This window comes from Athene noctua, chromosome 1, assembly GCF_965140245.1.
Source record: "Athene noctua chromosome 1, bAthNoc1.hap1.1, whole genome shotgun sequence".
NCBI lineage: Eukaryota > Metazoa > Chordata > Aves > Strigiformes > Strigidae > Athene > Athene noctua.
Window position 1 is genome coordinate 170,715,659 of NC_134037.1, and position 144,179 is coordinate 170,859,837.

At 43.5% G+C, this 144,179-nt stretch overlaps 1 protein-coding gene across 1 annotated transcript; it reads right to left on the reverse strand.

Annotated features, from left to right (window-relative positions):
• Positions 1-11,468: 11,468 nt before the first annotated feature.
• On the reverse strand, positions 11,469-115,625 carry TSPAN7 (tetraspanin 7). Its single transcript, XM_074905335.1, has 8 exons — positions 115,456-115,625; positions 31,724-31,912; positions 29,437-29,511; positions 27,861-27,956; positions 25,866-26,021; positions 21,254-21,337; positions 12,898-12,970; positions 11,469-12,583 (listed from the first exon to the last, which is right to left on the reverse strand). Exons 1-7 carry the CDS (start codon positions 115,534-115,536, stop codon positions 12,902-12,904), a joined length of 750 nt encoding a protein of 249 aa, XP_074761436.1. The 5' UTR covers positions 115,537-115,625; the 3' UTR covers positions 11,469-12,583; positions 12,898-12,901.
• Positions 115,626-144,179: the final 28,554 nt, after the last annotated feature.

Consider the following 144,179-nt stretch of genomic DNA (forward strand, 5'->3'; position numbering starts at 1 on the left):
GCAAACCTTATCTGGATGTTTTTCACAGTACACTTCCATGTTGCCTATATTTAATCCTTTAAAACTGGCAGCTGATTTGTAGAAGATTTCTACAGTAAGAGAAGTAAACTCGTACAGCAAGCAGCCCTCCAATGCCACTGTGCTCTAGTCTGGCTGTATTCTGGAGCTGCTTCCCAGCTCCATGTTCAAGTCACTGTGAAAGTCAGCTGGAAACTTGGTGTCACACAATAACCCGCTAGGAAATACAGTCACTTCAGATTTGCTGCTGGGCTTAACGCTTCGCTGGAGATTACCTCTGTGTGCGGAGACTGAGCCTTGCACTACGCAGGCTCTTCCAACTTGCACTAAAGGAGATGTCCTTTATCTGTGACAAAGTGAGAAATTGTATTACTAGCAAGATTAGTTGCTCTGATCTCAAGCAAGAGGGTAATCTAATAATTGTACCCTTTCTTGATTAGGCAGTCTTCTCTCAAGCACCTGAGCTGCATGAAAGTTTAGGTCCTGCGGCGAGAGCCCTTAACGAGGCCTGAATGATCCCTGGCTGCACAGCACGATAGGCAGAGCTCTGCCTTGGAGAGGCTGGAGCTGCTCAGGGCTTCAGACGCTGGCAAACAAGCTTGCTTAACAGGAGGAATATGTAAAACCTCAGCCTTGTGCCTGTAGTCATGACTATATAATGAGGAATCTTTTTTTTAAGCCTGAGGTTTTGGTGCTGAAATCTTCGGGTTGAGTCCCCCCGACGATCAGAGTGCCTAACTTGGTGTTTCAGCAGTACCTTGTTTACATTCGTAAAAGTGAGATTTACAGGAACAACCACTGTCAGAGAGCGGGGGCTTCTCTTTTCCTGCATTTATTTCCCTGACTCCTAACTAAAAGTGCTCCTGGGATGAAGGGAGTGGACCCACAACTATTTGGCATCCAGCATAACATGTTTTCCTCCAGTGGAGCTGGCAGATCAATCAGCAGAAACCAAATTGGGACCAGTTTCAGGTGACTGCCCTGTGTTTCCCATTGATTTCAGAGCTGCCTCCATGACAGGCTAATGAGGGCTGCCGGGTGCCAGGCACTGCTGGGGAGTGCCACCTCGCATCCTTCCCTGTGATTGAACTGCCACCGTATCACAAAGCAGCGAGAACAACTTTGATACACTCAGGAGGTGAAATGGCAAGTACAACTGTGAAGCTTGAAAGGGAAGCGCCAGAAAGCAGAGTACAAGCTACTGCTTGTCATTTAGCAGAGACAAACGTGAGTGCAACCAAAACAACAGCATTATCCGATTAGCAAGCACCTGCAACCCGACAGGAGCAGATCTGCAAAGGCAGGGGATCTGTCAGCTGTCGTTGCAACACCACCACGAGTGCCACAATACATTAAGTGGGAATAAAGAGCTGTGGTGTAACAGGTGTAATTGCAATAGCACTGAAAGGGACACTGTCAGAGCTTGCAGACCTGAAATTAGATCTCCCAACCTCCTGTGTGGGTGTGCAGGAGATGCAATGTTATATGGCACTGAGGCTCTGCCTGATGGCTCCACTGTGGCATCCAAGGATGCAACAATTCTGTGCTCAGGCACAGAGCTTGCAAAACTCAGCATCACCTTTGCTTGAGGTCCAGAACAAGAAGAGCACTGCTGCGATCAGGAATACCTCAAAGAAAGCAGCTGGTATGCCCATGCTCGGGACTGCCCTGCGGACCTGCCAAATGCATCTCTGCTGCCCTGCAAAGCTACCTCCCGGAAACATGTATCAGCTTTAAAAGCACTCGGTCACTTTTAACTTGTCCTTCCCTTGTCACATACTCTCCCTTCCCATAAGGCAAAAAATGTATTCAGTCAGAGTGTAAGGTATGCAGGCATATTATACAACGATGATGATGATGATGATGATACATGGCACAATAGCTGCCTTTTACACACATACACAGATGTGAGTACCACCATATGCTTACTTTATACTTTACAGAAAATAGTATATGAAATGTCACCTAAGCATGGTTTATCTGATCACATTTCTTCCCTGAAGAATAAGTGGTAACAATGAAGATCACTGATAAATTGGAAAGTCCATATAGGGTTTTTCCTGGCTAGGGATTCTTCTACTCATTAACCTGCACAAAACAGAGAAGATACAGTTCACATGAGGGACTGGTGTATCATGCCCATCTTGCACTTTAAAGATTATACAGGCCAGTTCATTAGGCTGCTATAATATACTCAGTTTAGTCAATCAATGGTTGTTGGGCTGTCTTGGGACCGTGCTTTAGATGTAGAGTTATGAACCCTCACTAGTACCTTCCCCAGGTGGCTCAGACCTGCATCTTTCTCCAGGAATCAAAAGGAGAATTTTAATTGAGGAAGAAAAACCAAAAAGCTTGGTCTTTGAATGTGATGTTGAAAGTTGCACTGCTGGTACCAACATGGGGCTGGAAGGGATTGCCAGGACGCAGCTCTTCTATACCCCTGCAGCTAGGTCTGTGGGTTGTGTCCTCCACAGCACAACTCAGGTTTAGTCAGCTAGACTGGACTAACTCCAGCATGGTAGAAAATCCAGGCCCTTTGCTATTTGCCTCCATGCCATTTTAGTGGACTCGCCATAGAAAGGCCAAATTTCCTAATGTCTTTTGCTTGCTGGGACCCTGTAACACTGCCAGGCAAAGATCTGCTCTCCACAAGCCAGGGAAGGGATGGAGACTCCCAGGGTGTACATGAGCCCTCCCTGGCCATTTATCGGCAGCTCCTTGGTGTGCTGGTGCCACGGTGTGCAGCATGGCATGGGGTGGGATGGGGGTATTACTCCCTATGCCATGCACTGTGGCCTTTCGGCACAGTCAAGTAATGAGGTCTTGTCAGGAGACGAATCAGGCCCTACAGATGGAAAGGCCTCCTTATTCACCCAATAACTCCATCCTTGCCTTCTCTGGGCAGCAGGAAGGCATTACGTATAGTGCCTTGTTGCAATCCATGTCTTAAAAGCATCTTGTTTTTTCCCCAGAGAGATGACAGAGTTTGCTGTGAGTTTTTGGACACCTGTGCACACAACATGCCTTCTTCAGCCACAAGCAGAGGCCTAGCATGGCCTTGGAAAACTTATCCTGATTATAAAAAAAGGGGTTCCAATTATTCTCAAATACAAGACAGGGGTTGGCAAGAGACAATTAGGGAGGCTGAGGAGCAGTAACAGCCGTAGCTTGCCCAGTCTGGGAATAAGCCAGTGGCAAACACAATAGCTCATTTGTGCCCCAGCTAAAAATTGCCTCTTGACTATTGTAACTGTGCAGAGTGTCCAGCATTTGAAATCTTTCTGGGATAAGCAGCTACGTGCAAGCGCCTACAGGCAAGTTTATTGCAGGGAGCAGTGCAGCAAGTACACTGGTGATTATTTGGTTGCCAGTTGGACATGTTGAGCCTCAAATTTATGACGGACAGTCACATTGCTGTGTCACTTCAGTCCAAGAGAAATAGTTTATGATATTTCCAAAATTCATTTTTAACATAACCATTCTTTGAGCATAGGCTGCTTGTGGGAAGAGCAAGAGCTTGGCCCTCTGGAGCTGGGGACTGGAGCCCATGTCTCGGCCAGCAGCAATGCTGCTGCAGCCACTGCCATGATCTGAACCAGTTGGTTGATGCTTGTTTGGGCTGGAATTTCAGTGCATTTGAAGAAACACTGTCTGACTACAGAAAAGAGCTATTATTAATCATCTCAGTCATCCAGAGAGCTGCATTTGCCATTATTTAAACAAGCATCACTTGATTCACCAGGAAATAATAAAAACAGCAGAAGAACAGTTCAGGTTCAGAAATGACTATAATTTTGGCTTTTTGTTGTTGTTTTTTTTGCTTTTTTTTTAAGGGAGACTGCAACTCTGTAGCTGGAAAGAGCTGAGCCCCTTACTCCAGTGGCCCTGGGGCAGCCTGCATTTCTGTGCATTTCCCACCCTACCATCACTGTATCCCTTTCTAATTAGGAAAACTTATGCAGATCACATTCACCTCAGGACTTGAGGAAAGCTATTCAAAGACTCGGGACGACATTCGGAAAAAGAGCAAAGCTGTCCATCTCTTTACTCTGTTAGCCTTTGTTCTTGAATCACCACGGTGCTCAGCCATCCTTAGGAAGGCGGGCAAAGCTGTCCAGACAGGGAGACAGGCAGAAGAGGAGGTGCTGGATATGCTACCCTGTGGTGGTGGCAGCGTGCTGGGAAGGATGGTGACCGCCCTGCAGGTTGCCAGGGGATGACAGACCTGGCCCAGCGGTTGGTGTGGGGCAGCTCATAGGTAATAGATGTCTAGGAACCTGGAATAGGTTCCTTAAGTTTTGCAGGGCAGGTAATTTATAGGGAGGGTTTATGAGCATCTCCCATTTCAGTGAGTGCAGCTGTGTACTTGGTCACAGCGCTTACTGAACCAAAACATAGTCACACTGTAACTCCACTTGGTTTTGAGCTTGTAGCTGCCTTTATGTCTTAGAGTCTGACCTGTCCTAGCTGCAGATACTAGCAGCTAGTGTTTCTTGGCCCTGCGGCTGTGATGGCATTAAAGGATACTTTCCTTTCCAGGCTTCAACCATTCATGCAAAAATTTCCTTTCCTGGTATTGAAAGAAAATGAATGATGGAAAATACAGACTCCAGCATGAATGAATCCATAGGAGACATAGCCCCGATCTTCCTTGGTTCTGTGGTAAGATCACACCAAGTCTTCATCCATTTCATTTGTTGAAAAAAGCAAGAATCAACCAGAAAAAAAGGGCAACTCTCTAAAAAGTGAAAACTAGAATACAAATACATTAATTTAAAATACCATTTTATTTACCAAAAATTTAATCCTTGAGCCCAGATACTTTAAATGTGACAATTAAGTGATTACTAATTTATGTGTCAGAGCTAATTACAGCTAGTTGAACTTCTGAAAACTTCTAAATTGGAAAAAAACCAACAAACCCTTTCCCCCTTGTAAAACTTTCCCCAGAGGTCTGCCAACCCTTCCAGCAAAAAGGGGGGAATAAAACTCTAGCGAATATTAAACCTTTTCTTTCCCTTTATACTAAAATCATGACACAGCATGGGAATCAGTCTCCCTAGGGGGCTGGGTGCTCTGCATGAGCATCCTCTTAACCTCCAGTCTCCACAGCCCAGGCAGATGAGCAGTCCCACTCCACCGTCCCACAAAGAGCTCAGGTGACAAGCAGCAGGGGGGATTATCTAGAGTTTGCAGCCCTGCTATAAGGGTACCTCAGAGGATGGTTACAGTTCCACATTAAAAAAATACTTTCCCCAGTGTACTTTTTTTTTTTTTTTTAATTAATTACATCAAACCAAATGTGTACTGAAAGAAGCTTATAGCTGTGAAATTATGTATGTATAACCTATGAAACGCCAAAATCGAGATTCCTTAAGGCAACTGTAATGCAGCCCTATGCTTACTGCACTGATCCCAACAGCCTCCACTCTGCCTAATTCTCTTTTCATTTTCTGCCCCTGTTTGTTCCTACCCTTACACCTACAGCCTTAGCTCCATGGTATGACTGTATTTCCTTGACATATCCAGTGAGACAGTGCTCTGATACCACACTATCGCCTCCAGGCAGTATCACAATGCAAGTTAAGCAATCATTACATTTACTACTCATCTCAGTGTTTTATCTTGCTGCATGCGGCGTGCAGTGGCAGCAGAGACGTGGACACCACAGAGGCATTTGGTAGAGCTGGTTATTAAAGTTTGTGCTGGCTCCAGAGCCAGCTATCACACTTGCCTCCAGCACTGACATGTTGTCCTTGGGGCTGCAGCACCATTTCCCACTATGGGGTGGAAGGTCCCTGACCCCCAGAGAGGCACCGGGAGGGCTGGAAAACGGGAGAGGCTGGAGGCATCTTTTTGCCTTGGGGTGGGAATGGTCTCCCTAGCAAGTAAGTGTGAGATGGTAGGGGGAGAAGCTGGTAGGAGGACAAGCATCTGCAGCAAGTAAATTTATTTCTGGCCTCCTTAATTAGACTTCCCATTACCTACTGTCTTTCCAGAGGGAAAGCCCTGGGGGCCAAGCTCCTCAGCCTCATCCTGGACCACTTCTTCCTAATTTGGCAGCCTGGCTTGGAGGGGAGAATTCAGCTCTTCACTTGAATCCTCAAGTTTGTAAATGTTTGAAGCTTTTAAAGCCTCGTTGCAGGAAGCTATGCCAGCAGCCATCAGTCAGTGGCAGCAGCCTGGGTTCCCACCAGCAAAGATCATGTGGGACATGTGGGTCAGAGTGAAAAGGATGCTTCCATAGGGCAGGGGAAGTGAAATCATCTGTTGACTCTTTGAGGGCTTTGCTCTGACAGGGAGCACCTGCCTGAGCCATGCCTTACCACCCTGAGGATAACCAGACGGCTGTGATGACCGTGTATGGGCTGTCAGAGCAGGACAACCACTGAATTGAGAAGTCAATGTGATTTTTGCATCTGTACCAATGCATATCTTGCTGAAGATGCCAACAACCAAATAGGAACAGTGGGGGAGGGATGCTGTTGCCTGGTGCTCATTCCCTGTGATGCCAGCGGATTAAGTAGTGAAGGGGAGACAGCAGGGACACACAATCCAGCTTCCAAACACCTCTCAGAAAGTAAAATCGCCACATCCAGACAACCACGCAGCCAAGTCATGTTCCACCCTGTCAAGCTTACGGACACATTCAGCACAAGGTAGTAGCCAGCATTAGTGCATTGCTATTGGCTTCCTAAGCTTTGCATCCAGGGACAAATGAGACACTGGTCTTTCTGTATGCTTTGCTTCATCTCCCTAATGTAAGAAAGAAGTCAAGTCTGTTGCATTAATCCAAGCGAATTATTAGGGCCTTTCATTTTGAGGCAACCAGCTCCAGCATTCGCCAGAGTAGGATTGACTCCTGTTTGTGACCATCCTGCTGACTGAGTTGTCAAACAACATTGTTTTAGAACAACATTCATCTGAAGTGGATTATTATTAGGTTGACTACCCCTTGGGGTGTAATGAAAAGCATTCATTAATTCTCAGGGCAGGAGGGCTAATTACTTTTTTATAAAAAACTGTGATAATTGCCAATAACTTTTTTATTGAATGGGTCTCATAGAGAAGATTTTGATTGGGTTTTTGATTTCCCTTTCACATTGTAGCACTTAAAATGCACAGTCCAAACAACCACGGAGCATCTAGGTTATCTGGATAAGCATAAGGAGGAAAGCCCACCATTACAAAGAGCAGTGGACTACGCCAGTCTACACTCAGTTCAGTGCTCGAGCTTGCTGTGGTGCTGGCCAGGGTTATCCAAGTCTCATACCTTTGTGCTGCCTCATGCTTCCACACAGCACGTGGAGACCTGTTTTCTGTACTCCCTCAAGGCACAGCATTGATTCTGGCAGGCTGTCAGTGCTGGCATGGCCGAGGGAGCGCACAGGGCTCAGGCTGGTTCCCCGCAGGGCAGAATTCCACCTCACCCACAGGGAGGAGGCAGTCCCTGGCCTTGCAAGTACCAGGATTGCATGAAGGTAAATGAAGTAGCACACAGCAATAACCCATGGGCTCAGTGTGCCAGTTCCTATACTTGGGAGGAGGACTCATTCATCTGACATTTGGGTCACACTGAACACCAGGATGAAGAAAATTCTGGGCAATTTTTTGTTGCTTTTAATTACAAATAACTACAGGGCTGAAGATACCAAATAATCAACACAAACACTAAGCAGTTCTTTTGAGCAGGCAATAACTTACAAACATGACATTAAAGGTAAAGTCCACAGAAGCACAGTAAGCCCATGGGAGCCAGAGTAGGAAACTACCAGTGTCAAACTGCTCCTGCAAAGCCTCAAGTAGTGCCAGGGATTGACACTGGCCATGAATTTCATTGCATGTGCACTGTGGTAGCTTCTAGCAGTCTGACACCTGCAGACTTCCACAAAAGGCTGCTCTCACCATCAGGAGAACATAAGAGGTGTCATGGCAGGCAACAGTCCCCTCCAGACCATACTGCATACCCTCTTGCTGCAGGCGTCCTCAGCTTGGAGCTGGAGATTGCTGCACCACTGTGTCAGACACATGATCAGGTTGAAATACTTCCCATTTCAAACCCTTCTGACCTAAACCCAAGTAGTTTATATGTGTTTTGCTCTTTTTTCTCCCCCTGTTCCACCCCAGCAGTTCTCCTACTGGGCATCAGCCATCTCTCACATCATGTTTTCTGACCCTCTACTCAAGAAGAAAAAGCACACAAACCATGGCTTCCATGCAAGCCAGAAAGCTGTCCTTGCTTCTCCTCTGGAAATAATTGCAATTTAAAAAATATTAATGTTTTTCACTTGGATGAATAATCTCCATTTTAAGAACAGACTTTTCACTTCTGAGTGCCCTGAAAGGTTTTGAAACGGATGGATTCCCAAAAGGTAGGTCGCTCGGCATTTTCTGAAAGTTAGAGCTGTTTGGAAATACCTTCAGGGGGTTGCCCAAAATCTACTGCTTCTGAAAGTCTTGGCCAAGACACTGTTTTGTATGAGTATGGTGAATAAAAAAAATAGCATTCTGGAGATTTAGTAGTTGCATTGGGAATGTACGTCACATTAGGAGATACGCTGTTGTATAGTGCACCAGGGATGTTATATATGTGCGTGTGTGTATATATATATACACACCCCAGTTATCAATTACACAGATTACGTGGAAAGACCACAATCTAAAATAAGTACTCAGTGTCACCTATAGATATCTTCAGCAGAGACCAAAAATAGCCACATTGCAGTTATCACAGAGCAGAACAGACTCCAGAGCTTGAGGAGCTGCTGCCTCAGCATGGCTTGCTTTTAATGAGCTCGCACGTACCAAATATCTCTGGTCACACTGGACAAAAATGAAACGTCCTTTGAATAAAACATTTCCTGGCTGCAACAGGAACAGGTGCAATGACAAGCAAAAGGCAAAAGCAACAGCTTTTTTCTTCAAAATTAGGCCAAGCTGGTAAAAGCAGCTTGCAGAAAGTTGGCCAGATTTTACATGTTTGGGGGGCAAAACACTTTTACTTACAAAAAAGCAGAAGTGTCATTTGTTTTTCAAATGGTGAAGATTTCTATTTTTATTATACAAGTTCATACTGAAGTGGCCTTAACTCAGCCCTGGTAGAATCTGACATCCCAATCAATCCTGCCCCTCCAGTGGGATGCCAGGTATTTTATGCTTAGGGCTTGGCTGGCAGCAAATGAATTTGATAACCTTAAAATTATCTTAAAAGGTAATGAGGCATTAAAGTCAAGGGGAAGAGCCACAGAAGACAAAACCATTTTAGCTCTTGCATTGGCTCATCCAAGGAGTAACAAGCTGAAATCCCATCAGCAGGCCTGCAAAGCCAGTCTCCTCCACAGTGACGCTCACCCAAGGATGGTGGCAGCCAGCAAGGCCCTCCAGCACAGCTGCCTGCTCCCAGAGCCGCAGTTTGATGCTACTGTGAAAAATCACCATCACAGAAACATATTATCCTCTTGGCAGTGCTGAGGGATGTTGTACTCAACAGAAGTAAGTGCTGGGAGGCTGCTCAAGATGGGATGCACGTGCCAGTTAAGGCCACTGGTCCACCTTGCAGCCAAACCAAGGTAGCAGCTCACCGGGACCAAAACAGATGGTCTCAGTGCCCCTTCTTCCTCCTCCCTCAGTCCTGCTCCATCTCCCACTCTCCCCATTCCCCAGCTATGCTCCATTCCTCCCACCCCTCTGGGGACTCATCCAGTCACCCCATCACCCACTTTGACTCCCGAACCTGCCCACCCTTCTTTTGCCCAGCTTGGGTCTGGTGATTGCAGTGAATGCAGTTTGCTCGGGGAGGGATCAGGCAGCTGCAGCCAGAGCCAGCCCAGCGCAGCAGGAGGCGGGAGCTGGTTCAGTTCATGCTAGAGGGTGGGCCTCAGCCCCTAAGGCACCTCTCCCCCCCACCCCCCCACCCCACCCTGTGGCAGCTTCACCTCTGGAGAAAATCCTGCACATCTGTGCCTGGCTGATATTAACCCATACTCATCAGCTCCGGCTTTGTTTTCTTTCCACCACCTTGTTTATCCCTCCAGGAGGGAGGCATAGAAGTGTGGGGATGCTGTGCCCAGGGCAGGGGATGCCACACTGTCAGTTAGTGCAACCCTCCCCACAGAGCTGCTGCGTGGCCTTAGCCTGAACCGGGGGGATTTCACCGGGGGAAGCCCTTCGTGGGTCCTTCATCAGCCTGATCCTCTCCATGGAAGCTGTCAAGAGCCCAATTAACACACCTACTCTATACAAGCAGGAGTGCTGCTGGGCTGAGGGAAACAATTGAGCATGCACTGAAGGGCTTTGCTGAATGGACTTAATTCAACACTTATGCCTTAAAGCTGAGCACACGCTTTACTGAATGGGGACGGGCAAGCTGGAGCAGTTTAGGGGCCTGCTGACCTGTCAGCCAACATCAGCATCTTCAAAAGAAACAGGTCCTGGCACAAACAACTCTTTCTTTCAGGAAAAAGGAAAAAAAAAAAATGAAAGAAAACTGAGGAGAGGCTGGTGCTTTTCCACTCCGGAAGGTCGCTGGCAGCTCCTGAGGAAGGATGCGGCATTCTCACCCCCGCCCCCTCCCTCCATGGGGCAGGGGAGACCTGCCCAGGGATGAATAGTGGAGGGAAACTGGGGCAGCTTGTGGGCCAGTTCTTTCTGGTGTGGGAAAACATCTCCCCTGTGAACTTCCTGTGCCTGCGGGAGGAGGCCATCGTTCCAGCATCGTGTAGCCCCAGCAACCAAGTGAGCGGCTGCGTCTGTTTTTATGCTCCCAGAAGGGACTGCAAATGTGAATGTTGTGACCTGCACGGAGTGGTATTGTTCCCAGCAAAGTACACACAAACTGGCCCCTGTATGGGCTGTGTGGACACGGGCAATGCACAGCTCCTCCACAGCTACAGGGCTTCTCTCCTCAAGCCTTCTCCTCTCTCCACATTGAAAATGTAAGGGCTCGCTCCAAAACTTCCAGGTTTAAACTTTTGTGGGCTTTCAACACTTCATATATTCAAATGAGAAAGAGATAAATGTCTGCCTTTCCACAAAAGCAGCGAAGACGGATATTACCCACCCACCTCAGCCCCAAATCCCTCTTCTCCCCACCCTCACCAAAATCAGAGAGAACTGCTTAATGCCAAAATTACGCGTAGCACTAAGGACGGGATAATTAAACACTGCAGATCATTGTTAGCCACAAGAAGAAAAATGGCAAAGCAGAGGGTATGTATTTGTCACGTGGTGAAACCAGCTGTGGAAGGTTTTTCTAGGAGTTTTGAAATGGTTCCAGCTCTTTCTCTTTTTTTTTTCCCAGGGTAGTAACATATTTCTGTCACGAGGAAGTTAGTTGTTAAAATATGCATAAAGACATGTCACTCCAAGCTGTGCACTTGTGTTTCATGTTCACTTCCCCACTCAAAAGAGTTTTGTTATGACTAAAGAACAAAAGGAAGCAGCTAGAAATCTGTAATGGTTCCATTTATTAATACGTATATCACAAATACTCACAATATCAATGCATTCTCGTTGGCATGCTAGACAGAGGCATTATTAAAAAAGTCCTATTTTTTTAAAAAGGTTTTAAACTTTTGCTTTCCCCCAAAAATATTTCATATGCCTGTTTTTTTTTTTGTGATTTTCTTTTTGTGTGTGAGCTTTTATTTCGATTTGATTTAACAATGTATTTGGTGGCTGCAACCTCAATGCAAAAAGAAAGAAAAAGAAAGAACAGGAAAAAAGTATGAAGGCCGCAGTACAGCACAGTTCAATTAGTTCATAACTACCTAATAAAAATATAGGAAGCAAAATTCCTGCCTTCACAGTAAGCAACAACACAGCTTAATAACAGTATTACACAGGATCAGGTTCAGAGGCAAAATGCACTAGACAAAGCCTACCGGGATACGCACTAGGCATACAACACTGAGTAAGAATCAAAGATGTAGAAGAACATCAGGAATAATGGTTCCCTTCAAGCACAACATTTTAACATCATTTTCAAGTATCTTTATGTTATGTTACTGATTCCTTTGTTTTTGGGGAAGGGGGGCAGGCGCAGGGAAGAGGGAAAGGATGAAAACCTTAGTAAAGCAATAAACAAGAAATTAAGATAAAACCAAAAGAATATATATTTCATATACCGGTTTATATGAACGTGTGCAACACTTATTAACCATGGTGAAAGGCTAATTATGCCCTCCAGTCACTACATGCACAGCCCGATCAATGCTGTTAATGAATTACCTTTGTTAACTTACGATGCAACTACTGTGTGACCAAGAACAGACATACGGTGCCGTCCTACGCCGAGCCGCGGGAATGGGGTCGGGGTCCAGAGGCCGGGGGGACCTGGCTGCTCTCGGTGGCACCACGGTACTTCACAGAATGGTACACTACGCATGGGACAGAGTTCGGGAGGTGGGGTGCGAGTGTGCGCGCGCACGTGCTTGCTTGTGAGGGTGTGGGTGTGCGTGCGTGCGAGCGAGAGACATTGTGGGTGCTCTAACATTCGTTTCAGTCTTTCTCCAATTCTGCAGCTCCTGATCTTGAGACAGGCTCTGGACTTCACGCTTCTGAAAGACTGGGTTGGGGAGGATAAAAGAAAAGAGAGTGGGCTGCTCTGGTTGCTAACAGTGTTCATGGTAGACATTTCACCCGCCCTTTTCAAGAAGAAAACCAAAATGACAAAATACTGAATAGTATGTTTCCCTGCCTTTTTTTCCCCACCAAACAGAATACTGGAATGGAAATTCCAAAGCAAAGAATCCCATGGGTAGACTTAATTCTCAATGAACATGCTGAGCATCTAAAACTTGCCCACTACCTTCAGCAGAAGCAACACAGCCACGACAATATACCAGAGCATATATAGCACAGAAAGCAGGGAAAGCTCACCTTGTTACACCATCTCGTACTGGTTAGCAGTAATAAACCGGGACAGACAGCATGCCAGCAGCATCCCGATCAACTGTTTGGACAAGAATAGAAGGACAATAGAATTTAAATTAAATTAAATGAATGCACAGCAAAGAAGAGGCCATGGTAAGCAAAGATTTAATGTTCTGGAATTATTATGCACAACATATTTATGACCTATTTTAAGGACTGCTCTAATCAGAAAAACAACATTAAAATCTCCCATCTTTCTTCATCAGATCTTCCTCTTGATTTTTATCAGAGCATATTTATTTGATAGGCAGCATGCCTTTCTGCTACTCTTCAATCCTGTTGTCATTGCTTGGCTGAGTCAGACGTGGATGAGTAAGCTGGCAGGGGTATCAGCACACTACAGGCTGCGTTTCACTTGCAAGCTCCACCTGGGTCCCTCACCACCACCCACCACCACCGAGAGCTGGCGGCCCCCTTAACCTTGTTAACAGTGTGCTGGGGAAAAGCTTCGTAATGCTCCAGAGCGGCTACGCTTTCTTTACAAATAATGCAGCACTGGAGAAATGAGCGTTATAAATCTGGAAATAAATTAAAAAAAAGTCTTTCACTATTCCCTTGGCTGTCACTCAGATTATTGAAAACAGATCCCGGGCTTCCACTCGTCAATAAGCACTCAGTCATTTCAACGTTTTGCTTATTGCAGTTTGTTAGCGTTTCCTGCATATGCCAACAGTGTTAATATACTATAAATAATTCAACCGCACTTTTCTCGTTTAGATTGGTCAATTAATTAACTCATGAGCATACCCAGATAGTTACAGCTCATCTCTGGCTCTGGGGGCGAGGCGAGAGGGCCATCTCTGCAGATGGAGCCGCCTTTCCTGGCCCTGGCCCCAAGCAAGGGCTGTCACAGCTGCTCCAGTTGGCTCAGCCCGGCCCGTGGAGCACCACCTCTGCCCATCTCCTGCAGCTGTGGGCAGAGCACGTCGCAGGGGAGCAGTGCTTAAGGAGGGGGATCACAACCTCTTGGCAGCAGCGGAGCTCCCTCAGACCCCACAGAGCATGCGGAAATAATGCCTGGCTGGCTGCCCATCCAAACTGGTTCCTTCTATTTCACGCTCGGGATTGCATGTCCTTTCCTTGGGACCGTCAGTGCTCCCTGTTAACACGATGATCATCAAAGTATACATCATCTCTATCAGCCAGTGCTTGATTTGGGCTGGCACCAGTGCAGAGGAAGACTAAGCCAAGGTACCTCAAATCCAGATAAACTGTTTTCTGCCTCTAAGATGTCACATTCCTGGTCAAGCCATGTTTCATCTGCCAGAAATTTGCTACCTCTCCTGTTTCAGTGTCCACCAGAGCATCTCAAAAGGGTATACAGTCACCTTTAAAAGCAAGCTGAACCCTCATTGTCCCCCCCACTAACCCCCTCTGATTTTGGCACCAAATACCAAGGATGACACTTGGTTATAATTAGACATGGGGCACAGATAACACCTCCTGACTAACCTCCAATAAAAATCTAAGTTACTAAGGTTCAGGGACTGTATTTGCAGTTGCCAAAAGAGATGTGGTTGCTGAAAAACCTCCTCAGCTTTGAAAATTTCGCTTGATACTGAGAAGACATTTTTGCCATCTTGTTGCCTTTCCTACTAAACTTCTCTAGATGGGTGTCTGAGCAGGAAACTTATTTGAAAGCTGAGTGACTCGCCCAGGAGTCCACTGACCAGCAATGATAAGCATGCCAGGATTGTCTGGCTGGGCTTTGGAATTCCATGCTTAAATTCTCCAGTCACCGGATTTTATCAGTTTCACAGTTTGGAAAGTGTTGCTGAAACCTAACCACATTCTGCGGGTTTACTGGAGAAGCTTTGACACTCCCACTGCTGACTTGTGCAATGTTTTTTAAACTCAGTTCTGTTTTGGAGAATGGTATGTATTTCTCCGTGCTTTGACAGGCAGAACAGAGTAAGTACCTCTGGGTGGCCCTGTCCCACCTGCTTCACTGTCACTTTTCTGTGTTTGTGGTAACTTCCAGTCTTTTCTCACCTTCCTCAGCTGGTCTCAGAAGTCACTTCTCTGCCTTACTGCATTTTTCATTAAGATGAACTTCACAGCGTATTTAATTCTATTTTTTTTCACTGAGCAAATTCCAGCCCAGACCCAAATCTGTTCCTCCCTCATCCTACAATGGCCAACAACATACGTATATTCAAGTTTACTTTTCTTTTTTTAATGCTCGTGCCATGAAATACCTATTATTTCTCATCACAAGCACTCAAATTATAGTCATTGTTGTTCCCAACTACAGTCAGCTGCTTTTATCAGGTTTACAAAGGGAAAGATGCTGCAGCCCGTACAAATAGGAAGCCATGGGCTTTTCTTTCCCCCTTCAGCTGTAGCAGACCTGACCAGCTACCTTTAATTAGTGATTCTTCTGTTTTACACAGGCTGTAACTCTAATAATCAGCTTGTCTAAGCTTTGTAGTATTTGCATGCATGTGATGATGTTTTGATTTACTCAAGTCACTCGTAAGACAAACGGTGAGTTGCACATGAATGTATCTTTCTGATCTTTGACCCATTTATTAATTCTTGGCTCTGACCATATGTATTTAAGTGGTTATGGTACCATAATATTTACCTTCTGTATTTAAAAAATAATGGCATGCATATCGAGCCATTGCATACACATTTTATACAATATTTCTAGCTATTACCAGAACATAGCAGAGCTATAATAAATATCTTAGAAGTACTCTGAACATATATAAAAACATGTATTTTTCAAGTTGTGTAGACTTCCACATTTAACCACAAGAGCACTGTCCCTCCTGTAGCCAGGAAGAGGCGATACTGTATTAAGTTGCTGAATTTTCCTCATGGTGCTCTTTCATTACAGTCATAACTACAGTCCTCTGCATTTAAATCAGGTTAGAGGCTCCCAGTCTGTAAACCACAAATGAGCACTCTCCACCCCCCCTTGCTTTCTGCATTTGTTTGATCACTTGCAACCTCTGCTCTTCAGACGAGAGGAAGCCCCTTATCCTATTTTGCAGCAGGTCCCTGCAGCTCCTTTGAAAAACCAGAGGAATCGGCATAAAAGGATTCCCACAAAGAAACTAGCTGCTAGAAGTTGCATTCATTTCCCTTCGCTCCCATTGTCTCTCAAATGCCCCATCTCAACTTTTATCCACTTAAATTTTTAAATTTTATTTTATTGTCCCGTTTTTTTGAGTGCTAAGATGCCAGACTTTCTTCTGCATTTGTATTCTCTCTAATTTATTCCCCCTTCTATTTTTTCCAAGATTATCTTCATCTTCTGAATGGAAAATTGAGAGTTTGCCTTGGAACCTCTGGTCTTGCCACAGGAAACTTGAAAAACCAAAGACAAATTCTTTGGGTTAGAGCACTGGGAAACCCGCATCCTTTGGGTGCATGTCCTAAACTACCATCCTGTTGGCCAAAGTTCATTCCAGAGAGCACAATTCAGTGCCCGCGTTCTTCATCTCTCCATGGTTTCTAGGAGTCATCTGCGGTATATCTCAGTTCTGACCACTGAAATCCATCCACAGCAACTTCCTAGCACTTATCTCCTATCACATACATGATAACCAGCTTTTTATTATAGTTATTTTGCAGGAGTTAACATTGACTGGAAGCTGTCCTGCATGACATATTTACTGCATCTTATTATACTGTAGAGAAAGTAAAATGCAATTTGAAATTCATTTTATTTGGGGTCTTGGCATCTTCATCATTTTTCATTCTTTGAGAGAATTTCTGCAAATAGAAATGCATTGAACTAACTTGAAATTCACCAACAGATCTGGTAAGCTAAAACTTATAATTGTTTAATAATTGAATAATTGTTTATCTCAATGATTTACCTTGCCATATTCTCAAAATGCAAATCTCCAAGCATCCAGTTTCCCTGTCTCTATTTTAGAAGACAGAGAATTTTCTGTGATGTCACATGTCACTTACCCGAGTCAGCCTCCTGTGCCATGGTATACCTTTGGCACAGGTCCTAGCTCCACACTGAATCCACAGTGGTTAAATGTCTTTAGAATCAACGCAGTCTTATATTAGATTTCATGACATACTGGATCCTGATATGGATTCCAGTCCCTAATGCTGGTGCAAGGTGTGAAGAGGTGTAATCCTGTGTTAGGGCTAAGCCTCAGCCTCCCTATACTCAGACAGGAGTTGCAGCAGACAAGATGGATGAAGTCTGAACCAGAACTGCATCCACAGTCAGGCAGAGTTACTCTCATTAACACTGATAGTAAAGAGGGCACGTGGATATTGCACTGTAGATACTGTAGCCGCATGAGAATGTATCTGCAAATGATGGGTACCCTGCATGCTCAACAACTTGTTTTGAGCACGTCTAGAGCACTTGACTTCCAGTCTTTCAGTACAAAGAGTATAATTTGGCCTTAACACTGCACTGAGACTCCCCTACTCAGGGACTCTACCGCAGCCACAATCTATAAACCCCTCCAGACCCTGTCTCTTGCATCCCTTAAGCCAATGCCTGCAATGTAGTTTATCTAGGCAAAACTCTTCAGCATCTAAGCTTCTTGCATAATTTTATTCTCTGTTGGGCACAACACAGTAATCATTCTGCTGCTCTGAAGAGCACCTGCTAAACTGAAATTATTCCAGCTGGAAGTCAGCATTGGCATCTGAGTCCAAAAACAATCAAATTGTATTTTATTGTTATTATTTCAAACCCGAGGTGTAGTACAGACAATGTTAGCAACACAGCAGTTTTTTTAAAAACTCTGTCTCTGACTGAGAGGTCTGTGCCAGGCCTATAAGATGTGCAATGCCATTACATCAACTTTCCCTATTTCTGGGGATCAGCACATTCCCCATGCTAGTCAACACCTAACAAATCATGTGAAGGAAAGGCCCTGGAGCATGCTTTACTGTAGAGGAGCAACATGATCTAATTTGTCTTTTATTGAGATTAAACCCATTCTCAGTACGAACAGCGAAACCTCTCTTACAGCTGGAGCACTGCCTGGCATTACTGCTGGCCACGGTTAACCTGAAATCAATTTGTAAACACTGTCCCTAATTGGGTCCAGCAAAACAGATTAGGCAGTAAACGATAACTGGCTGCTTTCTATTCTTCACATCCCAGGAGAGCTACGTTTTTCTCCCCTGCAACCCCTCTCCCTTTTACACATTCACAAACACCCCAAGCAGCTGGGTATCTACTTGGAGCACCAGAGCCTTGCACTTACGAAGGAGAGCGAGAGCGACATCCCCGGCTGGCAGCAGGGCGCACACTGCCCTCAGGCAGCGGGAGCTGCCAACGCCACATCAAAACATGCTTCAGTTTTCTCTCAGAGCTGTGGCAGTAAAGTGCCTTTCCCCCTTTGCTGCCCGCAGCCTGTCACGCTAACCTCGCCTTGCACCAAAGGGCTCCCGTTGCAAGGGCCACACTCTGCCCACACTGCCCGCCTGCCTTCCTGTACAGAGCTCACAAACAACCGATGACCTAGAGTAAACATCCAGACATGTGCCAAAACAACAATTCTATCTGCACTCTTCCTATATTCTCCCTTTTTCAGGTAAGATAAGATGATGCTTTGCTTATTGTAAATATGATACATTGATTAAAGACTTTCAGGTAGCATTGGTCCTGACTCAGGCATTTGCCCCTGCAGCATATGAACTGTAAAATTCTACTCATCCCATTTTTCTTTAGGATAGTTTACATAAGGTATTTTAAAAGATGCTTTATAGCCTTCTGGCTGTTTAGAAACCGAACTAGGCTCTATAGCAGTAGTCTTATGGCAGTAATCAAGTCATAATCAAGGTTGGAGAAGAGTACTGAGACGACTGTGAACATTCAGGCTGGAGCGATGGGCTGAGGCCAACTGTAGGAGTTTCAATAAGGGCAAATGCCGGGGGCTGCCCTTGGGCCACAACAACCCCCAGCAGCGCTACAGGCTTGGGGAAGAGTGGCTGGAGAGCTGCCAGTCAGAGAGGGACCTGGGGGTGTTGACTGACAGCCGGCTGAACAGGAGCCAGCAGTGTGCCCAGGGGGCCAAGAAGGCCAATGGCATCCTGGCTTGTGTCAGCAATAGCGTGGCCAGCAGGGACAGGGAAGGGATCTTACCCCTGTACTCGGCACTGGTGAGGCCGCCCCTCGATTCCTGTGTTCAGTTTTGGGCCCCTCACTACAAAAAGGACATTGAATGACTCGAGCGTGTCCAGAGAAGGGCAACGAAGCTGGTGCAGGGTCTGGAGCACAGGTCGTACGGGGAGTGGCTGAGGGAACTGGGGGTGTTTAGTCTGGAGAAGAGGAGGCTGAGGGGAGACCTCATTGCCCTCTACAGCTACCTGAAAGGAGGGTGCAGAGAGCTGGGGATGAGCCTCTTTAACCAAGTAATAAGCAATAGGACAAGAGGGAATGGCCTCAAGTTAAGCCAGGGAAGGTTTAGAATGGATATTAGGAAGCATTTCTTTCCAGAATGGGTTGTTAGGCGTTGGAATGGGCTGCCCAGGGAGGTGGTGGAGTCCCCATCCATGGAGGTGTTTAAGAGTCAGGTCGACACAGCGCTGAGGGATCAGGTGTAGTTGGGAACTGTCAGTGCTAGGTTAACAGTTGGACTATATGGTCTTCAAGATCCTTCACAACCTAGATGATTCTGTGATTCAGCAAGAACTAGAATAGCCTATTAAAAAAACCCCAAACAAACAAAACTCCCCAAACTCCATGAACCAACAGCTCCAGACTGGTGGTTTCACTGCTTCTAGATCGCGAAGGCCTGACACTCATGCACATGCTCTGGGTGGTATGATGAATGCTTACACCCACAACGTTTACATCCACATGAAACAGGATGACAGGTAAAATCATGGTCCTCTCACATCTAACACCTAGGCTACAAGGCATCAGGTTTCCAGATGTGCCCAAGGCAGGGCAGTCAGCTGGTCTGAGCCCAAACAGTTTTTGGGCTCCCTCAGGTTGTACACATGTTGACCAAGAGGATGTGGTGGCCACCTCCCACATGGCTTGGGGAGAGTTATTCTGAAGAACCTGGAGGCCATTGTAACTACTGAGCAAATTAAACTTCAGAGAGATGTAACTAAAACACCTTTCAGCCTAGCATGGGCTGACCACATGGGGCAGCAGGGGCAAGAGGGCAACCACAGCCCTCCTATTAATTCACTTTCCAACCACTGGCAACAGCACTGGAAAATCACTTGTTTCTAGTGCAGCACAGTGTAAACCGACAGCTTGCTAACTGAATTCATGAGGTCTAAAAAAGAAGTAAAATATTTTTTTCTAGCACCTCATTTTTTCCAACCACTGGATAAGCATAAGACATTCAACAGATATATTCATATTTTCAGTGTTGCCTCAGGGCCCAGATTTTTAATATTGTGTGAATCAATCAAATTAAAGTTGCATGATAGTTTTTGAATATGACATTTGCAGTTGTACTATGTACTCTCCACAGAAAGAAGGCAGATTGTCTCTCAGGTAGAAGTGGTTCAGGTACCATACACATCGCTGTGCATTTTGCTGAACCATTCTGCACGCACTTTTGCATTGCCTGTGTTTCCCTCTCTCTCATTTTTGTATGTTTCCAGAAGAGTCCCTGCCATCACACACGGAGTGACTAGTATAATGGAGTATCTTGTTGAAAGAAAAAGGTGTTTTCCTGTCCCTTCTTGATCAGAATATTCTGACCAGACCTTTAGCTTCCCCAACTCCTGTCTAGCTAAAGGCAGTTTAAATATCAGGGAGCAGAAAATACCTTCTTAGCTCTCCTTTTGACCCTCCCATGTCAAACTCCTTTTGGTGCAGGCAAGGAGTTGGTTAAATAATCTGATTTTAGCAGATCTCTGCTCAGTGTTCAGTGCTAAAAGGAAAAAAAAAATCAGTCACCAAAACCAGGTGCCTCCTTCAGTCTCCAGGTCCAGGATGGGGAGGCCTAAAGGTAAACTTTTATTTGAATTCTAGACTCCTTCAAAGAAAAAATAAGAGTGCTTAGAAGACAGAAGCCTATCCAAACTATAGATAAGCTGTTTGTCTTCTTAGCTGTTTATGCTCCATTTAAGCCAATGTTTTATTGGGTTAACCTCTATTTGACCCAGTGGAGGGACAAGTTGTTTTCCTTGAGCTAGTCATTAGCTCAACCGTAACTGATATTCCCAAGGAGAAACTTCATTTAAGTTGAAAAAAAGAAAATCAATGAACAGATGACCTCAGGACTAATGAGCATGCTGAGTTCAGTCCCTTTCCATAATCATTCCTTCCTTGAAGTCCGGGTAAAGAAAAAGAGAGAGGGGAAAAAAAAGGTGGGAAGGGAAGCATTTATGCACTTACCTGTGAGAATGCAATCCCAAAAGCCACTCCAGCTATGATTCCCATATTTGTCTCCATAAAACTGGTCACCAAGTCATAACAGCCCTGAAAAACAAACATAACCATTCCTTGTATTGACCTTCCCTGCCACAAATGCATACATATAAATTTACCACAAATGCATGCATACAAATTTTCCATAAAATGGACTTGGGCTAGACAATATTTTTACTGTAATTTGCAACAATGTCACATTTTAATTTAATAGCAATTCTGAGTGAATGATGCAAAGTGGTGGCAAAACCAGTTCTTTTTAGAAACAAACATATTTCAGTACTTTTAAAAGCTAAATGTGATGTTGCATTCATTTTTATAAGTCTTATTAAAGAAAGTGAGGTTTGCTTGTTTTTAAAAAAAGAATATAGCTTTGACCTGAAACCAAACCAGTAACAATATAATGTTATAATATAATACAGGTGTCAAAAATTAGTAAATTATGCTGATTTCCTAATACTTCAGATATTTAATACAAGCATACTTCGGGCATCCAGTGAGGCATTCTGATTGCCTTCACCTTTCAAAGGACAGCAGGCAAGGTACTGAGTAGTACATAACTTTAAACCATATAACAAAGTTATTGAGGGTTTTGTATGAAATTTCTTGGTTTGTTTGCTCTTGGACATAAAATTCCCTGTCCTGCTCCCTAGACCCAATTTTCTCTCTGTAGCTCAGAGCCTGACTCCATCAGCTGACTTGTGCCTCAGTTCACATCTCACACTGGGTCCAGAAGATTCATACACATTTCTTCTCTTCTCTTGGATAGGCTTTTTCTGAGATGTCCCCCTCAGTATGATAATTTTCACTATATTTCTCTCCTCATCTACTCTACCCCTCAAAAAAGCATTTTAAATTAGCTTTCCTAGTTTGTGGTGCCTAAATGAATCTAAACAAGTGACACAAAATTTGAAGAAAAAAAAGAAAGATAACATCTATTTTTTCTTTCATTACTAACCCATTTGCCCACACAATCCAAAGCCACCTCTCAGTCCCTTTTGCCACGCTTCCTCAAATGACCAACACCACTCCCATCTCAAGGCCAGTCTCAAGGCTAGTTATAAGGCTATAACTTTATTCACTTTATCAGAAGTTGGAAAAAACAGAAATAACAATGAGTTCATTTTCCCAGTTTGGACTCCTGTCCTGTAAGAGAGAAGAGTGTCCACATTCCCCCTCCATTCACACACCTCTCACTTCTGCAAACACTCTAAGAACTCTGTATGTGACCTCAGAGCATTAGATGCTTGTAAAAAATGACAGCTAGAAGGAAAGGACAATGTCATTTGTTAGAGACAGGCCATTCGTGAACTAAATTCTATCATTTCTTTAACCTCTTTTACAATATCAGAAGACATTTAATCCTCAGAGTAATGAAGTGGTAAACCTAACAGTAGCTGAGTACCAGCACAGCTGTAATTCATTTCTGAAATGTTTAAGTGTACATATTAATCCTTAATTACATCTTACAACAGTGTATAGTAAGTCAGACTCAAGCTTGCTTATTTAACACATCAAGCAACTATAGTTGTGTGTGTTTTACATGTTATGAAATGAGATTAGATTTCTCAAGCAGTGCTTTCATTCTGTGTGACACGGCTTAACGTTCTCCCAGCTCTTCTGAAATCTGTTCTGTTCAACAGCCTTCAAGAGATGCAACATCTAATAGCAATGGTAATTTGAGGGAGACAAAAGATCTCGTTAAAAAAACATGCAAGTGAGAGAGTTTTGATCACTCTCTGCATTTGAAGACTATGCTTTCCCAAATCACAATAATCTGTTTCCTGAAGTACATTGCATAAATATGTCTTAATTGATCAGTCCTTACTGTGCATGGAGTGAGAGAGCAAGAATCACCCAAGAGTTGCATATATAGTACAGAAGTATGTGAAGCACTGTGTACACACATCTGGGTGCTGATTCAGAGGACAGAGTGACAATTTAGCAAGTATCCGATCATTTTTGACTCCACGCATCTGTTCCTTTATTTAGAGAGAAGTAGTTCTTGAGGTTCGTTGGTAATGAACTCTGAAGATTAAAAGCACTATATTGAACATTAATTAGCTAATCCTAATGACAGCTCTTAAAGTTAAGTATTAGTCCCATCTGAGATGTAGAAACAGACAGAGAGACTAAATGATTTACCCAAGGTCACTATGCAAGTTAGTGGCAGAATTGGCAAAGAAAATCCAGGAATGTTGTCTTTTAGTCCTGCAGTTACATCATTAGTTTAATCCTCTTTGGCTAATTCATCATTAGTTTTAATAAACTGCTAGTAATTTGACTAGCTCATAGAGAACTTGTCTTACTGATAGTTTTGCATGATCCACTAAAAAGATGTATTGCAAATATATCTATCCACAGGAATGGTAACAAGGGTCTTGCACCACACAGACAATATGGATTTTCCTTTTTCTCCAAAACACAGAGAGCAAAGTGCCTATTTCCAAGGTAAGCAAGGGGCTTGGGTCAGAGGCAATGATGTTTACTTCCTATCTGAAGTGAAAGGATAGGTCCACACAACATTTCCTCCTGCTTGCTTTTTATTCCCATGCCCCTTTCAGAAACATACCACCTTGTTCAAACATTTGGGTTAACTCCAAGATCTCACAACTGCTAAATAAAATCTTTACAACTTTTGACTACAAATGGCTATCTCAGAAAATGGGACACAATGTTGTAGGACATCCAAACTTCCCCTAGGTAATTAAATCAAGTAATTAAGTCAACTGCTTCCTGAGGAATCAGCAGTCCTTTTCTGTCAGGTGACTCATGCATTTGACAGGAGAGCAAGGAACAAGCATGGCTGGAAGTGAGTTACCAGCTCCGGATGAGCACAAGCTCATTCATCCTTCAGCTGCTTCCTACAATTTAGCAGGCATCCTTTGCCAAGAGGAACTTGCAAGTGGATGGGGATTTCTCTGTGCATGCAGAGCATGCAGAGCAAGCCTGGCACTCTGGGGAAACACCAGATTGGTGCTGGGAATGCAAATGGCGCCTGCTCAGTTAAGCAGCCAGGCAAGGTTCAGAGTGCGTGTCCATTCTGAACTGAAAAGGTGGGACCTGCTAGTAGAATACCAGTCACATCAAAAACCTTTCCTGCTGGGAAGGTGGCCAGAAGCAGAGGTTCAGGATGCGCTGCCCAGGAGGCACTCTGCCTGCAGCGGGTGCTGGCTGTACTGCACATCCCCTAGATCCTTCTTGCCACTTCTGCAAAACCTGAATGTTACTACAAGTTCACAATGTGCAACTGAATGGAGTGGCTCATCCTTCATACTCATGCAACCCAGCAAGATTACTTTGCTGGTGGAGACTGTGTTTCTTAATAGATGGATGTCACTAATGTTCCACATCTGTCTGCAACAAGTGGCTCACATTAAACTATTACAGAAAAGAAAGGCTTTAGTAGAAAATAATCCTCTAGTATCTTCTTTTAACATATGCTAGAAAATGTTGTCCACTAGCCAGGATTTCAACGAAATATGTTTCAGGTGGTGCTCAGACAACATTCCAGTCTCCTGATTCACAGGTAACTGAGGTGAAACCAACAGAAACAGAGGACAGAGAGGCATTTTCATATTTCCTCTGTTATCTACTCAGAACTTTTATTTATTTTTTTAAATTCAACTCTGAAAACAAAAACAGAAGAGAAAATACTCCTTAAGTCCGACTAAGCCATGTTGCAACTTAACATGGTGATTTGGCCACAATATCATTCCTTTTACCAACAAACTATTGCCTCTCTTGCAAATCTCAAGTGAGATAGAAAGAACTGATGATGCACTAGTACTTAAAGCAATAACGTGAGCTGTATTTCTGCTGTGCAGTGTCTGCTATATATGCTGCATTGTTTTACCTTTATTCATCCCTTTCTTTGTGTTTTCTTTATTTTTACTCTCCAATTATCTTTTCTTCCTGTTGTCTCAACCTGCTTTCCCAACCCTATTCTGTTTCCCCAACTTGTTCCTTCAGGTGACCCCAGGGGAGGGGTCACTTTGGCTGCGCTATACTTGCAGCAGCACATGTTCAAAGATTTTAAGAATCACTGTAAATGTACCAGCCAACCACAGTGCTTGTTGTCAATTACCTGTGTTTTCTGCTTGGGATGACAGGCTCCAGGACTGAAATTACTGTTTGAACATAAGCAAGAGCAAAATCTGTCCTTCCTTCCATCTAGCTACATCTCCGTCCTCAACAAAACCCTACAGCATTCAGGAGTGAGCAGAGAAGCAGAAAAGTGCTGACCGGCCTAACCCTCAAGGCCAGTTGAGCACACGTGCCTGTGCCCAACCGGCGTCGCTTCTGTGTGCAGTGCTGTACCTCAACCTCTGCTGTGAGAAAGGGGAACAAATCCCCTCCTCATCAGAAATGTCGCTGCACCTGGTCATGTGAGAAACGTCAGCTTCAAGAATTTGAAAGTAAGATGGGGGGCAAAGCCAATCCTTACCATCACTCCAGCCTAATACACACATTACCGATCAACCATTTGAAACAAAATACAACTGTAAGCAGCCATACGCTCCACTGGTGTACTGGATGGTTTCATAAAAACTGCCTCTGGCACAACGTTACTTGGTACCTTCTGGTTTACTTTAGTGGCAGCCACGGTCATGTTGCGCAGGTCCTGAGTATTACAGTCACTGGAGTTCATGCAACAGCTTGTAGGGATGCCATGTTTGAAGAAGTAAGGGCTGGTGCTCCAGTTGGTGTAGCTCTGAATGCCGCAGCAGCTCAGCTATGAGGAATAAGAGGCAGATTTAAAACAAACACGCAAACAAATCAGAATTAAAACTAGTACAGATTCATCACTGCTCACTTAATAAGCCTCATAATCAAAATACAAACAGGTTGTCTCCAGTTCTGGAAAGCAGACACCACCTCCTGCCCCATTTATCACAGAAGTATCAGGAATGTCATTTACAAAAGATCAGAGCAGACAACCTACTAAAAAAAGGCATTTTATGAGCACAGCTATTATTTCTGACATTTGACCAAGGTCCAGCCATAAAGGTATCTTTTTCAGTTGAAAGTCTGTTGGGGCTTTAAAAATGTTTTTTGTATCCTTTGCTTATTTATTTATTCAATTAAAGGTGATCCTGGAAATTCAAGAAAGAGCCTCACAAAAAAATGGCCATAAAAACCCCAAAGCACTACAAAGAATTATATGTAACACATAGTGTCGAACTAGTTTTAATTGCTAAGGTGAAGCAATCCTCTCTAACTCACCAAAATAATTTCTAGGAAAAGTCACTGCGCCATGAATAGAAAGATCCCATATGGTCATAGAATGTGTCTATGAAACCAGCTGAAAAACTGTAAGTTGGGAAGGATGTCCTGCTCTAGATGCTAAGCTAGAAGACAATCACTCAAAGATATGGAGTACGTGCTGAATTTTCTGCATGAAAAGGGCTTATAAATGCAGTTCCTGTAAAAACAGAGCTACAAATGAAATTAACATTTTGCTACGACAGAAACACTGAATAATTACTCAAAACAATTTAGTTTATCCAACTCCAAGGAATCAAAAGTTTAAAATACAGGATAACATTAGGCAAATAGACAATTTGATGGCAGATTTTACTCAGTTTAGAGCAGTGCAGTAATCTGCTAACCTGGAGAAGCCAGGTTAGAGGCACAGTTTCAAACACGCTGAGGGGTCCAACAAAATAGTTGTAATTTCTAAAGAAGATCTAGAAGCCATCAATACAATTACATTACAATATCATCCGTTCAGCAAGTTACAATCATACAAAAAAGCAAACTAGCTCATAGAATGTATTATGAGCTGAGGGGACAGCTTCTTGCTACAGTGCAGTTTCCAGTTGGATTCTAAATGTGAATTTTATTGCTCTGTGTTGCAGTTGGTGGACTTGGTCCCTTGTGGCTGGCATCTCCAATTAGTTTGGTCATGCTGTGGCATTTGCTCATGCCCTGTGCCCTGCTGGAAGGCAAGGCAACTTCCCAGTGCCCTGCTACCACACCCTGTGTGTCAGAAAGGCTCTTCCACCAAGAACATAATCCATCCCTCCAGCACGGCTGGAGAACAGCTTTCATTGCTGACCTTAGCAGCACATTTGCCCACCCCCTTTTCCTCTGGAGAAAATACACTCTGTTTCTCCCCTTAGCTCACTAGGTCTCCTTTGCCAGCCTCTCACTGTACCTGTGAAGAGAACTCCTGCAGTTTATCAGTGACACAGCATGCTAGATTATAAAATCTTGTCTCATCCAGCACAAATTTACAATGTTTCATAATCCTATTGACAGATTCTCTTAAGAACAAAGTGTGTTCTTCAGGGATAAAACTGGCCCCTAAACTTAATTCAAGATCTGGACCAACCACAAGCAAGTGGGACAGGCCTTGTCTTTATTAGATGGCTGTTCATTAAAACTTAAGCATCTTGGACAAGCATGTCAGTTGAAATACTTTTTCTTCAGATCAGTTTTGCCAGCCTCTAATTTTGCAGGCAATATACGGTTTACGGATTGAGCCATCCACACTTCATGTTCTGTGATCAAATCTGCATGTATGCTTTGTCTCTCTTTATTAATTTTTAATATCCAGATTTAGACTTACACTTTCCTGTACGTTATCCACTGCATGGCTCCGCTCATCGTTCTTGTTGTAATTCTGGATTGCTTCAGTATATGTCCTAAGGAAAGTATCCTTGATCTATGAGAATGAGTTAAAAAACAGCCCACGTGAGCCACAAAATCTGAAGCGGTTATCACAGGTAGCAAATGCATTTCCAAATCTAACAGGGCACCCAAAGTAGCCCTTCCAGATAATTTTAAAGTGTGTTTTCAGAGCTGGCAGAGCTCCCTCTTAACTCTCAGGAGTCATTCATGACATTTTTCAGGTGAGGTCTATCAGACATAGAAAGAAAACTCCCCCAGAAAACTGCTATATTTTAAAAAAATGAAAATGACTTAACCTATAAGAAAGATATCCTTTGATGCTTTTTCCCCAAACAGTTTGTTCCAGAACTAAGTCTGAAGGAGACTGCGTGCTTCTCTCTGCTCATGGATGCCTGGTGGGAGCCAAAGCTTGTGCAAACACCTTGGTGACAGAAGCTAGTGGAATCAAAAGACACGAATCCCCTGACCAGGTGGCAGCTCTTGTCCCCAGCACCAAAGGTGTTTGGGTAAGGAACAAGAAGTGTCTCAGCTGGAGAAGACCAGGCATATCACTGGAAAGGCGCTTTGACTGGGTGGTAAAGGGGCTGGGTAGCAGATGGTTTGGGCAACCCACATGGCTGTGACCTTCACAAGAGACTGCCTCTCCCAAATGGGTGCAGCAGCTTGATACTGAGGCTGCCACAGGTTAGGACAGATGAAACGGCAGTGCTCAGCAGATGGACAGGTATTTCAGGATCAAATTAAAAACTATCCACCACTTGCAAGGGTAGACACCAGAAAAGCCTATAGCGTGGGAAATCTCATGTCAAAAGAGGAGACTAGAAAAACAGTTAATACAAAGAGAAGAGATATGGAGGGTCTCTGGAGTTGTTCTGCTTCAGCACTAACAGCATGTAGGTCCATGGACTTAAAGCTGGAGATAGACCTGATTACAGTGGATAAAGCTGAAGTGCTACTACAAATCTAGATCATCAAGCTTTTCTAAGCTTCTTCCTGTCCCAGTTTCCTACCTCATTCTGTTTCTAATCTCTCCTTACTGTCAGGATAGAAACAAAATCCCATCCCACTCACCCCCCCCCCCCCCCCCCCCCCAAAAAAAAAAAATATTTACAAAACATTGAGTCTGGTCTGATGTGGAAGTGCTCTCTGCCTTACATAAACAAGCACTTGCCTGGCTGAAGAAGCTATGTTTAAGAAAAGTATTTGATCTATTTGCAGCCCTCAGCATATGTAAAAGAGCAAAGATCTTATGTGATAGACACAGGAAAAATGATAGTTCCAAAGTAAATTACCAGGCAGCTGAGGACAAGAGCTTTGGCTAAATCCCTTCATTTGGAACTGCATCAGTTTTTAAGAGCTGTACATGTTATTGTTGCACATCAGCCACATCCCTGGAGATGTGTATGGCGCTGCTGAGCTCAGCGACCTACACATTCTCTACGGTCCAGAGAACTCCTCAGCAGCTCCTGCCAGGGAGGCACTGCCATATGCAAACTCAACCCAGTTCCACTTACCTCGTGGCGAAACACAAACCCTGAAATGCCAGCCACTAGCTCAGCCAGGAACACCAGGGACAAGAACATGGCATACTGAAAATGAAGGAGGCAAGAGAAGTCAGAATGTGACAGGCTTTTGTCTCACACAAATACTGCTCAGTTATCACATAAAATTTAAATTTCCACTCTAGACACCCTTTAAAGATGTTAAGAAACCAAAGGTCTTTTGGAGCAGATACACAGGTTATTACCTGAATATATTATATACGTTTAGACAACTCACAGATGTTATGTATTGTCTAATTACTGGCTTTTCTGACATTTCTCTTCCCACATTTCTTAGCGTTTTCATATCAATTAAAACATACTCACATGCCAACGACAGATACAAGTCACTCAGGTTTTGACCTTGCAGTAAGGAGTACAGACAGACCCTTCATGTTTACATGGCACTCTGCTAGAGTAAATAAGCTTCTCCAAGTGTTTGGTTTGTGTTTATCTCCCTGCTAGACTAGGATTTGCTGCCTGATTCCTGAAGTTTCTCCAGTGAATGAACTGAACCACTGACTTAACTGGAAATATTCTCACATTAATACTAGACAGATGCCTCAAATACTTTGCTGAGCCAAGGCCCATGTTTGGCTTTAGGAGCAGCATTTGGATCCAGAGCTAAATAAACCTTGAAAACAGCACTTTCAGTGTAGACACTCATAGAATATTAAAAACACATCCAAGCAGAAATAAAGAAGGCAAAGAAAAAGATGCAAAGTGGGATGGTAAAATTTGAACTTGGGGCTTAATCTTCTGGAGGGAAAATTACCTTTTTTCTCCACATGCTAAATAACAGTTAATTAAAAAAGGAAAAATTTTAAATTAAATTCAGTCCTGGCAGGATTTAGTGGAAAGATAAAAATTTATTTTTAATGGAAGGTTATTTGGGAAGGGAGGACAACAGTAAAGGCAAAACTAGAAAAATCATTCGTTCCAATTAATGCAGCTGTCAAATCACTGCCTGTGTGCTGTCCAGGAGAGAAAGAAAGTTTTGAAATATGTCTCACATGTACAATATAAATAAAACCATATGCTTGGATAGCACATGCCACTGTTAGTGGCATGCCTTTAAAAGTTACATGACTTACAGAGCAACTAGTAGAGCCTGATTTCCTATGGATTTATATCACCATTCACCTTTATCCCTTTCCTATCTGGACTGCAGTAGCTTCAACAAGCCTCTACATGCACCCTGACAGCACATCACCAGCAAGAGACAGCAGTAGTGCACCTACAACAGCATTAGGTACATGATGACTGACCACCAGCATCTACCTGCTGACTGATCTGCAGCTGCCACCTCTCCCCTACTGTGCCATCAGTTGAGGAAATTAACTCTCTTTAAGATGTCCTTTCTTAAAATTCAGTTCAAACTGGAGAAGAATCATCCATCTCCTTAGAAGATCAGCCCCAAAATATTTTAGCAGGAGATGCTTTGTACTGTCAAGTCTTTTTCCACTATCTTAGGGCTTCACAAGTGCTATTTACACCATTCAAACCATTACACATATAGGATTTTGCTCCTAAATATTCTTAGAAACACAGTTTATCATATAGGTTTGTTTAACCTATAGTTTTTTTGCATTTTAAGGTAGGCTGAAAAACTCAGAGTAGAGAAACTTAGAGAGGTTAAACTAGACAGAGAGACAGCTGCTGTACCTCTGCTTAGTGTACCTTGAGTCCATGTTACTTTGAGATGAGGACAAACATACCATAGAGAGCTTTGTCTTCTGGGGCTGACTTGGTTTAGTCTAGCGAACGTTAGGAGAAAAAGAAAGCCTGGTCTGCTTTTAGAAAATATCAAACTATTTTTTTTTTTCCATAGATTTCATATCAGGGTATTAAAATGACCCCTTTAAAATATACTTCAAATAAATTTCACATTTATGATGCTTTGGACATTTTAAGACTGTAAATATACCTATCTATATGTGTTACAGAAAATTGTAGAATTATTCAGAGAGTAATTAACTCATCATCAGCATTTCACCCTGCTCCCAAGCACACATGAGCCTGTACAATGTGAGGTAGCAAAATTCATTCATACTCAATCAACAACTGGTTTTGGCAAAGATTTTTTTTCTCATTCTTTGTCCAAAAGACACATGTGTTGAACATCAAGATCAATAAAATCTATCTTATGTGCCTAAAAAACCACATTAACATCTGCTGAAGCTTGGCAGGTGGTGGTGGTAATCCCAATACATCAACAAAATCTCTTCCCCTCTTGCTTGAGGCACTTCAGCATGCTTACCAGTTTCAGCATCCATGGGCTGCCACGGCAAGTGGCAAAGCAGCCAAAAAGCCCAAAGACAATGATTGTGGTACCCGTTCCGATGAGCACGTAGGGGGCATTGGTGGAGTTCTCAGCAATGAGAGAGATGTACGTGCCAAGGGTAAGCTTGCCCCAGACGCCAACTGCGAGAAGGATAACGCCTGTGATCTGTAAAGCAAGAGGAGAAGGCTGTCAGGAGCTATCAGGGAAGGCATGCAAATTCAGTACACAGTGATCCTGAAGAGATTCATTGGTGCTGATGTGTTGGCAGAAGGAAGCATTAAGACTTCTACTAACTTCAGAGGGATGGACAGAGAAAATTAATTTCTGGCATCTGGAGATGTTACGTTAAGACTGTCACTGGAGGACAAACATCTAGGACTAATCACTGCAAAGCTGACGATTGCCGAGGGAAGACACAGTGTACCACCTGCAAGAACAGGCTCTCTGCTCCTACAGCACACTGAGAGAGGTGATCAACTCCATCACTTTTACCAAAAGCCAGCAATCACCACCTAAAACCACCTGAGTTTTGCCATTAAAACTGCCTGAACCACAGAAATCTGCTGCTTGACATCCCGTCCTTCTTAATGCCAAAGTTTCTGGAACATGAGCATCCCTTGTGGTGTATTACTCTGGCAAGTGAGCCTTCCCCAGGCTATACAGCAAGCGACTGCCCTTGGCTGCACAGAAGCTTTCCCCCCAACATGGTGTGGGAGGACACCCGTGGGCCCTGGGAGCACCCAGCCTCTTGCCCAAGACGTGCAAGCATAAGCTGCCACACCACAGGGCAGCCGGGGCAGGCCAGCTCCCAGCACCTGCAGGGACACAGGGGAAGCCCAGGGTGTGCTCTACGCCGACAGCCACAACAGGGTCGATGCCTGCACCATCTGCTGATCCCTACCTGATGCTAACATGCCTGCTTCAAGACCGTACACACGTAACTCATTCCCACAACGTGACCAAAGGTGGGACATGAAGGGCCTGTCCTGAGTGCCAGCTCTGCAAACGCTCCCCGAAATTCCCCAAAACTTCTTACTAGCTTCTCCAGGCCACTGATGAGGAGCAGAAGCAGAAGAAATGTCCTGACAGTATTCTTTAGTTTGCTTTCCAAGTTTTGTCTTGTGAACATCTTTATACCGCTGTGAAATCTTGCAGTTTGATACTATTACACTAGGGTTGCCCTGCAGTTTTTCAAAGAGATACTTGTTCACAGTTATGTTGCACCTAAAAAATCCCAGCTGATCTACGTTGTAAGATCTTTCAGCTACTTTTCATAACCATTAATGTGAATTAATTCAGAGAAAGCCTTCTCACAGGGAAAAAAGTAGCTTTTTGACTTTTTTACCTAGGCTGGCCCGAAAAGGACTACACAGGGTGCACCCCCGTCACTACCTTCCAGCTGTGCCTTTCAGCTGTCTTGCTGCTCAGCACTAGAAGGCAAAGGAGCCTGTCCTCTGGTCGACCTGTGTCTGTGGCAGTGGCAGCAAGTGCTGCTCAGGTGCAGCATTTCTCCTTCTCCAGAGAGCAAACTGCATTCAGCAGAACTGCTGAATAATCAGAGCCACCTAAGGAAAATACCAGGAGGAGGGAGGATACAAAATAGATGCTCTGAAGAAAGATACAGGGGAAGGGATGCAGGGACAGAAACCACAGAAGGAGAGAATAAAGAGGGGAGGCCAGAGAGACAAAAGCAAATCATGTCCTCAGAGACAGGATATCCTTTCTATATTATAGAGAAAGTAATCTCACCTGGCAATTTTGATACTTCCTAGATCATCCCCTTCCTTCCCCCACACCTCCCAGAGCTGTAGGGAAGACATGTCCCCACCTGGCTCCTGTGCAGAGCATACCAGTGTGCAGTACCGCCAGGGAAACCCATCACACACCTCTGTCCCCCAAAGTCCCCCCCCACTCTCCCTGATCAGCTGTGGCAGGTGTCAGCATTTCTGTCACACCTTTGGGACAGGATTAGCAGGGATTTCTGCTCTCCTGCCCATGGTGACAATAGGAATAAATCCAGCTCCTGTCCATCTTTTAGTGAAATTGTGTGAAAAGTGCTGATTCCTTGCTCTTGTACCCCACCAACTAACAGCTGAACGTCAGAAAAATCATCAAGTAGCTTACCTACCCACAGGCATCAAATGCTTCCAATGACTCTGGTCCCATCCACACATAATACTATCTTCACCTCTCTCCCCCTTCTCCCTAACAAAAGCTTTTTCAGAGGGCACAGATTAATCAGCAAAGTCCGAAACAAGCTGTGAGGGACTTGGAAATCTGCAGAACAACTTTTGGTTTCTCGCCTCCAGTTTGACAAAGGGCTGGTTTCTGCGCCTGAGCTGATGACAGTTTTACCATTGTCCCCAGGGAGACGTAAAAGCAGCCTTCACTGCCAAAATGAATAAGCAGCTTCACATCTGAAAGAAAACTCAAGCCTTGTAATAAAAAGCATTTTTTTTCAGCTATTTGAAACAATTACTAACCCTTTACTATGCATTTTAAGAGTTTGGTTCCCCCTGTCTCAGGGGGGCCTATCCAATTTATGGTACATACAGACTTCGCAAAAAAAGAGGAAAGCCTCTCAGTGGTTTATTCCCCTTCTGCTTCTTAACAGAGCTCTGATTTACATGTATTTAAGTAAATCCCTCAGTTTGTGGGGAGGTCTAAACCCCCATCAAGTTTGGCACTGTGCAGAGGGGATGGGATGTTTTCACAAAGACTGCAGATGCACCTCGGGTTGAAGCAGTGCTGACTGGAATTCCATGCATGAAGAGGAAAAACTAGAAGACTTCCCTGCAAACTTTTTCATGACCCTTGTTTAACAGAGTGCAAGCAGTGGTATGACTAACGCCCATCTCCACCCAAAGGCAAACCTTATTTCCTTATTTTCAAGACACACTTCTCTTCGTTATCTCTCTGCTCCATCATACAATCAAGGGAACAATCAATGTACTGGCTTCTTGTTTGGTTTGGCTTTTAGTTTTGTTTAAAAGCAGGAGGGACGAGGGTAAACAGAAGATCAGAACAGCGCTGGCCTGAAAACAAGGCAGCAGGAATACACACAGCTCCTGCCACTCAACATGACTACACACATCTTCTCCTACTCTACCTCTTGCCCCAACAGGCTGTGGAAATGAGCCCTGTATGGTTGTACTTGATTAACGAAGCAATTCCTTCACTTGACCTGAAACCACCGTGACAGTCTAAACAGTCTAATTCTGTGTCCAGTGTGACCTGCAGGTCAGGCCCAATAGGTGAGAGAGCTACGTGATGTGGGTCGTTTACATATGAAAGGTCTAAAAGGAAACTCAGAGCACATCCTGCAATGTAGTCTCTCTGCAGTCTTCCCCACTCCCTTCATTCAGATGATGATCCTATAATTCTGTGACAAAACAGAAAATGTTTAGGAAATCATCAAGATGAACAGTGTTAAGAGTCGGTCAGAAGATCAGCATTGTCTCAACATTGTCATCAGGGACATGGACAGTGAGGTACCTGACAACAGCCTGCCTGGCCTTGCCTATCCCTGGAATGGAATGCGGTGCCAAGGCTCCTGAATGCAGAACTGTGCTGCACAGTGAGTGCTGTGCTGTTCTCCTGAGCACTGACCCGTGTGGTGCAGGCAGTGCTGGGCTGTTCTGCACTGAAACATGCAGTACAAAGAGTGCTGTGCTATTGTTTGGTACCTGGGCCCAGCCAGAGCTGTTAGATATAATCGCATAGCCACTGTCAAAAAAAGATGGAGCGCAACTGTTGCCATAACATCGATGAAGAAATCATGAACCTTAGACGAACTTTGCTTCATTATAATACCAAAACACCCCTCCTGGTGGAAGGCTGCCCGCCTCCAAGACTGACCACGCCTCAGACGCCCCTCCCTTCGCATGTGCGATGGCCTCCCTCCAGAAGGGCAGAGACCCCCAAGGCGGAGGTGGAGCAAGGTGTGTTACTGAGCATAAAAGGATGACTTCTAGACAATTAAAACTGGAAGCTTCCCCACCCAGGACCACGACGATCGACGACGCAGCATCAGCTGGACTCGGGACCGTTAGGACGTCATGAGATCGGCGGTGGTAGCTATAACCTCTCTCTCCCCTCTCTCTAAAACTTTACTTTAATTTTCTCCTTTCTTTCACCCATCTCTATCGCGTGGTGCTTCACGGGCAACACAATAAAGTTTCACTGTTTTATTACTGCTATCCCCTTTGGTGTTGGTCACCTTAATTTTGCACTTTTGAGATCGTAGCAAACAAACCATCACGAGTCCACCGAGTGGACCGTGACAAACAGTGGCAGACAGACATATGGATATGATAAATACATCTTCTCCTGGAGACATACAAAATATTTCAGATATCTTGTCAAAGGAGAGTGACCACAAGCCTTTTGACTTTTAGAGTACCATCAAGCCAAGATTCACCACCCAGAGCAGCTTTATGTGTAAACACCTGCAACAGCCAGCACACATGGAGCAACACAGCAGCAGTCTCACTTCACTGGTGGACTTCTACAGCAAAACCTGGCTTTCATATGGCCCCTCCAAGAATTAAGATTTGTCCTGGAAATGGTATGACAACAACCTGTGCTAAAAGGGTGGCACAACCCCACTCCAGATCCTCAGCACACACAGAAGAAACAAACTGGCAGTTGCAGAGCCTGTGATGCTTCAACTGAGACATTTGGAGTAGGACAGAAAAAAAAGCATTAGCAAAGGCAAAAACATATTTTTGCTTCTAAAAAGTGACTACGGGAGAGATCCTGCCCAAATGTAAGGAGCTGTGGGAGAATTGTCAACAGCTGCTTTTTGGAGGGCTGAGACCCCATTCCCCCCACAGCCCCTGGGGGGCAGAAGGGTCACAGCAGCCCCTCTGAGCCTCAGCCCTGTTTTATGCAATACCAGACTTCATGGGTTTCTGGGTTTTTTGCTGGTTTCAAGATCAGAGTCTGAATATGCACAGAGGCAGTAGATCGGACAAAGGATGCATAGGGAAGTGCTGCCTGGATAGCTCAGCAATTTTCAAGATTTACCAGCTGTCATGTACCACACCATCCCCTCGCCCAGTGGCTAATGACGGGTTTGCCTCCATGGCACAGTGCAAGGCAGGAGCTCCTGCACAGGCAGGAGGCCAAGGGGTGTCCTGCGAGCAGGTTGATGATCTTGGGGCAAGATTAATGAAGCCCACAGAGCAACTTCCAGGGCTGGGCTGGCAGTGCCCTGGCTCGCAGTTTGCATCGGGGAGCTTCACTCACTCACCGCCATTTCTGGGACCCCTGACATGGAGACTCTGCCTTCCTAAAGCAGATCTCTGACCACACCTTTTGTCACACCGCTGGGTCCCACAGAAGGCAGGGGGACCTGAGGCAGAGCCACGTAGGCTGCACACAACCAGGACCAGGCAGGTGAAACACACCCTCAGCGCTTATGGATGTAAAACTTACGAGCGTGGATGGAAAAAGCAAAGCTGTGATTCTTACATGATGAAGTTATCCATCTTTTTGTGTTGTCCTGTCCTCTAGTGTAGTCAAGGGAATGCAAAAAAAGAAAAAAACCCTGCAACATCAGGTTTCAAGGCCTGTCACAAACATACACAATGCTCTGACTCAGACAAAAGCTCTGAAATTTCCTTGGACTTTATACAAACCTTGGTTTAAGCAGCGATAGCCCACACCTGGATTAAATAGTCAAACCACGCATCCATCCCCAAACAGACAATATTGTGAGAGAGAGACTCATGCCAGCAGCCAGGGCAGGCCTGGCTTATCCATGCTCAGGGCCAATTTCTACTGCCATAACAAGCCCCAGAAATTTGGACATGTTTCACATCCACGAATGGGCTTGCAAGCGGTTTGTGCTGGCTTTTGTTGACTATTTTTAATGCTTGCAAACCATCCCACATCTCAGTATTTTGATGCATGCTCCCTTTCTGCATCTGTTTCCAGGCCGAAGCGCTTCATTTTGCCTCCTCACATATGGTGCTCCTCTTCCAGCCTGGTGCGCAGCTGCTGCCGGGTGCCTTGGAGTCCACCCAGCAAGGAAACAACCCAGCCATGAAAGTGTCGTGCCCTGCCTGAAGCACCCTCCATCCCTCCATCCCCCCCCCCCCCCCCGCCCCAGTACCTCCCGCTAGCAGTCACCACCAAGTCAGTTCTTCTTTTGCTTTAGTGACTGCCCCACTGCCAGTGTTGCTGCTGTAATGGTGTTCCAGCACAAGGGCAACCCTTCTTGACATGGGAGCCACAGGCTGAGAGCCCCGGGGCTACTCCTGCCCCCTGCCAGCACAGCACACCACTGGATCAGGCAGCGCAGCTCTCTTCTCCTGCTTGCCCCTGGGTGGGAGAAGTCACTGTCAGTCTTGGCAAAGCAAAGGTTTGCAAGTTACTGATACCTGCTCCAGGTTCATGGGCTGAGACATGCCAAACTGAGGGAAGCTGAGAAAATTAAGGCATCCTTTGTTACACCGTTACTGCACCAACCTTTCAAGACCAGCAACCCTGAATCAGTATTTCTTTTTGGGACTGTTGGAGAACGGCTTGCAGAGAGCAAGGCCATGGGTCCCTGCAGAAGCTGATTGCAGCCATCTGAGGTAAACAAAGGAAAAAACCCAGGGTACAGTTATGCCAAACAACAGACTGTTATGTTAACAAAGAGAGAAACTGAGGTACACAATGGCCTTGATGGTAAAAACAACCTTGGGAAAGGAGGCAGGCCAGAAGAGGGAAGATGTTGTGACATGTCTGAGATGCCACAGGGGGCTGGGATATTCTAATGTAGCCTTTTACATGTATCCAATAGATTTGTGAGTAGTATGCATGATTATTGTAGAGTGCTTATATAAGGTGTGATTTCTGTCAATAAAGTTGAAGCTTGCTCTATCATTCACATTGAATCGGCTGCTTGCTTCCTCCGCCCGCCGCATGGGACCATAAAAGAAAAAAAACCCCACACTCCGCAACTTCTGGTTCTTTGCTGTGTTCTTTCTTGAGCCTTCAACATTAGTAGAAATCTGTTTCATCCTGGATTTCATCAAAGGTAGATCATGTCTTCCTTACAAAAATTCACTGCAGTGGAAGCCCCTAGACTCATGTTTCCTCAGCCAGGAAACCTGAGATGAAGCATTCAATAAAACTTTATTAGGCCTGCCCTTCATTTAGGTCAAACATTTAAAAAAAAAACGCAACATAGGAGATAATCCAAGTAGGGCAAGGATTGTAAAGAGTACATGCAACTAGAAATTGCATTGTTTAGTGCTAGCATATCTTACATTTCATTGTGTCTGAACTGAGGTTCAGCAAACACACCCCAGAAAGCCACAACTGGCAAGATGGCAGGAAATGAAGCAGGTAGGCCACCTGGTCATATTCTAAGAAAAACGCCACTGAAATCTAGATGTTCCCATGGAGTGTTTTAATCTAAAAGAATTGGCATGTTCTAGCTTAAAAAAAAAAAAAAAGGGAAAAAAACTCCCCAACCAGCTCTACCCCTTGCTCTGGCCATCTGCATCATGCCCAAACCTCACTGGCCTCCCAAGCACCATTATGCTTTCCTACTCCTTCCCGGCTAACATCCCTGTGTATCTTATATTTATGTTGTGTATCACACATTTACTCTTGCATCTGAATGAACTGAGGATTGTCAATAGGACCGCAAGACTGTGCAAGGACCACCAAAGCATGTCTCCTTTCCTTGTCCTGCCTCTCCTCAAGCATGGTATCACAGACACATCCCATAGTCACTGGCTTCAGTCAAAGGCAGGCCTTCTAGCTCTTTAGCCTTCCTTCAGCATTAGTACAGATGTTTCCAGTGCTACCTGCAGTATTTTCCCCAGTTCTGGAGCTGATTGGATGTGGTGAAAAAGTTAATATACTACAGGCAGGCAGAAATACAACTGAACTAAATATTAGTTCTAACTTCACTTGTCCAATAAACCATCTGCTTTTAAGAGACACACAGACAAAGATATGGCCAACAGCATTAGTACAAAGAAAGGTATGTGCTGCAGCTTTACAGGAGGCAGAGAGAGTGATATATTCTGGTAACGCTGAACATTGCTGAAATCAGAACTAATGCTAAACACAGGAGTTTCTCAATAAAGGGCAACAGAAAAATGTCTAAGAACTATTTATTTTAATAGTTCTGGGACAAAGGTTAAAGTATCAACCCCCTCCTTCTGGGTAACAGCAATGAAATACGTAAATAAAAGAAGAGGATTCAGAGAATAATTTTGAAAGTGCACTATCTTTCACTCTGTCAGAATTAGGCAGGAAAACATTATGTGCTCCTTTAAACTGAATCCGCACTACATCCTAACTGAGTTTGTTGTCTTCATACCCCAAATCTCACAGAGCATTGGCAGCATGGTACGGCGAGCTGCTGCCTTAAACTGAGATATGAAAGCTACGACATCTCACATCCACAGAGATTCAAAAGGCCCAAATCCAAAGGAACTAATTTATATATAGGGCTTCCATACAGAACATTTAAAGTTTATAATTTACAAAGGTAAAAATAAATTTGCAGCAGTAATTGCTAGTTTGTCTACATGATTCATGTCCTAGTGTTCATTACAGATGTCAGCTATTTTGATTCTTAAACTCTGGCACAATAAAACTTGGAACCCAACCCTGATTGATATGGAGCACACAGCAATCCCTACCGTTTCCAAAAGCAGCGGGAAGAGCTCAGCATTTCCCTAGACCAGTTTTTTATCCACAGAAATGAGATGCAGGAGGATAGCTTCATTAATCAGAATCTCATTCTAGGGATAATTTTTCTATTTCATTTTGTATTTGCAACCTTGCTAAATAAATGCAAAATGTGTGCAACTTAAAAAGAGATCCAAAGAGGTAGAAAAGAGTCAGATGCAATGAAAATACTCATGCTCCTGATATTTTCAGCTCCTTGATTCCGATGCTTCCTTTTCCAAACACCAGCCTTCCTGCACTTTGCTAGAGGTACACTGTCTCTGCACAGCTCTACTGCAATCTTCTTCTCACACGGGCTAGAGAAAGTCTGTACATAAAATGGATGAAGCCAGGGGAAGGCAGACAAGAACTGCCTGCAAGAACTAATGCAATCCATCTTGACTGAAGCTGAGAGGTTTAGCGATAGGTTTAGCAGACTGTGAGGAATTGAGAGAGGACCAAGGCACATGGCTAATTAGATCTACCAGACATTTCCCCAAAGGTGGGAAACTTTCAAGAAGAAAAGTGTCGACCTTGACAGCATCCAGAGCAAATCCTGCATTAAAAGCATGTACAGAGAAACTTAAAAATAACTGGCCTACCTCTGAAAATTTTATAACTTTCCCAAAATAGGCAAGGGATCACATTCAAAATGTTCTTGCTTTACAGCCTGCAAAGCAATGGTAGTGGCTGGCTTTGAATCTTCTCCTGCCTCAGCCTCTGGGCTCTCATCAGACAGGCAGGTGACTAAAACAAGCATAAATCTTCCTTTGAGCTTCAATGTCAGCTTTTCACAGGCAGAAGCAAAGCAGTAAGAAAAGATATGATGCAACATGGAGATGCACATCAGCCGGCAACACAGCCGAATTCTCTGTTCTTGTATCTGTTGATCTTGACTATGCTTACAAAACCAACTTGGGTTACCTTTTGCACAGGGTCGACCTCTGCTGGAGCTAATAAGAAATGAAGATGTCATGAGCTGTATCTTTGGGAGAAGGCAACCCTTTCATGTCCTTACATCCCCTCTGGAAAAAAAAAAATAATTATGCCTATTGACGGAAAAAAAGTCAAACACAGAACCACCACCAAAGGTGTAGTCACCAATGATGCTGCTAGTATTTCCACTAAAAATGATACTTTAAAAAAAAATAAAATTCTGACGATACACAGAAACGTTTCTGGTAAAACTTCCTTGTCTGCCTTTAAAATCAGCTATAATTATACTCTACTCAGTGAAGACTCTACTCAAGAAAAAGTTACAAGCCAATTAATAACCATTTCTGGACCATTTGCAAACTGGGAGACAGTCTGTAAAGGTCACTGTGTTAAGAGAAAACACCTTCAGTGGCCATTCTGATACATAACTGCTCTAGAGCATTGCAGTTCCTGACTTCAGCATTTCTTAATACATCCCTCAGAACCTGACATGACAGTTTTTTGTCTCCCTGCTGTTCTAACTCAGGCCCGTCTCTCCTCTTTCTCTCCTTTCCTGCCAGAGCTTCCCATCTAAATAATCTCTTCTTAAGAAAATCCGGACAAAAGGTTTTAAAGAAAAAATGCCATAAGATTAATTTGTTAGATTACATTCCCCTCTGAGATCCATTGCCTGTCTCACCTAGGTAGGCTGAAACTCTTTGGGCTGAGGGTTGTCCCTTCCTGTTGCACGTGCAGGATGTCCAGCACGATGGTCCCATGTATTTCAGTATGAGCACGATACTCATGTATTTGAATTTGATCCCTGCTGCTCAGCATTCATCTAGTACTAGCTGCTGTCACAGAACTGACTATCCACCACAGCTCTTGCTGTTTCCATCCAAAACTACGATTCCTGTATATTAAAACTACTGGCCCATGCCCTTCCTGCAGAAACCATCATCGGGGACACCAGCATGTGCAAACTACGGCAACAAGGATCCTGCCTCTGGTCTCATGTCACCACCAGGTCAGAACTGAGTATCTGGTGCACCTGGGTCAGGGGACACCCACCAGACTTGCTCTCAAATATAGTGGAGGACATTTTGATTAGACATTGATGTCTGACAGCTTAACAACCTGTTCTTGCACAGCTGCTTTCCGTAAGTGGACTACTGTCCTATTTCTTTTCAAAAATATTTTTAAGGTTCAGTGTTTTTTCTTGCTGAGACACTATTACAAGTATATAAATAGTTTTCCTGAGTAAGCTGACACCAGATTAATGTCCTTAGAGGTCAAATTGTATTGCTCGTAAAAAGAAAAAAAATGAAAAGAAGGTAAAATACTGACTCTCAGATAGATGCTGAAGTGAGGAATAAGTTAGCATGGAGCTGATCTGGCTACTCACAACCAACTCTGCAGACAACAGAGTGTGTATTTGTCCCTAACAGTGCCTCTATCAGCTACAAGGAAGTAGAGTTAAGTGACCTCTGATAGAAAATGCAAACTGTATATACAAGCCAGCTGTTTCCCGGAACGCCCACCCATCCACACACTAACCATACAGGTATATAACACTTCCCATGCAGGCTGCGGCAGAAATGACAACTAGGGCTGTGTCATTTCTTCTGTAGGGAAAACAGGTTAAAAATCACAAAGGGGTGATTGCAACCTTCTTCTTGCAACCTTGCTGTTTAATGAGCAGCAGGGAAGAAAACATCAGAGTAATTTTGTTTGCTGCCAGATGAAGAATTGGATATGGCCCAGGAAGTCCTAAAGCACTAACAAAGAGTGCAGTGTGTGGGGACACACAACACAAGAGCTTGAAAACACCCTTGCAGCATGGCTCAAAACTAATAATTTCTTGCTAATATAGTAGCAAATACCTATTATTACAAAATTTTCCTATAAGGAAATAATTAATTACATGTCACTTGTGGGAAGATTCAGGAAGAATAATGAGATTTGGGACCTGATCTCCTACCTAAGACCATGCACATAATGAATGGTTATAATAAACACTCATATTCTTATGGTGAAAACTCAGCTTTATTGCAGCTTGCATTTACAGAAAAATACTTGGAAATCTTAGTAAAATTTCTTCCTCATGAGGCTTATTCTTATTTTTATGTAAGACACTTCATTAAATGAGAGAAAATATTCTGGTTTACAGTTTAGTCACCAGTGGCTCTATTAATTGATGTATCTTTTAAGTCAGCTGCAGACAAAAAAGTGGTCATCTCCAGATAAAAATAAAATGCAAAAATACATTTCTGCTGGGAATTTTCAGACCTAATTTCTTGAAACGTATCTTTAAATATGCATGACTGAACGTCTAAGGAAAAAGAACTTACAGTTTGGAGACATCAAAAGCAGCATCCCACTCTGCAAGCTAAAGCGCGTAATTAGAGAAAGGTGTTGGCTTGTGGAGCACGGCTTAGAGCCCTGTGGCCATTTGCGCTTCCTGAATACTGATTCATTGCCTGTGCCACAGCTCCTACACATGCATGTCAGTTGTGGTCACTTGTGAAGAAGTTGCACGGTGGTCACCAGAACAAAAAACAGGCTGGTGAGGGGCAAGGCTGCTTCAGAACGAGTTTGTGGGGGTGCAGGCTCTTTCTGGAGAGTGGCTGGATGGCTTCAGCTTCAACCTGCTCGGCAACCAGAGTTTCTGCAGAGCTGCAGTCTGCATCCGGCAGGACCATGCACCTCAGGTGGGTGGCTAGCCACAGGTCATGTGTTTGTCCAAGACGTGATGGAAGTGGGACAGGGCCTCACCTCCCCTCACCCACACCTTCTCTGTTGAGCTGTGGTTAGAGACCAATCGGGCTCACAGAGCTCAGCTTTCAAGGGCCAGCAGCTGGACAAAGGCTAATGCACAAAGCCAGTACTAAGAACGCTTCTCAAGCTTGACATTGCACTGATAGGCGTTTCACATTCCCTGTCTCCATCCCCTTTCAAGAAGGGGACATGATGACAACGAAGGCCAACCATGAACACCTGATGCAGCAGTGAGACAGCATCTTTGTAGCATGCATCTGGTCAACACACCTCCAAGATGCTCAGTAAATGCTGCAACTGCACTGCTGAAACCTCATCTGCAACTAAGCTGCTCTTTCCTCAATTTTTCTTCTGAATATCCTTCTTCCTCTATTGTGTATTTGCTCCAAGGAGGGCCCAGTCTGTCTTGTATTTGGCTAGAGATCCACCCTTGCTACTGAAGTCTGGATATGGCTTATCCATGAATGTCATCCAAACTTACAGTGTTCAAGGAGTGTTCACCGCACTGCAACTAAATTTCAGCACAGCAAAAGGCTAATGGACAGGAAAGCAGAGATGGTGTTCCTGTACATGACAAACGGAAGAGCAAGCCTTCTGGCACTCCAGTTAAACCTAATTAAAACCACTCTTAATGGTTCAGGCAACCTTTGGGATGGGAGGAGTCAATGAGAGGCAATGAAGTCACCATCTAGATTTGACATCAGGCAGAATGCGCACAGAGGAATCCAGCCCTGGCATCCTAGGTACGGATGAACACAGAAAGGAGAACATCCCACCTCATCAGTAACGCCAAGATGACAGTGCCCACCTCTTTTTTCACTCCTCTTGGGCAATGCAGTGACTGCATTGAAAGCAAGGACAGATAGCCTGGGAGAAATACAGAGAAATTGTGCAAGCAGCCAGGGATCAGTTAAGGAAGTCCAAAGCACTGATAGAATTAAATCTGGCCAGGGAAGTCAATGGCAACTAGAAAAGCTATAGGTAAGCCAGTGCTAAAAGGAAGACTAGGGAAAATGTGGGCCCTATCCAGAAGGAAACGGTAGATCTGGTTACCCGGGATATGGAGAAGGCTGGGGTACTTTTTGCCTCAGTCTTCATGGGCAAGTACTCCCGTCACACCACCCAAGTTGGCAGAAGGGAAAGGCAGGGACTGGGAGAATGAATGAAGAACCACACACTGTAGGAGAAGATCAGGCTCAAGGCCATCTAAGGCACCTGAAGGTGCACAAGTCCATGGGACCTGATGAGATGCATCCATGGGTCCTGAGGCAACTGGCGGATGAAGTGGCTAAGCCACTAGCCATCATCTTTGAGAAGTCATGCTGGTCCAGCAAAGTTCCTGGTGACTGGTGGCAGTCCAGTGAAGTTCCTGCTGACTGGAAAAGGGGAAACATAACACCCATTTTTAAAAAGGGAAAAAACGAAGACCTGGAGAACTACAGGCCAGTCAGTCTCACCACTGTGCTTGGCCACATCATGGAGCAGATCCTCCTGGAAAATATGCTGGAGCATGTGGAAAATAAGGAAGAAATTGGTGACAGTCAACATAGCTTCACAAAGGGCAAATCACGCCTGACAATTTGGTGGCCTTCTACAATGGGCCTACAATGTTGGTGGATGAGGGAAGACATAATCTACCTGGACTTGTACAAAGCATTTGACACTCTTCCACACAACACCCTTGTCTCTAAATTGGAGAGACATGGATTTGACAGATGGACAACTCAGTGGATAAGGAATTGGTTGGAAGATCACACTCAAAGAGTTGCAGTCAACAGCTCAGTGTCCAAGTGGAGACCAATAATGAGTGGTGTCCCTCAGAGGACAGTACTGCGACCAGAGTTTTTTAACATCTCTGTTGGTGACATGGACAGTGGGACTGAGTGCACCCTCAGCAAGTTTGCCGATGACACCAAGCTGTGTGGTGTGGTCAACATGCTGGAGGGAAGGGATGCCATCCAGAGGGACCTTGACATGCTTGAGAGGTGGGCCTGTGTTCAACAGGGCCAAGTGCAAGCTCCTGCACATGGCTTGAGGCAATCCCAAGCACAAATACAGGCTGGGTGATGAGCGGATTGAGAGCAGCTCTGTGGAAGGGCTTGGGGGTGTTGGTAGATGAAAAACTGAATGTGAGCCAGCAGTGTGCAGTCACAGCCCAGAAAGCCAACTGTATGCTGGGCTGCATCAAGAGAAGTGTGGCTAGCAGGTCAAGGGAGGTGATTCCTCTCCTCTCCTCTCCTCTCCTCTCCTCTCCTCTCCTCTCCTCTCCTCTCCTCTCCTCTCCTCTCCTCTCCTCTCCTCTCCTCTCCTCTCCTCTCCTCTCCTCTCCTCTCCTCTCCTCTCCTCTCCTCTCCTCTCCTCTCCTCTCCTCTCCTCTCCTCTCCTCTCCTCTCCTCTCCTCTCCTCTCCTCTCCTCTCCTCTCCTCTCCTCTCCTCTCCTCTCCTCTCCTCTCCTCTCCTCTCCTCTCCCTCCCCCCTGCAATGCTGTGTTCATCTCTGGGGCCCCCAGTGTAAGAAAGACATGGAACTGAGTGAGTGGGTCCAGAGGAGGCCACAAAAATGATCAGGGCGCTGGAGCACATCCCCTGTGAGGACAGGCTGAGAGAGTTGGGGTTGTTCATCCTGGAAAAGAGAAGGCTCCGGGGAGACCTTATAGTGGCCTTCCAGTACTTAAAGAGGGCCTGCAGGAAAGATGGGGAGGGACTTTTTACAAGGGCATGCAGTGATAGGACAAGTGATAATAGCTTTAAACCAAAAGAGGGTAGATTCAGGTTAGATATAAGGAATAAGTTCTTCACTGTGAGGGTGGTGAGACACTGGCACAGGTTGCCCAGAGAAGCTGTGGCTGCCCCCTCCCTGGCAGTGTTCAAGGCCAGGTTGGATGGGGCTTTGAGCAACCTGGTCTAGTGGAAGGTGTCCCTGCCCATGGCAGGGGGGTTGGAACTAGGTGATCTTTAAGGTCCCTTCTGACCCAAACCATTCTGTGATTTTATGATTCTGTGAATGGATTCTATGACAAGAACATTGCCACAGAGCTTGAGAGTCATGTCAGGATTGACATCCAGTGAAGTACCATTCTAGACTACAGGAGGACTCTCTTCCACGGGAGCCACATCACAGGACAGTTGCAGCCCTCTTCAACCTCTGACTTTCTGCTATTAATTGACAGGCTTCAAGAGACGGAACAATTTCTGTGGTGGTCTCTCAGTCTCAGCAGTGGATTTTCAGGCTCGCCCTTCTGGTCCTAGATGAAGAACAGGAACCCACCCCTTTGAAGGTTTTGATAAACAAAGAAACCCTGTAACAGCTTGTCCTTTAAATGAGTCAATCATTTTGTCCACCAGTGACCCCAGAGCTGCTAGTACAGCTCTCTGACACCATCCTGGAAAGTGGAGTGCAGCATCACCTGCAGCCTGGCACTGCCGTGCTGCACCACTGCTCTTGACACCGGGGCCACACTCTGCCTAGGAGCTGACGGGGCTGCATGGGCAGAGCTGCCCTGCCCTGCCCTGCCTGGAAGCACACGGGATGGCACTGGTTGGGCAGCACTGCAAGTCAACAGCTTGTCAAGGTGGATACAGACCAAGCCATACCCTTTCAGGTGATTTAAATCTCCACATTTGCTTCACTGAACAAACCAGCAAGTCCTCCTCGAAATTATGAGTCTCCTTTCACATCTGAAATTTGTTGCCACCATGTGGCCTGTTTTGCTGTTACTTATTTTTCTGTAAATAACAAATGTTTACGGCAGGCTTGGTTTACTTTCTTCCAGATGTCCCTCTCTTTAAGAGATGTCCTTCCCTCCTTGCTGAACTTCTGTGCTTTTTAAAAAAATGTCAAAATCCATTTTTGAGTGATTAACATGGTATTGAAAATTGACAAGTCTTCAACAAGTATAACTTTAAACATATGTATACTCAATTCAATATCAATGAAAAAGCACAGTCCTAACAAAAGAAATAGTGGTTGTTTTGAAGCTCCAGTACTATATATAGTAGAATAGAAGGAACTAACTGATCATAAGCAATCTGATACAGTCAGAGAGTATTTACCTGTGGGACCTGAAATTTTTCAGAAGCTTAAATACAGCAGCTGTCCCTCATATTCACACCTTCAAATCCCTTTCAAAGATGACAGAAATGTGGTTTACACAGTATTACATGAGCTTGACCTCAAACTTTAAAACAGTTCTCCAATTTTACTGAGATATGAGACTTCAAAAGATAAAAACCACAAGATAATCAAGACCAGGTGTTTTGAAACAGGAATATCCCCCATCTAAATCCTTCATTATTTCTTAAATACTCTTGTTGATTGCTTGCCTCCTAATAAATCCATGCAAAATCTACAATTCTATAATCCCCGTGTGAAGAAACAAAGGAAGAAAATTAAACACCCGGAACAGCAGCCTCTAGTGCTATCCATGGCCATCAGACTAGCACTACATTCAAAGCCCGTGCTGGCACAAGAATGATCTAGACTTCAGTGGAAAGACTCTCTTGTACCTCAGGACTGACCAGGGTAGGGAAGACTTTCAGAGAGTCTTGGATGAAAGAGACTTGGTAGTTTTAGCAGATCAGCAAGCACAGGAATTCCTCCCTGAATGTGTAAGATTTCAAACATGTAGCTACAAACTACAGCATCAAACTACAGCATCTCAAACCCAAGCAAATCATCAAAACTTCTTATCTCTCAACAGGCATAACACAAAAACCAGAACATGCAGTGAGCATTCAGTGACCATGTGGTGCAGTTCATACAGCTCTAGAAAGGAAGAAACTATAATGTATGCATCTTGAGTCAAATGTATAGAAAAAAACATCTCTTGCACTAGCACACTCATTGGATGACAGCAGAAAACATGAAAGTCAGAATAGATACAGTCAGCAAAGACTCTGCAGAATAACTCTGAAGGGGAGTTGCTGCAATGCAAGTTAGGAGAGGAAGCTCCTTCAGGGAATTACTGCACCCATCTAACACAGGTGCAAAATCAGCACCTGGAAAAAGGATTCTCCATTGTACCATCATCAGCAATGTGCCCAGAGGGCAAAGGTAGCAACCAGGCCCTTGGTTGCACAAAAACTCTTCGGCAGATGCAGAGCACTATTAATCCAATTCCATCCTTAACTAGGCACTAGTCTGCCACTGTCCATATAGCTATTATATTTAAGCAATTATAACTTTGCTGATCTTACACAGCTTCCTTCTGAATATAATGAGAGGCAGGAACGACATCCAGAGTAGCACAAGACCCAGAATGATTTCTCACTTTGCTGGCTGTAAGAACTGGAGGAAAAGCAGAGGTATCAGTTTGTTTATCTGCCGGTCTTACGAAGTTAAGATTTAGCAGTAAGAAAATTTGAAAATAATTAAAAAGCAATTTACAAGCTCATTAGTCACCGCACAAAGTAGAACTGTTGAGAAACTCTCTCAGAACCACTTTGTATTCAAGAATCTCCGTTGTTAATAACCTTCAGAAATAGCAGAATACGGCATTGAAATGTGCAACAATAGATGTGCAATGAAATTCAATAGTATCAAATTCAAGATCGTGCTACTGGGACCAATGCCAGAAGTTTCAAGCTCCTAAATTTGCAAATAATAGTGGAGGAGAAGGATTTCTGAGGCACTTATGAGGAACCATTCACTGAGCCATTGACCGCAACTCTTTGAGTGTGACCATCCAACCAATTCCTTATCCACAGAGTGGTCCATCTGTCAAATCCATGTCTCTCCAATCTAGAGAGAGACAAGGGTGTTGGGCAGGTCAGCGTCAAATGCTTTGCACAAGTCTGGGTAGATGACGTCAGCTGCTTTTCCCTTATCCATCAATGCTGTAACCCTGTCATAGAATACCACCAAATTCGTCAGGCATGATATGAACGTGCCTGTAAGGGGACTACACACCAAGGACAAGAGAGAGCTATTTAAGCCAGAGGACAACTACACTGGGAACAAAGCAGGCACGTGCTGGCCATGAATGCATTTAGGGTGGAAATGAGAATAATAAAGTTAGGAGCAGCCTCCTCCTCTCAGAATAGTAAGATGGTAGGGAAGGAGGTGAAGCCAGCCATGACTGCTGCCTGTGAAAGATGAGAGTGGAGCAGCTTCCATCCCTTCACCAATGGGAGGGGGACTGCTGGGCAGCAGCACAAATGAAGAGCAGGAAGGCCCTGCTAAAATCCCTAATTGGCTGGAGCCTGTGAAGAGGAAGCGAGGGACCAGTGAGGGTAGTAACCTCCACCCATGCAGTTCTAGGCTGACTCTGCCAAGAAAGTCATCAGCTGCAGCATTCATTGCAGTTCAATCCATGCAAAAATCAGCTCCGGAGTGCATGTGATGATCTGATAAGTGCTTTGTTTAAAGTTTAAAAAGGATTTTATTATTGCAACCAAACCCCTAATGTACTGATATCATTTTATGGTTATTTACATTCTCCTAATCATACTCAGAATCAGCTGAGAACTGCCATTCCTACTGCAGGACTGCTTGTTTGGTTTTTTTTTTAGAAATGACACATTTCTTTCATAATTGAGTTTTCTGGTTCTTTCCTTTTCTCCTTTCGCATGAGCCATGTTTTCCTCTGCAGCTCTTCCAGGCACCGTGCTGCAGTGAACTTCTCTGGTGGATACAGGTCTGCTTTCACCAAGCACTGCACATATGGTGGATCCCCACTATGTTGCTGCACAGCTCACATGGGCCATCATGAGAAAGCAATGTTCTTATTTCAGCATACCCAAGTCAGTCCTTCAGAACCAACGATGTTCTCTATAACCATCTGTATTTGCTCTCACCCACACCTTGGCTACTGCCCATCCTCCCAAACACAGGTAGCAACACAGTCGAGGAAGTGAAAAAACTGACAAAACAAGGCTAAGAAGGGCAAAAGTGTGATTTGTTCCACTCCAAAATAACCCAGTTTTGTCTCAGTCAAGGTCCAGCACTCTGGCTCTGTGTCTACACAAGTTTTTCATACTGATCTGTCTTCCATTTGCGTATGACTGTTTTTCATGTGCTGCTCCTATTAAAGAAGCCAAAGTCAAAGCCAGAAATTGCTTTTAACACTCAAAGGCTTTTTTAGAGGGTGGAAGGAAATATCTGCCCCAAAACCCAACAGGAAGGCGTTCCCATGGACCATGGTGTGCAGATGCTCTGTGCACTCTCCTGCACTGCTGGAAGATGGATTTAATAACCAAGGTTGTTCTCTCAAGTCCTATCTTCCTAACAGCTAGAAGGAGGAGGAAGGCAGGAGATGAAATTCAAACTTGTCAGTTTGTCCAGAGCCCACACAGTAGAGACAACATGTGCAGCCAGTTCCTAACTTCTAAAAGTTTTTTGAATCGCATAAGTATGCATTTTTAGAATGCACAATCCTTAAAATCAGCAACAACCTACAGATAAATCAGACACATGCAGCCCTGAAACAAGTATGTGAATGCTGTCAGCTACAGTGACCATCAACTCCCTTCTTTGCAGGTTTAGCAGGGTTACGATGTCTTTATCTGCAAGCAAGTTGGATATTCAAGGAGGCGGTGCTTGGCTGTGTGTGTGAATCTATGCAATCAGAATATCCTTATCCTCAGCGGAAAAAAGATGACTGCTCCACAAGCCAGACTTGCAGAAAAGGGCAAGTGACAACAAGGCAGCTTTGGAGGACTGCAGAAGAGAAGCTACATTTCCCTAGCATGCTTCTAGCATTTAGTAAAAGACTGCAGTGAACTGGCCTTGCAGTACACCATCTAATAAAAACATGTCCAAGAATCCAAATTCAAAATGATCACCCTCTGCATCTGACACATCATAGTTTATAAAGATTATTTCAAAATAGTTTATGACCTGTAACCATTCACCGAAAGTCCCTGGACTACATTAAAAGAAACAACTGAATTGTGTCTTATATGCAGACATATTGTTGCTTAAATGGCTGAGATACAAGAGTGACTGTTTGCTGATACTGATAAAGGCATATCCTTCACACATAATTTGCTTTTTGATACATGTTAGAGTTGCTTAATGAAAATACTGACACTTTGAGTGTGTATGTCTGTATGTGTTTTCATGTAAAAATAAAGTTTATCTAGCCTTGCACTCAAACTGCTAAATTCTAGCTGAAACAAAACCAAAAGAAGTCAGCCAGAGCAGGAACAAAACTTTAAAAATTTCAAGCCAGATGTTTGAAGTTGTGAAGTTATGTGGTGTTTTTAAAAAAAAATTCAGAAAATCATAATAAGTGACACTACCAGATTGCTGATAACGTACATGTAACTATACTGCTGGTACTTCAAAGCTCTTTTGAATCACAAACTAACCTGCAACTCCATCAGGATGGTCAGGCCATCAGGAAAGCTTTTTAACCACAGGTCTCCCACCACTTCAAGTCATCTTCTGTTCTGGTGTGGATCCATGCAGGACACATGCAGGGATCCCTCATGCCACCCTGAAGCTTTGCCACAGCTCATGTGGGAGCACAGGGACTAACACCCTCGTGATTCATGGCTGAGCTGCTGTGAGTCCCTTCAGGAGAGCTTCAGGAGGCAATGGCTGCTGCTTCCATCTGCAGACTGCTCGGCCCTGCTGACGTACCTCCATCTGGCCTGTAAAACGTCCTTTGTCAAAACCAGCAAAATACCTAAAAAAACTGTGAGCAGAAATGCTCCTGCTACTTGAAATGCAGGGTAAGATTCACAGAAGGTATGGATTATTATTATTTTTTAATCAAACTCTTAGATTTCTACATATAATACTAGTGGCTCACTGGCTGTTTTCTTCTTCAAGTTCTCTTTTCTTGAAACAACTGCAATGATGTCCTAAATGACAGATGGACCAAATTGTACAGGACTTTGCATATCTTATTGCTATGAAAGATGATCATTTTAAAATACTTTAAGACTACTTTATTCCTATTCATCTCATCAGCTCTAATCAGGTTTTGATATGCCATTAACATACTTACTAACCAAATCCACAATCAAAGCAAATAAATGAAGTAGGTGGATTATATAAATGAAAGAAGAGAGGAGGACTTTATCATGATCCCTAGCTCTGGTTCCCACAGCTTCAGACTCTTAACTTGCAAAGCCTTGCTGAGCTCCTCAGAGCAGCCACTGGAAAGGCAGAGGTGAGCAGCCATCCCAGTGGCTCTTGGTGCTGCTCACCAGTCCCCCAAACACGAGATAAATGTCCCATAGTAAGAGAAAGAGATGAGGCTTGTTCTGCGTGGCAGCTCTTCTGAGTTTCCTTTAAAGTGCCTGTAACTAAGTCAACTGGAGAAAGCCTCTTCATACATTGGGTGCTAGTGCACTTTCAGCTTCTCTGGAAATGGGGCTAATAAAAATCGCCCATGTTTACATACAGCTGAGAAGAAATACGTCGAGGAAGCAATTTCCTTTTCAAGCTTGAATGGAAGTACTGCAATTAATGGAAAGTAAAAAGATAAATATAAAAAGTAGGCATTAAAAAACCTGTTATATGTTTTAGGATGGCAATTAAAGGAAATGATTCAGTGTAGAGCACCCGTTGAAAGATTAAAGAAAACCATCACCCCTTTCTCAAGAAGAATTACAGTTTGAAGGGAGGTTTCATGCTAGTATAATGGTAGTTTATTTACAGATATTCAATATTTATCTTACTGGCATTCATATTAGCAGTAAGGCAAGCTAATGTTACCATTATTATAGACATCATTCTGTTTTATTTCTTTTGACTGGTTGTTGTAAAATTCATGTTTGCACTGTTGCCAGTCAGTCTTGTTCAAGCCTCATTTATGATCTTTAAAAGTTCCAGTTTGGGGAGCCACCTACTAACAAGAGAAAATAGAAGGCATTAAAAGGCTGAGCATGAGCCATACAAATTCCTAGTTGATTACTCTCTTACATGCATTTACTAAGCTCTCCAATGTTACTTCACCAGCTCTTACAACCCACTGCCAGCAGCTGTCACTAAGACCGTACTGTGACCGGCTCCAGGCAGGGATGTGGCTCCCAAATTTGCCATCCTATCTGGCTGTAGCTGAGGCTCACTGTTAATCCAGGATGACACACCAGCAACATGGTGGCTTACCAAATGGGCTACACTAAGCTTAAGGTATTGGAGCCTGGCAGCCCAGGAACTAAATAGCAGCAGTATCAGCAAGGAAGGCAACAGCAAATAAAGTTGCTACACTCACCCACATAAAATAAAAAAAAAGCCACAACAAAAAACCTTGACACAAAACACTATGGGAGAAGACCAGACATACCTTTTCCATTTCATGTTGCCAACCACACTGTTAATACATTGCAGTGCTTTCACTTCCAAACTTCAGGCATATACAAAAGGAGCACATCCTCCTCCCATTTAATTAACATATAAAAATATAAAGTCCTGCATTTTAATTTGGACTATATTAAGAGGTGGACCTTGTGGCTTCCAAGCATGCCAGGCTGTTGGGGAACTCTCCTGCCCCAACCTTGCTGAGGACAAAGCTAGGGAATTGTATACTTTCCTAGGATTCACAGGGAGAAAATCCAGCTGTGACAGCTCTGACAAACAGCTCCAGTAAGTTCTGTTTCTTCAAAAACATGTTATTCCCATCTAAGGGTTACAACAGGGAGTGCTCCAAGATCAACCTCTCGAAAGAAGACACAGCCCAACAAGTAATAGGAACTCCTGTGAGAGAGTCTACATCATTGTTGGCTTCCTCAGCCTGTAAGTATCTCTTGGACTTCAAGACTCTGCCTATGGATGTAAGAGATTAGTGTAACAATACATAGTGTAAGACTTTGTGGAAGTGGAAGATTTTTTTATTTTATGAAACTCCGAAGCTGATTTTACTTACTGACACTCTCACATTCGAATACTCATAAGCACCAAGTCACATGTGTCCAATCAACCAGCCCGGCCAGGATCACCTGCATACACACACCACAGAGGTCAGGAGATGCTGGCTGCCTAGTCCTTACAACTTCTGGGTTCTTCTCAATGGGATATAAAAAACTGATTTGGGGACTCATCTTCCATACCATTTAGGAGTGAATATTGCTCAGAAACTTCTTCCTAATTATTTTGTTTTACTCCTCTCAGAAGTCTTAGATTAAAATTTCTGAATTTCACAGTTATTTTGTTTTCTTTATTCAGGCATCTTACAGCCCCAGTTTCGTTCTTTGTCTTATCCTGTCTTTCGGTCAGGTTTTCTTGACTGAACTAATTTAAAGGGTGCTCCACAGCAAAACATTCTGTTCCTTTAACCCTTGCTCTGCTGTTTCTCATGGAGGTTTCACACATAGACATTTCCATTCATACTTCACTTAACATTGATCTTTGTACTTTGGTTACAAGTTTCTACATTGCAAAGACTTGATGAACTTTGCAGTGCATTTTGCTGCAATGCAGCTGCAGAGATGCCTTCATTATCAGTAGAAAGAATCCCAAAGCATGCCACATCAAGAAACATGAAAATCTAGAATTAACAAGAATGAATCTTTTTTGTTTGTGCCAAAAGGGCTAGACTTTCAAAAAAGATATTTCAGATACACTGTGAATTAAGCACAGAAGGGCTGAAACTCCCTAACCTGTAGGTTAGTCAAACACCATGCAGACATGAACGAAATACCAAAAGAATGCCTTGTCAATTAAAAAGAACCATTCTGTAATATAGCAAGAAAGAAACACAATCTGACCTACACAGTTCTTTTACAATGCAACTCGCTTACAACTAACCCCTTTTCCATTGCACCATCCCAACAGACCAGACAACAAGATTTGTCTCTCAGGCTACCAGATTCTTAGACTCCAAGTTCCAGGTACCTGGTATATATCTTACTAGAGAAATTACAGCAGAAACAAAAATCCAACCATTTCCATGCCCTAGACATTGGAAAGGAACTGCATGCATCTCTTCCAAGAGCAGTGTAGTATTGTTTTGTGGTCAGCAACAGAAGAGGGATGATTGGGAGCTCTGGATGCTCTCTCTGGCTTGGGGAGAGGAGCACACTTCCGTTAGAAATAACCCAGACTTATTTAAGCATTAAGATGCATGCCATTCATAAAGGCAAAACCCAATGGCTGGATGCTACGGCACAAATGGATAAATGAGTGACCAGATAAGAATACATCAGAAGAATACTTCACATTGGATAAATAAATGATGCCACTACAAGATGAAGCTGCCAACAAAACAAAGTTTAGGCAAAAAGATGCCTCCTCTTTAGTCAGAGAATTAGTTTCTCTGACTGAGTGCAAGGGTCACAGCTCTGCAAAACTGGAGAGGACTAACCCATGGAGGTGGAACAAGGAGGCACCACACAATACTTGTAATACTGCACACAAGGCAACACTGAGGGGTTCAATGCGGCTAGCACAGGCATCCTCTTGGCCCTCACTGGGAAAAACACGTCAGCACATCCTAGACAAGGCTGAAAACAAACCGGAAGGAAGCCTGGTAAGTTTGGAATAGTTGCATTTTGTCTGTTCTTGCTACCTGCTCACTCGGTACACCAGACATATAATAAAAGGATGTTAAATTCTCAACAGTTACCTTTTCCTTTCACTAAAATGGCCCACTTAGATTTAGAAGTTAGAAGGTGAGAATGTTCCCATTGTACAATACATTGCCCCCATTATACACAAATATTATTGTCAGCACAATTCAAGGCCTAGTTCTAAAGTACTTAATGCTTGGAAGAAGTTCCACCTTAGGTATTTTGTGTTACAATTGACAGCACAGCAGAACACTCTGTTACTGAGGGAGAAAGAATGGAAAAAAAGATATATAAAGGAATACAGGAAACCATAAATAGATAAAAAAGGCATAAATCAGTGCAAACAAAGCAAATCTTCAAATGCAAATGTGTTCTCCTGAAGAAAATTAGCTCAAATTTGTTATCTGGCAGAAACAGTTTTGGTATGCATTTTTACCCACCAATGAGAAATAAACAAAACTCTTTTAAGGAGGCTCTGACATCTTTCTCTCATCCTTTTTCATCTTTGGCTGCTATTTTGCTCCATTTCCATGTTTTATACTCCTCACAGGTGCCTGGGCATCCTCTTCTAGGCATACCTGCCAGGCACTTGGGCTCTACAGCCCAGAGGTAGGTTTGCTCTCTTCTAAACGCCAACCCAACACAAACGAAAGCCAACAAAAAACATGGAGAAGCTGTCAAATGTTTCAGTGGCTTTAGATTTCCTCCCTCCATGAAGGGGCATTCATGATCTGCTGGGTACAGAAAGGTAGAACAGAATGACTGTTTTCCACTACACTCTATTACTTACTTTCTTAGATCATATAAAGAATACTTATGAGTATCCTTCAGAGCAAATAAATGCTTAAATTATAATGAAAAAATGTCCTTTCAACATATTTTGCCCTCTCCCCAAAGTACTGCTCAAACACAGCCAAATTACCCTTTGTTTACCTGACAAAGTGAACTGAACTTATTTGGTCAAATTTACTGATTAATTGAGATCTGTAAAGACTTCTGAAACACATTTACACGTGTTGAATAAAAAATTTTCTCATTCAAATGGACATTTCAATGTCAACAGAAATAAATACGCCCCTGCACTGTTTAAGAAAGCAAATATAAGAAGAAATTAAATAAAAGAAAATGTTGATATCGTTTTCACTGTCCAAGCTGATAAAGTGCCAACAGAAATGGAAAATCAAGCCCCCCATCTGTTGAAAAAAATAAAATTCTTGCAGCATCTACAATCAGGCATACACTGGGTTGCCTTCTCCTTTTGGAATGGCTGCCACTTTGCAGCAAGCCATCAGCAAGGTATTATCCTCACCGTTATTTCTTAAACACATAATGTCCCATTAAAATACAACAATATTATGAAAATGTTCCTTTCAAAACTTAAAACCAACATTAATTTTCAAATCAAGATCACCAGTGTACATCTTTAGCAGCATTGCCTGAATTACTGCTGCTAAATGAAGCCAAAAATTGTTTTATTAAACAGATGTCCTTTTTTAACATAAAAGTATTTTTTTCTAGCTTGCCTCACTTGCTTTATCAAATGAAGGCACAGAGGTAAGTAGGAAGTGGGATAAAGCCATGCAGCTTCGCTTACTGAAGCTTAGTTGTTGCAAATTAATCCAAATAACTCTTCTGAAAAGCTGACTCACTTTTTATACAACAGAAATACCGCTGGAACCATCTGAGTTCCCTTCAGTAAACCCGCTGACAGAGCACCATGCAGAAAACACAAAAAAAGCTGTACAGAAACAGTCTGATGATAAAGGAGCTGGCAACACTGGGGAAGCTGCAATAGCCTTTGCTGATAGGAGTTATTAAAGAAATTCTGCAAGCATTGGAGCTCACTGATTTTTTATTTTTATTAAAAAATTAGGAATATCCCAAAGAAAGTTTATTGGTGATGAAACTGGTTGACACTGTCACACAGAGGACACTGGAGGAAATGGAGGTGTTTCACACCAAAAACAGAAGGAACATGATTAACTGTGTAAAGTCCTCAGCATATGAATACAGGTCTCTGCCATATGCTGGTCCCAGACACCAGGAATTCCAGATGAAAGGCCTGTACCAGATGCTCAGAAGGTATTAGCTAACAGTGCAATGCAGGTGTGAAAAACGCTTGTGCAAATGATGTATTTTCAGTAGTGACAAGGAAATATGTGTGCTACAGAACAAAGCACTGATGAAATCTCCTCTGGAGAAGAGTATGATTCTGGCTGCCCATGTTCAGATATGACATAATGACAGCGTGGAAGATCTAGAGAAGAAAGGCTTCGCTCTTCCACCTCTGATCAGCCTACTGTATCAGGAAAGAACAGAAGAACATGGCTTGCTCTGATGAATGCAGCGATACCTGAGAGTAAGTCCAACTGTCTTGGAGCTCAGTTTGCTAAGCTTGTTTACTCCCAGGGAATTTCATGGGTACAAAACCACAACTGTATTGACTTGGGATAAAATTAGGTGTTTAACCCCTCATACAAATGAGTTTCTGAATAGCCTTTCAATAAGATTTTTGGAGGCAACAGCCAGTTAGCTCTGAGACAGAGTTTGGTCAATACACAAAGGCATCAGACGGTGTAGCTAGCAGTGGTAGTAGGGACTCAGGTTCTTTCCTCCAGGAGGTGCTTTCCACCCCCCATTTCTACAGTCCTAGAAATATCTACATACCACAAAATCCCTATTGATGCAAGGTCTTTTTCAGTGTTAAAACATACCAATAATCAGTCTTCTAAGCTGGCTGGCTACTCCCAAATCCTGGCTCTCTGCAAGAAATTTCTGCTCTGCCTGACCTGCACGCAGCACAGAGAATAACCTGCGCCCTGAAGTGGACTAAAGCTTGAGGTGGACCATACGTCCTAGGAGTCCTGGTATTGTGTTCAAGATGCACAGCAGTGAATGCCCACAACACTGTTTGGATGCCAAGTCTAATACATGCATTTCCTGGCAGCAAAACCTAGAAAGGGAACAAAAATGATGTGAGAAAGCAAGCTCTTATATTTTTTCTTTAGAAACTTCATCAGAAGACTGAAGCTTCTCAAACTCTAGTGTGTGACTCTGTATCAGGGTCACTGGTGCCTGAAGGGAGCCTCCACAAACGCCATGACCGCTGCAGAAGCCACAGTGTCCCAGTACGAGTCACACTCACGACAATGCAAGTACAAGGTATAAGGGTATGCTGTCATGCCCTTAACTCTTTTTTGCAAGCACACATGACCCATGTGACTATGTGGATCTTGCATAAAACTGGCTAAGCAGCCAGTTAAAATTAGAGCTGGCTGGGAAAAAAAGCGTAGGTATTTTTGTGGGTAAGATCTCATTCTGGTTTACAAGCTTTATATACCAACTTGAGAATGCCTGCTAAACTTTCAACCCCCTGCTCTGAAGCATCAAGCATATGGCGCTCTCTAAATCCATCCACCATTACTTCAACAGAACTTTCAGATCTCACTTTTCTTTTTTAACATGTGTTTAGCTCCCCCAAGCACAAAGAGCTCACACACACACACAAAATAGTGCCTGCCTGACTCTGCAGAAATGCTGAAATAAAGGCTCAGAAATCTCCATCCACAGAGTCGCTTGGTAGACTACAGGTTGATTATTTTAATAGATTTTAGGTATCTAAATGCTAAGTCACAGCTGTGAGCTCCTATGTCCTCTGTTTCCTTTGTCAATCTGTCAGTCCAAAACCACAGCATTGACACCTGGCTGTCAGCACTACTAAACCATGAAGACTGCGCTCAAGAAAGGGCACCACAAGGCAGAGGATAAAATACTGAGGCAGAAGCCTTCATAACTAGTCTAAACCGGACTACCAGAGGTTGTAAGACACCCAGCATACAAATATGGAAATTTTCAAAAGCACCAAGATATTCAGAAGGAATAATGCAGTAGAACATAGACACTCAATTTCCAAACACTTTCATCACACAGGGGACCAGCAACCAGACCATCTGAAAACCCCAGGACCCATCTGCACCTTTAGGTACCTAAATATCTTTAGAAACCTGACGCTACATAAATAGCACCTTTTCTGACCACTCTTGTGACTGCATTAACCTGTCCCTTCTCTCACATCCCTTGACACGTGTTCATCTTTTTCATTTAATCCATTTCAGAATAACATGCCAAAATATTCAGTATTTAAACTCCCTACCCTTAGCCTTTTAATATAGACACACTATATTTACAGTGTATTTTTAATATAAATGTGTAACTAGAAATACCAGTGAAGACAGTTTCAGTAAGGAAAAGGTCACATTAAATATACTCTGCAAAGAACATAAAATCGGTGACATTTTGACCACGAGGCCTTGAGGAATGATCCTTACTTCCCGCTTGCAGTGCGCTGGCTGGTGCTGGGCCGATGCTGAGCAGATGGCTGCAGAGTAGTTTTAGCTGGCAATGAGCCATCATATTGGTTTTTCTTGCTCATGAAGGTTGGGTTATTTATTTATTTATTTACTTATTACAGAGCCTTAGACACTTGTGATCAGGGCATGATGGAAATGCAAACACATGAACAATAAGATGATGTTGCAATTGCGAGGGGCTATTCATAATCAAACTTTGATTTTCTGCTGCCAATTTTCTATTTACCACCTCTCGCGTAATAAACCCTTCCCTATTGTCTCTCCAGCTTACAACTGCTAATGAAATATTTGAGTGTTTCTATGGGAGCTGATATTAATGTGCTTTTCATAGTAGTTTTCTTTCTTTACAAATAGCGCTGAGGATGTCAGCAGAGTTCCTGCAACCATTTATGTTAAGCACAAAGGTTAGGATCTCAAACTAATCGTCATAAAGACAAAAGAGTCTCTAATTAAAAATCTGTAACAGTGAAAGGGATTAAATACAGATGCAGCATTATTAGATGCTAATTTTCATACAATTGTTTAGAAGATGCATTTTTAGTAACTAATAAGATGCCCGTTTTTCCTTTCAAATCAGTTCCTCTAAAAACGCTTTTTTATCTTAAACTCTTTCCTATTACTAAGCTTCTCACAGATGCTCTTGTTTTGACATTACTTTTGAGAAGAAGCAAAACAAGAATGAAGTACACATGAACTAAAGTAGAAATAAACCCCATTCGATTACAAACTAAGACCCACAGAAATGATGCTGCACAGAATCAATAACCATTCTGCTTTTTGCATGCATATTTAAACAGACCTAATCCCATACATAAAGGTGGCAGGTTTAACAATTACAAGATAATCATCAGACAGACTTTAGATCAGCCAGATGTCCAGAAATACACTGTTAATCTCAACTGTAGTTTTACCTCCAAACTTACACTGTATTCTATCTCCTGCCCCCCATGCCTCATTTTTAAATCCTTCTATTATTCACTCCATAGCTTTTTATTATCCTCCCCTTAACTCAGTGTGATCAGTTAAGTTCCAGTAGATGAACACATTCTCCATATGAATAGGAAATCCAACATAGCCACATCGCTGCCTGGTATTTACATGTAAAGTGGTAAATCTTGTAAGAAGAAAATTAAAATGACATCAATTTATACTTTGCATTAAGTGGATCAGACATCTCTCCTCTCCCTTCCCCTGCTCCCTCCCACCCTCTGAAGCTTAAATGACGACAGCAGCACTTAATCTTTTTTGCTGAAGGATGTTAACAGCATTGGGCTATGTGTACTGTTCCTCTAAGTTTCTCAGTTATTAAATACTTTTTCTGCTTGATTGCTTTCAGCCTTAGAGTTGAGTTAAAAGTAAATGAATACAATGCAATTATTAATACTCAGTTCTGAATGAACTTTAAGCTTTTGAGAGGTAGCAAGAGAGTGCAGGAAATGTTTGAGCAGAAGTTCTGATGAAATTTACTTCTTTTATTTTGGTTTAATGGTGAAAGACAACAAAAATGCAACGTTTCTAATGACTGATTGGCATTATGTAGCAGGGCAATGAAAACTCAGGAATATTCTATGCAAATGAAAATTGCTTCTAAAAAGACTTCTATCAAAATGAAACATGAAGCCACTCCCTTCACTCCATACAAAGACAAACCTAAACGTCATAGATTTTGCTCAAATGGTTTTCTCCTACAAAAGCCCAGATTAATATATTCAAGTGGTTTAAGCTCTTGCCTCAGTTCTGGGCCCTGGTCTGAAAAACAAGAGGGTGTTTCCCATTCTCCATTCCCAGACCAGGACCCAAAGGGATTGCATTTTTCCCACAGGCACCTCTGGACGGCACAGGGGAAGCAGAAGAAAACGTTCCCCACCAAAAATGACCCATCCTGCTGGCAGCATCACAGGTAGCCCATCAGTCTGATTTCTCCACTCTCTCTCCCTCCTGCCTCCTCGGAAGAAGAAAGCAAGACAAAACCAGAACATTTTCTAATGCACAAGCCTAGTTGCTTGACAGTCTGTCTCTCATTTGACAATAAGGAGTCAGGAAGAAATGGGGCAGCAGGAGAGAGGTTGTAACTGTACCAGGCAACACTTGCAAGGGAGTGCACCTACTGCTCCAGCACATCTTGTCATCTCCAACACTAATGGCCACCAGGAGGACAGCTAAAAAAATCACAGAGCTGCCCAGGGCAGCAGAGAGATGAGACTCAACTGAGGACCAAAATGACCAGGACCACCAAGCCGGACCCCGCAGAGCTGTGGTTTGGGCTGCTCCTGCTGGAAGGAGTTGCCTTGTTCAGGTCATGCATGGTCCCCAGGCCAAACAGATCTGACCTTGTACACTGGAAACTGGGGACTTAAATCAGGTTTTGGTGTGTTGAGTGAGCACATGATAGACCCGGCAGGTATGGAACTACACCAGGTGACTGAAGGTAAGAAACTGAGGTTGCAGCCTTGCTTGGTCCCAGAGGGCACTGTGTAACATGGCAAGGCTTCAGTGACATCACGCTTGGCTGAGTGTTGCTCATGCAGCTCCCACACCACCAACTGCATGGGCAGATGAGCCCAAAGAAGCCAAGGAAAAGCAGCATGTCAAAGAGTAAAGCCCACTGGCCAGAGAGGATTACTTCTCCCACCCTCCAACCTCCTCCTCCCCAAACAAACCAAACCAAAACAAAAAACCAGTCAGAGGTTAGCCAACAGCCAAAGCCCTGTAGGAGCTCCTGGGCAGTTCTGCTGAAAGCCAAGATGTAACCTCTGTCTCCTCACTCCAGAGGCCCCAGCTAGCCACACATACTCCTTTCCCTCAGGTGGAGGCAGAGGAACTTAAATGCAGGGCTTAGCACAAGGCCCTGGCACGGTGGGGACATTGCACCCAGCCTGCTCAGGGATGGTGGAAAGGAGCCCTGGTCCCCTGTTGGGCTGAGCAGGAAGAGCAGAAGAAAGGTCCCTACATGGGGTTTTAAGAGCAAGGACAATGTGTAAAAAGAGGATTGTTAAGGCTGTTTTTCCATCAGCCAGGGAATGAGAGACCACAGCCTCCATCCTCTGACTTTTTGGGAAAGAGGGAGACAGGAGCAAGCGATGAATGACGAAGGCACAGCATGCATATGGTGTGGATCGCAACCATGTCTCTGATACCATGCAATCTTCCACCTTACACCAGCCATTGGTACCTGCTGGCTCCCTCCTAAAGAAAGCAATATGATTTGTACTCTGCTGAATAAATTCCTCATTTCCTTTTCCAGCTATCTCAAGTGACAGTCATTCCTCTTATCGCAGCAAAGCACATTAGCAGAATGAATGTTACCCAAGGCAACTGTGTTAATTTTTTTTTGGAGGAGGAGCTCATGTCAGAGTAGCTAGTATGAGAGACACTGTCAAGAAGGTATAAAATAGCTCCAGGGAGGGCCAAGAGGAACCTGATGACTAAGGGAGTGCCCTCAAGAAGACTTTGGGTTATTCTGTGAAATGTAGCTCATGGCAGGAGGAAAGCAAAGGGCATACAGCTTTAAATGAGGAAGGCAGGTTGAAGTGACACATACACAGGCAGTCAGTTGTGCTACTAATCAATCATTATCTTTCACCCTCTTACAGATGCTGCTTTATATCAAATGCCATCAATAAGCCCTCTACATTGCGGCAAAGCACATGGAGAAAGATGGAAATGGTAATCTGTACCTCACAACACACTGGTATTATTCCAATGTGAGATTTGGGCTGTGCCTGTCAGCTCCAAGCTCTGATTTTCCAGTAAACACACAGGTCTCACACCACAGGTCCCATGGCTGTGAGTCACCAACAAATCTTCCACTTAGCAGGAATGCCTAATGTAGCATAGACTTGGCAAAATAAAGATGGGTGAAATTCAGTTCTTACAGGATCAAAATACATCTTTTCAGACAGTTGTGTAGTAAGCATGTTCATGGCCAGACTGGCAGTCGCACCAGAAACACGCTGATGCAATGTGGCATTCCTGGATGGATTTTTGTAGCTACAATCATATTTTGTTTTTCTTCTTCAGAGAAGTGGATCAATTCAAGTCTTTCCCCACAGCTCCTCCCTCATGCCTGAGCTGAATTTTCTGAAAGCTACACCTATGCAGCAGCACTTCAGCTTAGGTAACTTAAGGAAGATGTCTTTTTCACACTCCTCCTCCTTCTTGCAAGGGAAAGCCCACACCACTGCTCCAGCAGATCACCACAGGCTGACCACAGCCACTATTGTCCATGCAGCACTATCATCTTAAATTTGTTTCCCGACACGTGGTTAGTAACTCAAATGTTTTTCTGAAAGCCTTTCCCTCTCTGTGTTCTCTTATACTTTGCTTCCTTCCACTGGCATCCCAGTGTCCTGAATATATAACTGGAAAAGTATCCACCGTCACGATTACAGCAAAGTAAATTCTGTCTTCTGTCTTACCATGCCTTGTCCATTTGTGGACTGCATTTTCTGCAGCTCCCGTATTGCCAACCTCACCAAGACTATGGGTCACTGACAGGTGGGAGCACTACTGCATGAGCATCATTATGCTGGCAGCCGGATACACTTGGAAATAACTTTGCCAACAAGGAACAGAGGAAATAGAGACTGACAAGACAAAAAATGAAGAGCAATAAAGACAGCAAATGAAGAGACAGAAGGAAATGAAACAGCAAATGCTACCACAATGTTTCTATTGATATTTTACAGCCCATCTGTGAATCCCTATGTGTTTACTAGTGCATCTCTTTTGTAAGAGATGTAAAGAAAATCAATCACTGGTATGTAAATGGTTATTGCTGTAACTAAAACTGGTTAATAACCTTGTTATGCCTTTAACCTGCCCCTGTTCTACTTGTGAACCAACCCTTCTCTCCAAAACAATACAGTCAGCTATTTAACAAAGACAATTCAAATAGGGAAGACCACAAGACACAGTCCTCTACCAGAAAAATACACAAACCCTGTTGCCCCCTGAAGTCAGCACCACTGATCTGGTTTGTGGCCTTAAATGCCTAGAAGATTACAGATAAAGTTAGTAATCCACCTTTAAGATGGCTAAGCAACCATTTTGTCCTCAGCCATTTGCATATGGTGTAGGACATCATCCCGTGGTGGTTTGACATCTTCTAAGCAAAGTCCAAATCCCCTCTTGTGTTCCAAACACCAATAGATAACTTAATATTAACCATTCGGCTCTTAAATGTAGGTCCACATTTCTAGCAGTCAGTGCTAGATGCAGAGCAACCTTCAAGCTGCAAGCCAGTCTTGCTGAAGAAGACTTTCCCATGACAGCCTCATCACCAGCACAGGCAGTTCCTCCTCCAGAGGCTGTTCCAGCCACAGGGCACAGAAAACAGCCCATGAGTCTGCACAAGCCCTGTTAAGCCTGTGCCCAACCCATGGTTCAGGTGCACCCCACGGCAGGGACAGTGACCCCATTCATTTGGGCTGGCTGGGAGGTGAGGCAGGCAGACCTCAGAAGGCAGCACGCTGGGTGGCCCTGGCTGCTCGCCGGGTAGAGGGACTTGGCTTTGCCCATCCATTTGGCTCTCAGACCCTGCTGTCACAGGAGGCTGCACAGAGCCACAAGGCAATTAAAGTAACAGTGTTTTGTATGGGCATGTTCAAAGCGCTGTGTAAATAGAGGGATTAATTAATCCCCACAACAGCAGTGCAAGGTAAGCACTGCTCTCCAGATGGAGAAAAATATGACAGAGGCACCACGGAAAAGCCAAGAATAAAATGCAGGTCTGTGCGCCTTGTCAGACTTAATTTCAGTCCCTCGGGCCACATATGAAAACATTTGCCTTTAAAGGGGGGGTGATTTATGATGACCTGGATCTCAACCTTGACCTATTTTAACAATTATAACTGGACAGGAAAAAAAAATCTCTCCCAAATGTTAAATGAAGGCTTTAAATCAAAATCTTCTATTTCAATGCAGAGGCATTTTCTGTACGAAAGGAAGCCACTGCAAATCCCTCTTGGCTCAGTGGTGGCAGGTTCCTGATCTCATTTTCCGCACAGCGATGCTAGAAGCAAGCCGTGCTGGGACGTTTTTACAAATAGGCTGTGCTACTGGCTCTCAAGTCGTATGTCATGTTACACAGCAAGCAGAGAACTGAACTGTCACTACTTAGACTTAACTGCTAACTTGTAGCAAACGTAGCTAAAATACACAAAATCTGTACTTTCGTACAGAAGTGACTGGTGTAACTACTCTAGGGGTGCTACACAGCACCGAAGTTCCACAAAAGAACCCCTCTACTAAGGTGTGGGCTACACTGCAGAAGAATTTGGAGCCATTGCACTACATGAAGACTAAAATTTCAGCACACCAAGTTTATTTCATATTCAGACAGCCAGCTGACAGGAAGGAGAGCAGAAACTACTCTGCCACACAGAGGAGACGATAGTTGATATGAAGGGGACACCATTCTCCAAGGGAGGAGGTAGACCAAGACTCTCCTGGGCTCACTGAAAACCCAAGATCTATGCACTTGCTCCTTCCGCATGAAAGGACTGAGCAAACTTTCATATGATCACTTATTCACTGGTGAGCAGGAAATTATTGCTATGTAGGTTAAGATTAAGTCATCTTGAACACAAAAGATTGCAGAGTGCAGTTTTATTGCTTAGGAGATCTTGCAGCAGTTCACAGGCTCATATTGTCCTCTCTGCTGCCTCTGCCACCTACCAAGAGCTTCCTCTCAATTCCTCATTCAAAACATCTGAGCATTTAAACATCTAATCAAGTCTGGCTGTCTTTCACAGTGGGAAAACACATATGGTGTATATTTTACCCAATAAGCTGTAATGGACTTGGGTATAATTCAGACAACTAAACATCCTTGTAAAAAGCAGGTTTTAATTTTTAGGGGCTTTTTTTTTTTTTTTTTTTTTTTACAACATGGGATGTCACACTGACACTACGAACAAGAATGTAACGTCTCTGAAAGAGTCTATCTAGAAAAAGGCTCCACAGATATTATCACCAAAGTCCCTGTGGAAAATACTTCCAAAATAATGGATTAAACTCATGGTCTTACCAATGACAGGACAAAGCGGGAAGGAAGTATTAATCCGGGCACCTTCCTATGGTGTGATTTCTATTAGAACTTTCCAAAACAAACCATGAAGGATGGGGATGATGAGTTCAAGGTATCCTGATGTTTCTTCCTTTTTCTGCCCTGACACCTTTCTCTGGAGCTCTCAGTCCTTTTGGTCACAGATTGGCTCCATCAGCCAGAGCAAGCGAGGTAACAGGCAGTTGCCCTTCAAGATAAGATGCTGGGTCCAGAGGCACCATAGTTCCCGTGCTGGAGCATTTTTGTTCTCCCTAAAACACCCTCTGTGATCTCATCTGTTCTATATGGCTGGAGCATGCTAATGGATCATGGGGCTGGGACTTGGCCTGCTTAGCAGAAGGCAGAGGGCTATGGCAAGAATTCATCAGTGTCAGTTCACCTAGAGCTTAAGCCTTTCGTTCAGTGGTGAACGATCCTTTGGCTAGCAAAGTTGCAGCATGGTGCTTGACTCCTGTCCCTGACTGCCATCTATACCCCTGTAACCAGCTCTGCTAGGGACAACTGCCCATAGTCACAGCTGCCTTCCAAAGCAACTTGGTGAAACACATTTCCACCTGGACAGTAGCTTCCCAAACAGGTTTCTTCTGTCATAAGACATCTAACAGTCTCCTGTGCTGTGAAGTCCAAAGCAGGCTTCAGCATCATTAGGCAGTTATCAAGAAGCACATTCAAGGTAGCCTGATGTCACCACAGTCCCTCTGCTTTGCATTTCCTATGAGCTGGGCCAGGGCTCCACAGGTATTTCAGCAAGACATACATACACGTCGGGGCTCTGGCAGAATTCAGGCTGCCACAAACCCGTCCCATCTGCTGACCACGGCCAGTCTTTCCTAAAGTCTCTTCTACACAGAATGCAGCCCTGCAATGTCAAGGGCCATAAACCTTAACACTTGCCTGAGGTTTCCTCTGGGGGCAGCCAGCAGGGCTGTCTGAAGAGCCATCCCTGTTCCTGCTCTGCCCTGCCTCCAGAGCATCTAGCAGCAAACACTAAGCACTGGGATGTGCGGCCATCTACTCTGCCAGAAAAGTCACGGAGATGAATAAATAGCAACTGTGCCTGAGAAGTAAAGCTCAGAGATCTCCTAGACAAAATCCAGTATGGAGGGGGCTTTGGAACAAGCGAATAAAAAACCAAGAAAGAGAATATAAAGAAGATACTTGTAGCTGTTGGCTCATTTGATTGTCAGAGAAACATGGGACCAGCTGCTGATAATGCCATGCTATCCACATATAAGATGTGGCAAGATGACACAGAGTGCAAAACCAGGAGTCATGTCAGAAAAGCCCCTTCTTCTGTACAGCTTTCTTGCTGCATGGCTAAGAAAGCTGTGGGGATTATGCTTCCCAGTATTAGCAGGCTGGTTTCTTATCTTGGGACTGGAGATTGGGGAGGAAAACAAACGTGGATTTTCAAGGACTGCCTAAAATTGGAAGAGGAGTGCAATCTGCAGTACACCGCACAAAATTAATCACCATCACTTTACATTCCCACCAAGGTCTCACTGCTCTTAGCCAGCGGGAAGGCAGAAACAAGTGTTACAAGGGGAATCTGTGACTAGAAAATAAACCGTTACAAAGCAAGCTGCCCTTCCTATTAACAACACTTCATCCATCTATTCCTGCTACTGGTCTTCACAGAAAAAACACATTATTTGTTAGTAACACAGCACCTGAGTATCAAAGGGAGATTGACCGACACCACCTCAGCAGCCACACACAAACATCAAGCCCCTGTGCTGGAACTGCAATGAGCTCATACACTGCTGTACCTGCCACACACATATGTGCATCTACTGCCCATTTTACTTGTTTTATCCTCATTTCTGCCTCTCCTCAGCGCTTAAGAAGGAGGGGAAAGGAAAGGAACAGAAAGGACTCAGTCATTTCTAGCAAAAGCAAAATCAAGTCCCTCTCTAGCTGAGAATGACAGCATAATTTTGTTTCCAGACTTGGCCATTTTCTTAGAGCTAACCAGCAAACTAACTCATTTGGGGAATGAGTTTTAATTGCTAAACCAAGAAATATCAAAAAGCCAGCCAACAGCCTTCACCTCTTTTGCAGTACTGCTATCATCAACCTTATGCTCTCTAAACATCAAAGCAGTTCTTAGTGAAATTTCACTGGCAACATTTTAAATCAAAATGCACCATGTTAATGCAAGCTTACCATTTAATTTCTAATGTGATAGATATATATATAAAACCACAGTTTATTGAAGGGTCGGAAATGCTCAATTTTCATCCTTCTAGAAGCGTTCCTACCCAGGGGGGGAAATCACTCGAAATACAATACCAAGAGCTAAGTTAGTTTCTTTTCCAGCAAAGCTGCTGAAGCTTCAAAATGTAATAATGTCTGAGCTATCCTCTTGGCAAGATTTTAAGCAAATTAACTGCATTACCTGGTGCTGCCACCAGATGTCAGAGAGCAATAGAGAAAAATTAGTTGTGACCGTCCTAAATCAAAAAGCTGGCATTATAAACGGGAGGTAATAAAGTCGGCTTAACCATGCCATCTCTGTGACAGTGATGTCCCCATGATTCTACTCCTATTTACTGTAACATGTCTTATCATGCCATAATATCTTATATGCAGTGAGTCTTCTTTCAAATAAACACCCCCAGGTTTTGAGAGTGCCGGTGGAAGGAAGGCAGAAAAAAAAAAAAAAAAAAAAAAGCAAGCTTGGTTTTCTTAAGCTGGAAATTCAAAAGAAAAACCCTAAGGTAATGCAGCAGAGTTATGTAGGTCTTAAAGGCACATGGCTCAGAAATACCCAACTTCCAACATTAAGATCAGCCTTGCTCTCTGCACATATAACAATATTATTACATATACTGTTATCTTCTCTCTTTTAATTATCATGCTGTTAGCAGCAAATTTTACGCACTTTATTCAGATCCGCACCCTCTCCAAATCCCCTGTCAGTGATGAATAAAATACAGAAGGATGCATTAGAAACTCTGTAACAGCCACATTCTTCCTGCCAAATTTGAAGAGTCCCTTTAAGTCGCTCTGTAGCAGAGATGAATTGGAATGCGATGGGGAAGGAGGGCATACAGGGTGATTGCAGCATGAGTTTGAAACCATGGATTGTACACAGGGGGTAAAGCCACAAGTAGGTTTGGATGGCGAGATAGAAATGTTAGGAAAAAGCTACCCTTACACTTCACTGCCCTGCATCCTCCATATGTCACCTTTCTGGAAACGTATCATATGGCTTTTCAAATCCTACTACGACTATTTTTTGTATCCTTTCAATATGACGAATATAAGGCCTGGAGGATCTTACATGATGTCAAATACTTACACTTTCTTGTAAAGAGAGTAAGAATGTTAAAACTTGGTAGCTTGGGTCCTTTCCAAGGTAAGATGGAAGTGCTACAAGTCCCAAGGGAAAGGAAAAATTCCTACTTCTCTTGCAGTGCAAGGAGCAGTCCAAGAATGTGATTAAAGATATGGCTGTTTAAATTGCACCTTTACTGGCGTCAAGCAGAGAAATTTGGAAGTCCAGAGGCGAAAAATATTTCTATGGCAGGTTGAGTGACTGAAAAACATGTCTAACACTTGAAGACATGAAAGACTGAAACAGAGCTGAGAGTGCACATCGGGTGAGGAGAGAGCAGCCTGGCACAGCAGTTAATAACATATGGCAAATTAATAACTTTTCTAGAAATTCCACATGTATGATTTTATACATTGCATTAGATGAATATACATACACATCTATGAAAAATCTAAGGAGCCACATTTGGAAGCAGTAATTTGCCAGCCCTTAGGATGGAGTTAGTGGGCAACTCCTCACAAAGCCCATCCTGGGACTGGAGTGATAAGTGAGAGGACCGGCAGCTGGGAACACAGCTGATGCCCTGGAAACCTGCAAGCAGATGGAAACTGGAACGATGGATGTCAGCAGGGGAACGGCACGGGTAGCACTTTGTTCCGGATGCTTCGTGCTGAACGTAGGAGATTATCGGTTATGTGAGCAGCAGATATATGGGCAACAGCTCCAGCTACAGTGGATGCTCTGCTTCTTGTCCTAATCCCTCTCCCAAGTGATGAGGGCAGCAGACTCAGTGCTTTCTTTTGCTATCTGGAACACAGTACGGTACGAAGTACAAGGTAAACAGAGCATCAACAAATTAGTTTGTGCCAGCCTCGGCATAAAACACTCAGTACATGAGGCACATGGTACAATCTAATGAAAATTGCTTCAGAGAGTTTGAGTACCAAATGTCCCAGCTAGGAGATGGCCCCATCCTTCTGTTAAGCCATAACACTAGGGAATTCCCATGACACTGAAGAGCAGTTCTGCTTGTTGTGGTGTATCTGGCTGTTGCATGCTATAAATACAGCCACTAAGGCTGTACATTAGTTCCACAGTATGTCAGGCAGCAGACACTGATAGTATCATACATTGCAAGCAGTTCTTCCTAAAAATTCCTTTGGGTTATGGCAACCTGGGTGTGAAGCAGGTGCTTAGGATTACAGTGTTATCTCATGCCAAATGCTTTTTAGAGCTATCTTTTGTACCGAACAAATTTATTCTATAAACAGTATTTGCAAAATCTCCCAAAATGTACTTGTGTCCTTATTTATTTATGAATTGGTGAATAATTCATGGAAGAGGGCAGACAAAGGGAAGAGATGGATCAAAAAAGGTGCTCAGGATTATAACACATGTACGGATTTGAAAAAAGCACATTTGACTTTGAAAGATAAGACTGCAAAGTTATCTGACAGTGTTGGCTTTAAAGTCTTACGATGTCATTTCATGCTTCCAAATGCACATCAGCAACCACAGGAGAGATTAATGGTTCAGAGCCACACCACAGAGATCCAGGCACAGACCCACTGAGTTCACTGTGTGCTTTTTCATATAAATGGCCTTACCCTTGCGTAAGAGAGCATGAGGCTGGATGAAGCACACAAGCATTAGATGAGACTCCATGCAGACCAGTAACTTGAATTAAAGGCAAAGTCTGGAGAGCTGTGCTCTAAGGGCTGATCACAGCTGCAAAGAAGGGCCATCAGGGCACAACCCAAATCCTGTGATAAGCAAACGTGAAGACTTTATTTGATAGATTGAAAAAAACCACCCTGAAAAAAAAAAACCCAAAGGTCATTAGTACTCAGTATACTTCCAGACGCTGTTTGTCCAGCTCTCCAACGAAATACAGGGCAGGCTGACTGTGTCCTGCAACTGCAGACAGCAAAAGGAGTTCATGTTTCAAGCTCTTACTGTCCGCATTTGACTTTGATAGAATCAGGTCAAAATCAGTCTTGCTCAGTCTAATATGATGCAGACTTCTGGATCTTGCCTTGATCACCCAGCAGATGTGAGACCTCATTCGCCTTTCCCAGAGTCATGTTGTTAAAAACTGCCAGAGAAGTGCTAGTGCTGTAGGATCACATGCCAGCAAAAAAAACCCCAAACAACCCACCCTAAAGTACAGTGAACATTTTCAGAGAGGGGAAGTGCATTTCCTACTATCACAGAACAAAATAATGGAAATGGATAATGTGTCAACTGCACCCCTCAAAACCTATTAAAAGTCAGTACAAACCCTGATGTAGTGGCTTATCGTGTTGTAAATAAAAAAGAGTGAACAGGATGCGGTACCCTCCTCTCCTAGCTTTAGCTTCTGCAAAACCAGCATTTGGCAGCATACACTGTCACTGTCAGGTGAATGGTGTAAGTCAGAGAGTCACAGGGGTACATAATTTTGCCCATCCATCAGTGCTGAAAGCAATCTTAGCTAAAAATGACCTAGAATCTTACAACATAAAGAAAATGCCTTCAGTGAAAAAGGAGCTGACAACCTTGCAAGGGTTCCTGTATTTCCAAGTGGTTTAAGCAGAGCGGACTTACACGGTAAGGACACGGGTTAAAGGGATGCACTGAGACCATCTCCAGAAAGGGATCTGCACATATTCCAATTAGTGATGTCTTTTAATCAGATGAAAGCTTACTATAAATTGAAAGGGTTGCACAGAAATGTCAATATGGCCTCTTAACACTTCAACACATCTACAATTTACCTGGGGAAAGCAAAGACTCATCTACTGTTGAATTACAAAAATAAAGTCAGAAATCAGTCTGAAATCCAGGTTCAGAAAGCCAGTGGGTTTTGGCACTGGGAAGATACTTAAGAGCCATTAAAGCAAAAAACCCATAGCTCTGCATATTTACCACTTCAGACAGTCTGAATCCCTGCAACAGAAGCGAGCGGCAGCTGATTACCACCAGCTAATTATAGCCCTGGTCTCACGACAGGGCCGCCGCTGCCAGGGCGGTGTGAAGGCAAGCAGCTCCATGACACATTCACCAGCAGCTCTCCAAAAATGACCCACTCCCACCCGCCTCCATTTCACAGCCACCACTTAATTGCCAACAAGCATGCAAGGAGAGACATGGGAGGAGCAGTCGGTCCTCCCAGGGTGGTGGCCCATTTCTGTCCCTCCAGCCTCACGTCCCGCTAGTTGTGCTCGGCTGACAGCAGGTAGCACAGGCGACACCTAGTCCTCCTCGATGTAACCAAACTCAGGGCAAGATCTTACGGCAGGGAAAAGGGTTATTTATTTCAACTCACTACAGATCTGGGGGATCTTTCAGAGAAAGTGGAGCCTGAGCTGTCAGAGCTGTCAGGGCACCCGCTGCCTGCAGTGGTCCCTGCCTGCAGTTTCTATAGGAAGGCAGGTGACGGACGAGTGGCTACCAGCTACCAGCTTTCCTCGGGCACTGGCCATGAAACAATAACTGTTGCCCATTTATTCTTCAACCCCCAATGTTTCACAAGAACGAAAAGCAAAATACAACAGGGGGAGATTCCTCCTAAAATGTTTTTCTTTGACCTGGAGAAAGCAACAGCTTGCTACAGATCTCCTGCTGGCCTACCCTCAGCCAAAACAACCAAAAGGGCTGCTGCACGAATTTCCATCTCAGAGTTGTTTACAGAGTTTTGTCCTTCCCTCAGGCACTTTCCTTCCCATGATTAGCAGCCATGTGTGAAGATACTTTGGTATCAGTACCCTTTCCCTGGAAGTGTTCCAGTCCACCAGCCCTGAACGACTGCTGTGAAGGGCAGCGTTAGCCCCAGCCAGCATCTCTCACTCTGTACAGGTCCCCCAAGCTTCTTCCAACACAGTCAGAAGCAGGTGATGAGGTACACATGGTTTTCAGCAACAGGTGGGTAGTTTTTCAGTTTGACCCTGCCAGAGCATCACTGTCAGACTCACATGTAACAAGAAGACTGTTTTCTCTATACTTCTGATAACCATGCAACCAAAATGATGCCACACAACCTTAAACATTACAGACTTCAGAACAAATCAGTTCTAAGGAGATACTTAACATAAAATCAGTGCTAAGTAGATGGGGAAACAGAGATGGAGAAGGAATGAAAAATAAAGCCAGCAAGATAGTGCACCCAGCCATATCACATCTTACTTAGCTTTCAGTCCATGCAAGTTGCCTCACTTGGAATCAATTCCAGTTGCACCTAAACTAAATCTGATCACAGTTGCTGTAATTACTTGTATCCTTAAAGTATCAACTCATCAGTAAGAATGAAACAGATTCAGCTCATCAAGTGCTTCTCATTATTACAGTCTTTCACAGCAGGAGCCTGCATCTTCCATCACTGCAGACATCTGCTATTATCATCAGAAACCCAAAGTGGCACAAAGATTCTCTTTTTCAGTATTATTTCAGTTTGAGCATTTGTCAGTGCCACACACGCTATCTCCATTCTCCCCAGCTGTCACATCTAAGATGCACATAAAGAAGTGCAAAGGTACTATGAAAAGTACCTACTGTAAAACCCATGCATTGGCAAGGGATTTGGAGATATATATAGTACTCAAATCTACATTTGCCTTCAGTCTATGAAATATATTAGCTTTCAAGTCTTATGGGGCCATTTAACACGGGGGCTTTCAATGCCAATGTTTCCAAATGCCAGCATCTAGTTGCATGCTCTTGAACATTTGAAGCCAGGAATGTGACCATACCAATATTTGCTACTTACCAGCTTCCAAAATCCTTACATTTATGACTGGTTTATGTTTTCCTGCATGATTTTTATCTGAAATTACGATTTTCAAATTAAAAACCTACACTTACAACAACATTGTTTTGGATCATCATTCACTGCTGAACTCGACTATAGTCAAACTGAAGAGAAAGCTAGTATATTAGCATTCTATGAGTTTTCACTTCTGCAGGAAAGCTCCAGATCCTCTGTATAAAAATATTTGTATAGTTTTTTCTACCCATATGGCCACATCTCTTTGGATGTTGCACGCATAGATGTTCCTGAAAGCAATCAAGGAAGCACAGTCTTGATGAAACCAGCAACGACTGGAGGACCCATACAAGTGTCATTAATGGGTTGCTGTAAAAGCAGAGAGAGATGTCAAGTAGGTTTCCCCCTTTTTTTTCTTGTTCTTGATTCTATTCCACACTGACATCAGTAAAGGAGAGGAGGAAGTAGAAGATGTGCTTATTAAAATTTGCGGCACACAAGTCTGGAGGGAACACAATTATACCGGATAACAAGATTATATGAGATTATTTCATCATTTGAAGACATGTTTTGAAATTCAACATGGCTAGGACGGCAGTTATTACACATATCCAGAAATAATCAACTGTACAAATAGAGGTTGGGGAAAACTGTTCAGACAAACAGCTCTTCGGAGAAAGATTTGAGGTGAAGCAGACCATAAGGTGAATGTGACTCAGTGAAGTCATACTGTTATGGCAACTGAACATGCTGGGATATATAAACAGGAGCACACATCACCTGCAATATAGGTCATCCTTCTGCTCTGCTCAGCTTCTTAACACCCTGGATGAAGCATTATCTCCTGCACTATGTACTTTAAAAAAAATATGGGGAACAAAGGAAGAGAGGTCAAACAAGATATCTAGAAAATATGACTTGTGAGGAGAGGTGAAAGAAAATTGTGTTGTTTTCATCTAGAGAGAAGAATGCTATGGGCAGGGTAATAATGGACTTCTGTGTGCATAGAAACATGCTACAAAAGTCAATAGAATGATCTGTTCTCCATAACCACAGCAGATAAGGAATAATAGGCTGAAATTGGAACAAGAACAACTCAGATCAAACATTGTAAAAGCTACATATAATGATAACAAAGCACAGGAATAGATTTTATGCAGAGTTCTTCAAACACAGGGTAGATTAATACCAGTGACGAATGATTGAAGAGTTGCTGATCACACCCAGGAGCGGGAAAAATAACTTGATAACCTCCTGGCATTCCCCCTCCAGCACATTTTTTCTTCATTTTCAATGAATCAGCTTTACAACTGTAAGCACTAAGCTACAACAATATTATATCCATAAGCTACAACAAACCCCAGTGAAGTTTACAAGCATCGAGTACCTCAGTACTGAAAATTGAGTCACAAGCAGCCTGTGCTATCTGGTCAACATGATGGCAGGGAAGTGCCTTCTACTGACAGGATTCAACTGAGATAAGTTTAGAAGAACAAGAGCAATTTCAACTACAATCACTCTCATCCCCAGCAGAGTCAACAGAGAAGAATGTTTGTGGTCGGTGCCTACTTTGGGACGAGGCAGGCTGTGTCAAGGGGCACGTTCTGTGCCAGCTGGGCAGGCATCCTCAAGCCTAGATCAGGGCTTGGCTGGAATTACGAGATTTATTGTACAGATAGCACAGTAAGATTTGTATGTGTGCACCGTTAACATTTACCTGTGCATATGCACCTCACCCAGAAACCCATGCTTACACTTCCAGGTATTTCCTTCTCAATGCAGCTGGCCACAAAGAGTGGATGGTCTACCATACCAGCACAAGAGGTCTCGGAGTTCAGGTTTCTCTTTTTAAAGGATTTTGGCTACATCCTTTACTACATAAGGGAGAAGAGATCCCAACATGCTTTGGGGTTCTCACTGATGTTAGTTCTTACGGGATGTCAGCATATTTTCAGCGTAACACTTCTCTGAAAACTGTATCATTAACTCTGGCTTTAGAGCCTTTTTTTTTTTTTTTTTTTTAATACAGCTTAGGATGCTACTGGAGAGGAACAGTTTGTGTTATATCATCACTGAAATATCTGACCTAACTTCTTGCAAGTAAGAAAAGCATAACTTTTCAGATTATGTTTCAGGTTTGAGGTCTGCCCATTTTCACTGGATTTTCTCCTGGCGGGACATGGCCTCTGTGGAAAACATTACAAAGCCAGGGCCATGCAATCCCACAGCTCATGGGCCTTTTGCATGGTACAGGAGATCAGCAGGTGCTTTCTTACACCACAGTATTCATTCCAGTCTCCTTGGGGCTGGGAGGGCGAAGAAGGCACACACAGTCACCCTACTGCGGAGCACAGAGATAATTTCTTCTAATTGAAGAACTCTAAATATTTGGAAGTCAACATCCATTATTATTCTGGAAACTTCACATGGCAATAAAATATGGGTTGATTCTGGCAAAATTTCTTCATAACAAAAGAACAATATCAGGCAAGCACAGAGGCACTTTCCTGGTCTTCAGTGTGATAACACAACCAGGCAGACAGCTCAGCTATCTCTAAGGGTGAAGAAGTGCAAATTTCAGAATTTGGACATCCCAAATGAAGTGCATTCAGACATCCCCTCTTCTCTCACAGATGAGGCTGGGGAAAAGATTTCAACCAAAAATGGCACAGAACATCAACTGAAAAGTAACCGTGAATTCATATTCAGCTGTGTCTTTCAGACACCAGTACAAGTTATGTGACTTCTCTTCCCTGATATAGCTTTGGGAGAAAGATAGAGAGAAAGGAGGAAAAAGAGACAAGAGAAGAAGAAAAGAATCGTACTGGAATCTACTTCGGGAACAAATGCTATGTCAACTGGAAGAAACCCTGGTTGAAACAGCACTTTGCTATATTCAGCTGTACAGATTTGTCTGACTGGAGATGGCTGCACTCATGCATGTTGCCATAACAATTGGGAACATGCTGACATCTGCAACAGAGACTCAGTCTAGTCAGAAGTTGAAGTAGTAGAAAGAGGTGGTAAGATCACCCTTAAGTGTCTTGAAAACTTGCAGTAAGGAGAACATTTTGGGGAATGTTGCCTATTGTTCTGGTTTTGGCTGGGATAGAGTTAATTTTCTTCATAGTAGCTACTATGGGGCTATGTTTTGGATTTGTGCTGAAAACAGTTTTGATAACACAGGGAGGTTTTATCTATTGCTGAGCAGTGCTTGCACAGCATTAAAGTCTCTTCTACCTCTCACCCCACCCCATCAGCGAACAGGCTGGGGGTGCCCAAGAAGTTGGGAGGGGACACAGCTGAGACAGCTGACCCCAAGTGACCAAAGGGATATTCCATATCATATGACATCATGCTCAGCACATAAAGCTTGGGGAAGAAGAAGGGAAGGGGGAACATCCATAGTGATGGTGTTTGTCTTCCCAAGTAACCATTACACGTGGTGCAGCCCAGCTTTCCTGGAGATGGCTGAACACCTGGCTGCCGATGGGAAGTGGTGAATGAATTCCTTGTTTTGCTTTGCTTGTTCAGGCAGCTTTTGCTTCACCTATTAAACTGTCATTATCTCAATCCACAAGTTTTCTCACTTGTACCCTTCTGGTTTTCTCCCTCATCCCACCAGGGGTGAGTGAGTGAGCAGTTTTGTGAGGCTTAGTTGCTGGCTGGGGTTAAGCCATGACACCTATTTAGTTCCAAAATGTCTTCCTAAGCCTGCTGAAAATGTTGCAGAACAGAGAGCTGATCCTTTACTCAAATGCTTGTCTCAGAGCTACCCCAAGCTACACTTCACTTGATTAAAATGTAGTTAATTCACAGACTCTGCTTAGCCAGTACACAGACTACATCTGTTGGCCTATTGATGGGACTCATAAAGCAGGGCGATTGCTTTACCTGTTTATCAGTTTTGCACATGCCTAGTTGTGGTTGTAAGATTAGCTATGAAATAGCAAAATTCCAATATGAAAGAAAACCAGAAGGCCTAACAAATAACAATTTGAGTCACGCTCTCTTCTTGCTATTAATTTGCATGGCGCTGGGAGAAGCAGAAAAGGAAGACATGTAACAGAGATGATGGACAGATTTGCAAGAATTTGCTCATCAACTCAAACCCTGATACACAGAGAGGCCAAGAGGAATTTAATTTCAAATTAAAATTTCAAATGAAAAAAGTCCAGTCACCAGCATATAAAATTACAAGAAGTGACTTTTCCAGCTGCAGACTGTGTTCTGCTTAGACACATAAAATCCGTGGTATTCCTCTTCCCTCAGTATGCAGAGCACACATGAATGGGAATTGCTACTGAAGAAGTTCGTTTGCTCTCAGAGTTGAAGGTGATCATGTTTCTCCTTAGTACATAAGAAAATTCCACTGACACAGCATTTGTCACAACAGGAAAAAATCCATAATGCACAGAAACAGGGCTTTGGGACCTCAACAGATCACCGTGCTCTGTTCAGAGGATGCTGCGACCTCTCTTTCTGACACACAGTTTCAAATGAATCAGGGACCAAACAGGCCCACCTACTATTTCTACCTTTGCCTCACTTGCTGTGATGTGGCTTCCTTTAAGTTTGCACCCCTGCATCCATCACTGATGAAGGAAAAGAGAGAACAGGATTTCACTTTGCATCAGTCTGTGATGATGCAAAGGAGTAATGAAAATTATTGGGTAGGAGTTGGTGAGAATATTGCATCGTTCTAGCTCTCTATACAGTATCCATATCCCTGCTGGGATACAGTAAATAACTAGTTTTCTGACTGTAACAGCGTTTATTTTTCTCTTTCAAGACACCTCTGCATTGAAACTAGGGACCACTTTTATTCATTCAAAGCCCAGGAAGATAAGGGCTTTCTCTGCCATCATATGTGTTTGCTTAGCATGGGTCCAGGATACATTATTTGCTGAATTTGTTTGAACTTTCTTTTGGTTACCAGGCCTTCATCCAAAATGCTCTTCAAGGAGAAATTTCTCTCTTCCTAATATCAGCAGCAACATAACCAGGATCCTGAAGCACCCACCATGTCAAAAGGTGGTGAAACTCATACATGCTTCCCGTATGTATAAAAAGGACCAGGAAAATGAGACTGAGAAAACAGTTTTCTTTAGGAATGTATCCAGGAGTTTTTACTGACCTTGACTCGACTTGTGATTGTCTAAATCTAGAATTAGATCTTCACCTTCCAGGACAGGCAGGCAGACAACGAGAGCCTCAGAGGAAATTACTGTACAGTACAAGAAATGGGCACATCTCCATTCATGTCATGGCACTCCCTGGGATACCAAGGTAGGAACAGCTTTGTCCTGTTCCTAACATGGCTCACACAAATGGTCAGGAACTCGCCCTAGACAATGTCCAGCAACCTCCTCCTGATCTTCATTTTCCTCACTTGAAAGAGTTTGGCAGTAAATATGAGTTTAAGTGCAGAGAGAGTTTGTAGGTAGCCATGCAGATGACCCTGAAACAACCAAAATCAACTATGGACCTTGCCTCAGCAAACTGCATTTGTTCTTGTAATGTTAAATTTTCTTTGCTGTCTCCATCAGGGACTGACTTGACCTGATGTATGACCTGCAAGCCTCACCAAAATTGCCTTTTCTTTGTTCTGTGTTTTCCTTCCAGGGTGACTGTTTGATCTGGCCTTTACACAGGAGTCTTCAAGGGCAGAGGGCAAATGGGAGCTCTAGGAAGAACGGAGGAGAGAAAAATCACACTAGCATGAGGACAGCAGCACAGACTGAAGCTAACACCAAAACAGTTGGACCTTTCTTTGCTGGTGGAGACGACTTGCATGGCAGAAGGTGAAAGTTGGTGCTGTTGAACTTTACATTAATCACAGGCTGCCAGGAGACGAGCAGCAGCTGCCTGGCCTCTGTCAGTGTGGTACACAAAGATATGCTGCATCAGCAGTCCCGAAAATGGGATCATCGCATAACAGACATGGAAAATGCTGCAGTTAAAGCAAGGAAGGATGACAGCATGTAAAACCAGCACCCTTCACTTTCCAGAAAACCAGCAGACTTTTAACAAGAAGGTACTTAAGAGTTCGAGAGCAAAATTACCTCATATTGTTAAAACATCTTTCCTTCTCCTTGAAGGCTGCCACTGTCTCAAGCAGCAGAGCGAGCAAGGACACCGCATTTTGTCTACACGTTACCTCACCACCAAGGATGCATCACTGCATCATTTAGGAAAAAACATGCTGTATTATCATGTCAAGTCTCAAACAGGTAGCCTTTTAGATTAAGAGCAAAACCAGCTCCTTCAATTTAAAACAACAGCAGCTTGGGAGCTTCTCTTTCATGAGTTTCCAAGAGCATGTGCCATTCCCTAAGAAGCTGAACTAGCTATTGCTTTGGAAGCAGCTCCGCACAGGCCACACTCCCACAATATACTTCGCATTTCTCTGCCTGCACAAATGCCCCTGCACAGCCAGGAAGAGGGCAGGCACCAGACGCTAGCAATGCAGCTTTCTGTTCCCAAATGCTGTGTTTCACAGCCAAAACTAAAACAGTCCAAAACGACCCACTGGTTTATAGGTACTGCACATCCTATTTGTTTCATTGTCTAAAGCCAAGCTCCATGCTGCAGAAACAGTTACACCTTGAAAGAGAAAGGTTCAGCAAAGTAAAGTAGTGCAAAGGAAAATTAAAGAGGGCAGAGGCTCTTGTAAGGAAAGTGTTCTGGCACGTCTCTTTCTCAGTAGCTTGGCCCCCTGAGCAGAATACAAATGAAGAGCATCACTGACAAGCCAGTATAACATCTCAGTCCCCTTTACAAGCCATCCATTCGGCTCACGGCACAGAGACAGTGCAGGCATTGTCAGAAATACACTGGTCGCAAACAGAATGAGAGGGAGGCCCACAGACAAACATCACCCTATTGAGACTGAACACAGCCTTAAAAATATACTAACAGATACAGCTATTAACATGCCTGCACAAAATGGAATATGGGCAGAGCACTCAAAAGTGCTCATTCATTCCTTATCCTCCATTTCAAGCTATAACGTCACTCTGTAATTAGCCGAAATAACCTCTATTCTGTTCAACTTCTCTACTGATGAGAAGCTCACAAGAAGCATGAATCGTCAGGAAAGGTTTAAAAATACACCACGATTTTACAGAAACAGCAAGAGAAATAAAGCTCTTTTTTTCACTGTATGCTTTTTTTTAATCTTGCAAGTGCTGATTAGCAAAGATGTCACAAGTTTGTCTATGCAAGCTAGTTTGTAAAAATTAAGTGGGAATAGACCTTTCCTAAGTGGGAATAGACTTTCCCAGATCATCAGTTCTAAGACAAAAGGGCCATGCCATTGCTGGGAGAGATTTGGGCATTTCATTCTTAAACAAAGGTACATTGTAGACTCCAGAAATCCCTAACTCTAAAATAGACTGAGGACAGAAAGTCTACAACTAAGGCAAAAGAATTAACACAGCAGAATATCCATTAAGAATAAAAAGTTAAGGATGTCATATATTGCATTGGCTGATCATGCTCACACAAAGACATGACTGGGAACTGTGGGCAAATAAAGGAGCCTACATTTCAAACAGCATATTATTCACGAAGTTTCTTGCCCACCTCTATTACTCTGTGATCATCTGATTCACTGGGCCTTTTGTGTTTTTTCTTTAATTAAACATTTCAAGCCATTCTCCACATCTGACTAATGAACTCTGCATATTTCCTTCTCATTTTGTGTGCAGATGGGTTGTACACACAACTGTGAGCATTGTGGCCTATGAAGCATAAAAAACAAATTTAGATTTAAAAAGTAAGAAAAAATCCTCCACTGTAATGCAATTTTAGAAGCTTGAGAGAAAAATATAGTCTTAGTGCTGGGGAAGCTCAGGCTGTCAGAATGCCAGGAAAATCTCTAAGAGTCACATATGAAGTTGCAAAAGATAAATATATTGGGATAACCAAATAATTATATACAGGATTTTTTTTTGTAGAGAAAATGATGGGCTGCACAGGAACAGTAAACTATTCTCAAGCTCAGTTCATGTTCTTTAGGCACCACATTTATACTAATGAGAAATGTATGCTTAATTAAGCTTTTTATTTAAAGAAAACACCGATAAAACATGAAAAAAGAAAACCCTGTATTTCTGGTATGCATTCCCCCTTCTCTTAGCTTTGCTTGCTCAAAACTCAAATCCATAGGAGATTAATTTATAGGTTGGAAGATAAAGCCAACTAAATAAACTGCTTGTCACTCTGGCTTCAGAATGAATGTAGTGGAAAATTTTTTTCCTAGGAAACCTATTTTGGGAAAGTAATAAACCACCAGGAAGGGCAAAGGCTAGAGAGAAGGCTAGAGGTGTTAAAAATCCCACCTGGAGACAGTGCACTGTATCTGACATTATTGAGGGTTTTTGTTTGGTTGCTTCATCATTGCAGGTGTCAAATAGCAACGCTGATTCTCAAAGATAGTAGTTTTCCAACAGAGCAGCCAAAGCTGGATCATCTGTCACAGAGAAACTGCCACAGGGTGAAGGGAATTATCTTAACCAGCCATGCATCAGTGGCAGAGAGGGCAACATCACCCACACGTCCTGGAGTCCAGTGCAAGCTGCTTGTGGCCACCAGCTAGTAGCCAGTGCTCGCTCACCACAGCACTGCTGGAAGGGGATGAGGGAGCCTCACATCCTTCTTTAAGCAGCCTGGGTGTCTGGGGAAACAGAGGAAGGTCTCCCCCTCCTCCTGCTGCATGCTGAAAGGGGTATGGCAAGGGTGGATAAGTGGCAAGCGGGGGTAAAATATGCCTCATGGGTGTCTGAGGGCTACCCCTGTTGTTCAAAACCAGTGTCAGGGAGCCAGGAGCCCTAGGGAAGGAGCCTGCAGGAGCTGTACGCTACAGCCCCCAGCTACAAGAGGAGCCCACAGTCCCCGGGTGCCAGGGCATCTCACCCCACCTCCAGCTAAGCAACCACACTTTGGTTCCCATCCAGCTGTCCATTGTCTACGGTGTTTGCCTTCAAAAATAACTTTTTCCTGTATTATTTATCTCCTGACCTATATGACTACAGAAAGCTGGTGGATTCCTCTGTAAATATACAGACCAACTGAGCTGTGCTTAGGCTCGAAGGAATCAAACCACTCGTGAAAGGTCCCCCTATGGCTCACTTCAGTTCAAGCCACACCATTACAAATCACTCCTGTGAAAAGGTGAGAAGCAGCTCTCTTCTGCTGCCAGTTGAGACACCAAAGTGGAGAAAATTACTATACACAGTGTAGAAAATGTTTCCTTTGGCAGCAGTTAAGAAAATGCTATTCATCCTGTACACAGCCTGCATGGTCCTGCATAATAAAGAGAGCAATTGAACAGTCTTTTAAGAAGTTTACTGGGTCACATTTCTCCTGGACTAAGGCCAGCACTCCCATTATTCCCCAGTGCTGGGTGCACATTGCACAAATCCTTTACTGGTCTCAATCCTTATTTCTTAATGATGCTCAAAGTGCCTGAAAACAGAAATATGAACCCTGACATTATTTATAAAGTAAAACATGCTTCCACAGGTTGTTTAGGGCAAATTAATAAACCCACTATCCTTGCTTCTTAGTTGGACAAATGGCCACGAGCAGTGGAGCCTGGGCACCTCAGTGTCAACAGGCATAGGTCTTTCCCCAGTCAAAACAGCACACACTTCCTCAGAGGCTGGGATGAGAATGAGAAGCAAAGTAAAATACAGTGAGGGGTAAGATAATGTGAGACCTTGATTATGCAAGCCATTAAAGTTAATGGTACTAGTCATATGAGGACAAATTATGGCAGGGACTATGGTTTTGCAGAAAAGTGCACTGAGGATAAATTGTACTTTCCAGCTAGACATTCACGCAGCTTTCTAAGGCAGCCAGTCCTCCCCCCGCCACAATTAAGGAACCACATTTTCAAAAAAAGCATGTGATGCAAGATGCTGTGGGCAAGAGCCCATGCAGCAGCACTGCCATCCTCTCAACAGATGAGCTCAATGCCTTGAGACAATCCATTCAGTGGTTCTCTGAAGAACCAGCAAAGCACAGAGACATCAGTGGCTGCACAATCAGTGTCCGAGGCTCTCTGGATCAACAAGAATTGCTAGTAAGCAACACATCTCTTGCAAAAGGAAGCAATTTCTTACAGAAGAAGGCAGCAGAAAATCTCTCCAAGCAAACACTGCCCCCCAAAAAAAGGAAAAAAGAAAGAAAAGCAGGGGCATAAAGGAGGGGGAGACCAAGAGGGAGATGGAAACGTTGACAAAGGGATACCCAGTTTTTGAAATCCCCTGTGAAAGAATCCTGTTTGCTTTGAAGAACGCTGGCTGTGATAACCAGTCCATCCCTGAGCAGCAGCACTGCCGCTCTTCTGCTCCTGGCACATCAGCCAGCGCTGGCCCTTGCTGCAGAGCCAGCCCCATTCAGCAGCACTGCCCGATGTTACCTGCCACAGCCTCCTCCTCCCCCACGTCCAGGGACAAAAGCGGACATAAGGGAAGGATGCCGGATAGCCAAACAGACTGAAAAAGAGGTAAAACGCTTTGTGTTCCTAAATTAGCCTCTTCTATATCTGAATACACAAGAACATCATAGAATTAAAAAGGAAAAAGGACACAGAACAAAACAAAAACCAACTATTTTTTCCTTTTCCTTAGCTGTACTATTGGCTTTCCTACCTGTCTAACCGATAGGCCTTTGAGAAAAATTATTTTCTCTGTTTCTCTTTAATGAATCAAAAATTATTTTAAAAGTAATTTAATATTTTAGTGCTTCAGCTGCTAGTATTTAAGCAAAGCTCATCACGAGCTACGTTTCAACAATCACTTCCATAAACTGAGGGCAATAAAACTATAGAAAATGGCCTGTGCACAGAAAGAAGAAAGGAGCTGTGCACATTAGGAATCAGCAGCAGTTGTGTATCTGGAGGAGGGCAGGAGCCAAAGAAAGACTGTAAAACCCAACCTCTGATTCTCCCACGGAAAATCAGCCTTCTCCTGCACAGTATTACAGCGAGCTCACTCTGGACATTGTGGTCTAAGAGGCACAGCCCAGAGAAGGTGCAACACAGCTTGTTCAGGAGTGCTTTGCACGGCCAAACGACTTGCAATCACTTGGTTTAGTGACTTTGCAAGGCTAACTGGCTTTCCTAGCCCAAGTCTGAGTGTGCGAGACCTCAGCTCAGCAGAGTTGGTGAGCGTCCCTTCACAATCAGAAGGCATGCATGGAAGGTGAAGCCTCTACAGGACACGGAATAAACAGGCACAGAGGCATGTTTGCGAAGTCTGGCCAAGAGTTTCACTCCTCAATCTCATTGAAGTAATGGGCACAAATGCAAGAAGATATTCTTTATGCTGTCCAGGTTTAGGCAGTTTGGATAATTCTGCCCAGAAGGTCCATCTGGGGCAATTTTCAATCATTTCAGATCTAAAAGTAAGAAGGGGAAAGATGAGAGGGAAAAAAAAGCAGAAAAAGAAAAGGGGAAAAGAGACTTTGAATCTTTCTTATTAATAGTGTTAAAGAGCCCCAATAGCTCAATTTCAGGTCCAAGACCTAATTTACTATGTAGTAATAGCACTGTCACTGTACTTAGCAGAAAGAGCCATTTCATGTTGAAATGTGCCCTTTAAGGCATTACTGAAAAGCCTTTAGGAAAGCCTCACTTTCTTGTTTTGAAGAAACTTTCAGCAGTTGACCCTTTTATTGAGGTAGCTATGCACAAGCTTAGCAAAATTTCCTGATGCTCCTGTAAGGGCTGCAAATCAGCAGTGCACATACTTGTCTAACACCTCATCTACAACCAAAAAGGCAAACAAGCAGGGCTTCGCTTCTGCAAAAGGCCACGAGACAGCAAGAGCATCAGAGCGAGTTTCTGCCTACATCAGTGCTGACCCCTCTGACGGCACTAAGCCCCCCAGCTCCCACCAGGATGGTCAGTGGAAGGGGAGGCTCTTTTCAGCACCCTTCTGCAAAAACCTTTTGGCTTGGGCAGCTTTGGAAGCAAAAGGCCTCCCTTCTTGTCCCCTGCCCAAGCAAGGAGAAACGACAGTACTTGGAGCTGGAGCTCCCTCCTGAAAGTACCCTGGAGCTGGAATAGCTCAGCTTCAAAGTGGCACCCTCCCAAAGAGATTTAAAACCAGACATTTGTCCAGGCAAGAGGTGGCATGACAGGTGCTTCATGGATTTTCTCATTGCTCCGAGTTACATTTTGAGATTCCCATAAGCCTCCCCTGCTGGGACCCCCACCAAAATCTTGGCTATGAAGAGGCTGCAGCTGCATGGGAATGCACTGATGTCTGGCAAAATCCCCAGCTCCAAGGTAAGGACACAAAGACCAGAAGGAAATGTAGACAGTGCACTATAGACACCTGCAATGTGCCATCTATCTGCTTTGTACAGCAGCAGTTCAGTTCTCTAGTGCTCCTACAGACATGCCAAACCCTGCTGATACTCTCCCTTTCTGCCTGTCCATTGGTATAACCCAACAGCATTTCTGCAGTACCATCAGCAGTACAACAGTTGTCCCCAGAAGAAAACCCAAGCCAGATCAACAATTCTGACATGTTTCCCAAAAAAGAGGTAATTTTAATCTCACTGCGTATGCTACAGGCAAACACTTATTTATATTTGCACAAGTTTAAACAAGCAGAGTTCAACTTCCACTACATGTAGATCAAGCTGCGGTAAAAATTTAAGCTTCTGACACTTGTAGGAAGGAAGGCTGGGCTGATAAGTGGTGACTCAGACAAGCTGGCACCGAGGAGCAAGCTGACAGAACATTTAATTAACAAATTAACTTTCTACTCTCTTAAATAAGCATTACAGTGTTGCAAACATCCAAGAATATAGCATTCAATTTCTACCTAGAATGCTACGCCTGACATTTTTCCAAGCCTCACTTCCCAGTTTCCATTAAAAACAAGTTTACCTACTGCCTCATCAGACGTTCTGCTGACAGCAACATTTTGCTCTGTACACTTCTTTGTAGCCGCAGGGCGTATTAGCCAATTCCTCTGAGTCACTTCTAGCAGTGTCTCACTCTATCAGTAGCACTGATTTGTGTGAGTGCCTGTTTGCTTGGCTGTCCTCCAACAAAACCAGCTTTTCTGACTGAATCTCCTGGTCCCTTTCTGAGCAAATAAGAGTCAGGAAGCTTGTAAAAAGTCTTCTTCTCACTGGGAGAGGCAATCAGGAAAAAAATCTTGGAGACCTTCTTCAGAACTGACTTGGAAGAGGGAAAGCAAAATGGACAGAAATAAGACAGATCCATGTATCTCACTGTAAGAGTCTTAACACCTTTGTCCCTTTATAAAAATCTCAACCTTCCAAATTTGGGAGTGTGTATGGAGTTAACCAGTGCCAATATTGACTGTTGAAAGACATTTCCAGAAAACTTACAACTTTGAAAAGCAGTGGCTAAAGCTATAAAAAGGCATCTTCATGTGCTAACTCAATCCATTAGACACTGGATCAAACATATACCCTGAAGATTTCAACTCCTGTTCTGCTGTTTGGTCACTCTTTTCTCCCCCTCCCACACACAGCCCTTGCTTCCTATGTTGGAAAAAAGATTTACCACTAGCAAATTTTAAGAGCTTTTAAAAAAAATTTGGCTCACGCTTCCCAAGCTAAGCCTTTTGCAAATTCAGATAGACCCTAACATACATCTTTCTTTTTGAGCATCTGCTCTTGCACTGGCCAGCCCTCAGACACAATGGCCCAATTTGTCGAGCAGCCACCATTCAGGTAAAATAATGAGTGTCAACCGCTAAATCAGCAGATGGGAGCAACAGCTCCAAAACACCATTCAGACTGGTCCCTAGGGTTGGGACCCTTCCATCACCCTTGCAAAAGCAAGCCATCTCTTACACACTTACAGTGGGAACTGGTAACAGACATTTAATTGTAATTAACAGTTTGCTGAAGGAAAGGCAGTGGGAGTAGGGCCAGAACACAAAGGAAAGAGACACTTCCCCTCTCTCCTGGGACAGGGAACAAGAAGCAGAGACCTCCAGTGATTTGAAAGAGCAAGCTGTGGCCAGCCAAAGTGGAGTCCTAGTGTAATGGGGGAAAGGTTTCTTGGCCAGAAAAAGCAACCTTAAGAAGTAGGAACTTCCCATCAGACAATGCTAATCCCAAAAGCCCTGATGGCCATGCAGCAGGGACAGTAGGAAGCAATCCCGTCTCTCCTCCATTTTCCCCAGGGCACCCTTTTCATCCTCCACGCCTCAACACCCTGTGAACACTTCGTCCCTGAAGCTATGGGTTTGCTTACTGCATTACCATCAGCAGGAAAATCTGGGTTGTTTATTGTCCCTCTCAGGGAGGACGATACCGTATTAGGAAGATTAAGGTCAGCCTGTGAGCACATGACACTATAATCTCCTACAGGCGCCAAAGGAGCTGTGACAGAGCCGTGGCACGCATCCTTCCCCGGCTCCACACCTGCAGAGAGCTGTCGTGCCAGGCAGCCCCTGTGCAGCTCCCACATGCTCAGGTCGCTCCTTGGGTGCTGCTGGCCAGGGTGTACCTCGCTAGTCACCCGCCATTAACAATGTGGTGATGGCAAAGCTTGCAACCTCCACCCAGAGTCCTGCAGCTCAGCTTCTGGACCACACAGCACAAGCCCATGGGGTCTGCACAACCTCCATGGGCTGCTCGACTTGTCTGCTACCGAACCTCTCTCCTTCCCCAACAAGGCACAGCATTTTGATCAAAATATACCAGCATTGCTTTGACATCCCCTCTGTCTTCCCAGCACCATGTAATATGCTTTTCTATATGTTCTGAACAGCTTATAAACCAAGCTCCTTTTTAAAATGTTAAATCACACTGGGAAAGTCATGAATGATTCCAGTGAAGTGGGAGGAAAAAATCTTTTCTCTTCTGAGAACAGCAACTGTTATGTCCCTCCTGAAGGAATAAACAACCCCTCTGTATGTTTTGGGAGAGCAGGATCAGGACTTTTTAAAACTACTATTATTTACCTCATGAAACTAAAGGTATAATTTAATTGCACCCTGAATAAGACAACTAAACGTGAACCGTAGTTTAAAGCACAGCAGCATCAACAGAAAAAAACCCATTAAACACCAAACCCCCCAAAACTTATTTCTTGCCCAGAATATCACTTTACTGCTGACTCACGGGAGAAATATTACACTATTCTGAACGAGCCTGGTCAGAATAATTTTCTTCAACAGCAAACCAGAATACAAGTTTCTGGATGCTCAACCACTGCAGCTCAGAGCACTTCTAGTATTACACCAGCAAAGCCACAGACTTCCACTTGCATGCTGTCCTGATATGAGGCCTTACAGTGCAAGAACTGCCCGACATGCAGAGCACACACAATGTTGGCAGGCAACACAGTGTCCAGTTACCCACTGCCTGAATCCCCTCGATGCTTGTGGTTGCTTTCTTTGCTAACTGATGGTCCCCATCCTACTTAGATCAACCTCTTCATCATCCCTTCCCCTGCTGCCTCCATTTGCAGGGGAGACTCCAGCCCATAGCTCTCGTGCAGCCAGGGGACTGCAGCACTGATTTTTAGCAAGCATTATCACTTTCACTCTTGTTTCACGGGTGAGCAACAGTTTTCAACACCTGTCTTCCCTTCAAACACTTAATTGCTTGATGTATTGAGAAACTACCTTTTAAAATTATTGCGCAGCTCTGTATCACTAGATCTCCATCTCCCATCAAAATCCGTCATGTACAATCAAGCCAAAGGAATCTTTTATCATGGCATCATAAGGAAAGGAGTAAGATCCCTATGGATTAAGAAAAATGCTCTTAAGCAGCAGAATGGTTGGTACTTTTTGTCTCACCCTTTCTTCTTTAGAGCCAAACACATTTTTTCCAGACCTGCTCGGTACTGATTTTCCACCAGCACTTCAGGTGAGGAAATCACTATGTTCATTCTCAAAACCCCAGACTTACCGCAGATTTTGTACCTAATATAAAGAAGGAAGAAAACAGCCCTCAGTGTGTTTCAAACTAATTGCAAATGCAGTTAATATTTAAATAAGGAAACCTTATTAAGTACATCTTTATATAAAGAAGTCCAACCTGTCATGATTCTCCTTTTCCAATCCCCTTTCCTATTTCTCGTCTTAGCTAGCCAAGCCAGCTGGAAAGATCAGTCCTTGTGATGGAGCACACCAGTTGGTGTGGAAGTGTATGTAAGTAGCCGCTCCACTCCCAAACCACTCCATGTTTCTGAGGGCTTTGGTAAGAAGCTGGGTGTACCAGGTATCTGTTCAGCACCAATCTCAAGGTCAGATTTTCTTTTAAGATCCACTTCTTCCAGAAAATGATGGTTCGCTCTACCAAAGGTAACTCAAAATCCAAGCATTTTCGCTACACACAAAAATATAGGGGTGTCAAATGAGAAAAGGAACTGAGCCCCCTTGGAGAGAATCACAGTGACTGCTGAAATATTAACGAAGCTCTTTATTTGAGAGTCTAAAAAGGACTTTGAATAATGCATTGCAAGCAACGGTACATCAGCAGTGGCTTTTTTATGAGAGAGGCAGCTGGCATTTTAAAAATAGACAACTTTCAACTTGATGGGGGTAGCTTACCAGCGGAGAAAATTATCCACAAATGTACCATCATTTAAGGGAACAAAGCAGATAAACAAGCAGAGCACAAAGAAAGTTTATTAGTGCAAATGTTCTGAAACAGTCTTCTGCTGTCAGCACAAGCTTGCCCACCATAAGTGCCGCTTCACTATTACTGAGCGTTTCAACGTTTTCTGTCCCTTACTTCACCAGAAAATTCTCCTTAAGATACTCCACAATGTGCACAGTCTGGCAAAGATCTAATGATTCGCCCCTGTAAACAAAAGAGATGCTCTGTACCCCCAGGCAACTCATGAATTTCTGAAACATTTTAAAGAATAGGATTATTACTTACATTGCCTTTCTAATTCAATAGAAGAAGTGGGAGAAAATGGCATTGTAATAAGAATGGGCTGGAAAGTAAGACCCTTGGAGCCTGCTCAGCTTACAGCTAACTGGACATGTGGAGTCCTTTCACTTTAGGATTACAATAAAGGCCCCACTCGCACAGCACGAACACCTTTAGCAGCAGCATATTCAACAGCCACATGCAGTGTGGCTACCGAACTGCTTGGCATGTTTGGGGTTTCAGTGTTTATACTTAATAACAGCAATGTGATTGACAACCAAAGATGTTGCTGTAGCTGGCTTTGTGACAAATCCCCCATAAGGTGACATAAGTCCTTGAAGCCAGAGATGTTTTCTAAGTATTCTTGATAGGCGTTCCCTCTTCCTATGCAGCCAGGACATAAAACGCAGCTTTAAAATACAGTTGCACAGGCGTATCCAAAGGCTTGACTCCGGGCGCAAGTGGGCTATGCCTACACATTTACATTGCTAATGGCCAACACCATCTGCACCTTTCCTTTTCAGTGGAAGCACAGTTAATTTCGATGCCACCAAGAGCCACGAGATTACAAAGCTATTTTGGAAAGGGGCTGATGGGAGTTTTGCAGCCACGCAACCAGAGGTTTCCCTGCCCACCCTCACTACCACACCACCTCCCCTCCCTCCTTCCCTCCCTCCCCTCCGATTCTGCTGCAGAGACCAACCTGCAGATAAAGATGGCATGTTGCAAGGCAGCAACAGTGTCTTCCCCTACCTATTCCCAGGGGTTCTTCCATCCCAACACAATCCCCTCTGAGACCCGCTGATCCCACAGACTAGCCTGCCCTCACCCCATTTCCCCCTTTTGCTGTGGGGGCAGCAGTTCCCCATCCCAAGGGATGGGGAGCTGAAGGAGGAGTAGAGGGGCATGCATCAGCCCCACAGCGAAGGCTACATACCAAGTGCTACAACATTTTAGTTACCTGGTGTCATGCACACGCAGTACTCCCACAGTACTGCTATGTTGCTCATCATTGCATGCACACAGGTACTGAGGCAGGCAACTTTAGGCAAAGTGAAATGTCCCAGAAAGCATGTGCACAGGGCAATAAAACAGCATGCCCTGCCAGCCCCATCTCCTCTTCCACCTGCCTGATTTATTCTATCTAGCCACTTATTTATTTTACTAGCCATCAGATAACTGGTTGGTTGCCTCAAGCGTCAGTTTCCCTTTGCCCTTCTCTTCTCCATTAACTTTTACCTTCTTCCTCCATACATCCCCCCTCCCCTCTTTCCATTACCCCACCCTTTCTGCTTTTACATCTTTGCCTGCACAACCAAATGTCGTCAGTTGCTGATGTTCACATTTCACCTGGCTAGAAACAGGCAGCCAAAAGCACTAAAATCCACACTTACTCCTGGTGGGTGAAACCATCTAAAAGAAGAAAAACTCAAAGGAAAGAGGACAAACCCTCGCCCCAAAGGCACTGCATGTTATCATGGCCTGAGTGAAACTCCCAAAATGGCATGAGGGGGTGAGGGGCAGGACCCTCGATGCAGCCAGTCTCCTGATGCTCCCATCCCACACCGAGGGGTAAAAGCGAAGGGTTGCTACCCCACCACAGCTGCCTGACACCCCGAGACCCACAGCCTCGCTGCCTGACACTGCAAGATAACACAAGAGCACAACATGACGCAACCCTGGGCTCGACTTGTTTGTTTTCAAAACGAGTTTTGCCTTGCCTGGGCATGGGAGGAAATATTTTGTCACCACTAACACTGCAGGCAGCCTGGCCGCAACGTCACCTCTGGGGAATACCTGGGTGGTACTCCCGATATCCACACAGCAGGTGACGGTTCATCTGTTCGCAGAGAGACCATGCTGGCCAGGGGGGTTAGCTGCGAATGAGATGGCAAGAAAGCTTTTTAGGGCTCGCAGCCCCATTTGCACTCCCAACATCCCTGTGCGTGCCGGTGCCTTGTCCGATGCCATTCCCTCCTGCATCAGCACACACTGCACCAAAGTTTATGCTTTCGCACTCCCCTTCACACTTTTATTTCCCATTTTTTCACCTCTCCTCACCCTTTCTCCTCCCTTTCTTTAATGCAATGCAGCCTTTTTTTTTTTTTTTTTTCTTTTTTTTCCCCTGCATGCTGTTGAATGTAGGGGGAAAAAAAACCAAGCAAACAAACAACCAACCAAAAAAACCCCAAAGCATCTCAAGGGCAGAGTGGGGAATTGAGTGAGAGGATGAGCAAGGCTGTCCTCCAGGGCGCAGGTGATGAGGAGGGCAGGGCAGGCGGCCGTACTGACTGTACCCAGTAAATAACTGTGGCCTTTGGGAAAGCATTACAAACCCAAGATACAGCTGGCACAGGATGGATTTAGCATGGTCGTGCTATTCAGCACTGGCATAAACCCCCCTTGCCCTGCAGCCAGATCCACTGCCACTGCAGTGCAGCTGCCCTTCCCCATGTTAGCAGCACCCAAAAGGGAGATCCCCCTCCAACATATAACTCTCAAAAAATGCTGAAAAAGGGTAAAATCACAGGGAAAACAGCCTGCAGTGAGTGCTTGGACCCCAAGACTGTACTACAGCCTAAAAGCCCCAGCAGCATTCGGACTCCTGATGAGCTGGGTAGAATTCCAGACAGAGGGAGCCTGCAGAGAGGAAAGCAGGTTCATCTTAAACAAACTAAAAACATGTGAAACCTTTAAACTGGGTGGGGGAAAAAAATAACAAAAAGAGAGAGAGATGATTTCACCAGAAGTTTTTAAATGAAAGGCAATGGGGAAGTACAAAAGCACACAGTGTTTAGGCTGTTGCATTCCCTGTGGACCAGATCATAAAATCTCTGCAGTTTCAAGCTGGGTACAGGACAGGAGCTGGCAGAATGCAGAGGGGGAAAAACAAAGAGAAGTCTGAATAAACTGTCACATTTAAAAAATACTTGGGAAAGTTTGGAACCAGAACACATGTATATACTTGTACATAAGATGGTGGAAGTCTGAAACACGTGATACAGACTAAGGTGGGGGGACTGGAGTGTTTGGTTTTAAATGAGAATGCCAACACACTAGCTGCCCGGTGAAAGGGAGGTAGCAGTAGGGATTCTTTAAAAACAAGCTATTTATTGCCTAGGAAAGAGACTGGACCATATTGGTGGTGAAATAGCACTGCCTTAGCAATGTGATGACCAGAGATATCAGTGGTCATCACAACAGCCAAATAAATCTACTACCCTTCTCCAAAAGAAGGATCCCAAAGCATGGGAGCCTGTCTGAAAGGAAACTGAAGAGAACAGGCAGCCATCAAGGTGAAACATTTGAGGGATGAGGGAAGACCGCTTAAACGTATCTATTAAACGTGGCTACCCTTACATCAAAAGACAAATGCTGCAGGTCTATCCCTCATACCCCACTGACACCCGGGATGTGTGTCACCCCACTGCGCAAGGCTGACAGGCTGATGTCGACTTGCTTCTTGTCCACATCGGGCAAGCTTCATGGGCTGTCTGGGAAGGGACCACTGATGGGACAGAGGGAACCTGCTGGTTAGCCAAAGAGATGTACTAAGAATGGGATAAATGCTTTCTTGCTTTATTCTACCAGAACATAACCTAGAGGCATTAGCAGCAGAGTGAATTTTGAACTTCAGTATCACTTCCAAACACTTCAGTATTATTGCTGTTATTATTATTTAGGTTAGATATACATATGAATACCATTTTATCATTAGGCACTTCACCAACTGTTAACCATTTGTCTTTCTATTCCTGAAGCCAGAAGGCTTGAACATGCAACCCAGATGTGCTGCAGAAACACTGGTAGGTATGTCAGGAGCAAAGACATATAAAACTTCAGTAGTATGGTACTTGTGAGTTAACTAGCACTTCATAAACAAAGTTTCAAAACAACCCATGCTAGAGTATATCTTCTTTTAAATATCTATGTCATCAGAAATCAAGTTACCTAAATTCTTCCCATCTTCTAGATGACTCATCTTTCACATATAGTTTTCTAGAATACAAAGCATAGTAAAATCTTCTGTCTTTACAGGCACCCTCATTTCCTCTTCCTAGTTTGAAATATGCAGTAATAATGTGAAAATCCTCAATGTCTTCCTACAACAGGAACCAACTGCAAACCTTTACATGTTACAGTCATCCTGTGGTTTTCTTACCATTTTCAAAGTCAGGTAAAAAGTTCATGATTCATTGTAACACACCTCACCAGTGAGCTAGAGAAAAGATCAGCAATGGATGGTGTTACAACACCAGTATTCTCCTTCCTAAGCAGGTAATTAGCTGTCTTTTCCTCTAGCAGTGCTTGCCAAGCCCACGCAAAAGGAACCCGCCAATTTCTATCTACCTGCAAAGCTGATTTATGAGGTCAAAGTTTTATTATAAAGATCTTTTTGTCTGTCAACTTGTGATATACACATGGATCTTTGAAAAGGAAAGAAAGGTACTACATTTAAACTCTGGTGTGAAGTTTTGGGAGGAAGGTGGTCCCTAAATTTGGAATTTGTGTAAGCTATGCAGCCCTTAGCATCATTTCTTAGGTAACTTCTCATGTCCATCAAGAAGAGGTATAGCAGCCAGTGTATGAGCAGCAGTGAAACTACTGTACGGCACAACAGGGAGGCATCTTCCTCACCATCCAGCTCCTGATCTCCCTGCTGGAACAAGGAGGAAAAGATCAGGCTCCTGACTGCTATGGGGAGACTTGACCTGGACCAAATTAATTTGTTAATGGCTTTTCACCCCCTCCTTCCTCACCAGGCTGCTAACAAATTAATGAGCTATTTCTCAAGAGCAGAGCTTAAGGAGAGAAGTGCAAGGGAGAGTTGGCATTAAATATGTTGATCCCTTCAGCAGCTTAGGTAGAAAAGCAGGTGCTCCTTCCTTTGCTGTTTTCCACAAGGTATGCCATGACACTCCATCACAGAGCTAACAGAGAATGGGAGAGCCAGAAAAGACTCAGCTGTCACCTCCATTAAGCATAAATGCATTCAACCATTCTGCACAGCCATGTATGCTGGGGCTCCTGGAATAAGTAGAGACAAACTCATCTTTTCTTCCCCTGAAAGACCAACAATGTTTTCTAGTCCTGTCTCTGCAAACAAGACCATGGGTGAAAAAGCAGAGCATGGGACTGGGGTGACCATTTAAGTTCACTGTTCTGAAAATATTCTGCAGCAGTTTTAGCTCCCATAAGAGATGCAAACTTGTCTGAGTTCTTAACCTGGTCAATTCATAAGGGAAAATAAATTCCCGGTAAGAACTCTGTAGCAATTTATCTATACTGTGTTGAGGAATTCTGAATAAACTGAAAAAAAACCCCAACTCACCCACAAAATTTTTTAAAATCCTCTGATTTATTAGATAAATTATAGAATAATTTGCTTCTGGTGAGAAAAAAAAAATTACATATATATATATGAATAACCCATCTCCCCGAACAGCTGAATACCACTTCACTGCACTGCAAAAGCACTCCCATCTGTCTATGAGGTGTCTTCACAAAACCCAGAAGTTCAGACATTGTGGAGAGTTTAGATTAGGGACATCTAGGACACATCTACAGTGCACAACACAGCACTGTGGAGCAGCTGTATGACCAAAACCAACGAAGTCAAATCTGTGTATCCCTGGTCTGCAGCCAGTGAGCTTTTGAGAAGCAGGGAAGAGTCCACCTTTATTCATGACCACATTACTTCCATGACCCAGGTACCTCCAAGCAGTACTACACTGTGCTAGGAAGACAGGTCTAGCTGAGACATAGCTCCACTGCCTTTACAAAGAATGGCTTTGCAGTCCTGATTCCTTTCAAGTTTGGACCTTCTTTATATTTGAGCTGGTTTCTGCCAAACTAAGAGCCTAGCACAGTATTACTCTCAGAAGGCTGTACCCAGAAATAGGATTTTGCAGATGTATCACACAAAGACCATGTGGTTGGCTTGCATATGCCCAAGATGGAAATGTTCCTAAAGCAGATGACAGAGGCTACTTTTCTTTAGACAGAATGAGCATTGAAACGACCTTCCAGCTTCAGGCCAATGAGGTGAAAGTGAAAGGATAAGGAAAAGTCTGTTAAACATGGTTGGTTTTGTGACAGCATTGACCAGGGGACTCACATCATACTAAAGAAGGGCTTTTAGTCCACCATGAAGAGAACCACTCTGACTTTCTAGTGCTGAACATATGCAGAAGAGTCTTGCTACCACAAGCAGGCAGGTTGGGAAGAAATCTGACTGAACCAGAGATCTTTATGGTGGAATCCTGTGACCACCTGGAAGAGAAATTTCTGAAATACCTCAGCCCCTTCCTTGGAAACTCAGCAGAAGGCAGTATGGTCACTAGAGTCCTGAGAGCTATTCATTTCTACAAGCTGAAATGACTGCTTCAAGGCAACTGACCTTCTATGGAAGAAAACAAGTTCACAAACACAGAACAGCACAAAGAAGGCTTTAATTACCTTTGAGATTACTTTAACACCAAATGAGGCAAAAGATGCTTTAAATGAAGCAAAGGCAGTTTCCAAAATAAGAAGTCCTGTGTTACTTTGGCAAGAGGCTCCAGATGTACCACTTGTATCTCTCTATTTCTCGAATGATTATACAAGCTTCTAAGTGAGCCCATGCAGACTCAACAAGTGTGTGTACATGGGGCAGGGGCAGAGGAGGAGTTTTTCACTACCTTACTTGGTTTCCTCTTCTCTCCCAGGGCAATTCATCATGGATCTTTTCGTAACACACTGGCAACCTTTTCTGCTTATGCTAAAAAGACACATGTCAAGACAGCAGGAACTCTTGTCATTGCAGTGATGCAGCACTTAGGAAAGTGCAACTTTCATAAGCTAAGTTGTGAGACAAATGCTTCCAGGCCAGGCTGAGAAGTGTCTTCCCCTTTGCTGAGCTGCCCAAAGATAAGGTCTCACCCTGACAGGATTAGGTCATCTTCCACGTCTTTCTCTGGGCACTTGTAATGTGTTTTATCTACTACCAGTTATTATCCTATCGTTGAGAAAAGAAGTCAGAATATTACATCATCCCATGGTTGGCATAAGCTCTAGTTACCTTACATGAAGCAAGGACTGATTAGACTCTGTCCATCTGGGGGGAAGGAGAAGGATTTAAGTTCAGAACTGTGGCAGGGGAAGAAATTAATTAAGTATTACTTTCTAAACTAGATTGGCATGGGAAGCTCCTAGGACAAAAACAACCACAAAAAAACCCCAAACCCACAAAGCGAAAATTTTCCCATGTCTGATGGGGAATTTTTCAGTAAGAAGTTTCTCCCATTTTTATTCATGTGAAAAGGGGCAGTTTCATGCCTCCTAGATACATGGTTTCTTAGTGTCAAGAAGAAACAGATATCAATATATACGGTGAAAGCCCTCTGAAAGGCCTGATCTACCAAGTCATAATCACATGACCACATCTAGGATCTCTTGGCCTTTGCCTGACGGTGCCTTGAGAAACATCCAACATAATACAGTATACAAAGCAAGCTGTAATTTCAGTGGTTGTGGCTAAGCCTTAGCCACCTTAGCAGAAACAAAGATTTACCTCCACAGGCTATGTTTAAGATCACAGGTCTCTTCATGCACGCTTTTTCCCTGACCCCTTAAGAGATGTGCCTATTGCTACAGATGAAAACCAAGCCGCAGTGTGGAGGATGCTGCCAGCCCAGTGTTAAGAGACAGTCCCAGAATAGGAGCTCTGCAAGGCAGCCACTTTCTGACACACATCCCCTTCTCCTCGTTGGTCTTTCGCCCATCATAGTACCTAAGCATTTTAGTGCAGGAGTAAAGCTAGTGTTGGAAAAACTGGTCTGAAATGTCTACAACTAATTCTGCTTTTCCTCCTTCAGTTTTGCATTTGTTACTACATTTTAAGGCCATCCTGTGGTAGAGCATACATGGAAGAAAAATTACATAATGGAACTGGATGCTCTCTTCCGTATACTTTCTCACACAGTACTTTTGATTATAGGATAAGCCCCCAAAAAAGGAGAAAACCAGCAAGCACAGCGATTTTATCCAAGAAGGGGTATAATTTCTATATTATTGATATAGCCCAACACGAACCACATACGTTATTTTTCAGGTATGCCAAGACTTGGAATAAAGAATACCCAAAATCAGATTTCCTCAATTCCAGTGCCAGCTGTGCTCCCTCCTGGGAAACATTTATGATGCAATCCAAAACACATATGCACGTAACACTGGCTCCTACCCCTATGATCTTTCCTGTCCTAGCTAGCATGGGCCATCTGTTACTGCTTAGCAGGCAGCTCCACTAGATACTAGACTGATACTACTTACATGAAAAGGATAAAATAAACTGCCAACAAAAATGGCATTAAGAAGTCTTTCCTAAGCAACTCATAATTTGCCATCTGAAAACTGTAATTTAAACTGCACCAAATAAGGGGATAAAAGATACCAAATCATGAACTAAGCCACAGGCCTGTCTCTGTCTGTACACGATACCACTTATGGAGAAGAAGTGAAAAACAAAAATCATGCTGTAGCTTACCTGAAAATTCTCTTTTTTTAGGTAGCAAGGTCCAGGAATGCCAGAGAAATTAATGACCCTTTGCTGAGTCCCCGCTGAGACCTTTCCCCTCTCGTTCACCAGGCCATTCAAGAGGATAAGACCAAGGCAGTGGTGACTGCTCTGAACTACTCTCCTCTGCTCTCAGCCTGACCAGCTGAGCAATGGCCATTACAAAAGACATTAAGATAAAATTGCACAGGAATCCATCAGAAGAAAACCAGCCTGCCATTCACCCAAACCCACTCAGATTCAAGATGCACACTAAGAGGAATGGTCATTTCTTTCCATGAGCCGTCCCCACCTACATCCACCAAACAACAAAATACACCTTACTCTACATCTAGTGAAAAAACTTAATTTAACTCTGACAGAAAACCAAGGGCAACCAGCATTAACTTCTTCCAGAAGGGCCTCACTGGGGTGTGGGAGAAAGCACAGACCTACAGTACAGGCTACAAAAGAGACTCTCAGCATGAACAAACTCCCTTTTTGAAGAAATCACCAAACTAAATGTTTCTTCTGAGCAGTAGGTTACCTGAAACGCTTATCCTCACAACGTGCCTTAAATGGCAGCTTGGGAAGCCCACTCTGTCCTTACCAACACAACTCAGGCTCATCCCTAGTGGGTGCTAGTGCACTTCTCCTGCACTCAAGCAGACTCCTCGGAGCTTCCATCCCCATGTGGACTGTACTCTGTAGCTGTCCGATTAAAATTTAGCAAATAAAACTGCTAATAAGTCTTCACAGCTGTCATTGCATCCACTGCACGAGTAAATTAGAGGGAAGTCCTTCTTCAGTTAAGGAGTCAGTCCAATTATTAGGACCACTTGACAATTTCACTCAGAAAATCTGGCAGAATTCACAAATCACAAAATTCTGCATACTGGTCTTTAACCAGAGCTCCATGTTAGCAAAATCTTTCTCCGTATCTTCACGGCCACAGCAGGGTAAAAGTAAGCAAACTAGTTTGTACTGGAGGTCAACATTTAAACTTGATCCTATTTGCCACACTTTGTACACACCACGGAGATAACACACGATGGAGATAACAGATCACTGACACTTAGCATGAAGAGGATGAGGACATTCTTAAGTAGGCCCACTGAGTTTTCTTCCTTTGGAATAAGCATGTCAGCATGCTTGCTCTCCAGACAGATGATCTTTCAAAACAGAGGTAGATATCAATCAGCGGAAATGTGCACTTATTTCCTTGAAGGAAAATTATCCCCCCTATGCTCTGCATGAGTGGAAATTATTTTTTTCTCACAAAAGGGCTTGCCTGATCTATGAAGTCAGGAAAGTTGCCTGGGTCATTCGCAGCTATGGAAGCCCACTCACCTGGGTGTCCTGCTGTCATACACCAGCATCTCTGCTCCCTCTCCCACAACACTGGGCAACCTGAAACGCTTTTTGCAGTCCAGTGTGTGTGCAACTTCATAATAAAGCATCATGGCCTACCAATTTCATAGTTCAGATACAGCCAGCTGCTCCATCCAATAATCGCTTTCCACAAGCAGTATTCATTAGACTTCTCAGAAATAATTCCATACTCTACAAGCTACCTTAACACAGGTAAAATGCAATTTTTATTTCAGCTTGCTATTCCTGCAGTTGAAGTAAGATGTCAAAGTGAGTGCTAAAAAGTAATCATTATTACAGTCATGGACTTAAAATAACTGATTCACAGCTGTGCCAAATTTGACCAAACTGTTCCTCAGACATATGGCTTGACTTGCATCAGTGTCTCAGTCTATAAAATGGGCATGTCAACTATTATTTTTTAAGGACTACCACTGGTAAATAAATCTGAAGATTTAGTTTTCCCATATGTAATTACATAATGTTTCTTAAGAACAACAGTATTTGAAGAACGGAGAAAACATAATACACAACTGTCAATGTAAAAAAACACCACCTTGTCAACATACAGGGAGCTGCTAGGCTCCATTTTTTTCTGAATTTACTCCAAACAACGTGCACTCTGCCATGCCCTCTGATGCTGGCCATAATACTCAGCGTTTATTCATCCACCAGCTGACTCACGTGTGATCTCATCAACATATCTACAGATCGAGCCTTTTGCTTTCACTTTCTTTAGTTTAGGCTTTGTTTTTATAGAAGTTGAAAGATTTTAAATGCAATTCTACCTCCTTTGGGGTCCCTCTAACTTCAGTGAACCACCATACTGGAGGAAAGCACATCTTCTTGAGGAATGACATTCTGCTGCAAAATCAAAGATCAACCAAAGCAAGTCTAGAGACAGAAGGCAGAACTTAACAAGTCTTCTGTCTTGACAGAGGAAGGAAAAAAGGTTTATCCAGCACAAAAATGAGTGATAAACCCTCCCAATCCCAACTCTATGGGAATTCTGTGGGATCCAAGCCAGAACAACCTTCTGTTTCACCAAACCTGAATATTAAGCACGAGTGTTTCAAAAACAATCAGATGGATGCATAAGACAGTCTAGTCATATATGGTTCCCACCGATTTTAAGCAGAGCAAGATGACTTTGCAAGATACATTTCGTATGGACAAAGCACAGTCCACCCACATGTACTCATCAGCCTCAGCTGATTTAATTCTTCTTAAAATGTCTTTTTATATCATACCCTTTTTCTTACCAGTATTGCACTAACATATGATATAGAGCAATTATGCTTTCAGAAGGCAAATGTTACTGCCACACAGACTTGGGCTTGGGTCCACAACTGATTGGCTGCTGAATGGTACTATAAGAAAAACTGGTTAAGTGTCTGTTTCTCACTCATGAGTTGGCTCTTATTTTTATATCATTAATAGCTTGATTGATTGCCTAGGAGCAAAGACTTAGCATGAAATTCTTCTTGATATCCTTCAGACTTAGAGGTCTGCCATTTTACATATTTTACATATTCACTGGTGCTGGAAGAAATAGGAAGTCTTTCTGGTCTAACATCTGGCATGAAACTGCAAAGCCAAGCACTTCATTAAATTAAAAGAATAAATCAACTAAGTGGTCGTGGCACAGTTATATTCTTGATTATTTGGGGATTGCACTAGGAATCTAGTGCAGTCTAGGAAACAGCCCATCTCCTTGCTTTTATACTGGATATATTTCAGGGTACAGGGGTTAATCCTGTCCAGTCCCCTGGCAATCTGAGGTTAGTAAACGAGGGGGGAGGGAACACTTTAAATCTGATACTTCTGTTAAAAAATAGCTATGGTGCAGCATGCTCAGGTTTCCATAGGACAGGGACCAGGTTTGTTTTGTGTTAAAGAGCACCTGTTTCTCTGCATAAGTAGTACAAGCTTATCATGCCAGCTCACTGAATCTGAGGCAACTTTTCCATATAATTTTGAACAATTTCACTAGCTGAAAATTCTCTCTCCCACAGATGTACCTATTTTAAGTACAACCATCTTCCACGTCAGAAAGCAACTAGCTGTTGCTTACAAAACACAGAACTCCTGGAAGTGGGAGGTTTATTTTTGTTGCTGGTTTCAGTTGAAAATAATGCAATTGCTGGATGAAATATTCATTTATTACCACACTGGTTGGTCCAGCACATCTCCTGCAGCTTGTAATTTCACAGGTAGGCAAGCACAGCGGGACAGCCCACCCCACATCCAGGGCAGACCCCAGCAGTGTTCTCGCCCAGATGGGCAGCTGCTGGTTGACCCCCATTTGCAGGAGGGACCACCTCGATGGGGCAAAGACCAATGGTCCTGTCTTGCATGCTGCTCTGGTGAGCACGCTGGTAAGCATGGCCAAGGGTGGGTGAGCTCAGCACCACACGGGGGGACAGAAGGCACTGAGTTGCCTGTTCCACGCTGGGAGGATGCTCAGCAAAAGCATCACTTCGAAGGAGGGAGATCAAAGGAGAAAGATTTAAACAGGAGTATTTTTCCATAGGAAAGTATTTGCTTACAAGGCCATGGGCAAAGGCAAGAGTTGCCCCATCCTGCCAGCAAGAGTTTGCACAAAGAACCTGTGCATACTCAGTAAATACAGCAAGGTCTTGCTGCCTCCTAGAAAGGCTGTATGCATCCCCAGTCTTACTGCCATGACAAAAATAAACCTGTAATGTTGTCACCATGAACTACATTTTTATTCTTTTTGAAAGGTGTGACCTTCCATTAGTAAATCCTGATCCAATCCCTTTGCATCACCCCCTGCTTTATGAGAACAGGAAGCAAGGAATACACTGGGGCTTGGCTTGTATGTTCCAGGAAATAATATTGAAATACTCCTGACAGCCAGCTCCCTGACATCTTGAGGTCCTGTCTCTTTCTTCAGGTGTTTTTAAACTGTACTCGTGTGCAAAAAAACCCTAAAGTCTGCAGGTGATGCACAGATGGTCTGTAAGTTGTTCTGGGACAAGAGAGATCAATTTAAACCTCTAGGTCATTTGACCTGCATAATTTAACTCAGCAGTTTTTCCTGAAGTATACTGGAAAGAGAAACTCTATGCCAGATAATATACAAGATGGTTTCAACTATCTAGTAACTGCAAATCAGGTCTGCTTCAACTGACTCGAAGACGTAGCTATACAACAAAGCAGATCTAACATAGTATTAACGATCTGTAAACCAAGAGGAATTAAAAAATATATCTCTAAACAGTAATATCAGTTGCTGGCTTCCTATAATACATTATTTTACAGGTAAATTGAATCACAGTCTGTCTGCAATCACTGCATGCCGCAGAGCAGTAAGTCCTACATCCAACACAGGGCAGCTGCTGCACAGGCAGTAAAAATGATCCCAGCAACGAGATGCAGCCATCAGGGAGAGCATCAAGGTACTAAGGGTAACCTATCTGTATTTCTGTTTCCTCTTTGTTTTCAAAGGAAAACGAAAGCGACAGGCATTTAATTATGTTATCATTCCAAGCCTAATTAGAGCCAGTTAGATGTTAAGTACTATTGAAGTGAACCTCATACGGAAGGATTGAGTTTCCACCTTTTAATCTTTCTCCTTCTGTTAATACCCACCTGGAAAGTGTCCTCTCTTTTATCTTAACCTATTCTTGAAAGAATAAAAGACACAACTTTCCTGGCAGATTTCTGGTGTTTTGATTGTCTTTTGATGCAGTGGTTGCAACAGCAAGTTGTAATGAAAATGCTTTGGAGAAAACTCCCAGGGAACACAAGAGAAATCATGGGACCTTCCTCCCCTCCCCTCCACCACAGGAAATTTGCAGCAGTCTTTCAATCTCAAATAGCTTTCAGAATTGATCTGCACATGTTTCCATAAACTGTATACAATGTCCTCTGCATTTTCTTTGGTGAGGTCAGAGTAGAACAACACCAGGCAAGCTGCACACTGTCATGTGTCTTTAGGTTATCTTCTAACGTGGATAAAAATCTCAGTCCAGGCGTACATCCTCGCAGACAGCATGGGCCTGCTGACCCTGGGGTCCCCACCTTTGCTACACACTTTCAACTCTGGTTGGGCCCCAAGCCCCAGATATGACTTTGATGCCAACAGACTCTACAGATACACAAAAGGGCAAGCCTTCATTCTGCCTAATTGGATGGATTCAACACATGCCATGATACAACCTATGATGTCATAAACTGGCCTTAATTTTCAAGTCCAGCTGCAAAAAAGAATGTTGATGTTACCTGGCATATTCAGGAAATCCTTCTTTCCTTGAAAACTTCATTTTTTTTAGGTTTTCCTGAATTACAGAGAGTTTCCATCCCCGAGCAGACTACCTCCAGGAAAAATTTCAGGTTTTGATACAGCTCCCATTTATTTTTAGAAACATACAAAATGAGCACTTTTTCATATTCTGTTGCCAAAAATGCTGAAAGGAATTTTCTAAACACTTCAAAGTTGTTGCCAGATGGAGGCCAACCCATTGGAAACTCCGTCCAAATGATAAATGTTTTTAAAACTTACCAAAGGATTAAATTAGCATGGTCTAGCTGAAACTTCAGCTGCAGGGAATGTACCTAGGTCCTTGCAATAAGAATAATTTCTCATGTGCTGGGGGTGAGCTGTAAACAGACTTTGCTGGTGGCATTCAGTGCAAGTTTCTGTTCCCATGTACTATATTCTCTGAAGCAGTACCTCTAATCTGGCCAGGAACAAGACCCTGAAGAACTTGTTCACTTCACTAGTAACTTCAATCCTGTGGCATCAGCAGGTCTGAGCTGCTCATTTCTGTTCAAAGGCTTTAAGGCACTGAGTGGTTATAAGGGTCATGCAACAGAGGCTTCTTCACTTCCCAGTTTTAAGGAAATGTAAGTGCTCCTCTTCCTACGATGTTTACAGGGTTTTGCCCTCTTCTCTCTTCTCCTCCTCTGCTGCACCATATACACACTCCAACCTTTTCCTTAGGTCTGCTCCCAAGATTCACAGACTTTTGCAGATGAAGTCCATCACCTCATTATTCTCACATCACATTCTCCTAGCAAATAAAGTCTTTAAAAAAACCTGCTTGAATATAAAAAAAAGAACATTTCAACCTGATACATCCAAATCCTCATGCAGCCCAACACAAACCCAATCTTTTCTCAAAGCTCACAGCAAATAACTCCCAGAAATAAATGATGCCAAGACACAGTTTCAGCCCTCTGCCTAGCTTGGGCTGCTCCACAGAGTCCTCTTGCCTTGTGGTGCATCCAGCCTGCCCTCCAGGAGGGTGTCACTGTGAGCATCACATAGTGACCAGCCACCATCTGAACTCAGCATGGCAATTCAGGGAGATGGAGAAACTAAGAAACAGAGAGGAAAGTGGAGTTGCTTCCTTTAAGGATTTTAGCACTGTCTCCAGAACCATATAGATGAAAAAAGAACATCTGGAAAACATCTTGCAAAACACTACATGGAAATTACAGCAAAATTAATATTAACGACATCACTTCCATTCTTTTATTACAGCTCCTAAAAATCCTGTGGCCTACTCCCAGAGCTCAAAGAACCAGCTCAGCTATGAAATAACGATAATCCAGTAAGACATGAGTGTGCCATGCTTCAGAGTCCCTTTAGGACAAGAGAAATTTTAATGCTTCCCTCTCATAACCCAGAACTGTTATAAAGACAGAACATATAAGCCATCTGCCCACCACAGTGAAAGAGCTAAGATGGAAAGAGGCCTGGTCTACTGATGTGAAGGATCTATTCTCCAAGAGATGATTAAATGCTAATTAAAAGTCATGAACCTAAAGAAATAAATTATGCAAATAAAAATGGCTTTATACTAACTGTCATTTACTCTCTGTACTCACCTCTGGAGTCTTGTATTTTATTCTAAAGATTCACATAGGTTTTCAAGACACAGGTCAACAGGATTTTCACCCACAGATCTGGTGGATGCAGAACAGATTCAGTACTAAAGTAAAGCTGGTGTCTCTGTAACAAGTATCATTGGACTTAAAGAGCACATGAAAGATTGAAGGAGATAGTTCTGCAAGCTCACATGCACAAAGAGCTTTTCTAGATACTCACCTATTAACTCATTGGCACATAAATTTGTAGGACAGTTGCAACAATCGAAGAAACGATGATAAAAATCCAGAGGTGGAGACAGCTAACAGTACCAGGTAACCTAATTTACCTCCCTGACAACACAGATAATTGATAAGTAGTCACATAATCAGAGATAAAATCCGATTTTTTGATCCATTTTAAATTCCCTTGGTTTAGCTATGATAATTGCCTCAGTTTCCTTGATGAGCAAGGCTGGTATGAACCAGTATCCAAGAAAATGGACTCTATTGCCTTTTCAACAGAAAAGTGCTAACAAAGACTCCTCAGAACCCTTCCCTAGAATTTGTATTTACACTATTTAGGCCACACAGCAGGTTGCTTAGAGCAGGAGTGAACGCTAAACAGCTAAAGTGTTTACTACACACACAGCGGTACTCCACCACACCCCTATCCATCACCTGTGGAAGAGCAAGGACTTCTGCCACTTACATTGTTTTATGAATGCATCCTGTCTTCCCAAAAATAACTGAAACACTTCAGGTTCATCCACTATCCCTCTTCACCAGTCCAAACTGACCTGTTAATGTGAAAAAGTTACCATCCCCAAACTAGAGAACTGTCCAGAAACAAACTCCATTGTAGCAGGTTTCTCATCAAGACATAATCATGATTACACAAACAGCAAGAAAAGGAGCATTTAACCAACAGCAAAGTCAATTACTCCCTTAAATGACAATGTGTGTGTGCGTACAATGTGTACAATGCTAATTTGTACCATACACACACAATTTTCAGAACATGAACGGGCGTCAACAAGGCAAAAACTAACTACACCAACTTGCCAACTCCTCTGCTCCAAAATACACAAGCTGACTACACTTGTAAACCCAGTTCCCTGCCAAGGAGGAGAACAGCATGAGATCCGCACGATGTCTGAAGGCACAACTGACGCCACACGGCAGCTTTCCCCCCATGCCATCTCACCCACAGGTGGCCGGGAGGGCAGTCAGGGACAGCCCCACACCTCCTCCCAGCACACCTGCGAGAAACAGCCCAGCATTTGCAACGCAGCACAAGTAGAAGTCATGGCTTTATCCTCTCTTTACTCAAGTTTACCAGAGCTGCTATGCTGGCATGGGTCTCCTCCATTAGGACTGTCATTAAGGAGGTTTTATATCACAGCTGTGATAAAAACAAAAAAAAGCCCACCAAAAACCCCACAAAAGTAAGCCATGTGGGGTAAGTACCCCAACAGGGAATTTAGAAAACTGACGCTGGAGCTATGTTTTTAAACACCATCTAGCTTCTCTCTTTTTTTTTTTTTTTTTTTTTTAAATTTAGTTATTTATTTAGCCAACAGAATTCACCTTGGGCTATGCTCACAAGAGAACACCGCTATCTTTAATCTTTCATGTATGTCATTATGAGAACAGAACGGGCAGCAACTGACTTAAGGAGGCAACTGCATGAGGTTTGTGCCTAAGCAATGGAGCACTTCAAATCCATCATGATGGAGATATTGTGCATTTTTGAGAGTGTAATTTTTCTGAATTTCAGGTAACTTAAGAACAGACAATAAGATCTCTCTGCAAAAATATAGCAATAATGACTTTGCAGTCAATGGAACCACCAAAAGATAGAGCAATTTAAGCCACATGGGAAAGCTAAAACATTTCTCAAAGTATTTCCCTTAAAACTGTCTTCTAACATATATTAACAAAATTTAAAACAAAAAACATAAGCATGGTAAGTAAGAGATATTATAAAAAACAGACACATGCAGAAACCAATGCAGAAAGAAGTTCTGGAAAGGAGTTCTGAGGCAAAAAGCAGTAATTTCAGCAACCCAGCTGGACATTCATAGTGAAGATGACTAATGCCACTAGTAACTCAAAAGGACAGGCAAATTTAATCCATATTATAATGCACAGCTCAAACGGCTGCATTTGAAGATGGGTCAGCAGTTCAGCCATAAATTTGTGTTACAGAGCAGGCCACCGCGCTTGCTCTTTGTTTCATGCACTTCCCAGAAAAAGGCTTTGTGAGCTTCCTAAACGGTGGGCGAATGCGACCTCCGCTGTACCACTGCAGCGTGAGGACTGGGAGCTGCCCACCCCGATGCCTCAGCCATTCCTAGCCCGCCCCCACCGACCTCCTTTCAAGGGAAGCCTGAGAGAAGGGGGAGATGGGGGACTGCTTGTCCAAAGCAGACACCAGCTCTCCCCATGCCCCCCTGTGCCAGAGGGATCCTGACTCGTCCTTCATGGAGCCATCTTAAGACCACTTGAGCCATCCATGCTGGTGACACCAGATTCCCACAGCCATCAGAGGAACTGGCTGAAAGAAGACGAATGATACGGAAACATGCAATTTCAAGCTGTTTTAAAATCACAGCGCCAGCTGTAGCCTCGCAACCAAGCGACTCTTACCTGTCGCACCGCCCTCAGGTTCACGGCTCTCCTGCCCTCTGCTAACCTCCAAGGGGTTGTACCAGGATGCACAGGTCCATTTTCCAAGTGATAAAAACTTCTAAAACTAAACCACTAGTATTGCAAATAGGTATCTTAGTTCTGATTTTATCACATAGTAAAAGACAAGCCAAGTTCCAAGAACCAAACTTAGTTTCCAAAACATCGATCTTGGTCAGAAGATGCTCTTCAGATCAGTGATTCTCCTTGGAAAAATATCTGAATGGAAACTCTGCTTACACACTTTTATTGCATTAACAGCACAAAAGCCCCATTCCAGAAGGACAGCACACACAGCGTGCTCATTTGAGTGCCAGGTGTCTCAAAGGGCCTAAAATTGGAAGCTAATCACTTTGCCATGGTGCCTGTTTAGGGCAACAACAAGCTTTGCATGGAAGATGAAACACATTTTCTGCAGCCCTATAACTTTTAGAACCAGCGCATGTACCCTTAAAACTCCCTCTCAAAACACAGAGTCAGGCTGTTATATATTATATTGATAACAAAATATATTTCAAAGCCTACAATGAAATATTAAGTATGCAAGCATATTAAGACATAAGATCACTGAAGAACTAGATAAGTATAAGGTACTGAGGTGTGTTTAAATGTTTCACTTCCCTATGAAAAATTCACTTTGAATTCTGATCCAAAATTCACCTTCCCTTAAAAACAAGACAGGTTATATCTTGGATTCCTATGCAAGCAAGCAATTTATGATACCCAAAAGGAAAAAAAAAAAAAAAAAAAAGCTAACAGCCAAGCAGTGCTTTTATTGCCTTTTTTTAATCTACTAGTTCCAAACCAGATGCATTCAGTACAGAATTCTGATTAGGAAAAAAACGGCTGTTGAATTTTTATTACTACGTCCCTTAAGGACCAAAAGCGGTAACCCTAGGCATTTAATGTGTACTATGAATAACAATACATATGAGCACATAAAAAGCTTGTTATCTCTGTTTATGGAATTTTTTTACCATGTTGATACATTTACGGAAAGAAGTTGGGAAGTGCGGTGAGGAGGAGAAGAGGAAGCTATCAAAATAACAAATACCATTAAATAAAACCTATTTGGAAGGGAGCAAGCTGCGCAGTATGAAATTTGAATGAACCATGTCTCTTCATTACCACCCTGCAGCTCCCATGTAGTCAGTGGAGCCTCATTTAATGCTTATACTAAAAGCCTTCATCTACATATATCTCACCCATTGATACAAATGCAATTCATGTTTAACCCTGACAAATAATCACTCATGATAGGAATGTTCTGCGTACACAGATTTTCTTTTTTTATAAACAATGTAAACACAGATAAGTCCTTCTGGATATTTCAGAACAGCTCACTGGATTCAAAGAAGCATCTTCTCTCCCCGTTCACTCACATCAGAATCCATAACCACCTGGCCAGATATCAGAAGGGTTTTCACCACATACCTCCCTGTCACAGGATGACTTTCCTCCATGTGTTATACTGCAACTCCATCCCCACTGCTAGAAAAAACCTGTACAAACTGCAGCTAAGCAACACAGGGCTTTCTCCTTCAGAAATAAGCTTACAATCTCTCCAAAAAATGTGTGGAAGCCATCAGAATAAAATTCTACAAACCAGCCATTTGTGGCACTGGCATGGTTTCCTTCTGGTATTTAGATAAGTCCAAGAAACCATTTTTTTAAATAGTTCCTTCTGTATTTTCAGCTCTGAGAATTCACAGGGACCGAATTTGAGTTACGCTGACTCTGGAGCCAAAATCTTGCGAGAGTACAAAGGGCATCCCAGAAAATAAGAGAGGAGGGTTGAGACAACTCTGCACATCCCTCAGCTCTCAAACTTGCCTGTAAAAAGGAAACAAGGATATGGCCAGATTGCATGTTTCTGCTTTACTCATGGCAATAGGTGCAGCCTGCTCCAATTTATACTAAATGGGTTGATTCAAAGCCCAGAAAGGGGCCAAAAATGTCAATTAGCTTTTGTTCTCCTGTGCTATAAGGAAGAACAACTGACAAAGACTTAGGGTCTGCTGTCAACTGCTCCGGACCTTTACCAAGACCTTTGTTGTCTTCTCCCACTGAGAGCTGTCTAGGTGGCCCTAGGTTGGTTCCTTGTGAAACCAGATGCAACAGCAAGCATGATGGAAAAGAAATTCATTCTCTTTTGCTCATGGTTAAAGGATTCTGTCTCCAACCATTTATTTTCTTCTTCCTTTTCCAGGCTCAAGGAAGAGGACAGATGAACGCTCTGACAGCTGTTGAGTGTTAAGTAACTGGAAGAGCCACACTAGTGGGCAATGCCCTTGGAGAAGACTGGGACACACGGGAGCCTGACAGTCAGTTCAGAGGAAAAGAATTTGCACTGGAGCACCCCACCAGCACAGATGCATTGCTGTAGCCCACACCAGAGCTCAGATGTGTTATTTACCCTACGAGGTCTCAGCTGTCAACCTGGCCTGGCATCACGACAGCCTACGGCGCAAATGCCCTTAGCCAGCTGCTTGGCTCAATGTACAATTCTCTCTTTTTTAATGAGATTAGCATTTGTGAAATGTGCTAGCTCAACGGGCATGCTGACTTAAGTCCTCTCTTTATTCAGGCTACAGCAGATACAGCGGTCGCTTTTAAAAAAGACGCAATTTGAAAAAGATACCATGAATTTACCAGAGCTCCTGCAGTTGCTCATTAATCACAGAAAGAAGAGGGGTTTCTTAAAGATCTCTTGAGAACAGAGGACTGGAAAGGACGAATCTTGAAACTGTGGCAAGTGTATAAACTTAGCAACCTACCTCCTTGAGACTAGCATGAAGGATCTACTTGCCAACAAAAAAACAACAGACGATTCCAGCTTCCTATCCATTTCAGTCATCAAACACATCTGCTGCGGTTACCACCAAAATTGTTAAAAAAAAAAGGGGGGGGGGGAGGTAGGGGGGTGTCTGTTAAATGCCGGGGGTGGTGGGGTCAGTAACACAGCAGTACTGCCGTAAGTATGGATTATCGAAATGACTTTTGATTATGCTTTTTTTTAAAAAAAAAAAGAAAAAGAAAGTTAAAGTTGAAACAGTTAAAGTCATATGTTCACTATCAAGATGTAAAACGTTATTGCCATGAATAAGCAATTCTTTGTTTAGAATGCATTTTTAAGCAGAATGATGAAAATTTGAGTTGCTCAGTCTCAGAGACGCTTCTCACAGCATAAAGCTATTAAAACGACAATACACAATCCAGCTTCCCTTGCTAGGAAGTGACAAATTCGCTTCAGTGTACTGTATCAATGATGTGCAGATTACGGTCTCTAACAGCACACAGTGGGGCCATTATCGTATGTTGTCACCATGTACCATTAAAAGGTCTTTAATCTGTAGATTGCCGCCACAAGCCGCTGCTCATGCCAGGGATCTGCTGAGTAACAGGCCGGGACGCTGCGAAAACCTCCAGCCCCCGGGGTCGCCTGAAAAACCCGGCTCCCCGTCAGTCAATCACTGCAACTCAATTAATGTATCTGGGTCACAAAAATGGTTTACGGGAGCCTGAGCCGGGTTACGAAACGCAGCGCGGCGGATACACCGGGCGGCGGTGGAGATCAGCGCCCAGGTAAAGGCCGGGGGGGGTGGTTCGGGGAGCGGGCACGGGGGCTGCACCCCGCCGGGCCCCGCAGCGGGCCGGGGATGCGGCCGGCAGCGGGGTGACGGGCGGCGGGGCCGCCCCGCAGTCCCCATTCCCCGCTCAGCCGGCCGGGGGGGCGGCAGGGAGGGGGCGGCCATCGCGGCGGCGGGGGAGACCCCTGCAACTTCCCCGCGGGGGTATCTGACCGCCGCAAGAAGAGGCAAAAAAATTTATTATTTTCTATATACGTGTGCGCATCTCCCGGTCTCTCTCTCTCTCTGTGTATGCACACACGTATCTTCCGGCATCGACAGGGCTCCGTCCCCGCACGGCACATCGGTGCCAGCCCGGCGGAGCCGCGCTGCGGAGCCCCTGCGCCCGCCGCCCGCCCCGGGCAGGTGGGGGCCACGGCCGCCGTAGGGGTGCCGGGCCCTGCCCGTGGACCGGCCGGTGTCCGCGCCGCGCCCCGCCGCGCCGCGCCGCACTCACCCAGAAGACGAAGGAGTAGATGATGAGGAGGGTTTTCAGACACGTTATCACGGGTTTGGTCTCCATTCTCCTCGATGCCATAATACTGAGATCCCGGCTGCAGGCTGGGCGCGGGAGGAGGAGGAGGAGGGAGGGAGGAGGGAGGGAGGGAGGGAGGAGGAGGAGGGAGGGGAGGCGGGCGGAGGGAGGGAGGTGAGCTCAGCGCCGGGCTCGCCCCGCCGCTCGCCCCGGCCCGGCTCACCGCGCCGCCCGCCGCCGCCCGCAGACCGCCCCGCCGCCAGGGGGCGCTGCCCGCGGGCGGCCGCTCAAGGGGGCGCGGGGGCGCTGCGGGGCCCGGGGAGGGGGCGGGCGCGCTGTAACTTCATCTGCCCCCAGACGAAGTGAAATACACCCCCACACACCCCTCCTCCCTCCTGGCCACCCCTTTTTCTTGTGAAGATGCTCACAGGGATTACTTGTCCTGCTCAGGGGCTTGGGGAGATGGGCCTGGAAAGTCGGAGCTGGACGGGGAATTGCCCGCATGGGAGAAAATGGCTTTCAGTGTCGTGATGAAAAACAGTGTTCCTGTTCAAGCTGCAAGGATCTGGAGACCACAGCATGTACCGCGGGTGTAACAGCGCTTCGGCTGCAACCGTACCGTATGGGTGAGCCAGGCTGTACCTAAAAGCCAGAGCTCTGCACTGAATCCATCTGAGGGGCCAGGGCTCCTCCAGCTCTGCATCTCTGACATGGTCTTTCTTTGGCAGCTCGAGTGCAAGGGATTGGGTTGAGACAGTGGGATTTATGAATGTTACGTTGCAAGAGCAGGTCACGAACCTCGGATGCTGCTGGAGTCGGATCTCTAACCTGGTGTTCACCTCAGCCTTGAATCTGAACTCTATCCTAAAACTAATCTGGACATTGAACCCCAGGCTAAACTGATCAGAAACCTTGTACTTCTGTACGAGACCCCGAGCTGGAACAAACCCGACTCATCTCTGCCAGCATCTTGACTGGCAACACACACTGTAGAGAGAACAGAGTGCTGGAGAGAGCCTGCTTCTCGTTATTGCCACGGCAGCTACCAGCCCACCATGAAATCCAACAAGGGATGGACATCAGAGAAATAACCATATTCGTATAGGAATGGAAAGGGAGTTGATCCTGCAGAGCCCTGGCAGAAGCAGAGCAGCAGTGTGGGTCTCACCAGCCTCCCGTGGGTGGGAATAAAAGAGACTTGTGGTGTGGTTGCCTTCAAGAACAGCGTGGCCAGAATGGGTGTGCACATGTGCCTCGGCAGCCTGTACTGCTGCACAAAGCCTCCAAGCAGGTGTGGTGAGAATGCTCTCAGGTTTTCCTTTCTGTAGCTCATGTTTTGGAGGAGAGCATGCACAGCATGCCCCTCCTAAGCGGTGTGCCTACATGCCTCCCCCCGAGCATTGCTCCAAACTAGAACTTTTACTACATTAAAATTGAAACAAGGTCAATGCTAAGCATCATATCTCCTCAAGCTACAAAAAAAGTGCAGTTTGTGCAGCTGAGACATATCAAAGTGATAAACCAGACTTCACCATTCAAGGGACAGGGTTTAAAAACTGAGAGAGAAAAAATGGTTCCTGAGCAAGTGCTTTTGTAATATGCAGAAGTTCTGCCATGACGACTGCCACAGGATTTTGCTGGGTTTGACTTATGACTTTAAGAGTTGGTTATTTTAATGGATATCCTACTGTTTCCCAAAACAATGAAGGCATTGAAAGGATGCTTGGGGGGGTGTGTGTGTGAGTATTCTGCAGGAGATACTGTTTTTTCTGAAGCCTTCACCACTTCTGTGGAAAATTCAGATGACAGGTACATAAATCTTTATTGACTTGGCCATTAAAATGTAAATAAGTGCAGTAACTGCAAAAAATTATATTGACACTAACAACAGTTATAAATTTTCACTGTACCAAAATTGCAGTAAGATTTTTGACAGAAAATAGCTAAGCAAGAGCAGGAGAGACTTCTCTTCCTGCCCCACACACATGGGCTGTAGAAAAGATAAATGCTGCTGTCACAGGCCAGGGAACAGTAACCATTTATTTCAGTAGCTATGGTTATACATCCCATCCCCTTCAGGTGTTTCTAAGAAAGTGTAAAACAAAATGTAGCATCAACCAGAATTTAAATATCCAGCTATCAGAAAGCATGTATGGCTATTTTGGGACAAAGACTCACATTTTTTGCCAATAGCACGTGATTTTAGATCTCTCCATCTTTTAGGGCCTAATTTGAGATACAGCCCCTGAGTCTTCTCACAAGGATGTGTTGGGGATTTAAACTCCATAGATGCTTACAGAGTGTCCCTTCACAATGTTGTTAAAACTCAGAGGGTTTTGCACCAAGGAACCACAGACAAAATGAAGAGTTGGGAGATCCACATCAGGAAAAATAGCTCCTTCTTCCATAAATTTCAGTCCCTAGAGGGGATGAACTGAGAGAGACTTGGTATTATCTCCACTCGAACCTACAGTCTCCTGCCGAGACTGTCTTTGGAGGAACGCTGAGTTGCTTTTAGACATGTGGTCAAGCAGCATATACTTTATTGGACATAGATGCAAATTCTGGGTTAAAAATGAGAATGTCTGAATGGAGCTGGACATAAATCTGTCTGATTATGGAAAATACCCTTAAAATATGACAAGAGCATCAAGCCATCGAACATTTTAGGCTTAAATGGAATTACTGAACAATTGCTAGCCTTCATGTGTGCATTGGATACATATGTACCTTTTAGAATTATTTTATCATATTTTTTCAGATTTAGGAGTGCAGATTTTCAAGAAAAAAACCCAAAGCAAGTCTTCCTGAAGCAAAATATATTTTCAGTTCTGTAATCCATGTTTGCAAAGTTGGGAACATAATTGCTCTTCACATCTCCCCGCAGAGAGAACATTCTTGCAGTTATTCAAAACAGGACATTTTTGCCTAGCTGTGTCATTTGAAAAATATTTCTTTAAAACACTAGCAGTTTGCAGAGGATTCTTCTCACAACTGGTGCCCATGATCTCCTTTTTCTTCATAACACACAGGGAATGTCCTCTTTCATAGTAAGTCTGTCTGCAGAACATCGGTCTAGAAGAAGCTCCTTCAGTCCACGACAGGAAAGCATCGTATTGCAGAAAGTGAAAATGAGGACTTCTATCCTTACCTGAAGCTGACACTGGTTATTTGATAGTTAAATAGAAACTTTCTGGGGAAAGTGGTGGAAACAGCCATTGTATCAGGTGTGATAAGGCCTGGCACCCTTCTGCAATTATAGCAGGTGTAATTAAATTTTTTTTTCTTTTCTTTTCTTCATGCCCACCCTGGCCTTCCCCAGATTCCCTGTGGTGCTGCTGAAAGTGAAGGCCACAACCTCTGCTGGCCTTTATTGGGCATTCAGGTTTATAATCTACACTCGCTCCCTGCAGAGCAGAGATTTGAAACTTTTTTCTTCTTCTCTCGTTCCTCTCTGTCCATGTTGCCTGCCAGCAGCTGTCCGTAGATGGGAGTACCTGCAGCCTGAGTCAGTCTATTGCAGAGTAAATCTTTTTGGTAAAATGCAGAAAGCAGAGGGAAAAATAAGTGATAATTTTGCTGCACTTGTGTGTCTCGGGTGAGTTCAGGTGGCTCTGTACAGGTCCCACTAATACCTCTGCATCTTAATTTGGTTCTAAGAAAGCAGAGCTCTTGCACAGCAGCCAGTTCATTACATGGCTGATAGCTGCACGCTTTTGGCAGGTGCATCGATGGGACCAAGCGGTCAGGCGCAAGCCCCAAAATGTGTCTTCTAAAGAAGTCTCAGGCTGTATATATCCTCAAGGAAGCCCTGGGGAGTACACAGCCCATGTCAGAGAGTGATTTGTCAGAAGAGACCCTGTAAGGAGACAAATGTAGTGTTGACAAAGTCAACTGAGGTATGCCCATTTACAACAACCAGTGAAGAAGATCCAGTCTCCAGCAGCACAGATGTAAGGGAGCAAATACAGACATCAGCTTCAGTCGTTTGTCAACAGATGTGAGTTAGGATAAAATGCATGTTCAGCACCAATTCAGGATAAAGGGCTTGTGGGATGGCTCTGCAGTTTTGAGAACATAGTGCCACTTCAAACTGATAAGCAAGCAGTATGCGTTTACAGAGGAAGAAGTAGTAATACTAGAAAATTTTCTCAGAGCTTTTAAGAAAGTCTTAGGATCCTTCATAGGAAAGCACATCACATTTTATGAATTATGCTCAGTATATGTATGCCTTTGAGTTAGGCCAAAAAGAGATGTCAAGGGAATAAGAATAAAAAGAAGTCAATTTAGGAGGGAATAGTGGTAAAAGGAGTGAACTTTATACCTCTAATAGCACAAACTAACCAGTTACAAGATCAAAATTGATACAGACATTAACTGAGGTAAAGGTTACACTCAGTCCTCCCAGAAGCCAGATGGCAGATAGATATATCTACTTGCCGTGTTTGGTTTAGTGCTGTTTTATAATAGTTATTAGATGATAGTAACTGGCTCTGCCATGCTGTGATCTTTGTGTGCCCCTGGATTGTCCCTTGCTATGGGGACAATGAAGATCTTGATTCCTTGCAGTGTTACTTCTGAAGCTTGAGCACCTTTGTCCCAAAAGCCAGCCAACCTTGTGGAGTCAGGAGGGAGTGTGTAGTGTCCTTTATCCCATTTCTCTTTGGAGCAGGCATGTAATATCTGGCTTTTATCACCTCAATACGAGAGAGATATTGAGGTGCTGGAGCGAGTGCAGAGGAGGGCAACGAGGCTGGTGAAGGGTCTGGAGAACAAATCCTCTGAGTAGAGATTGAAGGAGCTGAGACTGTTTAGTTTGAGGAAGAGAAGGCTGAGGGGAGACCTCATCACTCGCTACAGCTACCTGAAAGGACATTGTAGAGAGGTTGGTGCTGGTCTCTTCTCACAAGTAATTAGTGATAGAACAAGAGGGAATGGCTTTAAACTGCAACAGGGGAGGTTCAGACAGGACATTAGGAAAAAAATTTTCACAGAAAGAGTGGTCAGACAGTGGAATAGGCTGCCCAGGGAGGTGGTGGAGTCACCATCCCTGGATGTGTTTAAGGGTCGTTTAGATGTGATGTTGAGGGATACGGTGTAGAGACTTTGTAGAGTAGGGCTGATGGTTGGACTCGATGATCCCAAGGGTCTTTTCCAAACTAAATGATTCTGTGAATATGCTCTTCATAACTTCTCAGGAAATACCTTGATTTAAAAGGGAAGTTTCTAACTGCTTTGTAGGCCGGCACTTCTGATGGCTTGTGATTACTTTCCTGATTACTCCAAAGCTATGCAAAGTGTCCTCTCTGAAGGGAGTGAAACAAATACATTTGTGACTAACTATAACTACCACAACAGGATAAATTAAGATCACCGGCATTTACAGAGAAAGGGTAGAGAACCTGGAAGTGATAAGAGGTCAGAAAGCAAAAAAATACACAAAGAGCGTATCTATCTTATTTCAGGAGAAGCATTATTACATCTCCAGATGACAGGAGTTTTGACACACAGCAAGAAAAATGGAGCCATACAATTTTATAATCTTCATCTTTAGCAATAAAGTGACACTTAACCCTGCACATCTGCCAAGTCACTCAGATTGGTTTGTCACATTCTGTGTTTTCTGTCTTTTAAAATTGTTTTCTTTCTTTGGAGTTCTGAATAACAGTGCCAGATGCTGTCCTGGTGTCCTTGACGTAGCTGAACATTTTCTTAAGGTCAATAGGGAGGAATTAGATAATTTCTTCTTCTGGAAAGATCCATGTGAGGTGTTAAGAAGCATCTGTGATGTCCCCCTTGTCCATGGTTTTCTGTTATTTAGCTCCTGTCAAGAGGCGTGGTGGAGCTGCATCTTAAAATTTGAACACCACAGAGTTCGATGCTGTTTACATTTTCCTCCTTTTCCTTTCTTAACTGTCGTGATTTGTTTCCACTGGATTTCTCCTAAGTCTGCCCTGAAGCAAATGCAGGTAGAAATGGGGATCCTGGCCTCTTCTCCAGCACTGGCAGAAGTTACCTATTGTCATTGCAGCTTTGTGAGCATTCACAGAAGAAGTAGGGGCAAGCAAGCAAATTGCATCTTTTCTGTTACGTAGGTGCAGCTATCCCTTTATGTGACAGATGCAGACTCCTGACTGACATGTAAGTGTCTGCATATTGTGCAGTATTTTTTGCCCGGCAAAACATCAGGGCAAGAGAGGAGTCAGCCTGGCCACCTGCAAGGATCTGCCCAGCCCCGTACCTTGTCTCTGACAGCAGCCAACATACCTGGGGGAGGACCCTAACAAACCTATAGCCTGAGGTGCTCCTAGTCTGCTGCCCCAGCTGCAGACACTGAATTATTAGTGTCAGTAATAAGAGTCCTGCAGCAACACTGTTTGCACCCTTTTAGCCAAGACCATTCTGAACAGTTACAACTGCTTGGATTTGCAGTGTTTTCCTCCAGCTTTGGAAAAGCCTCATTTTCCCTAAGGCTTGCTTTTCCTACATGCATCTCAAGCCTAGTTCCGTAGGAAGAGGGTTATGTCAGGGACCTGCTAATTCTGTCGCTAACTTCAGGGTATAACTGGCAGGACCTGATTCCCAATGGGAGGATGAAAGAAGATACCCTGTGAGACCCAGAGCAATCCTTTGTACTTTATACAGTACAGAGGAGGACAAGGGACAATGTGAAGAGCACCACAGAGTCCACAGTCAGCCCAAAAGCTCTTTGATAAATAGCCACATTCAAGGTAGCAAAATGAGACCATACACACAGTGAAAGGAGCTTGGAGATACACTGCATTACTTTTGGGCCAATGTGTTTCCCCCTAATGTGGTACATATGTTTCCTTCTCCTCCTCTAAACAATGACTCCTCTTCATGCCTCCAGAAAACAAGAGGATTGATTTTTAGCCATGTATTTTACAACAGCATTCTAGTGATAGAAAAAATTACAGTTTAATAGTCAGCATGTTTTGGTGAATAGAATTAAACTGTATAAAGCAATACCATTTTAAAACCAATTAATTACAGATAAAGTGTAGTGACAACAAATCTTAAAACAATCAAAGAAACAAGTCTGATACTTAGAGCATATCTTGTGACCACATCAGTGCCAGTGTAGGCAGAGGTCTTTATTTTTTAAGGACAGCCCGTTGCATGTTGCATACAGCTGCTTGTGACACGAGCACACAAAAGATCTAGCTCCAGATTAGAGGCTGAGGTGTTGTTTCTGGAGCAGTCTCCTTCCCTGTGGTGCTGGGGAATGGAGCAGATGTGAACTGCTCACTCAGACACTGCATGTTTCTTCAATGAGCTGAGAGGTGGACAAGAGCAGCATTTTTTCCCTTGCAGAGGATTTTTTGCTTCATGCCCACTTCCCTTCCTTCTGGAAGACAATCTCAGCACTGTTTCCTGGAGACATCCTTTGCTTATCCCTTTCAGGTTGCTTCTGTGTGAAGCCTTGTTTCCTCCACAACCATACAACAATTTCTTAAGTCATTGTGTGAGGAGCTCCATTCCTCTGAATGGAGGAGCAGCAAATGGTTGGGGACTCAATCCATGTCAGTCTTATCAGCCATAAAAAGCACTGCCTGTCAGGCATCCAGCACACCCTCCTACCCTTCTACAGTCCTGACTGTTTGGACTCAGGGCCAACTTAGGTAACAGGTGCAGGCATCACATCTTGAATCAAAGAAGTGTTTGAGAAAATGCTGTGAGAAGCCTTGATGGGAATGGCTGCCCTTTTCTCAGGAGGTGCTTTTAAGCTGGGCACTCTACCCATCCTCTCTGCCTAAGCTACACTGCAGCTACATTACAGCCATGTCCATGCCCATGTGTGTGCTCCAAGCTGGCCACCCACCCTAGATGGACTCAGGTCAAGGAATGCAAGAAGCACATGCAGCTTGTTCACAAATTCTCCCTGGCACTGGAAACAAAGGACCATATGCTCAAGCAGCAGGAGCAAAAGGTGTTGAGAGCAGAAGGGCAAGGAGGTGCACAGAGAAGGCACCAGGACATCTTGCTTCATGCTTCCCCCTTCCTCCTTGTGGGGCACTTGTGGATGACGCACAGCTACCTCCTCTCCCTGCAGCTCCAAGGGGGTGCCACTTCCACTTTACTTTCTGATATCCTGCCCCCAGGGTGCCTACCACTTATAGGCATCTTCCCCTCTCTCTTACTGCTTTTGGGCATCATCGCCCTCACTTTTCTTTGCCTTACGGTCTCTCCGAGGCCCTTGCTGTGTTATCTGCCTGCTCAACCCACTGTGCAGATGAAACCAATAGCAGTATCAGCAACAAGCAGCGGGACAAGGTGGTCAGGTCCTGTATGTGTGCCATTGTATCCAGCACACAGCACAGCAAGCAAGCCCCAGTGTCACTGATGAACAAGGCACAAAGATTACCTGCATCAGTGGCCTGTCACACTGGGTCTGCTGGAACCAGATTTACACTGTAGATACGCAGATTTTTAATTAATGCAGGATCAGTTAGGGCTTTTCTTTTTAAACACGTATAGTCAAGGCTGATAACGTTTTGTAACAGCCTTTGAAATGTATGTCCTGAATTGTATGTATTCATTAACATTTCTTCTTTTCCTGGCAACCAACTGAAATATATCTTTATTAGGAACTGAAATAAATGGTTTATTGACTTATTTGAAATAATTTTTAATGATGTAAATGTTACTTATATTCAGTACTCAATCTCATAAGGAGACATAAAAAACGGTCTGCATAAACATCAGCACTACAACGCACTGTGGAAGCAATCTCTGAAGATTTCCCTACACCGTCCAGCTCCTCCTGGGGCTTCTGAACTTGTGCTCAAGAGTTGTAGATCAGCAACAGAACATTCCACATTTTCCTGCCATCATGCTGGCTTCATGGATGAGGGGTGCAAAGTGTGCCATCAGTCTCTGAGAGTCACTGCAGGCATCCCAGTATTACTTATGTGAGTGTCCCCTGTGGGAAAATAGAACTAAGAAGTCTATTATTCATCACTTTAGTGCCTGAGAACCTACAGGATTTAGAAAATTAAGTAAATCTGTCTGTCTTCTCATTTTCCATTTCAGGGAAGCAGTTTGCTTGTTTTCCTTCCACCTTGCCTTTTACAGTCCTCTCCAAGTCCCAGCCCAGCCTGCAGACATGCACAGGATCTTTTATCCCACAACCTTTGAGGAGGTTGTCATATGGCAGTTGCACAACGTACGTGAGTGAATAAGCCACATGGACTGCACAAGACACACGATGAAGCCAAACTAAATTCACCAGGTTCTGGTGGCTTCTGAAGCACAGTAAGTGCCTCTATAATACTTATGAATTACTGACAGGATATTATTCCTGTGTAGGAGCAGGACAAAAAAGATGTGTGGTGGGTGCACCATGGAGGTGGTACCATAGGGAGAGAACATCGCCATTTCTGTGCAGGCATGAGAGAACCTGGTACACCTTTCAGGCACATGTTTTGATGCAGGATTTGTTTTTTAGCACTTAGGTAACACCACTGACATTCAGAGCATTGCTGTAGCTGGTGAAGTAGTATCAAATAAAATGCAGAGTTCTACATTTACTTTCTTCTGAAGATTTTTCTGTCAAATTGGGTCAACTTTTAAGTAGAGAAAGAGAGCATTTTAATCTGTCAGCACTGTAAACCTAGCCTGGGATTTGAAAATTACTTTTTCAAATTGCCTAGAAATGGCGTGGACTCTGAATTTTGCAAGTAATATTGTTGGTGCATAAGATATAATGGTATATAATTCAAAACCTGATCCTTTCTGCTTTGCTTAGTTTACCATTATTTTAGCAAATGTTTGCTTTGGTGGGTTTTTGGGGTAGTATGAGCAAATAGAACCTCCATAAAGATATTTTTGCCAACATTGAAAATAAAAAATAAACCAACATCCCCCAGTTTTTAAGCAGTAGCATTTATCACCTTTATAAAAATACTCTCTATTACAGACATGAAAGCAGATCATAAAACTGCTCTGCCCAAATCTGCAGTGGAATCAAACAGATGGCAGAGCCCACTGCAGTTTGGATGAAGATTTCATAGTTAGATAGGCAAGAGAATGGTATAGTGGTTTCAAGGTCAGCAATGAGGTGAAAACTGTGGCCAGATTTCCTTCAGCTAGGATAGTGTGCAGCCTTTCTCACACATTTAAAGGAAATGCACCAAACCCAGCAATTCCTTCACTACCAGGGGTAAATGCCTCTGGTGCAAGATAATATTGAAACAGGGGGAGAATTTTCTCACTTAACTGGCATTTTTTAAATGCATATTCTACAATAATTTTTTTTCAAATAGTTGTTCACAACTATTTATGTGGGTATATGTGAGTATGTATTTTTTAAATTCAGTTAGATCTGCAGGTGGTCATACAGCAGATTGTAAATAATATTAGTTGTGAATTTTGGCAACACAAATGATTCTCAAATAATGGTTATTGTTATTCAATTAGTTCTGGGCCCAACAAGCATCTAGAGTTGTTGGCAGCTGATTTTTTCCTCTGTGCTTGTGTCTTTTATGCCCCCACAAATCTGAATCGAGTAGTTATGGCTTTAAATGGAAAATTTCCTCCTTGATTTGTTGAGTTCTTTTAAAAATAAAATCCCCTAGCAATCTAGCTTGCGATATCCATCAGGCTCAACTACACAGATCTGGAGGCTGTATTTCTCTCTTGTTTATGTCATTAGTCTGGTTTTAGTTAATTTTCACTTCCAGATGTCTCTTGTGCCTGGTTTTTTTCTGGTTAACAGGATATAAATTATCTTGATAGGCCAGACCTGTTTTCTCTACTTGTTTAATTTCTGGATAAGTTTTACACAGCCCAATCCCTCACCGTCACAAAATAGCTTTTACTGGCTTACTACACAGATTTCACAACAGTTATTTAGTGGCATGAAATATGCACAACTGACTGAAGAATCAGGCTTATAGTATGAGCATTTGTCTCTTCTTTCATTAAAGAGAGATAAAGACCTGCTCTGGTGAGGGTTGGATTCAGCTCCGAGACCACAAGAAATAGGAAGACTCTGGTTAGCGTGGCTGAAAGGATGGAGGTGTGGGTTACTGTTATGAAGGATGACTCCTGCTTGCTAGGTTAGGATGTTATCTTCAGAAAACAATGCTAAACTGTGTCATGTTTAATATCTCCTTTCCATGAGAGGCAAAGGTTTTGACTTTACACGTTATCAGTGAAAGAGGTGTTACACAGCAGTGTCAGCGGACCTGAAATGGGGTTGCTGCCAAGGAAATCAATTTTATGTTACATCATTTTCTGCTGAATCACTTCTGGTCCCAAGGTTTTCCTCTGAGGGAGTGGAGGATGGTGCCAGGGTCCAGCTAGCTCTTCCAGGTTTTTTCCCTGCAAGGGGTTTCTGAAGGAGGGTGGTCAGGGTGCAGTGGTGTCAGTTATTCCTTAGTGGGCTTGAGCAGATCCCCACAACACTTCTTCAGTTATGGGTGGGCTAGATGCCTTTGCATGTGGATATTTAGTTGCTGGATTACATAAAGCACTGCAGCAATCAGATACTTCCTGCTGCTTTTCCAAGGAACTGCTGCAGGGACACTCACGCATTGCATACAAGGATCCCAGGGCACCTTGTACTTTTCTCTTCAGGCTTTGAGAACATAAAGAAGTGAGATCCAGCAATCCTAGAAAAACCCTGAGAGCTGGTCCTCAAGTATTAAATTTGAGTGTCAGGGACAGCCCTTGGCCTATTCTGTGCTGCCATTTCCCCATTGTTAGCCTAGGGCTAACTACCTTTCAACTATAGGTAGTCAAAAGAATAGAAAGGCTTCTAAAACTTTCCAAAGTTTACAAAAATATGCAAAGTCATTACTACTTCTTCTCTAACCAAAAAGGCCCTGATTCAGGGACCTGCTCTTTGCAGTTACAATCTCCAGACAGTTCTTGCTGGGACAAGTCAATATACAGCAACATTTGCTTCATTTAGGGACCAGCTTCAGGTCCCTCTTGGGCACCTTCTACCTGCCAACCAGCTCACCTGAACAGAGGTTGAGAAAAGCAATCACAGATCTGCTGATGCACATACCAGCTGTTATCACTGAGGTTGCATATTAATTGTTATTCAGACTTGCATTGTCAAATGCACTATTTTTGGTTTTATGCTAGTCAGTTGAGGTCTTGAGCTCATGCTGATCAAGGATCGTGAAGAAGACTATGCAGCAAGTCAGTGAGTTTTGTATGCTGAAAGTCACTCTTGCTTTGAGAGCCTGCCAAAAACAATGTTTCAGGGGGCATGTATAACACTGCCAAAATCAAGCTGATGAATGGCTGTATCTTGAATTCGGATGCAGAATGAGGGTCAAGTTCAGAATAGTCTAGCAATAGGCTATTCACACAGACTAAGCAGGGTGGGACCAGGGCATTTTGTAATCAACACATCAAAAATAAGTTATTTAGCCCTGTTTTATTTTAAATTTCAGTAGAGGGAGGGCAGAGAGAAATTAATTCTGGAAAGTAGATGACAAGGCAAGTTCAGGGCCATACAGAGACAAGCTTATCTGAGCATTTGGGAGTTTTCTCTCGTCAGGCAGAGTAAAACAAGGAAGGGAAATGCTGATGGTCTCTTCCAGAACCTGTACACATCCAGGAGCTGGTTCTGCAACACTTGCGTTCTCCCTTTTCTTCCAGAAGTATAATTGTTCTTGGTTAATATTAATTTAAAACACAGGAATAAGAAGTCTGTAGATGAAACACTGCATGCTATTTTTCCTGAAGATGAGAGGAGTTTGAATTTAAATAATGAGGCTTAGTTCTGAAAGCATACAGCCTTGCGTTTCATTTTTTTGTTGAAGAATTTTATCTCCCTGGGTAACAGGCAGGTGATACAGGAGAGAGTGTATCACTTTTTCCTATCTGGAGAAAGGTGGCAAAGAAAAGCACAGATTGGATACAGAAGGTGTCATGTCTTGGCTGAATACCCTCTTCTCTTAGCTTTTGCTTTTCAGTTCCATTTACATTCTTCTCTTTAACCAGTGGGTGCTTTCCCATTGCTTTTGACTGAAGGAGCTTTTTTATGGCAAGTTACTTTAGGCTGAAGACAGTTTTAACCCGTTTTATAGTCAAGGACCATGTGACCAAGAGAGATACCACAGTAATTCAGGTCTACTCCGTCAACAGCTGAGAAGCAAACTAAGAGCATACCTAAGAGATAATAGTGCTTAGAGTAACTGCCAACCGTGATACTGCTAATTGCTATTAATTTATGAATAACTATTAACTGATCTTTTCTAACACACACAAAGGACAGTGCATGGAGGTAGGTTGGGAATGTCATGGACAATTTTGTTAAAGTAACAGAATACATGGTAACTGTGGCTACATCCTCCTATGATTTTTGTGACCTCAGTGGTATCCTTTCTTAAGCTCTTGGAGTGATGACTAGACAGTCCAAATTTATGGAAAAAGGGCCATTTCTTGGTGTGGCACTATGTCCAGATAATGACATAACAGACAGATGACTAAGAAAACCACTTAAGGTTTTAGTGTTAGTTGTTTATAACCATAAAATTCATGTGAGAGCTCATGATGCACATGGCTCAGTGGAAAACAAATACAGTAAGAGAACAGCAAATATGTAATGAAATGGAGTTTAAAGCTGAGGCTATGTATCCAAAATCATCAGTACAGTGTTGCCATAATATCTAGTGATGGGCAAATCCACAACATTGGATCTGGACATACTGGTTTAATAGATGTTAGTTGATTCTACATCTGTGCTTAGACTACTAAATGGCTTGTACAGGGTAAATTAAATCTCATTGCAAAACATTGCATTAGAAACATTAGCTAAGCTTTACAGACCAAAATGATTGCAGAGCTGTTCCAAATCACGTGATGATATATACGAATCTTTTTGTTAATTTATTGACTGCCCCTAAATTTGAGGGTTGCTCTTTAGATAAAATATCTCATTTGAAAGAGGAGCTGAACTCTAAGAAGACAGAGGACCTTGGTTCAACATAGCAAAGAGGGTAATAAGGATTGAAGAATTTGTGAATGATGTATTGGTTTGCGGTTTGAATTCAGCTCTGGCAGAAATCTTGCTGAAATGCCCAATTCTCTTTCCGCACATGTCTGGACAGAAAAACTGGTAGCTGTCCATTTAATTCAGTTAACAGTCAGATTTTGAACTAGTACTAAATAGTTAGCAGTGTGTCCCTCTTCCACCCAAACAAGTCCATTTCAGTTATCTTTAAGATCAGAGCTAGAGCAGTGTGTGTACATAAGGAGTTTGTCTTTAGCTGCACCTTTCTGCCCAGCTCCCGCTCAGATGCCTCATTCTGTGATCCTGGGATGGACCACAAACACTTCATCTCTGGTCAAGGACTTCACCACATCTCAAGAATTCCTCCTCTTTCTCTCCACCGTCAGCCATCAGTCATGTGGGTCTGGGCTAAAAGTGTTGTCTGCTTTGTTTACTGGGCTCCCTGTGCTTCCTCATGTTCTCCCAAACACCCCCTGCCCGCACAGTGAGGGTTAAGCCCGGCTAGTACCAATTCCTGCAGTGTGTGTTTGTCTGTGTACAAACACTGATGAACTATGGTCCCTCTCCAAATATCCCTGCAAACGAACAGTGGCAATTCAAATGTTTGCTGAAAAACAAAGGAAAGGGATACAAGTCTGGCTGAGAAGGATCACCTGTGTGCTTAGGCATAAATATTTGAGGGGATCTTTCTCCCTAGTTTTCTCAGGTAATTTCCAGCTATATACTTAACTGGTTACCTAATTGATCACTCACTGTCAGTGTCTATGATCAAAAAATACCGATAGTCTCTAGAGAGAAGTATGTTACATTCTCTTGGGCGAAACTGAAGGTAACAGTGTTACAAAGCCTGGAACATGAAGGATGGCCTTACAGGAGGAGGAAGAAGAGGTGGCTGTACTTTCATTAGACAAAGAGGTCACATTTTTAAAGGTCAGATCTTTCATCTTTGGTTTCCTAGGTGCAATCCCACCAGTGCTTTGTAACACATTGCTGCTCTAGTTGTAAATAAAGAAACAAATTTAGGCCAGTTTATGAAGCAGCACTCAACACTATAGCTTACATAGCATCTCCTCTTTTGAGACTCATAAAAAGCAAATTTATACCAGGAGGTGTTGCCTTAAAACTGGTGCCAGATTCTTTTAGGATCAGAGATTGGAAATTAACATCTCGGCTTTGTGTTTGGAGAGCGGGAAGTTAAATAGCTAGCCTGAATCAATTTTTCCTGCTTCAGCTGTGCAGCAGTGCTAAAAACAGACAAAAACACCACAGCTTGCCTGCTTTTACAAATTCAGGTTGCCCTATTTTATATGGATGTACATGTGTGCACGTATGTATGCGCAGTTGCTCTGAGTGAATGGGAAGAAGAGCTCCACCTAGAAAAACTGTCACGTATTTTGGGGCTGTTGCAGACTTAGAGTGACCCTGGCAAAAGTTGGTTAATGCAACTGCAAAAAATGTGGCTCAGATCAGATGCATTTGGAGTAGCCAGTTGTTCTTTATGAACAGGATATCCTGGGGCAGTGAGTGGTGCCACTGGACACGGATTGCAGCTGTATATACTGTATATAGATAGTGTAGAAGGTGACCCACTTGGCTAGGCTTGCTTTTGCCATATTAGGCAGGTGGCCCTTAGAGTCGTTTAAAGGAGTAAACCAGCTCAGTGGCCTATTTTACAGAATTTATCAAAATTAATAATAGAGTAAACTTAAACTGAAGCAAACATGGTACTTAGTTTATTTACAAAACTAATGAAAATGCAAAAAAAATACAGTAGCCTAATTATGTTCCCAAGTAAGAATGAATCAATAGATTAATAGTTTCAAAGTGCTTCCATACCTAATTAACACATTAAGCAATCAAATCAAATGATGAAGCTGTCACTTTCACTCTCGGTCCTTGTCGCTAATGAAGTTGTGCTGAGTGAGTCAGACAAAGAGTTGTTTGCTTTCAGACCAAAAGTGTCTGGTGTCCTACCCAAAACACTCCTTTCACTTGGCTGGAGAGGAGTACAGGTCACACAACGTGTTTGTTTTGGCCTTAGACCCTTACCAAGCAGTAATGACAGAGGTGAGTGATACTCCTCTTTCAACCTAAATTTTGTGCAGTTACCCAGGTACAAACAATAACTCTTCACATACCATTTCTTACAGTCTTGTGTCTGTTTCAGTGTGATGGGTGTCATTTTCAATTCCCCTGCCCATGCATACAGTTTGTAGGATAGCAGATCTACCCACTTAACACAGACGGGCTTGCTAAATAATTCATGATGGCAGCTTTTGAACAGTTTTTGACCTCATCAGAACTTCCTGACTAACTCAGTGGCAGGCTGACATTTATTTTTAAGAAACTGTGAAAGGTGTTTCTCCCTGAGCTGTACACAAACACTCATTTGTAACCAGGGGAGGAGGGTGGTGGGAGGAAGAGAGAAAATAATTGGACTGAAGTCAACCGGGTAGAAGAGTAATTCAGTGATGAGCCAGTGGCTGTGCTTGGGAGCTGGGTGAGTGACTGCTGGCCTAAGCTTGGACCATGATGAGTCCCTGGAGCAGAGTTGCTTAGGCACCACTCGATTCACTGCCAGTGACACACAAATTAATGGGACACACTATGGGGAAAAAGAGGGAGGGATGAAGAATGTACTGTTCAACAGACCCCAGAAAAGTAGGCACTAGGTGATGCTGAACTTTCTGATGACTGTAATATTCCCTTCCTGAAACAAAGCTGAACCCCAAGTGAGTGCTGGGGATAGGAAGGGCTTTATCCTGCGTAGGATTTATCCTGTCTTGCGTAGAGATATGCTGAAAAAAAAAAAAAAGTCTCTGGATATTAGCCTCACTATCTCACTAGGAGGGTTCAAAGGCAGATACTAGGGGGCTTTATTGAAAGAGCTAGCTTTCAACCCATCAGAGAGCAACAATGTGCTGCCCAAGGAAGTTGAAGATAATGTGCTGCCCAGGGAAGTTGAAGATAAGCTACTGTAATTTCACGCTGTGTTATTTTATTCCATGAGACAAACTATTACTTGCTTTCACAAATTTATAACAGTGACCATAGAAATTATGGCTTGATGTTAGAGGCAGTCTCATGGTTTAGCTAGTAGGGGAGAGAAAAAGGTAATTGCAAAATGTACAGTGACAATAAAACAGCAAAGCTAGGTGGTTATGTTAGCAATTATTCCTGGTGTGTGAATGTTTTCACTATATCTAATCTTCAAGAGGAAAATTTCTTTAAGGAAAAATAATTCCTAGAATTCTAATAAGGACCAGAAGAAATGGATGGTGAACTTCATGGTGAGTTGGGTGAGTAGCCTGAATGAGAGATAGCAGGGAAGTTAGCTGAGATGTCACTTGCTGCTTCCTGACAACTTCAGGGAAAGGATGTCAATTGAGGATTGGCTCTGAAGAGAGCAGGCATCAGCTTGGCTGTCATTGACAGGGAGATAGCTGGACCATTGCTGTCTTTGGATATGCAGTAAACAGACAATGCAAGAAAGCAGTTCAACATCACTCATCTGAGCAAATCACCATAAGCAACAACCAGAAATTTCTAGCAGATGATGAAAAGAAAGCCCCCACAGCATGTTTCTGTGGGTGACTAGCGGGAGTGCAGTGGTCTGCTTCTTTTCTGATATTGTTCTAAAAAATTTGGAGAACACTTAAGACAACCTCTCTGGGACAATGGCGTTGACTTTAGTAACTCTTTTAAGAGAGGATGAGCCAACAGAAAATGGGTTGTGGCACAAAATAAAATGCTCTAGGGCATTCTGACTGTTGTAGTAGGTCCTTGTTTAACATGGCTGGGAATACTGTTATTAAAATAAATATTTGTTGCTAAGATACTCTGTTAGTTCAATAGCCTTGAAATCTAGTTTGTGTCATTAGACTGGAGGTGCAGATATTTTATAGATATGTCATTACAGCCATTGCAGGCAGACCTAGGAGGCAGGGAGGGAACTCCTCAAACACTAATAAGAAATGAAGCAGTTACTAGCAGCAGTTCTGACCTGGAGGGCAAAGCTATCCTTGGAAGACAAGCAGCCTGCTGAGTGGGAGCAAGAGTGATGAGCGAGCAGGAAAACACTGGTAAAAGAGGAGGGAGAAAAGCAGGAGGATGAGCCACAAGAGAAGGGAGCATGCTGCAGCACACCGGCCTGATAAACACCACCACAGACATGGCCCTGCTGACTTAGGCTGTGTTCTCATCAGCCAGTGAGGAGGAGCAGCAGAGGCAGATATTAAAGACTGAGGTGTGGTCTTCTGACACCAGCAATCCATCATCCTTCCTACACAAATTTCAGGGGTTTTACTTGAGTCTGGCTGTGGACATGTTCCATGAGCTGAGGTCCAGTCAGTGGTTGAAGCATCATAGATGTACTCCTATAGTGTGTCTGCTGAGTCAGTGTTGTCCAGCAGCAAAGAAGCACTCCAAGATATCTTATTTAGGTCAGCACAAGCCTACTCTAGTCCATGGTGTAGAAATGTTTATTCCAGCCTTCCTAAAGCAAATTCTCTGTACCATTAGGAGAGGGAAAGAAGTGTCCCCAGAAACTTCCAGATACGAATCCAGCATATTTGATTGAGCATCTCTCTTTCTCCATTGATAATTTAAGAAATGAGTAGGAAATGCTGGATGACTCATTCCACCAAAGGTACTGCTTTTCTGAGGAGGATCATCAGCTTTTTAAAGAAAAGGCAGTGGCAGTAGCGCGTCTGTTTCCTTCATCTGCCTCTCCCTGCCATCTCATCATGTAATAAGACTAGGGGGTGGAAATGTGCCTTGAGTGTGAGCAGCCTTGGCTCCGTGCTTTCCTCAGCCTAAGAAGATCTGTTTTTGTCTGATATGAGAGTATGCCAACCTCAGAATGGAGGGGAGCCAGGGAGGGAGTGTGAGGAACCCATTGTCTGTCCTGTTGTCAGGGGACCCCTCGACAATCATTAATGGGGCTTAGCTCCCAAACCTCATTGAGCATCAGCAGAAAAGCTAACAAGAGGGACTCTGAGTCTCATCTGGGAGGTGGCAGGAGGTTCTGCTCCTTGCAATATGTCAGTAATAACAGGTGGTTACCAAGTAGGATCCAAGGTGTTTTGGGACAAGACGCTGACTGACACTTCTTGAAGGCTAACTGGAGCCATTTTTCTCTTGCCTTTTCTGCTTCTGGCTCCATCAGGCTCACCTTACAGCCAGAGAGCGGTCAGGGTAAGCAGGGAGGTTTTTTGTGTGTTTAGGTGTCTACCAGAACAGGTCCCAGGGGTGTACTGTACCTTGCCCACACATGCAGGCACCAGAACTGTCCCAGTCTGCCGATTTCCTTACCAGCAAGCACGTGAAAGATTGAAAAACATCACCCATCTCTTGCTAGAGACTAAGTCAAAAGGAAAAGCACCAGAGTTGGAACTTCATTACCAGACAAAGAAATACTGGGGAAAGCTGGCTCACAAAGGAAATTTCCCACATATTCCTCCTATTTCTTGGGGCTTTAGCAGCTGATGTCTTATTAAAATTTTTATTTCTCAATTCAGTTTATACCATTTCATTACAAAGAGCTTTGCCAGATGGTAACCCTTGCTGTAGCAGTTTAAGATGTGACTGCCTTCAGCTGCCTGCCCTGTCCCTGTGTTCAAAGTTATAACCTTGTTAAGAATCAGTAGAAGGGGATGTGAGCCCAACTGCATCTGCTCCCATTCACAATCCTGCACATTAAGGCCTTCAACTAATGCTGTGGACCATAATTTGAAGCAACCAAGGAACAGATGACATTTCCTTCTCCTCACATTGCTAAGGTGGCGATAACCTTTGCAACTGGGAGTGCAAACAGCTGGAGCTGGTCACATATTAAAGCAGTAGGTCAAGTTTCTCAAAGCTCATGTGTGGCAAGTCATAAGCTGTGCTGATCCTAGAAGGACTTTACTTATATAGTAATATAGGTACACCAATTTGAACAAAATGGTTTGTGCTTGGGTGTGTAGCTGTATCACCATTTCTGCTCTTTGTACTCCTAAAAAAAGCAAAGCTGTATTTTATGAGCAAGCCAAACTACCCCAGCAAACATGAACTCTTGCCAGTATATCTGGATCTGCACCAGAGGCTTCTGCTGACACAGCTAAGGCGGGCAAGGATTCTTCTTCTTCTCCCTCCTATCAACACACCAGGCTGGAAAATATCTGTTGTAGAGACTGGAATAAAAACAATCACAGTAGTTTGTCTTTTCTGCAGTGCTCCAATTTAAACAGGGTCATACAGGCAGCATCCGTGGGTGCAGTTTTACTGCTGAGATCAATTTCAGTGCCCTGCAGAATTCGACTAGTGGTAATGTAGTGCGGCTGTAAAATTAGAAAGCCCAATTATGGTTGGGCTTTGTCTGCACAGCTCTCAGCTTTGGTGGTTGGAGCCACCAGCATGTTCACATAAGAGCAGAAATCTGCCAGAGATGCCCCGCAGCCAGCCTCTGAAAACAAAATATTGGGAATGCATGTGAAGAAGAGGAGCTCACAGCTGCATCTAGCTGCTGTGCTGTCTGCTTGTATGACCATTTTTTACCGATAGACAAGCGATTCTGGCAGAGTAGAAATATTGCCATACCAGTTCTGAGAAGGGCGTTGAAGGAAAAATGTGGATTAGCAGGGATGGCTAGTGAAACACTCACCTCATGTCTTTGCTGGGTAATGGAAATATTTTATTATTACTCATCTATCTTAGGAAATGGAAGTACTCTGTTCTTTTTCTTGTCCCTGTTGTTTAATAATGAGAGTGGTGAACTATATGGTGTCCTCTACAGTCTTCAGACCAAGATCTTGTGGAGAAATTAAATTCATTAAATCCAAGCAAGTAAAATCTTGATCCTACTGACTTCAGTGGGGCATGGATTTTACTTTACGTGCACAAACATGCCCATGTGTATAAAGTCCTTTTGTACTGCATTCTGCTGTTGTGTAATTATTTCCCAGTATTAATGTTTAACATAGATTTTTTTTTCCAGTTTTAATGTAGAGCTGATTGAAACCTGAGTTTCTGGTAACTGAACCGTACTTCCTTTGCAGAATGGTGATGTATGGGGATGTTATTATCTGAACCTGGGACCAGGAGACAAAGAACCCAATGTGTCATTGCCTACCACTCCTGCAGCTGTTTAAAGCAGCCAGCAGTATGTGTAAAGTTACCCCATTCTCCACTGGTGGTAGTCTGTGCTTACCTTTCAGTGGTGTGAAGAGCAACCCACTTTGCTGACCAGGGGAGGATCAGGTGCACAGATACCCACTTTCTCATCTTGCCTCTCCTAACAACTCCTCAGTAGCCTTGGGCATTTCACTTATCGTCCCTCCCCTTTTTCTCATATTTATAAACCAGGGATAATATTTATACACTCATTCAGCTGTTATGAATACTATTAATTACTGTTCATGCACAGCTCAGGAAACTAATGTATTGTGCAGGTACTAAGTGTAATTTAGTTATTGAATATTCAGAATTATTTGACTCTACAGGCTATTTTTAGTTCTTGTTTCTTAGTCTGTACAGAAAACATACCTATTTCAGTCTGCAGAAGTCTGTGCTAATGGCAAAAGGTATATGCCTTGAAGCTGGCTGCTACAGAAATATGAGACTATCTAGATACCTAGAAACCAAAGAAATATTTGCACCATCTTCTATACCCACTAATGCACCTTCTTTCTTCCCTGTCACCTTCCTTCTTTCTTAGCATTGCATAGTGTCATTTTCCTACCAGTTGCTACATTAAATTTACCTGGAGGTTCTGCCCATCTGGAAACTGTTTGCTTTTAGGATTAACCTGTCCTAAATCTTATTTTTAAAACCGGTTTTATTTCTGTCTTCTGATATGATACTAATTTGTTCATATCTTTTCTAGTTTTAGATTAAGAAAAATAAATTCTGGGGTTTTTTTAACAATTTATGACAAAGTCTTTGAGGGTTTCGCTGAAGTCTATGTGCATGCCTCAGATAAAGAGCTTCTATGTCATCAGTTATGAGTCAGTCATGGTTCAGCTGAAGGGATGTTGGTTGGTCTCTGGGTGTCTTCAACGACTTGTGACATGGATCGTGTGTGTGTGTGTGTGTGTGTGCGTGCTGGTGGGAACAGGCAGAGAGCTGCACTTCACCCATTTCAGGCTAAACTGCCCCCTCAGGAACATGGAGAAAAAGCAGTGCCTGTGCTGTGAGGACCATGGGGACCACCACTAAGGAAACTGTATTTGCTCATTGAGTAGATTATTATCATTATTACGCCTGTTATGTCTGATGTATGCTGGGTTGTTTTCACACTTTGGAGAAGAGCGACTCTTGCTCTGTGGAGAATTTGGAAGAACATCCCTCCCCATGTCTACAGCAGTCAGAGAGAAGAGGGTCCTAATATCTCTAGCTAGCTAAAAAAATGCATACTCCAAAAGCCATAGTGAGGATTAAGGAAATGGATGAGAGTTGCATGCTAAGATAGCCAGATAGGATCAATATTCAGGCAACAAAAGGTTATAATAAGTTTCTCTACTGGATATTTCACTTCTACTGAGAGTTTTGGTGAGTTTGGAGACTAACTCAAGAAATGCCCACAATTTCTCAAATACTCAAATCTCTGCACTGCCAGCAACTCTGTTCAGGGAGCACCGGGTCAAATCTAGAAGACTCAGTGACCATCCTCTGTTAAATAAATAGCATGGCTGGTGTAAATGAAGCTAGGGAAAATGAGACCAGTATGTTTATACTGCAGTGGAGAGAGGACCAGGAGACTTCATACTGTCTCCTAACCTAACTGTTGCCCTTGAGATCACCCTGCCTCATGTGAGGCATGATTCAGGATACCATAAAGCCTTCATAGCCTCAGGCAGCATCTTTTTCCAGAGAAGCAACAAAAAGAAAATACAAATGTAGTAAGTTATGAGTCAATACACAACCATCAACCATCTTCTGGCCTAGTCCCAGAAGAGGAGGCCAGAGGCAGACAAAGATAAATGGCCATCACTCTGACCTTGTCTTGATGCATGCACAAAGACCAAAGCTTTTTTTTTTTTTTTTTTTTTTTGGGGGGGGGGTGAGGGGAAGAAAAGGAGATGTACAAAATTTGTCATCCCAGAAAAGCCAAAATGCCTGGAAAGGGGTTTCTTCTCTCCACTGAGGGGTGAATCTGAGCAGGTGAGAATGGTGAGGCTGAGGAGAGGAAAAGCCCGTGACAGGGTAGTGATGTTGATTTGAAATACTCCGTATGTGGCTTTTTCTGGGCAAGGTTAACAGATTCACTGAGGCCCTCCTGAGTACAAAGGAACATTGAAATGGATCCTCTGGGGAGAGATGTGTCTCCAGTGCTAAAGGAGATTAAGACTCAGTAGGGACTTGACTGAGTGGGAGGTAATTTCTCATGTAATAACAACAGGATATGGGGTGTGCATGTGCAAACTCATGCTGGAGCAGGTTGGACTCATCAGCGAGGACAGCACTGACTGTACCAATGGTAGAGCTGAGCGTGTGTTTCTGTGTGTATATAGGCATAGTCATGTGTTTCATAAAACTTAAGTGATTGTGCTGAGGATGAATGTGTCTGAAGAAGGATCTTTGCATACTAAGGATGAGGAACAGAGGTCAGCAAGCAAGGCTCCTACTAGGGGAGCAACATGTGAAAGAAGAGTCAGCTGCAGAAAGGGGCAGCCTTACATACAAGAAAAGATAGTGTTTAGAAACTCATGGAGGCAACTGTGAATGGGAGCCCAAAATCAGGAAAACCTGCTGTATAATACTGCATATCCACATATATTACCATGAGATGGGAGCTGTGAGACCCTCATATTGGATGGATAGTGACAGTTAAGGAGTAAAAACATAGAGAGGCAGACAGCGTGGCTCTGTGCTTGTAAGAAATGCATGTAAAGGACAGGAAACAAATAAGACACTGAAATAGGTGTATACTGTACCCAGTAGCTACAGAAAAGAAACAATATTTTGAAAAAACAAAGCTTGCATCTTGCTGGGAGGATAAAACTGAGCAAAAGGGTTTTCCACTGGAAAAGGAAGAGTCAACCTGTTCAGAGGAGGAGCCCCTTCAGTGACATCTTGTTTTTTCCTTGGTATGACAGTTACTGTGTTGAGTCTTGGGGTATGAATTGTACTACAGTAACACAAATCATTAAATGTGTCTGGATAATTAAGCACATCTGAACAGAGAAGAAGGAGAACTGAAGACTGAAAAATGGAAAACTGTCATTCCACAGAGAAAAGGGGTTGAGTAACAGTCAGAATGACTCTTTGTATATTCCCAGCATGTGCATGCAGCAGCTACAGTAGTAATTTAGTAATCAGTTAGAGTCAGGGTGCATTTGAGTTTTTACAAAATACATGGTTTGATTTGGTTCCATACCACAGCTCTTCTGCTATCGCTGTTACGGTTTTCCATTAGTATATAATATTCTGCCTAATCGTATTTTAAGAGCACACTATGGGCAGCTCTGTGCTCTGGCTAAAACACAATATTTAAACAAAAAACTGTGGATTTTTAACCCACTCCTATTTTATAACTAAGGTTATTGAATTTCTTGTAGCACTCCAATAATATTCTTCATGGGTCACAAGTTCCTCCATTATAATGTGGCCCCATCTTCCAAAGTTTGAAACTTGGCAGCTGGGAAGTAGAAATGGAGACGATATCAGGGACTTTCCCAGAGACTTCCTGAGGAGTCAGACATGAATTAATTACAACACATGCAGAAATATGTAGTGGCTATTGCTTCAGGATATAAACCAGAATAATGTCCATCAGAAAAGCTAATGTAATCTCAGATGAGACTATATAAAAATCTGAACTAGGGCATTTGGACATTGGCTGAGGCTAGAGGAAGAACTCACAGGAGCAGTTAATGCAAGAACAGATATTGATCCTCATCCTGGTGCCTGACGGGCTCATTCCCTATTTGACCTGAGCCCCAGCTTGAGTTCAGTATCATGCAAAGACAGATTCATGGGTTGTTCCAGCCAGGGCACACTGTTCAGCCCACCTCCCAGACACCTCTGAATTGTTTTTTAGCCCTGAGCGTGTAGAGGCTACATGTGAAGAAAAATAAAGCTATTTGTACCTGGCATGCTGAGGGAGCTTGGAGGACATGCTCTCTGACTTGGGCTGTTCTGCCACCACTGCAGCAGAACCATGAGTCTGTTCCAGCTCTCGCACAGCCTGCCAACACAAATGCCCAGCAACAAGGGTACAAAAAAATATCAGTAGTTCTTAAACACAGCAGTATGGAAGCAGTGTAGGAAATTTCTGATTGCAGGAGGCTAGAATAAAGTCCTAGCACCTCAGAAGGAATTGAAACCCATGTAGTAAGTCCCCTACTCTGAACAAGTCCCAGAGGCTTTCGTCTGGTGTGGTGACGTTGTTGACGAGTATGCCATTAATAGAGGGGGGATGACATCTCACTGAAGTCACATCTCCAGACTGAACATAACTAGGTGAGTGTGTCATCTACAGTAAAACAGGATACAAGAATGACTGTGTATCAGGATATGTTTCTGGATGACACAGTCATGGAAATGACCACCTGTCAGCTGTGCACATTTTGGGAACACGGCACAAGGTCTTCATCAGCCGGGAAGGCATGTGTCAGAACATCAAACTGTGTGGCTTTCTAGACAGCCTGCTTGTAGCATGACTGAGAAGGGCTGTCCATACACAAAATCGGTACACTTCTAATTCAGCACAGGACCAGACTTTTATCAAGTCAGGTGGTGCCCCATTTAAATCAACTTTTAACCAATTTTTTAGTTCTTAGTAAATCTGAACTTCTGTTTTATGTAGATGTAGTTATATTTTTGTTAGAAAGCAATTGTTCCTTCTATCCTCCTTGAGCTTTCTATTTTGTACTGATAAACTCAAAGAAAAATCTCATTAATGTCTTCTGAAAATAGCTCACAGACTTGCGGTTTCCATCAGAGCAGCTGATTTTGCATTCCAGTCTCGGTAAGCATCATACAAGCCAACGCAGGGGCTTGGCACAGCAGTACTTACAAGTTCCAAGATGATTTGCCTGTCAGGCACCCATTTAAATGGCATCGTGTCTGTGATAAGCAACTCTATCCTCATTATCCTCTCTTAAAAGCCTATACCACTTACTGATTACTTCAAGAGGAGTGGATAGGGGCCCTGTCATTTTACATCGCTTAATGCTTTCCATTACAAAAGACCATCATGATGTTTCACGAGAAAACTTTAATATATTCAGTCTTTGGGACAGGGCCTGGATTTTTAGCAGCAACAAAGACTTTGGATGGAAAAGTGGAATTCTTGTTAGGTTCTGGCTAATTAATTAAAAAAACCCATAGAGTCCAAAAAAACCCCTACAGTCCAAAAAACCCCCTACCATTACTTTTTGTCTTTGGGAAAAACTTTCTTCCTTGCCAGCACCAGTTTTCTGACAATGGGCTGTGGCTGTAGCAGAATTGCTCATCTCACTCCTCTCAGGATGCCCCAGTAGCTCTGCTGAAGCAATCAGTGATGAGAAAAGAAACAGACCAGAGGCCTTCCCTTTCCCTGTATGATTGTAATCATATTTTCTGAGCCCACTACACAAGCAGCAGTGCACCATCTCTTCTGAGGCACCATGTTAAACACCAGTGTTCCCATTCCTCTCTTCATCTCCTCAGTCCCCACACATGTTGTGAAGATCCCTTATCTCTAGAAAGTAATTATGGAGCAGGCTGAGCGTGGCAGTCCTGAATATGCCCCTTCCCCAGACTGAAGGTGACCCTTAGGGCTCAGTTCTGTTGTCCAAACATAACTGTCTTGTGCTATTTCAGATGTCCTCCTCTCCTACAAATTTCTGTGGGGCTGAAGGAAAAGCAGGAGATCCACAGTCTTCTGGACAGGCATCTGGAGAGTAAATGGGGTTCCCTAGAGTACCAGTTGTCTACAGTTAGAGAACAGATTCAAATCCTCTTATTTGTCTCCACTTTCAGACATTTAAATACAGCTGCCTGCAGTATGGGTATCTGCAGGTGGAGTAGGTGTCTCAGATCCTATTACTGTCACTGGAGAGACAGTATCATTCGGTAGAACCTGGAGAGCTTTGAATGCGCCAGGCGTGCCCGTTTTAGGGAAACCCTGTAGACTCCTTGACTACAGTGGCAGGATATGTAAGTGGCTCACGTGGAGACTGTTATTCTAGTAACACCTAAACCTAAGTGTCTGGGTCTGGAGCCGAGTCCCATCCTCTATGTCTGTGCTTGGGGTTCAAGCCCTTCTCACAATGGCAGCAGGTTGCTATAGTTAAATATAATTTGTTCTTTATCATTTTCTACTATATGGAAAAAAACCCTGGGGAATTATATCTAAAAAAACCCCAAAACATGGAAAAAACTTTATGTTGAGAAACAAGATTCAAGTTGCAAAGTCAGACACTTGAAAGTTAAAAATGCTGTTTAATTACCCCTCCAACACCTAATTCAGTCATCTTGTGAATATATTGCAATTTTCTAGATTTTACAGCGTTACAATTTTTTCATATTCACCTCTCTCTTAATTTTGCATTTCAAGTTACTTTCTTCCAATGTTTAATGATAAATACATTATAAATATAGCAATACTACAAATATCACTATACAAAAGCTGTATTTATTTAGGTTGCATAGTCAAGCACTTGAAAGTTAGAAAATGCCAGATGTACACACTACAAGCACAGCGAGATACTTCTCTATCCCAGAAATCTTATGAATCAAATTAACACAAGATGAACCATCTGCTATGGGGATAGGATGAGAAGACAAAAATAATAGTGACCAGGACAAGCTACATAAACTAGGTATAAGCACTAAGAGAAAATGAGTGATTGCCTTTATTTTCTTCTAAGTGGTTCCCAGAGACCTCTCGCCCCTGGTGCTGTTGACATTGCTGGAACAATATTCTGTATATTGTCCATGTCCCTAGATCTTCTGAAATAGCATCATCAGAAACAGTGTGCCTGTGGGGACTCAAACATGCCTTCCTCAAACAGCCATTGACAGACACATTCCTGGTGTTAGGCATTTACAATATTAAGTGGGAGTTTCTTTAGTAAAAGTGCTGCAAGTAAAAAGAGGACATTTCATGTTACAGAACATAACTCTGGGCTCCATTGTAAGGGGTAGCCCACCTGAGCCCACTGCCCTGAAAAGCCAGTGCCTTGCGGCACAGATCCTGCTGTGAGTGGCCTCACATCACTGTGAGCTGGCACGTGTTTGGATTAATTTTCTTTGCAAAGTATTATTTTCAGGGACAGATCTCTGAGCATGGGTTTGTGCACATGATAATGAATATTGCATGCAGAATTGTGATTCCAGTCTTTGGGTCTTTGTGTGTAAGTACCTCCTGCTGTCTCTGGTGACAGAGAATGACACTGACACTGCCTAGGACTCCACATGGGATATTTTAGACATTGAGGATAGAGAAAAGAGGATATAAAATAGTATTAGGTTCTCAATTTTTTCTCCTTACTAGTTGTTCCACCAGAATGTCACCACCAACACAACTCCTGATCTTTTTGTGATGTCTATGCTTTTATGTTCATGCACAAACATCTTGACAACAGAATGTAAAACCAGACAGTAATGTGTTTTCCTCTCCCTCCTGCTTGACTGGATGAAGGGGATTCTTTTGCCTCAAATGCATCTTTCTCCAGCAGCCTCCACAGAGCATCCCAAGCTGCTTCGTGCAATAGGTTTCTGATGAAGGAACTGGTGGAAAAGT

Excerpts from the sequence above, each read along its gene's own strand:
- TSPAN7 (XM_074905335.1), bottom strand. The coding sequence starts at position 115,536 with ATGGCATCGAGGAGAATGGAGACCAAACCCGTGATAACGTGTCTGAAA. Across the intron at positions 27,957-29,436 it reads GGTTTGTGTTTCGCCACGAG|ATCAAGGATACTTTCCTTAG; the intron begins GTAAGTGGAACT and ends TCATTCTCATAG. Across the intron at positions 21,338-25,865 it reads CCACTAAAGTAAACCAGAAG|GGCTGTTATGACTTGGTGAC; the intron begins GTACCAAGTAAC and ends TTTGTTTTTCAG.